At 42.0% G+C, this 144,179-nt stretch overlaps 2 protein-coding genes across 3 annotated transcripts; both read right to left on the bottom strand.

Moving 5' to 3' along the window:
- Positions 1–92,249: 92,249 nt before the first annotated feature.
- Positions 92,250–122,110, bottom strand: LOC128913058 (inducible T-cell costimulator-like). 2 transcript variants are annotated; one of them, XM_054210045.1, is made up of 6 exons: positions 121,979–122,110; positions 98,931–98,969; positions 97,651–97,989; positions 96,132–96,244; positions 95,424–95,514; positions 92,250–94,888 (listed from the first exon to the last, which is right to left on the bottom strand). In XM_054210045.1, the coding sequence occupies exons 1-5, from the start codon at positions 122,055–122,057 to the stop codon at positions 95,425–95,427; spliced, it is 660 nt and encodes a 219-aa protein (XP_054066020.1). In that variant the 5' UTR covers positions 122,058–122,110; the 3' UTR covers positions 92,250–94,888; position 95,424. The 2 variants fall into 2 exon arrangements, with proteins under 2 accessions (XP_054066020.1, XP_054066021.1); XM_054210046.1 differs by lacking the exon at positions 121,979–122,110 and adding an exon at positions 104,965–105,100.
- A 4,875-nt stretch (positions 122,111–126,985) lies between these two features.
- Positions 126,986–131,223, bottom strand: CTLA4 (cytotoxic T-lymphocyte associated protein 4). The gene is made up of 4 exons (XM_054210047.1): positions 131,016–131,223; positions 129,463–129,813; positions 128,853–128,962; positions 126,986–127,908 (listed from the first exon to the last, which is right to left on the bottom strand). The coding sequence occupies exons 1-4, from the start codon at positions 131,071–131,073 to the stop codon at positions 127,810–127,812; spliced, it is 618 nt and encodes a 205-aa protein (XP_054066022.1). The 5' UTR covers positions 131,074–131,223; the 3' UTR covers positions 126,986–127,809.
- Positions 131,224–144,179: the final 12,956 nt, after the last annotated feature.

Below are 144,179 nucleotides of genomic sequence, written 5' to 3'. Positions count from 1 at the left end.
CTCATGTGCCATCTCTCAGAAACAAGACTCTCTTGGTACTGTGTGCTCTTTTGTCCCTCCAGACACTGCAGGGCTCTGTCTTAGATTAGATGCAGGGACATTTTGTTTATCTCTGCCACATGGAGCATCAATTGTTGTATCTGTCCTTTGCTCTCCCCTGCTCTCTCATCTGATTTATCGAACGTACATAGAATTCATGTTCCTTTTCTGGGTTAACTGAAAGTGGCCCATCCACCTGGTCATGGCCATGGTGGCCCATTGCCTGGTCATGGTAATAAGTCATTATTGGTATGTGACATGTTGTGATATATATTGGTAATCATTATGAGATCCCATGTCCCTGTTTCGTGCTTAGTTCATTAATAGTCACAATTACAATTACAGTATTGGTTACAATGGTAACACCCGTGTACAATTCTAGGTAGCAGACACACAATTACCATCTTCAGATGTTCTGGCACCTCCAGCAGTCTTCATCCTGTCTCCCATAGGATAGACATTCAGGATCTTCCACCAAGGCCATGTGGCTGGAGGATCTTTTCCAGTTACCAGGACAGACGTTGTTGGCAATTGTGTTACCACCCATAGATATTCCGGCCCCTCCAACAGTCCTCATCTCTGTATGTAGGATGTACATCCAGGATCTTTTCCCTCACTGACCAATGGTCCATGTCTTTTCTGGTCACCAGGATAGGCATTGGTGGCAATTGTGGCCCTTGATGAGGGGCCACCCTCTTACATCACTGAGTCATTAATGTAATGGTCCATGAGAATGTAGTCATAAGTCAGGCAGTCCACCCTCAAGAGCTGATCTAACTGTGCCCATCTTTCCACCCGTAGGCTGAGGCCCAAGGCAATGATACACAGATCATATTGCCAAATTTGTTTCACCTTTGGAGATATCGATATGTTGGTGAGGTCTATTGATAGGGAGGAAGTAATCATAATTCCTGCTGGGGCAGAGGTCAACTTGGTTACCGCAAATGGTATCTGGCAGGACCACGTGGAGGTCTGACCTCTTCAGCTGAGCCCAGGTAGTAACTATGATCCTGCTCTCTTTAAGAGAGTCATAATAAAGAAGTCTCACAGACAGCCTAAAAGTACCAGAGTCCTTTGGACTTTCATGTCCCTGTCACTTCTGTGTTACAACATGATGGGTTTTCTGCAGATGTGTATATGTTTAAAGAGATCACAGGGCGATGCCTCCTGCTCAGCTCTGAAATACTCTGAAAAACACCACTCTTGGTGTCCCTTTTCTGACCATCTCTGAACCACAAGATGCACAGAAGTCAGGAGAGGAAACTCATTCTTGTGAGATTTCATGTTCCCTTAGCGCCTTGTGTGAGCCTCTCTACTTTTCACGTTTGGGCAGAAATGGAGCACTTCTTGTCAAGGCTAAAAGTATGCTATTTTACTGTCTGTAAAAGTGAGTTTTGTCTGTGTTTTGTTTTGTTAATTTTTTTTTTAAACCACCAAAACCAAACTTATGAGGTGCCTACAGAGGTTTGGGTTAAGGAGTCAAGGGCAAAAGCTGAGGCTATACGAAGGTGTATTATAATGATAGGTTCTCTCTAGCCTTTCAGATGAGGTTGAGAAGGGAAAAGTGTCAGTTGGTATTTGTAAGTCTAGGTAACAGCACATTGAGGTCTTATCCAATTTTCTTACATGTGGTGAAGGAGCAAAGGGAATTCATGGGTACACCTGGTATAAGCATGGTGCTTTAACATGGTCCCATAAAATGAACAACATACTGGAGTATGATTTATCTCCACCCTTCCATGCCCAGACAACAAAATGAGATTTTGAGTTTCAAAAAGAAGGTGGTTTCTAAGGACAGTGTTTTGGCCCACGATAAGGCAAGCTCACACTGTCTGATCAGAGACATCAGCCTCTGTGAGAAGGTGCCAAACCACACAGCTGCAGCAAAGGGTGGGAGCCCCATTTCCTTGTTAGTCTGCCTTGGTGAGGTAGTGGTGGTGGCTTTTCTTGTGGAGAACGAGGGTGTGAGGCACTGTCTTGTGGTTCTGGGCCTGCTTCTCTGCTCCTGAGTTGCTGTTGACTGTGCTACAACCTCTTAGGGTTTTTTTCTGCATTGTTCTGTCTACAGCAATGTCATGTTACAAGATGCGCACTTTGTATCTGCTGATGTCAGCATGAAAAGAAGAGAAGGAAATCGTCTTTTCACTTAAAGTGTTGTAAATCAGCCCAGTAAACCAGACTATACATTATGCTTTTGTTACCGAGAGTTAAATTACAAGGAAATGAATGGTGCATAATAATTCCCCATGTCACTGAATTCTCCACTTCTCAGCAAAATAGTCTCTCGCACAAGCAGGTTTACAGTGCTCGTCCCATCGCTGTGGAAGAGGCGCTCTCTAGTGGCTTCTTGTCTGAAAAATTGCTGCTGGGTGGTAGCAGAGCAGCTCAAAATAGATTCATCTAAATGCGGAGAAGGGTGATTATGACAGGAAGTTTTATTCAGATAATTCATATTATCCCAGGCCAAGATTTGTTTTGGTGAAATAATATATTCCTCAAAAGACTAAGAGGTTCTGTTGTATTTATTGAAGGCATTATTAGTTAAACTGTGAGCTCATGTTTATCATGTTTGCAGCCTGATTCCATCAAGGACAAAATGGTAACCAATAATTCCATTTTGAAAAGTAATGTTTATTTCAGTTCTCAATTGCATTTGGTGATCAGCACTTCTAGAGCTGTGCTTCCTTCAGCTGGGTTTGGTGGTTGAAGACTGAGGAGTGAATGTGTACTGATGGTTGCCGGCTACAGATTTAAGAACCGAGTTTGAATAGATCACTAAAACAAAGCTTGGAACCAGACAAAAACAGGTCCACATTTACATACCTCAGGTGGCCATTTCTGCAACATGTGTACAAGAATGGTTACAGCTAGGTATAACTAATACTCTCTTTCATGCCAGATTTAGATAACTATAGCTAATGTTGTCAAAAGGAATCTCAAAAAAAACAGGAATCCAACAATCTGGGACTGTCCCAGGAGTATGGGAGCTAAGAAAGGGGGATCCTTCATGTACAAGTCATTCCTTCAGGTAGGAAGGGCACCTAGGAAAAGGATTTTGTTTGCAGCATTACCACTCCTCCCCATACCGCTTCATTCCCCTGCAGAACCTGTCTCTGTGAAGCTCAGGGAGGGATGTGTCAGCAGGGGAAAGTGGGACAGAGGCAGGGAGGCGTGCATGTCACATTTTTTCAATCTCCTAAGCTTAAGTCTGAAGGTGTCTACACATTCAGGAAACCTTTTTCTGACATTAGTCCTGTGGGGAGGACAACAAGAAAGAGAGACTGAGGGAATGGTTTAACTGGAAACAGAGGCGGGTACAGAAGTTCTGAGGCTTTGAAGGGATGGTCCGTGTCCCTTACGAGTCCCTTGGGATCTGCTAGTTTAGGCAGTAAGCCTGCTGTGCCAGGAGAGTTCAATTAAGGGCTTGACATATTGTGTTTTGGGCAAGATGTCCTGCTGCAGGATGATGGTATGAAGGATATGAGCTTTGTGGTTGCTAACACAGGGTAGGATTTACTTAGCCCCTCTCAACAGGATCGCAGCACTTCATGCTGAGAAAAGCTCTACTAGGGATACATAACTTGCAGGCTCAGTCAACAAGAGCACTATCTCTCCTCTGTCTGATGGCCCTCCTCAGTTTCAGTTTCTAACTGGATGCTAAAAGAGTACGCTGCTTCAGCACTCTTTGGTGGAACATGGCAGCTGTGTTGTAATTTGACTTTCGAAGCTGTGAGCTTCAAAATCTCTAAGATGTGATTCTAGCTGTATGGTCAACAAGATGATACCTTTAGAGACAACCAGTCAGGCTCAAAAGCTACCACACCTTCATCTTGACAAAACATTTTAGGACCTTGACTCACAAACACAAGACTGTCACAGTTACTGGTTCCAAATGGTCCTCAGCCCCACTCCTGGGTGCTGCTGCTGTCTGTGGAACCACATGTGAAACAACTCCTGCAATGCTCTGTTTTGTAGCTCAGTGTTAATAACAAGATGTTACCAATGTGTTCAGGACATGAGATGTACACTGCAGCGCTTTGGGTGCAGTTTGGTTTCTATAGTTCAGCTGTCCCTGTCAAGGGGGAGGAAGCCTCCAGGGGATATGTAAGGCAGCTCTGAAGGGCTGCTACTCTTCAGGTTTAATCCAGTCCTTCCATGAGTCAACACCCTTCATTTTGTGCTGTCTGTCTATTGGAGCATCCAGCAAGTAAGAGCATGGGAAGATGTAATCAGGGTACTTTGTTGTCTAAGTACCTATTGTTTCCATTTTGCAAAAATGTACACATTGATAACGTGAGGAAATGAGAGATTAAAGGATGATGATGTATGAAGAATTGATTATCTGAGCTTTTAAGCGGAGTGAGAGATGGCTTTTCATTTGAAAACCTTTTTTCCTCTCTAATAAACACTGTAAGACATCATTTTGTATTAAAAACTAATGTATGTGTCTCTTATTTTTTAAGGGTAAGAAAAGAAAGACAGAAAATGCTTTGTTTCTCAGAGGCACCATATGTACCACATGCTGCAGTTGCTATGGTAATTATTCACATTTTATTGAATAGCACTGCAAGGGGTTATACAGAAATGAATCTGACTGGCCAAAGTGCTTGTTAGAATGAATATGTCCAGTTATTTGTAAAAGCCTCCATGAAGCACTCGAGGAAAATAAGTGTGTGAGGGAGGGAAGAAGAAGAGAGGGGAAAACTTTCATAAAGCCAAGACCAACACAGTGGCATAACGTCTTTTTCCCTCAATGGGAGATGGCATTCCATGAGCCTTCTTGCAGAAGAAAAACTAGCAAACTAACTTGCGTTTACTAAATTATTAAGTTAAGTTGTTAGCAAAAAAAATATGGAGTAATTTCTGCACAAAAATACTAGTGGGGAGCAAAGCTTGAGGCTCCAGTAGGATTTCAGGGGTTAACTTTGATTTGTCAGACTTGTCTATGTTTGTACTTTTCTTGTCCCTGGTTGGGTCAGACAAAGTGGCCTCTCTTTTTAGGTCTTGTGTGCTTTAAGGCTGGCTTTTCAAGGGGAGCGCTCACCTCCTGAGCTGACTGAAATCCTGAGAGAGTGAATCACCTGTGAGATAACAGCTTCCAAGATTTCAGAGCTGGCCAAAGCCGATATGGCTTGAGGTCACAGCTTAAACATGATCTACAACTGAACAACTCTACTTTGGCGTTTCTCTGAAACGTAACATTGCAGTTAATGGAGCTATCCATGCAAGAAATACTCCTAGGCAATGTAAATAAATTAACAGGAATTAATTTAGCTAATTAATTTGATTGCTGTAAATTGATAAAATTTTACCAAACGCATAAATCACGTCTGCATATTTTCTATAAGGAGGTGATTAGTGTGCCTTGATGTCAGACGCATAGATAAAGCTCTAGACCTTATTATACTTAAATCTAGAGAAATGTACTCTTCCAGTGACACAACTGAAATGATGTCCTTGGACTGCTTGTAACTAAAGGGATGTCTGTGTAGGTTGGCATTTGCAATGACCAAATTTTGTAGACTTGACAAGGACATAATGAGGAAGGCCACTTACAGATCTGTAGTACTAAAGTACTAATGAACTACGTCAGTACAGCTTCTGGGAATTACTATCAACTAGAACTCTGCCATGGTTTGCCAGATCTACGGAGAGCCACCAGTGCTTTGTGAGTTCATGGCAAAAGAGTACTTTGTGAGATCAGAGCCCTGTGTCAGAGAGCTGCAGACAGGGTAAAGTTAGCTGGAGATTTCAACAGTGTTAAAGCAAGACTATTGACTTAGCAAGCTCTGCTGGTGCAGGGCCATCTTTTATCGCTGCGCTTGGACAATACCTATTATAGTGGGGTTGTGGAGTGTGAGTGCGTTCTGGAGGGGATGAGGCTTGCATGTCTTCAGTAAACGACACAGTTGATCTAACAATGTATCTGCTAGTTAAACTTGCAGGTAGCACCAGGCACAGAGGGCTTGCGGGCATATTGCCCAGCAGGAAGAGAATTAAAATGATATTTCTGGTTCGGAAATCTGATCTGAAAAACAGTAGAATGAAATACTGTACGAACAAGATACAAATGTCTGTATCTTATTAGGAGTAATCTGTTGCAAAAATGTCCAATGGGGAACAAAGAAATAGACAGGAACTTTGCAGAGCCAGGAGTCAAAAATATGATGGGGTTATAATAAAAGCAGAAGTGCTAGCATGTGTGTGTGTATATATATATATATGTATATTGTATATAAATCAGGGACAACAGTTTTTTGCTGTATTTAGTACTTGAACTAAGTATCCGGTTTGGGGTACTGTAATTCAAGGTATGGATTGCCTGGCTGGGGGGCAGAGATGACTGACAGCAACCATCAGAAATTCAGAAAATGTGGCTGGTGAAGACAGACTGAAGGATTTAAGGTTGTTCAGTCTACCAGAAGATACTTAGAGGAGATATGATAAATCTACAAGAAGGAAAAAGCTTGCTTCAAAGAAAAGGGAATAATCTATTTTCCTTGCCCATAAATAGAGACGAAGAGAAGCAATGGGCTTAAATGGAGTATGAGATTGAAGTCATGATTAGGAGACCCTTTTGTATTGTAAGGCTAGTGGAAGACAGAGTAAAGCTGGAGGCTCCTGTCTGAGGCACGGAACAGATAGACATTTTCCTGTTCTGGGAGGAGGAGGTAAACAAGGTCATCTTCAGAGGTCTTCATGCTCCACTTCCCATGATTATAAATAAATCCTCATAAATCCATAACACGTAACATAATATGTATAATGACTCACAATTCTTATTAATTGAAATTGCAAAATTGTACCAGGACTGGGCTTTTGATTCAAATTCTTTATGGACTGTGCTGCTTCTTTGAAAGAGTCTCTTGAGAAAGTAAAAAAACCGCCACAGGTTGAGTAAAGTAGAGCATAGGGAAAAGTAGAAAAGAATTCCCTAAGAAACAGTGTATGCCAAACAGAAGGAGTCCAGCTACGTTGGCTTAATTTGCGAAGAATTGTAGGGATAATCTTGCCTCCAGAAGGAAGGTTGTCTTCTAACTGAACATGAATGACATTGAATTCAACTATCTTGTCAATGTTAGGGTGAGCCTCTTTGCTTTGGGAAAGAGACTCTGCACAGGCTGAGAGACAGTTAGCTGGGTATAGACAGGAGTCATTTGTTCCATGTCTGATAGTCCAGCTTGTGAAGTGAGAAGAAATGATGTCTGAAGTATAAAGGAACAGGACTCCCACAGTTGCTCTGCCCTCTGTAACCTGCTTTATGCTAGGACACACTTAGCCTCCTCAGGCAAAGCAATGAGGGTGAATGTCCAGGAGGAATATCTCTGTATCTCTTCCCACTGCAATGTTTTCTCGTAAGCGTAGGCCGTGGTTGGCCCCCAGATCTTAGCTTCATCCACAGGAGGCAGTTGGCCTAGACTGAGACTTGGTCTGGTTGCATAGCAGTATTCAGATGCAGCTCCCAGCTAAGGCAGAATGGAAGCGGAGCCTCACTGTGAGGTCTCCCAGGAAGCAAATGTCATCTTGTGCCACTGGGTGGACTCTTCTGGTAATCGGGGAAATTGCTTTAACAAGCTGTCCTCAAGGGTGTCTCAACACAGAGGACTCTTCTGGCTCAAGTGTTTGTGCTTGGTTAAGATTCGATTTCACAATTGTTTTCTCCCTCTGTTCGGGTTTTCCTCTTTGTGCTACAGAAGGAGGTGTGTTTTGTCTGAGCATGGGATTTGGTCTGCCACTTTTGGAGAGCCATCTTCCAAGCAGATGGAAGCGAGATTCAGCAAGCAACCCCTGCAGACAGAGACAGGGATGCCTTTTTAGCTGGCAAGTGGAGAGCTTCTTTTGCCTGCAAGTCTCTGTCCATCTCCTCACCAGCTCCCACTAATTATATCAGCTTGTCTTTCACCCAACTTCCAGCCGCTCCTTTTCAATGCCCACATCTGTGACTACCAATTAACACAACAGCAAGTCGTCACAGCACTACCAGGCAGCCCCCTGTAGCCATAATGGTATTCAAATACTGTTTTGACCTGAATGAATTCTCTTTGTTGGACAGTTACAGCCTTATGGAGGCTGTAATTACAATGGTAGCCTTAGTTCTGCAGATATAATTTAGCAGTGATGTACTGAGAACAAACAGGATTACAAGGCAGTCCATATGCCCAAATATTCATCACTTAGATCATTTAAAAATCTTTTAAGAAATCATTACAGCTGAAGCTGAAATGTACAGTGTGTGATTACATGCCCACTGCTACCAGCAAAGCTTGTCACTTGCTACTGGAAGCAGGCAGCACAAGAGCAGAATTTATTTTCGAGCAGCGTGTGACATAAATAGCAATCTTCGGGGGGTTCACCATTAAAAACATCACCAGAGATTCAGCTGCAATCTGAAGGACTTCATGAAGCGACGTTTTGAGAAGAGATTGTAGTTTAGAACATAAAATATTTAGATAAGGCACTAAAGTTGTTGTGCTCAGCTTCCCAGAAACGTGGAAGGCACCTGACAATGCATTATTAACAGCTTAGAAGTTCAGTGGTGGGAGGGCAGGAGAGCAGAATCAAGAGGAATGGAAAGCTTATGTTGGGTAAAGAGATTTTATAGGAAGCACTCCAAAGCCTGGGCCTGAAGGGGAGTGAAGGCAAAGAAAGCTGGTTACTTAATAGGAAAGGATGCCCGGCCATTACTATAGCAATGAAAAGTGCCTGGGAGGCATATTCAAGTTGCTGAGGGCAGAAATGTCAGAGAAAAGGATGCCTGAGGGTAGCTGAGAGGCTCAAGGAACTGATAAATGAAATGGGAATTGGGAATGGATTGACAACTTTTCACCTTTTCTTGCAACCAAGTAATTATTGCCCTGAGAAGGCCAACTTGAAAGCTTAGGGTAGGCTTCGTCTGCTGCTGAATACCTGTCTCCCAAACGTGGGCTGTAGTTAGCTTGCTCCCTGGGAGCTCTTCCTCGGGAATAGATATTGACAACTTTCTCCCCAGTCTACCAAAGCTCTGAAGTGCCTGCTTGGAGCCAGAGTAGGCCACTGAATAGTAGCATAAAATAGCCAGTTAAGCACCTCAGTAGATGGGCACTAGAGCCCTGTATGAGAAGAGCTGCTAATGCTGAATCACTTTAGTGCTTTACAGTAAGACGGGCGGGTGGGCAGGACTGAGTCAGGGTCCCTGCACTGCTGCTTTTCAGTGTGCCAGTGTGTGGATGGTGGACTGCAACCTTGGGAGCTGCCGACTGGCAGGCTCCCTGCACACTAGATGTACTTTAAAAATTAAATCTCTATTCTAATTTCTCAAGTCTGTATGAATGAATTACTTTCTCAGAAAGACTTCATGATGTTTTTATGAAGCTTGTGTCATTTGAAAGCTTAGTGACCTGGAGACATGCAATATATTTTTGATTAAGTTAAGCTGACCTCTACAATCCAAATGGGAAGGAGAGAAAAAAAAAACAACACAAAACCCTTTTGTGCTTTTAAAAGGAAATGAAAATGCCTAAAGCTTCTTGAATATGTAAACTTAACAGAAGTGCAAATCAGGAACTATTTTTCAAAAGGCTCTATGTAGAACCTGTGTCTTACACTATTGCTTAAAGACAGGGACCTTAATATAAAGTACAGGAGTCACGCAGATTTTAACTTTGTAATTTTGAGTGCCAGATCTTTCAGAGCCAATGTTTTGCACGTATGACATCCTGCCCTTCTGTTATTATTGCCAAATGTTTCCATGACTAGATCTGGAGAAGCACATTTAAGGGGAAGGGTTCATATATTTTCATATTGCTTTATTGCTGGGAAATGAAATACAACTACTCAGGGCAGATATGTCTGGTGGAAGGAAGGAATATGATGGAGAACTGAGCTGAGGGAGAGAAAGAAATGTGGAGTGCTGTTTGATTACTCCCAAATTCTGGTTTGCAGCCATAAGCATACTAATAAAATAATTCTTCTTAAGGTTACCAGGAATAAAATATTCTCAAATTTTTGGATGAGCCAAAAAGAAGAGATTAAAGTATTTCAGCTCCATATTCTAACTTTTCAAAGATTTTTAAAAACACCTGGAAAATTAAAACAAGAGCAAGTCAGGTCAATGTCATGCACATTTTCTGAGTGCATGCTCAATTATCTCACGCAGGTTACTAATGAAATAAAAGATGAACGTGGACAGATCAGTGCTGGGTCCTGCTTCAAGTATTCCTCCAGCAGGAGGGAGATCCATTAGCAGTATATATTCTTTGTGAGTGATTTTTAACCAGTCTGATACTCATCTTACAGTGATTTCTTCAAAGCCCTGTTTCTGTAGTTATCTGGAACAGCATCAGAAGCCCTCACAGTACATGCTTCCCTTGGATCCTGTCAAAAAGGGATTTTTGCTACCCTGTTCTGAGTGTGTGTTGACGGGACAAGATGCCATTTGTACAGGTTGGGGCAAAGGATGTTTCAGTGACAGAGATGAGAAATCATGAGAGTCAGCATGAAACCTTGACTGAACAAGCAACATTTCGAGATGCTGTGCTGATAGCCATGTATAAAGCCTGTGTGTAGGCTGGGTTGAAGTACTGAGGGAAAGATCCCAGTCATAGACACCACTTGGACCATAGGCAGGATGGGGATAATATTCAGAGCAATTGAACAGGAGGAAGTGAGGGAGTCTTGAAGTACAGGGAGATGCAAAGTCTCATTCCAAAAAAGTTGAAATACATTCTTGAAATACGATAATTGAAATAGAAGTTGACAATACATTCTGATACTTTCAAAGCAAAGTAATTTCAGGTATGTATCATGAACTTAGGCAGAATAGATAGCAAACAATTTCAGACAAAAAGCAAAAAATAAGGTGGGAGCATTGTTTTTAAAATGCTGTTTTGTTTTAAACAAACTTTCCTCCTTTTATTTCTCCCCATTTTTGTACAGATGAAACTACTTTATCAAAGTGTTCCATACAAGCTCACAATTGGGAACCATGTGAAATACCTTTCTTCGGCAAACTGACCTTTTGTTGAAATTGCTTTAACTTGATTTGACTTCAGCCCTCAACTGCAAGTGGGGACTTCTATGAGTTTAATGATGCAGGGGAAGAGGAGGAGTTGGAAAACAGCGGGGGGTTGAGATGGGAGATAATATAGTGGGAAGGATAACAAAAATATTTAAAAGTTTTTATGGCAAAAAAGTGCAAGAAGGAGAGCATGAGGGCACATGGAAGAAGTATATGTGAGGGGCCTGATAAGCAGAACAGATAATACCTTTCTCTTTCTGGAGAAATGTACAGGAAGGCAGAGTGAGGGAGCAGCTAAAGCAATGGAGCAGATCTGTAGATGCAGTGAGGATCCTTTCCTCCCAGCTCTATTCTTCATTTTTTTATCCTTTCTTGTGCCCCACACACTCCAGGAATCAGTGAGGCTCCTTTTCTTTCCCTCTTCATGAACAGCTCATTTTGCTTCTTGCAGCAAAACTGGCTCCAAGTGTAATTATTTCCTGGTGTCTCTGTGCGTTTACCTATGCCTCCCAGCAGGGCCCTGTGTTTGGCTCAGACTGACTGCCCTGCTCTCCTCCTCCCCTACATGACGTGTCTCCCTATAAGAAAATTTCCCGAGAGGTTTTTAAACTTCCCTACAGGGTAGGTTTCTTTTTTTGGGTCTCAAGGTTTCATGACAACACACACACCTTTGCTTTCAGAGCAGTTTATGCTGGCTCTGCTCTTTTGTCTTCTTTTTGGATATTCTTTTATTCAAACAACTCCTGCAATATGTATCTTTTCAATTACCCTGGAGGTTTACACAGTGCTTACAATGAACTGAGCTATGCTTCCAACTTCTGCCCATTATATTCTGACAAAGAACCTCAGAGGCAAGGCTGTGTGACTGGTGAACAGTGTGTGAGGCAAGGTTCAAAGGGAAGGAGCTTATATAATAGTTACTCATAACTCTTTTCCCCTTTCCATGGTCTAGCTGTGTCTTTTAATATTGAAATTCAATCTGCAATCAGGGGCTGAGAGACTTCATTTTAGAAGAGGTTTTTGCTAAAGGTAATAGGGGAAATGTAAATAATCTGGTTTTTTTGTTTGTTTATGCTCCTGGACAGGAAGAACAGAAGCAATTGTTATTCCAAGTATTCACTAAATACATTGAAGATTTCTTTTTATAGAAGATTTGTTTAACCGAAGATTATCCAACATGCAAAGGACTGCTTCATGGGAACTTCTATATCTATAGGGCTTTTGGTTTGTTTCAGTGCTTGCCAGCTCCTCAACCCTTGTCACTTCCCCATCAAAGTCCTAATCATAACAGCCCTTAAAGCCTGGGAAACTGCCCACTGTAACCAAAGGTTCCATCCATTATTTAACAGCAGAGGAATAACATTTGTTTGCTCTGGGGAAACTGGTAGTGTCCGCTATGACTGGCAGTCCCTGAAAAAAAAATAATGCAGAGCACAGACAGAATATCTCCTGCGTTTAGAAATGAGGATTCCCCAAATGGGTGCCTCTGAAAGTAATTTAGTGGTGCCCTACTCTTTACATTCATCAGTGTGTGCAATCACACCTAACCAGGAGAGATGATTGTATTATAAATGCCTAACAAAAGGATCACCCTTTCCTTTCTCTCCTCCTTCCGCACTTACTAAGATAATTACTTCATTTTTAAAAAGGGAACAGCTCTACTCTCTTCATCCTTCACATGCCTCCCATCTCTCTGGCTTGATCTTTGAATGCTGTGTGCTTTGACTGTGAAATGACAAGGTAAAAAGCTCACATTTACTTTCCAGTTGGAATTTCAAGGCTTGATTTTTTTTCTAACCCAGCTTTCAGTTGTTAGTCGAGGGTCAAGCCACTGTAGACAAAAGCTTTCAAACTTCAGAAGACATAATTCAGCAAGATTGGCTGAGGTGCTGATGGAAGGGAGGTCTGACCATGTTGTATGGTTAAGGATGACACTGCAGATAAGAATATGTTAATGGATGCAGCCTTTCAGTTCTGACACCTCACTTGGTCAGGACTACCTTTTTGTCACCCTGAATGATCATTCCCCCAAATATCAGGAATTTTGGCAGAGGGTCCTGCTTCTCTGATTACAGCTGAGCTATCGAAAGTAGGATAGGTACAGCCTAACATGGCTATTTTTGCCTTGAAAGAATAATAGTTACTCTGATTTTTTCAGATGTATGAAGTTTTTTTCCCATGTGCTATTGCCTAACTTACTGATAACTTCACCTGGAGTGGGACAGACCACCATGTCCTTGCAAAAAACTGCCTCTTCAAAATGATATTTTGGGGAATAACAGCAGGAGCAGCAGCAGTCAGCTCAGCAATAGCGTGTGTGCCAGTGTGGCTCTGGAAAAGTATTGCTGCTTCTCTAATAACGCTTGCTTGCATGCCATCTCTTGCACAGCTTGAATGAACAGGGAAGAATTAATACTTTTTATTTAATTAAAAAGCTACTGAGGTAGCAAACAAATTCAGCAAGCAGTTTTTCTTTAACTTCAGGATGAGGTTTCATTATTGGTGATATTTTTGTGAGGACTCAAAGCTCTGCTGAATTTAGGATCTACCTGGAGTCCCAAACAAAGAAGGGGATTTCATGGTGTATACATTCCCTTAGGGCAGGACAGCCCAAAATCCTGAACTTTGGTGGGTTTATTTTCCAATCTAGATCTACGTTTGGCTGTCATCCTGTCTACAAGACTGCACACAGCATTTTAGGCTGTCATTAGCCATCATAGTTCTGTAGTTGAGGATGCCTGTCTCCTGTACTGACATTTAAACTGTATTGCACATGCACAACTGTTATTTGTCATTGCATTTCCCACCAAGTACTTGTCAACCTTTTACCCACCATCAATCCAACCTTACAATCAATCCTTCATTGTTTTTTTATTTTTTTTTTTTGGACTTTGAATGTGCAAAAACTGTGAAACCAGGGAGCTGAAATGACACTCCTTTGGTTCTAAAAGCCATGACTACCAATAGCATCTTTTGATGTATACTCTCTTAATGAGTAAACAGCTACTTAGCAATGCTAGGAAAATGTATTTCCTTAGCTCCATTTTGCAGCCAAACACATATCCCTTATTGTTCCTTCTTGGCATGCTGCCCATAACATTGAGCTGCTCTTACTGAATTAGCTGTACCCTGATAGACAGCATTTCCCCCCTTCGCTATACATGCTTCATCAACACAACTAGATATCTCTCTAAGTACGGTACCCTTTGCTGCTGCCTTTCTGCCCTTTCTTCCTCAGACCACATAAACCCCATCTGTCAGAAACTCTAAAATTACTTCTTCTGTGAAGTGAAATCTTCAAAGCCCTTCAAATATCTAGCATATGAAAACTCTTTTCTTTATCCCATTTAGGATTACAGCCAAAAAAAAAAAATAAAAAAAGCAAGACAGTTCCTTCCTTGCAAAGAAAATAGTTATTAACCTTCAGGATCAAAGCAGACAAAATTCCAATGATGGACTTTTTTTTCCAAAGGAATTGTGGGGAAGGTAATTGCTGAGGACAGCAACAAACAAGTGGTAGAAAAGCAACAGCTCCCATAAAGATTTGTCACACTTAAGGAAGAGAGTAAAATAGCCATTCTAACACTGGCCTGCTTTGGAGCTACCAGAAATTCCAGTTTGCATCAGTGATTTGCAAATGATCCCTCTCCTGACTCTGTGTTAAATAAAACTTTTGCAGCGCAGCAGTTGCATCTGAATTTGGTGACTTTCACCAATATCTAAAAGGCATGATCTGAGAAATGTTTGAAGAGCCTTTTGGATTGTGTTTAAGTTTCAGGTCACTCAATATTCACTTTTATAGGAGCAATATATTCATATATTCAATATATTCATATTACTGGCTTTCAGTTTGGTTTTTTATACTCATTGAGACATGACAAGGCTGATTAGAATCAGTGGCCCAAAACCAAATGTCAATAAAGTATCAGAGGGGAGTTGTAAAAGATACTCTGTCAGAATACTTTGAAAATTTTTGGAGAGAAGGTTCATACTGCTTTGGAAAGACAAACTCTTGTGTTTCTAGATTCTTACGTCTACTCTATATAAACTGTCTAGGAGCAATTCACAGGACATGATGAAAAGGATAAACGGGCAGAAGAGCAGGATGATTTGCCCAAAATCATACATCTCCGTGAAAGCAAAGAGAGAATATAAAGAAACACAGCCTGAATCACATATGCTAATAAAAGCGCTGGAGAAAACAGAGATGCAGTGACACGAAGCTTCGTAAGGTTTAGAAAACACAGTTTACAACAAACACATAAGTCAACATAAGTTTTAAACCACCTTATCAGCATGTAACTTCCTTTTCCTTGCCGTTCTTCAGATTTTGCTGAAACTCTGGGCCATCCAGGTTCTCTGCACACTTTTCTGCTCCCAAGGGTGAAACTGGTGTCAGCTTTGCAACCAGAAGCATTTCCTACCCTTGGGACTTTCCCCCACTGATTTCTCTTTGCCTATTTCTTGACTTCAGCACTTGCAGGTTTAGGCCTGTGAGCCATTCATTTGGGCCCTCGTCCTGCTGCTGCTGAAGCCACTGACAAAGCTCTTTTTGGTCTGAGGACTGGTATGATCCCTTACCAGAATCAGCAAGGGAAATACAAAAATATTTCAAACATCTCTAATTGCTGCCCCTATCATGCCACTAGTGCCAAAATAATGCCAGTCTTTGGTGGTGCACATTTTGCTGAGTCAATACTAGGCCACACAGATACAACTACATGTTTATCAGTTTTCATTATCTTGTTTGCGGATTGAAGTGCACATCTGGGCACATCCTAAGTTCTTAGCCTCCCAAATGCTCCCTATGTGCTGGACCAGGCAGAAGAGCTTCTTACAGGTTCCTGCAGGAACTGCTGTGCTTTGAGTTGTACTGATCTCATTTGATCTAGGTATTTGCTGGATGTCCTCAACTAAGCTTCTTGACAGCTCATGTGGAATGAAAAACACTGTCAGCAGGGACTATGTTCCCTAAACACAGTTTCCATCAGACCAAGGAATGACAAATTATTTTCTCTTTCCCTATTATGAGGGTATTACAAAAAAACAACCTACTGCTGCACTTCTTCCTTATTTTCCAAGATGAGGTAGAGAATTGGAAAAGGGTGGGGGGGTTTGAAGTCAGGGAGGTTTGATGTTTTCTTTGCTTTCATCTGCCCTCAGATATCATTCACCACTTCGGCGAAGAGTGTGAACTGCCAGTGGGTTTGTGTGGCTCATTTGCATGCAAGATCCACCAGCGGTTGCTGCAAAAACAAGATGTGTTTTCTTATGGAGGAGCAGTCACAAGGGCAGCTGCTGGCTGGTGACTGGGTTTCCAAGGAGAGCACCCCGAGTCTCTGGAGCACCCTAGGGAGCAGTCTGAACGTGCATCTGACCTCACTGCAACCTGCACTGCTGCTGCAGCACACTCACAGAATTACTTTCCAGAATGCTTGTAAATATGGTATTTCCTGATTTCCAAAAGACCTTTGAAAACACTGGATCATGCTCCAGCCATCCAGGGAGGTTCCTCATCCTAGGTATTAACCTAGCTGGGGTGCGACCCAATCTCTTTCTTACAGTGGGACAGGGAGGGAAGAAGGAAGCTAAAGCTTTGGATCTGGTGACTTCAGTATCTTAAAATGGAAAAGGCTGATGCAATATTGTTTATTTTAACTAAAGGTATTTCCATGGCCCTTATCACTGTAGCATCTGAGCCAAGGCCAAAACTCTACTTTCCTGTCAGGTCTGCAGGGCTGGAAGCGGACAGCTGAGGGGTAAGTGTCTGGTGAGTGGATGCAGCTGGAGTTTGTTAACCTGTGAGGCCCACTGAAGCATGGAAAAGGAGGAAGAGGAAAGGAGTGGGCAGTGGGAGAAAGGGTTGAGTGCAGTTCAGGAAGGGGTTTGGTGCTGTCCTTGGATCCTGGCACAAACAGCATTTTTATTGGAGAGTCTGTCCTATCTCTGAGAGGCAGGAGGATCTTTTGCTCTGGTCCTTTAGGCCTCTTTCATCTGTTTGTGAGGCAGGCTGTTTCTCACCCATCAGCAGTTCCCTCAGTCCCTCTACATCCACCTTGAAAAACATGGAGCCCTGTGGGAGCTAGTCTTTGCCCTAGGAGGAAGCTGAGGTCTAAAATGGAGTGTCCTTGGTTTGCAAGGTAACTTGGCCCCTCGAAGCAGAATATTGTGAAGCTTATGTCCCTCAGCCTGTCAGCTAGGAGTTATTTTACCCTGCAAAATCTGTGGGTTTTGTGAAGAACTGATAAGCATGAGGCTAGTTTAGCAAAGGAGTTTGTGTTGATTTCTCCTGGAAGAACAAGCATCCTTCGCCCTGGGAACTTACTTGAGACCCTGTTTGTTCTGTCCTTCAGAGTCCTGTGCAAAGATCTCAGTCTTCAATAGGAATAGCCTCTTCCTCCCAAGGTTTTAGGAAGAGCCTGGGCAATTTGCCTTCCGTCTTCTCTTCTGGGAATGCTGCAGTCCTTTTCTTCTGAGGGCTCTCTCTCTGCATGGTTTCCTGGCCTGAAAGGAGCCTGTGCTCCATGCTGCCAAAGGTGGATTTTTCAGTGGAAAATGATATTTTTATGGGTAGTCTTGAAATCATCCCATAGAAATAGCTAATCCAGGCCTTGACTCTTACATGACTGCATTCTGCCAAATGCTGTTTTTATAATCACCTCGTGTAGTCACAATTTCTTGAAACTTTCTTCCTGTACCTTGTTACACTAATTAGCTGTCTTTGCTTGATTTGGATGGTGAAGTCCTCCTTAGTATGTGTGCCTTACCTAACTTCCAGTTTCTATCACTGGGGCTTTCTGTAAGCAAAAAAAAAGTCATAAATACCGGCAGTAGATGAGTAGAAATTGCTTCTGCGTTTAAAAAGATATTGAGTGGCCCTTAAATGCTGCTAAAGAGAGGTACCGCTACGTGGTTAATAGAGGGAAAGAGAAAACCAAGAGATAAGAGTTCAATTGCTGTGTCAGCAAGTCGTGACACTTCTGTGGGCCTCAGCTTGCTTTTATAGAATGAAGATACCGTTTTCTTCTACTCTGTTTAGATTGTGTAGTTAGATTGTCAGTGCTTTGGAGCAGGGACCGTATGTGTTTATGTATAGCCATGTAAGAGCCCCTGGTTCTGGATCCTAGTACAAGATTATTACAAGAGTAATAATGTGAGAGGTTGCCATTTCACTGTGATATTTGCAGCTCCTATGAATGTGTCTACCACTAGCCCATAGACAGGGAAGACCTGGTCTTATGGTGATTTGACTAAGTCTCATTTCTACAGCCTACCTGTGGGCATCTTGAAAATGCTTTAGACTTTGGTGGTCTCTTCATCAAAGAGAAAAAAACAATGCTGTGTGATTCCAGCCATCAGCGATACCATGAAAGTGGTGAATTTTCAACAGATAACTGAGGCAGTTTGCCACGTATTTATAGGCTGAAATGGGCTTTGTACAAAACAGCCTGATGAATAATACAGGACAAAGAAAGAATACTCTATATATTTCTTACTAGCTTAGAAGGTAGACTAAATCTACCAAAATCAGTTCCATGCCACACATCATGCGGTCACAAAGCCTGATTTTGCAACTTAATAAATGTAAGAATGTTGGTAGTGTTTCATGTTGTTTTTATCTCAAGTAAAGGATTAACTGTCCACCAGTAGCTTTTGCAGTGTGAGCCAGGAGCTAGCCCGAAAACCAGGACTCTGGGCTAGGTACAGCAGAGACTCTGCAACTTGTGACTAATTGGGCCACAGGTATTTCAACGTTTTTCATCATACCTATTCTTAAAAATATCTTTCTTCATGGAAAACACAAAACAGTGTCCATAATCCACAGGGATTTTCTTTTTCCTCTTTTTTTTTTAAAAGCAGTGCCTGGCATAAGCCATTCTGCCTTTGTCCTAATCCTGAGACCACATTCATCCTTCTGCTCACAAAAACTGCAATTTATCAAAACTTGTCAGCCCCATGGTCTTGACTCTGAGAGACAGAAAAGAGGAAAAGAAAACTGAATTGAACAGAGTAACCTTTCCCTTGGTACCTTCCTTCTGTATCTGTAATCAGTGGCTTAAGGACAGGGTGTAGCAGGGCCTACAGCTGAGCACCCCCTTCAGGACCTGATTCTGCACCATTACCATCTGGTAGGCTTGCTTAATTAACTGGGGAAGGTTTGGCATTTTATTACCTACCCCGTCTGCTTTATCCTTTGTCTTTTCTTGGCATCTTGAATTATGTCTAATGACATTTTCAAATCCAAGCCACCTATTTTCTAGAAAAGTTTTTCTCCAAAACAACATCAATTTAAAGAACATTTTGAAATTGAAAGGGGAACAGGAGCTGCTCCCAGAACTAAAGCTTACTTTTTTTCCCACAGCATTTGTTTCCTTTTGAAGGGAGTCACACATACTTACTTGTTTATTTCTGTCTCTCAATTGCTTTTTTGGCTTGTCTTACCACCCCAATCCGTTATGTATATTTCTAGTTAGCTTTCGGACAATATTTTAGGGTTTGATTTTTTTTGGTCTCGATCTGCAGGTACTTGCTCCTGCGTGTGCCCAGCCTCAGCTTGAGGTGTAGAAAATGCAGCTGGCTCCTGTCAAGAGGACCCAAGCTCGCACAGAGAAGATAAGTGCAGCAGTAAAGGTAAAGGTTGTGACTGCTCTTGGAAAGCATGCTCAGTATGTCTTTCAGTGTGGGGTGTCTGATTGCTTTGTAGCTTGCTTCTCCATAGACTTCACCCTGTGTCTGCTTATTTTTCTTTTTCCTGGACACTTGTGCTCAACATTGTCTGATATTCCAGAGACTGGTCTTTGAACAGCTGCCAGCTACTCCCTTGGGTACTGCCTTGGCTTTCTTGTGCTATCTGAAAAACAACTACGAAACAATTAACAGGAAGATAAAAATCACTCGGTGCTTTTGGAATCCCTGAGAGGAATCTGTCTGGCACTCAGGTACATCCCAAGGCTGACTGGCTCATTCTTTTCTTTTCTTTCTTTCGTTCTTTCTCTTCCCATCCACTCCTATTTCTTTCTGTTCCACAAATGATTGTCGTGTCCCCCAGCCTCCCCAACAAAGCAGTATCAAACATTATGCAAGCTGATCAACAACTGCTGATTACATTATTGCTATGTCTGATCAATGGCTCTGCCATGTCCCAGTGAACATTCAAGATAGGTTGGTACTACACACCTTTCTGCTACTGGCCTACTTGATGATGGTGGTGATGATGAAACCATTTCTCCTGTCCATGCCTCAGTTTCCTAATCAGTAACACACTACTTATCTGTTCTGTAATCTCATGATAAGGAGAATTCTAAGAGGTAGTTATTTTTAATTATGTCAAGTGGGTGACATTCCAGTTATTGTACAGATGGTGAAGATTGTTTTCATAATGGTTACTGAGATTAAAGGTTAATTTTTTTCCCAACTAATAATTAGGACATTGTCATTTTTTAGGACAGATAATAATTATATCCACCTTCCAACAGAAAATCGTGTTCTAAAGCATCTGTTTATAGGGGTCTGCTTTACCTTTTTTTTTCCTTTAATGTGGGATTGAGTTATGTTGTGGAAGAATAGTCATTTTTTCCAGCAGAAATGTTATAGCCTTTTACAACAAATATTTCTTATTGAATATGTCTCTACCTTGTCACTTTAATCAAAATTCTTCATGAGGGAAAAATACAAATTCTTTCCAGTGTTTTTTTTTTTTTTTATTTTAAGAATTTTTAGTAAATCTGAGCTCAGATAATTTGAAACATAACCATTCCTCACTCCTTCAAGCTCAATCCTATCTGGTCTTCTTGACCAGTACGTGTTAAAAATATCCTGTGAATTGCACAATGTGGCACTCCAGTGCTCCTTTTAATTGTCCAGAAAAACTCCATTTAACTCACAAAATATGGGATGATTTTATTTAAAAAAGATTATGACTGGGGATCTCATTTATGATGAGATGCAGTCTGCCTAATTAGAGCTGACTGAAGTGGTGGTGGGGTTGACATGAATGGGTTCCTAGTGCCAGAAGATGTCAAAGAAGACTGGGGATCCAGATTTTGCAGAGAAAAGAGTGTTGCAACATCAGGTCCAACCTCCTTCCTAACACAGGTCACTGACAGCATTTCAGCAGGCTGATATCTTCTGATGGAGCTGGAGTTCATCCTAGGAAGATGCCCAGACTTGTTTTAACATCTTCAAATGACGGGGAATGTATTGTATCCCTTGCTGAGACTTCTAAACATAGTGTGGTTAGAGGCCATTCTTATTTCAGCTGACTCCAGCCCTGGTGAATTTTTGGTTCTCTGGTCTCGTTTTAGTGGACTATTCTTACTTTTCATTACACTGCTGGAAAAGAGCAGGCAGGAGAGGGTCACCGTTATAGGAGTTATCGTCATCATCGTTAGTTAGGACCATTCCCATGCAGGAACAAAGACCTTGAGGTGGACTTAGTACAAACACAAACAGCAGCAAACCTGAGAGGTACTTTTCTAGTGAACTCTGTTGATGGGCTGTCACATTTTGAGCCAGCTGTACCTGCTTGGGAGCAAGGGATGCATTTCTGGGTATGCAAGAGAAGGAGGAGATTGCACTAGGCTATTACAAAGGCCAAAATGATTTTTCTTACAGCAAGCCATGCCTGGGATATTTTGTTCTCGGCCCAGGGAACAAAATATAAATACGAATATCTAGGTAGATATTTATATGAACTTCAGAGAGCATGTACCTCTCTGCATGGGTGAGGACAGCTGGACATACTTGCATGAAGAAGTGACTTGGCGGAAGGCAGTTGCACTGGGCTGCTGCAGAGGTGTTGGAGTCAAAAGACATTTGCTTAGGCTCAGGGCTGGAGAAGTATGGAAACTGGAGATACCCAGGGAGCGTGAAGGAGTACAGCAGAGGTTTGGTCTGTCCCACCTTCGTAGATAAGACCTAAATGAACCTGCAGGCTAGTTGAACAAATAGGGGGTCCCACTAAGCATGTTTTTGATGAAGGAGCACATCTTAAAGCACTTTTCTCTCCAAACCTTGCTTCAGTCTTTCTTTTTCCAGGTAGTAGTCTTAAGAAAGCCACTGGGGAAAGTTTTCCTTTGCTGAAGGAGTGGATAGGTGTATTCTGATGGCACTTTGGTACTTCTGGTTTGACCGGGACTTCTTGCAGATGGCAGTCAAGATGAGAGTGAATATAACAGCTGTGTGAAATGCTGGTAGTGCTGTCCACGACACTTTCAGACTCCTTTGTTTAAGAGGAAAGAACTAAGTCATGTCACAAACTTAAGCCAAGATTGCTAGTTGTCATTTCACTCCCTCACGCTGCTTTGTAAGCAGTGATTTGTGCTTGGCTGGCTGTTTCAGATGTAAAGCCTGCTGAGTTTCTTCCTGGAACATCCCAACACAGTAAACAAGGGAAAGGAGAGGCGAAACTTTTCCTGTGCAGCCAGCTGGAGTGCCTGTGCTTTCTCACTTCTTCGTGCATTCTTACCCTTGACCCCGGTGTGCTATCCAGTTCCCTCTGTGTCAGGTTCTCCTGAAAGCTGTGATTTCCTTTCCTGACAGGCAGCAGGAAGATGAGAAAGCTGTTGGGCAACCTTTGCTCTGAGAGTACTAGAGGGTTATTAACAAAGCATGCATGGCAGGCAGGGTTTAGGAAATACTGATAACATCAGGAAGAGGGAGGAAAGTAAACAGTCCAGTAGCTCAGGGTGTGTTTGTAATTTTAAAATTGGCCCAGGCCAGCAGCTTCATAAGCTGTTCTTTCCCTTGCAGTGTCACTGTCACAGACTTGGTGCTGCATATGAGGTCACACCATTTCCACCAGCAGCTGAGATGGATTCAATGCCTTTAGCTAGGACTCTATTCTGAACCAGTCCAAATGTTCGAGAAGTTTTGGCTTGGTTGCAGCACCACACAGGAGAGTAAGATGATCCAACTTATTCTGTCCTCAGACGTGAGGGTGTGGCAAAAGGGAAAAGTCTTTCTTTCCACTGCCTCATAACCACTACAAGGAGAAGCCACCTATTTAAAGGGAATCAAGGCCAGGAATAGAACTTCTGTCATTGACTTCCACTAACCCGGCTTTGTAAAAGCCAGCTAGGACATTTAGCTGGGAACTATGAAATCCCATCCTCTGGGCAGTTTGCAGCTCAGCTTTTGATATAGACTTTTTCTAATTACCACTGACAGGCAGATCGAGGGTAAGATTATACGTTTGAGTTCTTGTTTTTTCTCTTCCCTCTCCTTCCTCATATCATGTGTCAGCTCTAGTTTCCAAATACATTTCCGTGTCAAAGCACTAAACTTCATCCATCATAAGCACATTTGTGCAAGTCTTAATAAAATAACCCTGCTGCCCTGTCTCTCTGGGAAGGTGGAGACTGCAGTCATAATGTAACATGACAATGGAAACACCATGAAGCTGGCTAGTGAGATTATATCTTTTCCATTTGTGCAGTAACTGTTGTTTAGTATGGCTTGTCAGTCTGTCAGATAAAGGCACACAGCCATCTATGAGGAATTATTAATGAAGATTCAGACATTTTTTCTGCTGGAAACGGATCACTTCACTCTTCATCTCGCTGACTTTTTACATTAGAAAACTAAAAATAGCCCTGAGTTTATAAGGAAAGACCTTCAGTATCTGGCAGGTTTTGCCTTTCCTTTCCTGTAGTCTGTTCCCCAGAGGAAGGTTAAATACACAAACCCTTTTTCTAATGGTTTGACCTGAGCATTTCAGAGCCATAAACATGAATACAAGGTGTGCATCTTTCTCTGTTAAGCACAGTCCACCAAGCCCCCTTACCATCCAAACAGGATGAGGAAAGGGCAGGTTAAGAAAAATAAGCACTAATCACACCAGCTTGAATAAACTTGGTGTTGCCAAATGCTGTACAGCTTTCCCCACTTTTCCGTGCCAGTGCAGCTCAGCCCTTTTTGAAGCAGCCCTGCTGTCACAAAGCTGGGCCATGCTGGAGCAATGTCTTTCCCTTGCACCAGGATGTATTGGGGGATGCCAGGGGCAGGAGAAGCATGCCGGGGTGGAGGGGCGAAGAGTGTTACACAGGCAGCTGTCTGCTGGTGACCCACATTATTGCTTTATGACTTAGAAAACTCATTTCTACAGATGACCTTGACAGGCCTTGCCTTCTGGCTTTTCAAAATAAATGGCTGAAACCCAGAAATATTATTGTCTGTTGAGGTGGGTTTTTTTGCTTCTTCTCCCCCACAACATAGAGGGTCCAGGAGCTATTTAGATACCCAGGACTTCTGGGTTTTAGATGCCAAGGGAGAAAGTCTGTGCAGTTGTTTGTAGTATCTTCCTATTTTCCATCAGTCTGATAGTGGGATATTCAGCTGGTGTGGATGACCTGCCCTTTCCAATGGGCATATGCCAGAGGCACCAGAATAGGTGTGTAACACGATACCACCTTCATAAATGGGCAGTGAAGCTCCCTGTGTACACACACACACATATGCGTAGTGCAGAGACTGCATTAGAAATCAGTGATTTATTTTTCCCCCTTACTTCCTGGAGGGTGGGATACAATTCGTGTCAAATGCACAATCCTCACGTGTGCCTCTTGCATTGCGTGGTGCGAAGCTTTCAGTGCAACTCTGAAATCCCAATAAAGGGAAAGAAGATCAGACTCATCTCTCTGCCAAAGAATCTGAATGTGGTTCCACATGATTTAACATAACTAACTGATTCTCTCGGATATACTGGGGCTGCATTCTACGCTTATTGCTTTCCAAAACCAAACCAAGTCAACAGAGTGCTCTGCAGTGTGAAGCAAAACAAAAACACGAAAAGTTCATGTGTAGTCACCAGACAAAAATTTGCTAAGTACCAGCAGAAATGAGGAGTTAATGGGTCCCATATGTGGCAGCTAACCTGGCTTTATAAGATTTTCCATGAGATTTCTGAACAGATTTCTATAGCAGCAAATGAGATCAAAAATCCATTTTCTTGTTAAACTGGACAGCTAACATTCAGTCCACATTTTCTTTCATAGCTGAGTCTATAAATACAGGCTAACAAACTTGGATAGGATTCCCACTCTGTAAAAAAACAAATGACAGCCTCTAGTATTCCTGAGCAGTAAGGCCCTTAAAGCTTTAATCAGTTTCTCAGCAAGATGAGATCTGAAATAGTTCAGAAAATATTTACCTTTTAATGCATCTTGTGGAGATTTAAGTTTTTACAGTCTCCCTAGATATTTTTGTATTCATCTGTTGCAGTTAGACCACGTGCCTTGCTTCTTGTACAGTGTACACATAGCTCACATTAATTTGATGAACTTGGTGATACCTTCCACAGATGTTCCGGTGTTGCCATAGCACTGGTGTTTAATCCTTACTGGGATGGATATGCATTGTATTGGGCCGTACAAAGCCTGGGCAGGGTGAGTTTGGTTGTTTTTTCCCCTGCTCGTTTTAAGTGTGTTCTGAACAGCAGGGATAAGAAATATTATTGTTTTCATGTGCTGACATCGATTCTGCAAGAAAGGTCAAACCACTGGAATTCTGTTTACCATTGCATAGGAGAAGGATCAGTAGGCTAGGTCTGAAAACTAAAAGCAACATGTTTCTCCCAACAATTGCCTGGAGTGCAGATGTGCTGGGGGATTTTGCTTGTGTGATTTTAAGGACTTAGGCTGGTAGAAGTAGCATTTGGGGAATTTTGAGCTAGAACTCCTGACAAAGAATGTCTCCCAAGGCAAACTGGTAACAAAAACCACTACAGGCTGAAGCAACATCTCTGTTTCTTGGTACCCATGCAGTTTCCATGCTGGCATTCAGAAGATTGTCTCTTCCTTGGCCATTTCCATGTTTATAAGACAACCTCAAATGCAATTAAGCGGGCTCTTCAGACCTTCCTCACACCCCCCCCCAGGAAAACTCATTGGTGTAGAAGCCAGCAATTACCCCTGAGAGCAGGACAGAGAATCACTGTTCCTTTGAGACCACTTGTGGAGCCTGCTTTAACATTTTAGTGCGGGCCTTTAGCCTCTACAGAGGTTAGAAGTCTTAATAGTATCAATAGATAACTTGCTACATAATCATATTCTAAGTTTCTTCTGAGATTCTGCGTAGCTTCATTCATTTCTGTTTGTAGCCTTCTACATGACCTTCAGGTGGAAAGTGCTCAAGAAATGTGAAGTGTTACTGCTGAAGAAAAAAGTCAAAGAGAAAGATAAAGAATGCGTCAAAATGTGAGGGCAAACTGTAGGTGTTTATGTGGGAGATACTATTTTGTTGAGTCATCCTTATATTACAGTCTGAGCTGGCCTTGGAGATTTATCTGTTCCTGTATGGCTTTCCCATAAATAAGTAATAAAGACCTGGGCAATTAAGAACAGCCTACAGATCTGTCAGGGGAAGACAAACAGAAAGAGAGAGTGAGAGAAGTTCTGGGAGGTAAGAGATGCTGCAACAATTGACTAATCTGGAGAATCCTGTGAGAGAGTCCTCCATAAAAATCACAAGGACAGACAGGAAGGACAGCATGAAATTGAGTCAGCAGGTGATGTAGGAGGAAGATATGTGCATAGGTTTCCTATATCTTGGTGTCCTGTAAAGGGTGCACCAAAGGGTGTGTTTGTCATGCCTCCTGGCGAAGCCATGTGGTGACTTCAGTCAGCATGGGAAAGATAGCACAGAAGCTGAGTTCAAGGGAACAGCAGTGTGTTTGTAGTAGCAGAAAAGCTGAATTATCAGAATTAAGCGTCGGCATTAGTATACCAGAGTTAGCAGTCTATTCACACCTTTTGAACTGCCCTGGGACTGTAGGAGAAGCAGGTTTCTCCTGTGGCAGCAGGACCAGGTCACTGAAGTGGCACAGAGAATTCAATGCTGTAGTTGACTGGAAAGACAGTGAGAAGCAAACCCAGGCAGGGAGCAGGCCCAAAGCCAGATACGGCGGGTGAAGTCTCACAGGATGCCGTACCACAGCACTGCAAAATGCAAATACTGCACAACTGAATGCAGCCTCCTACTGAGGTGCGTGCGAAGGAGTTCCTGGTACTGCCCACAGTGGTGGGACGATGAGCCACCGTAGAGTGATGCAAGCTGAGCTAGTGTCTCCAGTCAAGCCTTGAAAGAGTTCCTCCTGGTGGACATGCTTGTATGCTTTTTTGGGTTCCCTAGTTTCGGGTAGGCTTCAATATTCCCCCAAATACTCTCCCTGAGAATAGATGATTTCTTCTAATGTGCCTGAGACACCTCCCTTCCCTCATAGACATGGCTATTCCTCAGGAATGTGGAACCTGTGTGGATGTTTCCCTCTCTGAACTGGCAGATGAGAGAGTTTCCCTTCTCTAAAAAAACTACTTATCCAGCTTACCTTTGGCCAATCACTGAAATTAATCCAAGTTTCTGCTAACTGATCTGTTCCTTAATTATTCAGTGACCCTGGCAGAGTCTGTTTCTACAGAGGTGAAAGAACAGCTATGGGAAGTTGTTCTTTGGTTGGGGTTTTGTTTATTTGTTTGTTTGAGGCTTGTTTTGTTTGAGTTTTCCCATGGACAGTAGCCAGATCTTTGTCCAAGGCTGTCTACACGTGAATAGGGCATCACCAAGACTAAATAACCCCCATTGTTAGCCTTCTGTCACTATCCCTCAGCATATATGTCCAATTTTGAAACAGAGAGGCAGCAGAGAAAACAGATGTTGAAAATTAAATTTGCAGGCTGACAAGGATACAGGAAGATCACTGTAAAAAAATGCTTCCTGGATGATCACAGCCAGTGGACAGAGAAACCCATGCACTGTAAGTGGAAGAAGGTGACACTCAATCTTCAGCATTTCTCTGTTCAGCCTTTACTGCATATGTGCTCCTGCCAAATCCTGTTACCTCTTCATTTGCAGTGATTCTGGAAACTATCGTTTCCTTCTGAACCTGACTCAAAAATTTTTGAGAGTGAATCAGGCACTGGGCACAATGTCTTTCAGCATTTGTTATTACATCTTGGTTCATCTTTGTGGATCAGCTTTTTTACCTGAGCTTTCTTCAGAGCTAAAATATTTTCCTGCTGATTCTGATCATTCATCTTGCTTTCTCAAGAGTATTAATCAGTTCCTTCTGTTGTCAAATTCAGTGGTTTTGTCCTCCCCTACCATTCTCCACACAGCTTCACCCCAGTGTACCCCCTCAGCACGTCTAACATCATGGCAAACTGATGGGTATATCATCTGCTCTTCCAGCATAACCTCCTCTCTAGAACTATATGCGCTACAGCCATGCACTACAGGAGAATGTAGAAATATCTGTCTTTCACTGGGTGTGGAAGAAGAATCAGTATTTAGGAGGGATCTATACTGTCTTTAGAGGTCTGGAGAGGGGGGAGGAAACTGGCTAAAGTGCGTGTGGCCAGAAGCTGTCCTATCCCACTGAATGTACGGTCAGTGCTTGTATGTAATTGAGAATTTGTTTGGTGGTGGAGACAAGTATGAAAAATGCTGGAGGAGAACAGGCTCTGTGTGTCTCTCTGCAGAGTGCCATGTGCTGTCGCACTGGTGGACTGACATTGAAATGCCATATTGGTACTAGACAAGCTCCAGATGCAGAGCAGCCCAAGGCCAGTGGGGGAGGAGGTTGAAATGTAGGATGTGTGAAGAGTCAGTGTGATCCACTGAGATAATGCAGAAATTCCGTCTGACATCTGAAATGATGTACCAGGAAAAGATAAGGCTCGCCCTAGGAGGAGAGACAATAATTGTTTTTTAGTGTAACAGATCAGAGATTATGTGCTCCCGTCTGTAATCTGCTATGCTGGAAACAGTAGCTTCCTGTGCTGGTGCGAAATATTTAAATTGAAGACTGCAACTCTCCACAACATCCTCCTCCATTTATCTCTGGAGAGAAAGGATTAAATTTCCATCCAGCTTAAGTTAATTTTGAACTTGGAAACACTGCTACTTCTTTCTTCTTTCTCTGATCATTTCCTTACAGATGAATGAAGGAGACCGGGTAAAGCAAGCCAGAAGGAGCAGCAGAGGCTCTGCCAGCTGGGGACATGCGAGGGGACACTGATTTAGGAGGGCGTGCTGTTGACCTTCTGGGAGAGCTTGTAGTGATGTCTGTAGTGTCCTACTCTCTGGTGTAGACAAGGAAAAGAGAACCGAAGGCAGTGACTAGCAGTTCTCCTTTTCTTCTCACACATCTTCACTTCAGTTTTGTTTTCCCTCGAAGTGCTATTACGGCGCCGGGTGCTATATAACACTCAGCTTGCTATATAAAGCAAGAGAGCCGTGGAGCTTTAAATGAAAAGCAGTTAGCCTGTTTGTTTCCCCCACCCCCCACCCCGAGGAAGCAAGCAGAGCTTTGGTCTGTTTTTACATCTGCTTCATGAGCGCACCACATAGACCCCCCTGCCCAGAGACATGTTACAACCCCACCTCCTTCTAACACACCAGCACATGTACCAGCATAAATGCATAAGCAAAGAATTGGGTTATTTTCCTCTGTGAGGTGGATTTATTGCCCTCCCGCTACCTTTCCCCACAAGCCTCCCAACCCTTTTGCCCTGCTTTGGCAGGCCCCTTACACTTGTACTCTGAAAAAACAGTAGTAGCTAACATTTGTGCCTTTGGCAATAAAACCACAGGCCTTGCAAACCCCAAATGGCAAAAAGACATTTCCATTCCAATCCCAGTTTTAAATTAAACTGTAATGAAAAATCAGCAGTGGCAGCTGGGACCAGAGACTGTGATTGTCTCGAGGAACAAAAAAGGGGAAGGAGGAGGAGAGAGGGAGAGACTGCAAGGAAAGCTCAGCCTGGTAATAAAGCAGCTGGTAAACCTTAAAGTAAAAAGAAATTAGAAAAACAAATCTAGCAGAGAGGGAAGCAGAGATGCCTGCCCTTCCACACAGTGTCGTAGAGGAAGGCCACAGTGAGTCATGTCCCATGTGGGCCATGGGTGGGAGCTGCGCAGTCCTGTGCTGACATCTGGAGGGGACATGTGGCAGCCCAGGTCTGAGCTCATCACTCCTGCCCCGGCCCGGCCAAGTGACACCCGCCTGAGCTCCATCCCAGCTGCAGAAAGACCCCACAGCTCTCCTTGAGCGGTGACACACATGGCACTTTATCTGCCTCTCTAGACACATAACAGGCAACCACGAAGCACAGAACTAATGGGTAATGCTGCTCCAGGAGTTTTGTTAGGTTTTTCAATGAAAAGTGGAAAGCTAGCCATCAAAACTCTTGGGTTTGTTTTTCTTGTGTCAGTTCTTCAAGAAGTCAAAGTTTTCTTTGGCAAGCAGACACTTTATTTTGTCCCAGTGGGAGGCTAAAACAAGGAAGACAGACCAACTTTGAGAGGGATGTGGGTCTGCAATGTGAGATTTGTTTGAGGGTTTGGGGTTTTTTTCTTAATAGCGTATACAGCAGTTCAGCCAAAGACCTGACATACATTTTCCTGGCATACCTTAAAGAAACATCACAAGAATATAGTGCTACATCTTGTCCTCGTGGACAAAACTATAACATCCATGGACTAAAAATGAATTTATATTCTTTTGTTTTTCTCAGTTGCTATTATTTTTTTTTTTATTTCATCACCTCTGCATGAGATTGAAGGATAAAAAAAGGAGAATTTTTTTCCCTAAAGAATTTGCAGTGAGAGAAAGCAGGCCTGGGAGGGGAAGTAGAAGTGCAGAGGAACGCAGGGATGCTCCAGAAGTCACTTAGTATATGAATAACATTTCTAAGAAAAGAAACAAGGAGAGTCAATTCAGTGCCCCATGCACAGGACTACCCAGCCTTTTCCAGAGCCTCTGCCCCTCCAGGGCCCTAACATAGATCTGACAGGGTGAGGTTGAAGGGTTTGTGGTACTCCCACACAGTGCCGGTAGGTGCCTAATTCGTTCAGACAGACACAAGCATGCCCCTAAGTTAGGTAACAGTACACTGCGAATAACTGCAGAGGGTCACACCGCTCACTTGCCTATGGAGTTTTGCAGTCAGCGCACACAAGTGCAGGAGCTACACATCCCCATTTACTCTGAATACAGTTTTGATGTGACTTGCAAGTTTTAGTCATGTTAATTGTAGATCATAGAAAGAAGTGCTGATTCAAAACAAATTTGTAGTTTTGTTGATCTTTAATTTTTAACAGTATCCAGAAGATAAATGAGTTGCTAACTAAGTGTTCTCCTTAGATTGCCTGTAAGATACATGGTCAGTCCGATACCTGAAATTAAGATCCTGGTCCAAGTTCCTCAAAAACAGTTATGTGCTTAAGCCCTTAAGCCTAAATTTCCAGACTGCCAAACACCACAAGCTCTTTCACTGAAGTCGTAGGAAAAACCCTTATGTATTTAAAACTAGGCCAGATATATTTGCGTTTAAATAAGAATTTAGAGCCCACATTTAATTCAGAGGAACTGTGCACCTATTTAGAAAAGTCTCAGCTTCTCTCTGTGCCTCAATTATACTAGATGGTGGTAACTGCTGTGTGTGTCTACCTGTAGAACATGCTTCAATGTATGTGGCAAATAAAAGGGTGTTGTTCTATATTTTTGTGATTGTTTGCAAAAAGCTGTTCAGGTTATTTTGTTACAGGGTAAGGGAATTACATACCCAGCTTCCACAGAACTGATTGTGCTTCAGTCCCTGGCAGTCTTTTAGAGGATGAAGAGAGAAAAAATACAGATGAGATTTTGGAATCTCCCACCCGTGTATCCTATTCTCTGATCTCCATCACAAGACACATACGAGCCAACCTCTGTTCTATTCAGCTATTCAGCTCCTCCTCTGCTGGCCTCGTGTGTGTACAAGGGGTATGGTGTGGGTGAGGGCAGTCCTGCTAAATGGTGTCTTGGCTGTCTCACATCTTTCTACTTGGCCGAAATGCTTGCAATGCAGATGCTTCATTCAGGTCTGGGCGAGCCTCTGATGGTGTGGATCACTTGAAAGTGCACACAAGAATTTAGATTTTTGTGAACACTTGATCTAAATGATCCCAACACCTTGGGCCTTTCAACACAGTGGACAGGCTTTCCTCAAAAGCTGCATCCCTCGCAGGATTTTTACTCATGCCCTAAACCTCAAAGTCTCACCTCTGTTTCCTTCTTTACTCAAATTGCTTGTTTGGTCTTAATGTTACTGTTGCTGTGTTTACAGCTGTGGAGGGGGAAAGAGGCAGACGTTCAATTAAGACCACAGCTATATTTCACAGCTGTTTTTTTCTCCACTGTTTGTTTGCTTTTTATACAAGCCATGTTGGAATATTTGCATGATAATGTGCTTTTTAAGGTGCTCTTGGATGGGACTAGGACCTTTTTGTTTGTACAGTGGTTTGAGCCTTCCACAGTTGTGCACTGGCCAGAGCCAAAATTCTGCTGCCTATTCTGTGCCAGCAACTTCCACTGACTCCCAGATAATACAGAAGCCCTGGGAGCTGCCTATGGCTGTGTGCATCTGGGGACAGAGCTTAAAACTCAATCAGTGACTTGCTAATTTGGTACAAAGCTGTAAACAAAGCCACATCAGAAATCAAAATAATATCTCCTGTAAAGACTTGAGACAGATACAATCTGTGCTACTGTTGACACTTTGATGAACTTTTGGTTATAAAACACAGCAACTTGGTTATTGAGACCAACTCTAAGGGACCACAACTGGTTCCTTGTAATTATTTTCTGTTGTGGAACTTCTGTAAAAAAAGAAACAGTACGAGATTTCTCTGTGAAAGGTTTCAGAGGGTTTACAGACCATGAACCATATCAAAGACATTTCTGACTTGAATTCCTGACTTATTTAAATTACAGAAGCTCACATCTGAATCTGTGTTACTTAAAAGATCTAGTGGGCAAAGCTTTTTATTCTGTGGAAACAACTCAGTGCACATACAAACATTCCTCTATCTTTTGGTCTATGCATAGGGCACAGGAAGAAGTACAGCTGTGAACAGGAAGGACATAGAATAGGAACAAGCTTGGGTATGCTTGTAGTTCTGTCAAAGCCAGTGGCAAATGTCCCATCAATTTCCCAGAGATCAGGTTCAAGCCTCCATGAGCACAGCAGATAATGCTCGTGCAATGGGGTGGGATGGAAATGGTTGGATGGAAAATGCTGTTGGTCAGTTTTGGGTCACCTGTCCTGTCCTCTCCTCCCTGAAGGTGTGACCTCTCTAAGTTCTTCCGCTTCCAACCCTCTGATGGGACATATAACAAAGTTAACTGACCTTGGTTGTTATAGCAAGAAGTATAAGCAGGAGCCTCTCTGCATACCATTCCTTGGCATAAATTATAAACAATCAGGTCTTATTACTCTGGAAGTGGAGAATGTCTGAAAAATATGCTGTTAATGTCAGAGAGTTCAGTTAGTTAGAAGAGGCTTAGCTAAAAAGAAAAATTACTGAACAGAAAATTGGTTCTGTTTTACCTCAAACCAGGACACTGGCCTGTCATCTGTCATCAACTGAAAGTAGCCCTGACCCCAAAACTTCTGTTAGCACTGCTGACACAGTCAGTGCTTTCATAGAATTACAGAATGGTTGAGGCTGAAAGGGACCTCTGGAGGTCATCTGGTCCAAACCCCCTACTCAAGCAGGGCCACCTAGAGCCAGTTCCCCAGGACCAGGACATGTTCAGACAGCTTCTGAGTATCTCCAAGGATGGAAACTCCACAAACTCCCTGGTCACTCTCGCGGTAAAAAATTGTTTCCTGATATTCAGAGGGAACCTCCTGTGTTTCAGTTTGTGTCCATTGCTTCTGGTCCTGTCACTGGGTACCACTGAAAAGAGCCTGACTCCAACCTCTTTGCACCCTCCCTTCAAGTACTTACATACATTTATAAGATCCCGCTTGAGCCTTCCCTTCTGCAGGCTGAACAGTCCCAGCTCTCCCAGCTCCACTCCCTTCATCAACTTTGTGGCCATTCATTGGACTCTCTCCAGTATGTCCATGTCTCTCTTGGACTGGGGAGCTCAGAACTGGACACACTATTCTAGGTGTGGCCTTACCATGCGAGTAGAGGGGAAGGATCACCTCTCTTGACCTGCTGGCAATACTTCACTTAATGCAGCCCAAGATACCATTAGCCTTCTTTGCTGCAAGGGCACATTGCTGACTCAGGCTCAACTTGGAGTCCACCAGGACCCTCAGGTCCTTTTCTGACGATCTGCTTTCCAGTTGGGCGGTCCCCAGCATAAATACTGACTCCCTCCACAGGAAATCTGTTTTGCTGAAGCACTGCTCTTTGAAAGTCAAAGCCCCATGCTCACCCACCCCCAAGTATGTTGTGACTGGTGTTTTTTTTCTGAAAACTGCCAGAAGAATTCAGCTGAAATTTTACTGGAGACAGTTGTCTCCTGATCAGGGAGAGAAATCAGATGGTATTTTAGGAGCTCAGAAATTAGCTCACGTTCTTGCAAATCCAGCAGATAACAGCTTGCTCATTCACACAGCTGTAGGGGAGAATATTAAAAAACTTTCAAATTTTATTTATTAGACTTGCTAGAAAACTTGCCAGAGGAAAAAAAAAATCCTCTGCAGTGACTCCACACCAAGGTAGAAAACGAAATGTCTGCAGCTTTACTGGAGGAAGCGAAGTGTTATAGTAATAGGGCAGGAATTAGGACTTCCTGACTCATTCTGTCACTGCCTCGGACTATTTCTGAGCAGCTCTTACCTGAGCAGGTCCAATGACACTGCTGCCTGACTCATTCAAGTAATCAAGATGACTGAAAGCCTAATTTGACCTGAGTTTATCCGTCAGTGACGCACGATAACACCTGCCTGTGTTGCATATAAAAGTGATTCTGGATAGTTAAAATGTTTTGAGATCTTTTGAGTAAAAATAACTTTGTAATTACAAAGAGCTCATATTTTAGCTAGCCTACACTGGTAAGTTCTTTGTAAAATACAATTTTAATTGCTTTTTAAAAAAGATATATTCCCTCCACCTTGAAAATCAAAAAGAGGTTCAAAATCTTTATCATATTCTTCCTTATTCTTCAAGAAAATTCAGCTCTGTTTTTGAAGTTGCTTTAAGTGAACAACAAAAAAATGTTCACAATTTTCTCACCCAACTTTGTAGAAACCCAAAATATAGGTCTCAGCCTTTAAGACTCTTGATCTTCTGTTTCACAAGTCATTTCAAGTTCATATCAAACGCTAACTCACTGGTAGGGTTTCTTCTTTTTTTTTTTCCCAAGCTATATTTAAAATGCATCTATTTCATTCCCATTGGAATGATGGTCATAATTTATCCATTTTCTTTATCTGAGGGGAAGAGGAGGGAATAATTTGACAGAAACAGTAATCGGCTTTCAGAAAGCCAGAGGCTGTTTGATATTAATATGGAGAATGATTAATCAAAGAAAGAGTAGTCCTTCAGTAATAAGCAAAGGATGAGGTCATTAGCTGGGTAGCAGAGACCAGGCAGCACTTAAGGATATTCACTGGGGTCAAGAGTGAATAAGGGAACCGCAGGAGTTCTCAGTCCTTTAGAACATGGTAATAGCCTTACTAGGTTAGATCAAAAATCCCTCTAGCACTGCAGCCTGTTTCTCATACTGTCCAGTAGCAGATATTCAGGGAAGAAGTATAGGAAAAGGCGTACTCCTTGCCTGCTATATACCTTTTCAGCTGTTAATAGGTTAGGGACCTCATAAGCCTATAAAACATTGTGTTTAAAAACCACTGTGTCTGTATCTGCCATGAAAGTATCCAATCATTTTTCAAACGATCTTTAGTTTTGGCATCCACCAGTTAATGAGTGGCAATGAACTGTGTGGTGTAACTGGGCATAGTGTGAAGTAGAAACCATGATATAATCCCATCAGTGATGCTCTTATCTATGCTTGAGAAATATCAGAGGCGGGAAGCATTCAGTGTTTCTTTAGTTCTTCAGTGTCTGTTGAGTGTGTGTCTGCCTGACGCTGAGAGTGTGTCTGCCTCCCCACAAACTTGACACTACAAGCTTATAGACTGCTTGTGACTTCCAGCAACCGGCAAGTGCTGCAGGCCTTGTTTTTGCTGTGTGCTGGTGCTTCCAGTGTCTGAAGCGGATTGGCAAGGGCATGAATGCAGGAGATGGACACTCAAGAACAGGAATAGTGTCCAGAGAGGGAAACAAGTACAGAAGGTGATAGGAAATGGAAGGACTGGGTGATATAAAAAGTGTGAACCAGAAAGCTGAAACCAGTTTTGAATGACATACTGTTTTTATCCTTGGCACAGGCAGTCCTGAAAGCAGTCTTGCTTTTATTGCAGAACAGACAGAGTGATATGGTGTGGGTTGTGAGCTGCAAGCCCAGCTCTCCAGGGCTCTGGAGGATCAGCAGGTACCAATTCAGTCAGTGCGTGTGTGGTTCCTCCTCTCTGCAGGGGATTTCACCACTTGTGTGGTGTGGAAGGGAGAGCAGGCTGACTCCTTGTCCTGCTGAGCACTCCCGGACATGCGAATGAGCCTTTACTCCAAAGATAGATGAGAGTCCTTGGATGTTGCTTCCATCTGGACTTACACATCCACAAGGATTTGAATCCTGCAGCAGTGTCTTCCCAGGCACCGAAATCAGTGAAACTCTGTGCAGATGCAGGAATTGACCCACTTGGATTCAGCCACAGGAACAGGGGCCCTTCTGGGTCAGAGATGAGTTGCAGATAAATGTGCCTCCACAGGGCCAGGGTTCATGTCTCAGCTGCGTTGCACTTGCAAGGTGAGCACTGAATGCATCCAAGTCTCCTAGAAGCCCCCCTCCCTTTCTGCTGAGTATATTAAATACAAAGCAGGTTTCATCGGTAATAAAGAATTCTTAAAAGTCAAAACAACAAGAGCATTTGTTCCGTCTATTTTTAGCCTTGCCACTTGCTTAAATCTTGGGTGTCTGACATTGCTTAGATCTGTGATAAAGGCAGACAGCAAGAACTTTATCGTGCTTTGATAGAGCTGGTTTTTGTCAGCACACTCTCTCCTTTGTCATCAGCATTAAAAGGCAAAAAGCTGGAAACTATTCATAGGGAAATAACTGAAACTTGTTCTGCCAAAGAAAGGAAAAAACCAAAGAAACACAAAAGACATTAAAAAATGAAAAAGACTCTTGAAACTGGCGGGGGCAGTGCCCTCATGATGAGGGGTACTGAGTCCTGGAAGTGACTGGGCTCACAGCACCTTTTTGCCTGACAGGCCCAGTTTCTCTAGGTTGATGGAATAATTCTGACTTCTCTTGCACTCTTCCTGTGGTGCATTGTAGTTTCAGGGTTTCTGTTGCGCAGGCAGGAAGCCTGCGTTTTCAAGTGACTGGCCTTAATACCTACGGGAGACCCGTGCTTGGTTTGCATCTACTGAAGTAGAAGGTGGTTATACAAATTCAGCCCTAAATGGCTAATGTACTCTGGGTCTCAGACATTCTGGGTCTCAGATATACTGCCTCCCAGTGGCGGTGGCTATATTTCCACATGTGTAAATGCCTGGTAGATATTAAGGAGGGAAGAGCTTCTGGTTTTTTACAAATGACTTGGAGTCTATTGAGGCTTTTGACACCCTAGAAGAAAGGTTGTTTGGAGGTAGTGCTTTTGCAGTGGAGAAAGGATTTGCTTGTCCTTTCATCTCTTTTCTCTGAACAGCATTGATGTGATGTGAAAGTTTGGATTCCTAGCTCTTCGTCTCAAACAACCGTTGAAAGCAATCGATCCTATAGCTCTGCAGTTGAATAGTATTTCTATAAAAAGATGGTTTATTTTCCTGATACAGAAGACACAGGGCAGTGTTGTGTGCTCCGTTCCTAGACTTATGCTTTGTAGGTACACATAGGCAGGTCACTCAACATCTGTGTTTTATTTTATTTTATTTTCCAAAACTGTATTTGAGAGAAATGTTATAAGCTCAGAATCACACTCTCAGCTCCTACAATCAAGTTACTAAACACAACTGGCTAGTTTCATCATTGTATATGCAAATACCTAATTTGTGCTTGCAGTCACATCTCTTGTTTCTATGCAATTAGGTGCACACAGTTTAGAAACCCCGACCTCTTTAAAAAAATAAACAAAACCTGCTGTAACTGACACTTTGATGAGCTAGTTCCTCCATGTCTTTACTTAAAAAGGGGGAAAAAAGAGATAAAGGACATTCTTGAAGGGAGGCTATGAAGCTCTTAATATTCAATAATTATCTTTAGGTGGCAAAGAGAAAAATGCATTAAGACACATGCAGTGTTATGACTTGCATTGACTAAAAGTAGCATTTGCCAAGAATATGATGTACTGAAAATGACTGTTACTGTTGTAATGCCATCAGCCAGGGTAGCTGTGAAGGATTTGTTTTTATGTCTCTGCCTTTAATTTCGTCATGATTTTTAAAAATTCCCAGAGAGTGTTGCAGCTGCTCCAGCATTAACAGCCTTGAAATAGAAATGTGTTACTTAGTGAGATACAGCTGCAGAGGAGAAAAAAAATTCCCCAAACAACAACCCCAACATTTGGATTGATTAATCTACCAAGGTCGTTATTCGTATTTTAAATTCATGTTGTTTAAACTCAGATCTGTTTGCCTCCCAGACATTTTATTTAGTTATATTTTTCCTAAAGTGGTAACAATTTCCAAGATATGCATAAAATATGAATATTGTCCAAGTAGCTCAGCAGCTCCTGTCACTTGTTGGCTCCTACTGTTTCAGTATCACAAATTGAGCCACCGAGATTGCTCTCTTGAGGCACTTTATCCACAATGATGTAAATAACCATTCCTCCTTACTGTGCCCTTTCTGTAGATGCTTCCACCATCTTTGGCCTTTCCTAGGTACAGGGGATTTCATACCATCATTATTAAAGGTTGGAAAAACACATAGTGTATTTGCACGTGTCCAGGTATATAAGACCTACGGGAGCGATAGGAGAAGTTCAGCAGTTCCCAGATTGATTATCACCTGCTCCAACACTGCTGTTAGAGAGCATGTTTCTGCTCCCTTTGCTTCCAGTGCCATAAAACCATTGCTATGTCATGAATTTAGTAGTGTCCTTTGCTGTATGGGTCTTGCATTACAAAAGCCTGTCTGTAGCTCAGACTCTCTTCCTGCACTCTCTTTCTGCACAGGGCAACCTCTATAACCACTGACATCAGAAAAAGGTGTCTCAGACAGGAGTGGCCAAATTTTCTTTCCTCAAGAGCTGCTTATGATGTGGCTGAGAGCCGCATGAGACCTGCTGTGCATTGAGAGACGAGGGGCGAGAGCTACTTTGCCGGCCTGGCAGGATGAACCACCGTGCTGGTCCCTGCTCAGCTGGTGGCTAGTTTCAAAGTAGCTAGTCCCTGCTAGCTCTGCACGCCCTTAAGCCAGCACCATTGTCTCCAGGGGTCAGCAGAGAGCCCCACCATTGCATGGCAGAGGCTGCACACAGGAGCCCTCCTTGCCTGCCCCACATCTAGAGAGGCCAATAAGAATGACTCCAAGCAGACCTAGAGGTGCCTGAGGTATGGCTGCTGGCTGCACTGAGCCATGGCATGGCTGCACTGAGCCTTCCTCCCGGCTCCACCATGGAGCTGGCCCTTCACAAATGACGGTATGGTGGATATCTTGCTGGGAGAAACCCCATTTTAACATTATCTGTGTCTGTAACCCCACACAGGATTTCACATATGGTACTGGTGAGATGTGGTTAGTCAAGGAAACAAAAGAATAGGAGAAAGAATCCCTAAAAATATCAGCCTACATGAAGCAGAGAAAGATTTTCTTTCTGACGCATCCTGTGAGAACTCACTCCATAGTACCTCCATCCACAGGAAGATGAGAGGAACGTGACTCCTGAAAAAACCTGTGCTACCACAGGGGTGTTCCTGGAAGCAGAGCATGAGAGCGGGCAGTCCCAAAAAACTATGTTTCATACCTCCTGACATGCTCTGATATCCAGGGGATTTCCTCCTGTAGTCTGTAATTAATATCATGGATTTTGGAGAACTCTTGTCCCTTCTAGTCCTGTGAGACCATCTAATTTATAGGAAACTCAGAAAACAGGAAATCTGTGGCACTTCCCAGCCCTCTCACATTTTTCATGCTGATGGTATAATCCCATTTTCATGATCTAGAGAGAAATACATCTTTTGGTCAACTGATTATCATGTAGCGTTTAATACTACTCACATCATTGACTCCTACAATCATGCATTATGCAGTCAGGCGTGCTTTACCTCCAGTACACCACTTACAGAAACCCATCTGGATTAATATTTTATTCCTTATTTAAAAAGAGCTGCCCAAGGTTATCTTATCCTGTCAGACCGTACTTTTTCCCCCTCTCTAAATAATTCCTTTGCCCTCATATTATTTCAACTTTTTATTTAGCAGCTCTTCATTTCTCTCCCAGCTAATTTATTCCTTGAAGTGCCTCCTCAGTCCTTTTAGTTTCTCTGTTCTTTGTTGATGACATTCATGCACCCTAGCTCAAGTAGGCGACAGCAGCTTTTTCCTCTTCTCTCAGAAGTTGCCTGCAGTACTTTAATAAGTCCTATAATCTCCTTTTTTGTAAAGAATGCAGATTCAGTTTACCTAATCTTTCTAAAAACTGATGTGTGTCTGAGTCATCTCTGTTGCCCTCTGGTACTTTTCCATAATATCCTTCTTTTATAAGGTAACCAGAAAAGCATACAGCATCTCAAATGTGACCTCACGTGTACTTAACCAATGCTATAATAATTTCCTGTGACTTATAATTGATACCACAATATTAATGTTTCCCAGGATTTTGCAGAGCAGTGAGGTTACACTCCTTTTTCCTTGAGGCTTCCCCCGCACACACTCTTCCAAGCTGGCACTTCCTCTTGCTGGCCCACAGTCTTCTGCTGTTAACCATATACTTCCACTATCTCCTTATGCAAGTCTGCACAAGGCATCGGGAATCATGCTTCTCTTTAACCCTTCTGTATTGGCTGGTAGGCATCCCTCTTAGACAAGTACAGCTGTTACTTTCCATATACCCGGCTTCATGTTGAAGGGTTAATGTTACGAGGGTCTTTTTGCATTCAGCCCTGTTCCCTATGAGTTTCAATGCTTCCAGACTCCAGTGCTGCTGGTGCTGTGATGGAACCAAATTAGGTGTTTACTATTATTGAGTCTCTCTGGACAGGACATGATCTGAGTCTCTTTCTTCTGAAGCAGGTATTGGATCTGTCTGGTGGAGAATTAAGTGCACGGTTGCTCTAACAGTAAGGAAAGGAATAAGTCTGGTAAAAGAATGAGAAATCACTGAGTTTCAGTAGTTGTAGAAGTTCAATGTGAAGTAAACCTATGCTTGATGCCTTCTATAAAGTGCAAGGAATTCCTGACCACTCACCTCCCAGCAAACCGCATACTTCAAAGGATAAAATCTGGCTCTTTGTGCTAGGAAATATACTACTTTTTTTCAAGTGACTCTTGGCTTTTTCAAGTGTGAGAGAACGATTCTATAAAGATAAAAAGCAGAATCCATGCCCTATTACTGTTCACTCCCACAGGTATTAAACCAGGTATCTCTAGCCTCAGCATTCTTGAAGGCAAATTTCTACATGGATAAAGGGAGTCCCTTTCAGTTTTACAAAGTAATTGTGCACATTTATCTAGACACTCCAGATTGTACGCTCCAAGTGCTATTAACCTACAAGGCAACCACTTGTGTGTATACATAATGTGCTTTTCTGGCTTTTCTACTTGAACAGTAAGTACACAACTATGCATCCATACATGCAGGCTCCTTATATTCACATAATTACATCCCTCGAGTAGACATTAAGGCAGGTATGTTGCTTGTTTTGTAAAGAGCAGCCTGGCTGGCTGGCTTTGGAGGTACTGACTGAGGTTTTGTTCTTACACGGTGTGTATGACAGCAATGCAAACAGGTCACAGGTCTACAGCACATACATAGGTGAAAATATGATTTGTGCGGAGTGTGATTGCAGCTCCCAGTCCATAATCACTTCATCCTGAAGTGTACTTGTTATATAATTATCAGGAGGCCTGAGGTGACAGGGCAAAAAAGGACACTGGAAGAGGTGGAAAAATGACCTGGAATCTATTCAGACAAAGGAGCACTTGCTAATTAATTTCACTGGAACTCTGTGATTCTCTTAGACTTACTTAGATGACTACTCCAAACCACACAAACCTGGCAGTAGCTAAGCAGGATTTCAGTGAGCAGGATTTCACAGCATTGCAGAGTGCTGAGGTCGGCAGGCATCTCTGAAGATCATATCGTTCACTCCCCTGATCAAAGTAGGCTGCTCAGGACTGTCCCATCACACTCCTAGTGAAAAAGTATTTTCTTTGTTTAAATTTAATTTCCTGTATTTTAGTTTGTACCTGCTGCCTCTTGTCCTGCCACTGGGTACCACTGAGAAGTCTCTGTCTTCTTTACTTCCCCCATCAGATATTTATACACACTTATAAGATCCCTATGAGCTTTCTCTTCTCCAGGCTAAATAATCCTAGCTTCCTTAGCCTCTCCTTGTGCGACAGATGTGATCCCTTTACCATTTTTGTGTCCCCATCTCTGGGTAGAGGAGTTGTTCTGGTGGTAGCATCCACATGCTTTGCTGGGGCAAAGAGAACACCTACTGCATGCACACACAGGAAAGATAAACTAGGTCTCCTTAGGCTCAATAGACAGGAACAAACTGCAGTTGCTTTGTGCTTATGAATTCCTGAACTAGATTTTGGATTTGCACAACCAGTTTGACTTCCTGAACCTTTAGTGAACTTCAGCTATACTTTATTCAGGGATGACTCAAGTTAAAAATATGCACATTTCTCTAGCTATATTTTTGGGAGTTGAAGACTATCCTCAAAACATTGGCTGCCCCATATGAATGCCCTTTACCTAGTCTCAGTCTGTGGCTGGCCTGGATGGACATAGCTGCACTGACATGAGTGAGTGAGTGCTCAAGGAACTGGGCTGTTTCATTTTCTCCCTAACCTCCTCTCACTTTATTCCCTGCTTCTCTTTCACAAATGCAACGTTGGTTGCCCCCTGACTATGCAGCGTATCACTCCTCCTTTCCTCCACCCACTTGTAAGATTTTTGGCCAGATCCTTTGCTGTGGTGATAGCTCATTGCTTCATTGAGCTCAGTTTGGTTTTACTTATCAGAGCTGCACAATTTGTTTTAAGGGAGTTGTGCCAATTCATAACAATTGATGTCTTAGCCCCTTTTTTTCACCTCTTGTTACAGCATCTCCCTTGTTAACATTCCTGGACATTCAGGTTCTATGGTGCTTGCTGCAAGAAAAGCATTCTCCCTTCTCCCAGCAATTTCTTGTAGAATAACGGGGAAAAAAAATACCCATTGATAAAGCAGATATCTTACTGAAGCTGCCTGGCTTATCCCTGTCTGGTCAGCAAGGCAGACTGGTTCAGAGTTAGTTTCCTAGTTCCTCAGCGCACTCATGAGACAATGTGTTTTGTGAATTTTTTTATTTTATTTTCTCTGTAACTACCTGTCTCTCACTCTTTAAAATTAGATTTTTTTCGCATTAATTAAGTTCTGTGGCCTTTATGAGAAAATTAAAGGAATATTCTTTTAAAACCAAATTGGTATTTTAAAGGTCTAATAAGTAAAAGTGTGATTTCAAAATTAAACACAATATTTTATCTTTGTCTGCTATGCTCATTAAATATTTAATTAAATTCCAGGCTGAGATGGATTGATGGCTGGGAGGAGGGGGATGTGAGTTGCCCTTGCACCTTCAAAAGTCTTTTATTTGGAAGTCTAAAGGTTTTGTCAGGAGAGTGAGCCTTCAAAGCTCAACTATATGACACCACTACTTTTGAAGAAACAGTGAATCATAACTCACTCCACCTTCAGCTAAACCTTGTATTCACCTTACCCTGTCCTGGGTCTGACCTAAGCAAATAGGGGAAGGGGCTTACTGCAGCACTGCCACATGTATACGTAAGACCTCTTCTGATCTATAGGGACCTCCAGGCCCAGTTGACCAACGCACATCTCTGCTTCTTTCCTCTAGTTTAGGAAGCACAGAATGAGATTTTCATTTGCTCAGCTCCGTGGGGTCAGAACTTAGAGTGCACCCTCAGCAAGTTTGCTGACGACACCAAGCTGTGTGGGGCAGCTGACACGCTGGAGGGAAGGGATGCCATCCAGAGGGACCTTGACAGGCTGAAGAGGTGGGCCCATGCCAACTTCATGAAGTTCAACAAGGCCAAGTGCAAGGTCATCCATCTGGGGCGGGGCAATCCCAAACACCGATATAGGCTGGGCAGTGACTAGCTTGACAGCAGCCCTGAAGAAAAGGACTTGGGGGTGCTGGTGTATGAGAGGCTCAACATGAGCCATCAGTGTGCACTAGCAGCCCAGAAAGCCAATTGTATCCTGGGCTGCATCAGGAGAAGCGTGGCCAGCAGGTCGAGGGAGGGGATTCTCTCCCTCTACTCCACTCTCGTGAGACCCCACCTGGAATACTGTGTCCAATTCTGGAGCCCCTTCTAGAAGAGAGATATGGACGTGCTGGAATGTGTCCAGAGAAGGGCCACGAGGATGATCAGAGGGCTGGAGCACTTCTCCTATGAGGACAGACTGAAAGAGTTGGGGTTGTTCAGTCTGGAGAAAAGAAGGCTCGGAGGGGACCTTCTAGTTGCCTACCAGTATCTTAAGGGGGCCTACAAGAAAGCCGGTGAGGGACATTTTGGGATGTCGGGTAATGGTAGGACTAGAGGGAATGGATTAAAACTAGACATGGGACAATTCAGACTGGACGTTAGGAAGAAGTTCTTCACCATGAGGGTGGTGAGACACTGGAAGAGGTTGCCCAGAGAGGTGGTGGAAGCCCCATACCTGGCAGTTTTTAAGGCCAGACTGGATGGGGCTTTGAGCAACCTGATCTAGTGGGAGGTGTCTCTGCTCATGGCAGGGCGGTTGGAACTAGATGATCTTTAAGGTCCCTTCCAACCCTAACAATTCTATGATTCTATGAATTTAGATGATTCTTCATTACCTTTCTCATTCCCTTATTCTGGGACTCTCCCTGGCTGCTGCTGTCAGTCTGGTCCACTCCAGAGTTGTTTATCTTCTTCCTCCTGTGATACCCAGCAAACAGAGACTGACCATAGTGCTGCCTGCACTGGCCATAGCTCCTCACAACTTGGAGGCTGGGAGCACATACCACATATTAAAACGTCTGGTGTCACAAGTTAGTGTGAAGCAGGTATTTGTGACACAGTGCCATAGCGAATATCTTTTTCTTTTTAGCATGCTTACCATTTGTTCATGTCCAAAGTATGAAATAAAGACTGCAATTAACTCACTTGCTAACCACATTATACATAGATTCATAATCAGATCAGACCCCACTTGAAACTAGATAGGAATCCTCTTATTCTGGAAGTTTTTGATTTCCATTCAAAGTCTATTCCTGGTTGATTTAGGCCTATTTTTTCTTGTGCCAACCTTATTCTTCAATGTTAACAGTTCTTTCCTGTGAGGATATGCCTATAACATCTTGATACGCAGCAATCTGCTTGACCCTCTTCTCCAGACCTGTTCCAGTCTGAAACTCTGCCTTGAACAGGTTTGGCCAGTATGCCAAACCAAGTCTCAAGTCTTGTCCAATAACATCAATGCTTCCTTATTTCCCTTGGAAATCATTCACTCAGCACTTCTTAGGATTTTACTTGTGTTTTTAGTGGCCACATTACGTTGCTGGCTCATAATGATTCAGTGATCAAATAATATACTTAGGTTTTTCTCCTTCTTAGTCATTTCCGACTAATGAGCCAAAGCTTACAGTAGGAGTTCTGTTACTGGTCTCCTAAGTGCATGACTTCACACTACTTAACTTTATTCCATTTCTGGTTTTCTAGTTCTTCCCACTTGATATAGTGACAATACCTTTCAACTTTGTGCATCTGTTAATCACTTCTGCATACACCAGCTCTTCATGCCAAGCTCATCAAAATACAGAAGATACAGAATGAGAATGGCTTCAATGACAACTGTTGAGGGCTGATGGTAAGCAGCCTCCCGCCAGAAATGTCTTCTGCAGAGAGACAATTGCCTCATTCCCTTTAAGAAGTTCTCACAAGTTCTCTTACAAATTTAAAGCTGTCCAATTTCTCCAGTTAAACCCATATCTTTCTATATTGTATGACATTAAATGCATTATCAAAGCCCAATTAGTAAAAAGCAGATCATTGCCTTGAAAAGTAAAAACCTATGTTGTATTTTCTTTTAACTTCATGTCATTAGCTTTTCATTCTAAAATACATTCTTTAACCTTGCATACCATGAAGGTCAGGCTATCACATTTCTCTGCTTGAAAAATGAAAGGTGCTTGGAGGGTGCAGTTGGTTAGCTACACATTCATATTACATATTGTTTATTATCTAGATGCAATGTCAGCACTTAACAAGTAAGAATGAGTTCTGTGTGCTAGAGTTATGACTGTCATCTAGAGAAAGTAACAGAAACATGCAGAATAAGCTGATATTAAATGCTAAATCATATGGCAGCTCATGAGCTCACCTTTCACCTCTGGGAAGCTGGATTTAATAGAAACCCATCGCAGGGAGAAAAACATGACTTCAGCTCAGCTCCTCTGCAGTTCTGCACACCCCAGGCAACTGGGGGTGCGTGTTGGTGGGGGAGGCATGCCAAAGCCGATTGGTAAGCTCCTGCAGGTGCTGCAGCTTGCACAGGGCTACTCTCTGTGAGGCCTCTGATATCAGGGGCTGTCTGACCTCGTGGAGTTTAAAAGCAGTACTTAGAGGCTGATGCTGTACCTTACTAGCCCAAGCTTCGGGAAGGGGCGAGGTGAGAATTTTTGACCATGCGAGGAAGTCTGTGAGCAGGGATCTTTCGGCCTCATTCTACCCACGTACACTCTAGAACTGACATGGGTGGACAGCCCACTGGAAAGTTTAAGGCCACCATGGGCCTGGCACTCAGGTGGCCAGCAGGACTGCTGGAGGAGCAGGAGCTGGGGGAGGCAGGGTCAGACTGTTCTCACCCCACTTGTAACACCAGACTGCAGGGGTTTGGGGACACTTGTCATATCCTCCTGTGCCATACCTGTGAGCTGTGGGAGACTGTGAGCTGTGGGAGAACTGCAGCAGAGAGGGAAGAGCTAACCAGCAGGGCTGAGTGGGCCCTTCAGGTTTTGAGAAAGAAAATGGTCACATAGAGCAGGAGCTGCTACAAGGAAAGAGCTATGCAACCTCATTCACTCCCCTTCATTTGCCTCGCATACATGCTGGGAAAATACACACACAGAAACAGCAGCAATGCTGGATACTCCTCATATATCACTCTCACTGTTTCCTTCCCACCCCGTCTCCTTCCATCATTTGCTGTACAGGGGTTCTGCACCAGGCTGATCCTGAGAAACAGCCAGTCTCCTCTGCTCAGCCCGCCGTGCACAGCCAGCACTGCCACTCCTGCCTGTCTTGGTCTCACCCACTGTCCATGGGCTACTATTTGATCATTGCTAGTTTGGCCTGTCAGTTCTCCTTACAACCAAGCAACCTGACCAGTCGTTTCGTGTTCTTTATTTTCTGGATTGCCTTGTTCTCCTGAGTATGTTGCCTGACTGCATGAAGTGCTCTCTCCCTTTCTGCCTTAGTTATTCTAAGTATCAATCACTCCACAACCACCTTTACTGCTATTAACCTTCTTCCTGTCTTCCAAATCAAAACCCATTTCTCACTTCCATATGTCAACACCAGCAACAAGCATCGATTAAATGTCTTTCATTTTTAAAGCACACAGCCTTGCTACCCTTGCTTATATCTTAATGCTTCCCATATGCTTCTCATCAGACTCTAAATTCCTCTGTTTGCTTCCTCTGAGAAGTCATTCTTCATTATAATAAGTTGCCCCAAGTAAATTTATTCATCATCTTTTTCTATGACAGCCACGTTCTTTCACTACGGGAAATTAAACACTGTACCATATGGCCAGAGCAGCAAACTTTAGTACTCACTTGCTCAATTGTTTTAACACTTTGCCGCCTTCGTACAACAGTCTGTTTGCCACTAGTGTGTCAGGCTTCCGCCTGACATATGCATTAGACACATTAATGGGAAGGAGGAAATTAAGTGAAGTTGACAATGTGAGGAAAGAACAGTATGATCCCATTAAGTTCCAAAAATTCACTATTTCTACTATTTTTCACTGGGTTGGGGGAAAAAAAAGCCCCTTAAACTAATTCCTCCGAAACATGCTACATCATTAGCCTGCTGTGCTGCCATATGACACCTTTCAAAATCAGAACAATGTGAGAATTCAGAAGTCTGGGGATAGCATATATATGGCTCTGCTGTGCATCCCTTTTGTGAGCTTCATACTGTCATTAGCTTTACTTTTCATGCTGCAGTTGTTCCTCAAGCCACACTAGGTCCTGTCTAATTAATGACACACCATCAACTACTGCCTGAAGCTTGATTTTCTCCATGTTTGTCTTAAGAATTTGGCTCTCCTGACACAGCCTTTTTGGTACATGTAGCAAATTGCATTTAATAGTATAGGAGGAATACAGACTTCCTTCCCTGGAGTCTCTTCTGATGTTGACTTCTTGAATATGCTTCTTATGTATATGTGGATCTCTTCCCAGGAGATTAAAAAAAAGGGGGGGGTGGTGTGGTTTGAAGACAGCTCCGTTCTTCCACAAATGTATTTTATTTCATTGCAGCAGCGTGTAATTCTTTTGCTTTGGTCATTATCTATCTCTGGGCCAAATCTTAAGCTAGAAGAAGCCTCCCATGCCTCTGCAGCGAATAGAATTATATCTGAATATACCAGGGCCAAATTTGCCCCTTCTTTCTAGTTTCCTCTTGCTCATTTATTGAATTTCTACTTTGGTCAAGCAGCTAGGAGAAAATTGGTACCTTCAGTTATGCCATGGTTCTGTTTTATTCCTGTTTCTGATTTACAGCTGGGAGTGATGTAAGAGCCAAGCAGCCCCTGGCTGATGACTGTCATGCTCTTTGGGTAGGAGTCTTTGCCCCCTTGTACTACAGGGGATGTGACTCACTGCTGACTGAGGTGTATCCCACTGAGTCTCTGTAGGTAGGTTTCCTGTGAGTTTGTTTCAGTGGAGCATGGGCTGCTGAATGGAGCTGCTGGGTGAGTTTGTGTAACTTCTTTAGATTTCCCTGTGCATGTTGTAACTCCAGCTCCCAGCTCTTTGGTTTTGCCTCATGACAGAAGATGAACTTTTGTTCTGACACTCACTCACATGCCCATGGCTGCAGCCAGGAGACCTCAGGAGTTGTGTGTAGAGCAGCCAGTCTCAGCAAGGCAGGAGCGCCACTGGGCACAGAAACTACTTCTCAGAGAGAGAAGGAAAGACTATGAAGTCAATGTGGCACGTGACTCTTGTGTGCCAGTGCTATTTGTACTCTGTCAAATATCCAACAGGCATTTTTCTCAAAAAATGGTGTTCTGAAATGGTGAAGTTTTGAAATTATCAAGCCTTTACAAAACTTTATTGATTTTTAACTCTGCTGAGCATGAATAAATAATAGCTTTTGCCAGCATTATTCATGCATCAGATAATACATAGTTTCACATTTTATCAAATCATTGTTATCCTGTGAGGGCTGAACTTGACTACACTATTATTCCTGCTGTTGTTGTAAGTTAAGCATTGACAATGTTCTCAGCAGTTTATTTAAGAGAAAATAAAAGTAATAATACAGCAAAAAGGCATTTTGCATCCAGCATGGGGCTGTAGAAGGAACTGTGAATAACCTGTGATCTTAAGGAAAAATCAATGACAATCTAGCAAAGCTCAAGATTGGTTTTCAAGGCTGTTGCTAGGGGGAAGGACTAGAAATGTGTCTGATGGTGCTCCTGGACTTCCAGGCAGATGTGGGCAGCTGCTCAAATGGCAGAAGTCCACAAAGTCCATTTGGGCTCTGTTTGTGTAAAAGCACCTGCTTTTGCCAAGCTTGCTGCAAGTTTAGACCTCTGATCATCTAACATAAAATAACAATATCCAAGCATCTCCATTAAATTTCTTCTTTCTGGATTCAGCACTGGTGTGTAGCAACCAATAAAATGAATACCTGAAATAAAATTAATAGTAAGCAATAAAATTAAGTCCTTCAAAAGTACTTCCTATATTTCAAGTAGTGATGATTTCATTCAGTGCAAGATTTCCTTTATGCCGGTTTCTCTATTATTTCTATTGCTCAGTGTGCGGAGTTTCTGCATTATACATGAAGATAGATTCAGGAGCACAAAAAATCACAGGATTGGGAGGAAGGTCATCTATTGCATCCCTCAGCCTGAAAGAAGGAAGGAAGGATTATACTTATGCCATTTTTGACCGACTGTAATGGAGACTGTACAATCTCCCTAGTCAATCTATTCTAGTGCTTTATATCCTTAGAGAGAGAGCAATTCCCAGTATCTTACCTAGGTCTGCCATGCAGCAATTTCAATCCATTACTTCTCATTATATCCACCATGAGAAAACGGGTTATCCCTCTCGTTTGTGAAGCAGACTTTTATGTATTGGGAGATTGTTATCACGTCCTCTCCAAGTCTCTTTTAGAATAAGAAATCCCAATTTGTTTCATCTTTCCCTGTAAATCGCATATTTCTAGACATCTGATCATTCTTGGTTCTCTCCTTTGGGCTTTCTTCAGTTGGTCCGTGTCTTTCTAAAAGCTCTTTCCTGTCATTCCTGAAAAAGTTGATGAGACCTTCACTTGAAGCAGTCAGGGAATAATATTTTCCTTTAAGTGCTCTCCATGGATAAGTGAAAAGGCTGCTAAATGGGCTCATATAGCTGTTCTCAAATTTAAAGTATAACCCTCTTTGAATAGCACTGGTCTAGTGAAAAAAGAAATTACGCAGCTCTGGAGTGTATTCATTCACCCACAAAATGAGCTGACATTACAACAAAATATTTAATCTAAAGACATTTCTGCGTGAGTCAACATGAATACACATCCATATGAAATTAAATGAGTCCATTGCATGTGTGCCACTAAATAGTCAGTCAAGTAGTAGAGATAAGGTGAATAAGGGAGTTAATGCATTCACTGCTGGTAGAGCAGCTCTGAATAGTATTGCTTTGCTAGCCATTGTGTAAATGCATAGTACATTGTAGACATTGCCTTGAAGAGCAAACAGCCTAAAAAGGAAGGGCAAACAGTGGTAGGAGATGTTGCATTTCATAAATCATAGAATCATAGAATGGTTTGGGTTGGAAGGGACCTTAAAGATCATCTAGTTCCAACCCCCTGCCATGGGCAAGGACACCTTCCACTAGACCAGGCTGCTCAAAGCCCCATCCAACCTGGCCTTGAACAATGGGATGGGGCATCCACAACTTCCCTGGGCAACCTGTTCCAGTGTCTCACCACCCTCAGAGCAAAGAATTTCCTCCTAATATCTAATCTAAATTTACTCTTTCAGTTTAAAACCGTTAGCCTTCATCCTTTCACTACATTCCCTCATAAAGGGTCCCTCCCCATGTTTCCTGTAGGCCCCCTTCGAGTACTGGAAGGCTGCTGTAACATCTCCCTGGAGCCTTCTCTTCTCCAGGCTGAACACCCCGAACTCCCTCAGCCTGTCCTCATAGGAGAGGTGCTGCAGCCCTCTGATCATCTTCGTGGCCCTCCTCTAGACTCACCCCAACAGGCCCATGTCCTTCTTATGTTGGAGGCCCCAGAGCTGGACGCAGTACTCCAGGTGGGCTCTCATAAGAGTGGAGCAGAGGGGCAGAATCACCTCCCTTGGCCTGCTGGCCATGCTTCTTTTAATGCAGCCCAGGATACAGTTGGCTTTCTGGGCAGCAAGTGCACATTGCCGAGGCATATTGAGCTTCTCATCCACCAACACCCTTCTCCTCAGGGCTGCTCTCAATCCATTCTCTCCCCAGCCTGTATTTGCACTTGGGATTGCCCCAACCCATGTGCTGGACCTTGCACTTGGCCTTGTTGAATTTCATGAGGTTTGCACAGGCACATCTCTAAAGCCTGTCAAGGTCCCTCTGGATGCCATTCTGTCCCTCCAGCATATTGGCTGCTCTGCACAGCTTGGTGTTTTTGGCAAACTTGCTGAGGGTGCACTCAATCCCACTGTTCATGTTGCCGACAAAGATGTTAAACAGCACCAGTCCCAATACTGATTCCTGAGGAACACCACTCATCACTGGTCTCCACTTGGACATCAAGCCATTGACTGCAACTCTTTGAGTGCAACTATCCGGCCAATTCCTTATCTTACCTAGGTCTGCCATGCAGCAATTTCAATCCATTACTTCTCATTATATCCACCATGAGAAAACGGGTTATCCCTCTCATTTGTGAGCCAGCGAGTGGTCCATCCATCAAAGCCATGTTTCTCCAATTTGGAGACAAAGATGTTGCGCAGAAGAGAGTCAAATCCTTTCACAAGTCCAGGTAGATGATGTCAGTTGCTCTTCCCTTATCCACCAACACTATAATCCCCTTTTAGAAGGCCACCAAATTTACCCTTGGTGTGTCAGACACAATTTACCCTTGGTGAAGCCATGTTAGCTGCCATCGATCACCTCCTTATTTTCCATGCACCTTAGCATAGTTTGCAGGAAGATCTGCTCCATAATCTTGCTGAGTACAGAGATGAGACTGAGTGGCCTGTAGTTCCCCGGGTCTTCCTTTTTCCCCTTTTTAAAAATGGGGGTTATGTTACCCCTTTTTGAGTCAGTGGGAACTTCACTGGACTGCCATGACTTCTCCAATATGATGGACAGTAGCTTAGCAACTTCATCCACCAGTTCCCTCAGGACCTATGGATGCATCTCATCAGGTCCCAATCTCATGGATTTGTGCACCTTCAGGTTCATCAGATGGTCTCAAACCTGATCTCCTACAGTGGGCAGTACTTCTTTCTCCCAGTCCCTGCCTTTGCCTTCTGCAACTTGGGTGGTGTGGCTGGAGCACTTGCTGGTGAAGAATAAGGCAAAAAAGTCATTGACAGCCTTCTCCATATCTCGGGTAACCAGGTTCCCTATTTCCTTCTGGGCCCACATTTTCCCTAGTCTTCCTTTTATTACTGATGTACCTGCAGAAGCTTTTCTTGTTGCCCTTGATGTCCCTGTCCAGATTTAATTCTAACTGGGCTTTAGCTTTCCTAACCTGATCCCTGGCTGCTTGGACAATTTCTCTGTATTTCTGTCAGGCTACCTATCCTTGCTTCCACCCTCTGTAGGCTTCCTTTTTCTGTTTGAGTTTGTCCAGGAGCTCCTTGTTCGTCCATACAGGCCTCCTGGTGTTTTTGCCCAAGTTTCTCTTTGTTGGGATGCCTTGCTCCTGAGCTTGGATAAGGTGATCCTTGAATATTAGCCAGCTCTATTGGGCCCCTCTTCCCCCCAGGGCTTTATCCCATGGTACTCTACCAAGCAGATCCCTGAAGAGGCCAAAGTCTGCTCTGCTGAAGTCCAGGGTAGTGAGCTTGCTGTGTGCCCTCCTGGCTGCCCTGAGGGTCTTGAACTCCACCATTTCATGGCCACTGCAGCCAAGGCTGCCCTTGGGCTTCACGTTCCCCACCAGCCCCTCCCTGTTGGTGAGAACAAGGTCCAGCATAGCACCTCTCCTCGTTGGCTCCTCTGTCACTTGGAGAAGGAAATTATCATCAATGCATTCCAGGAACCTCCCGGATTACTTATGCCCTGTTGTGTTCTCCCTCCAACAGATATTGGGGTGGTTGAAGTCCCCCATGAGGACCAGGGCTTGTGAATGTGAGGCTGCTCCTATCTATCTACAGAGAGCTTCATCCACTCCATCTTCCTGGTTCACTGGCCTGTAGCAGACATGAAGAGAGAACCGAAACTTGGGAAAGGAGCTGATTTCCTCAGGATTGTTGTGGCAAAGACAACATTGATACTCACTTTCGTGATCTTTCCTCTTGCCGTGTCCATGGGGCATTCTTTCTTGCCATGAATGAATCTCTGGCCAGTTCCTGGAGTTTGTGAGGTGCTATCTTTATAGATTTATGACCTTGAAGAGACTCATAACAGGGTTTCTTCCACAGAATATGATGATATATAATGAGCATACAGGAGTCAGATTTGCCATGAAGGACGGAAAATAAATGTTGTGCAATACCTATGTGTAAAATCTTCTTTTAATCTCCTCTGGCTTTAGATGAGATCATCCCCTCCTCTTCTGCACTCTTAGTCTACACCTGTACCAGCAATTTGATATGAGATCCAATTTCTGTTGATTTAAATGGATCGGCAGGGTTCCCCTCAGACTGTAGTAAAGCTCTAGGAGAGAGGGAGCGTGAGTCACAGGTTTTCATACTTTGAATATTATGAATTTTCTGATAGCAGGGATTTGAATGGTTCTTTCTGGCAGTGTCAGCTGTCTTTGTGAGGAGTTTCTTCATTCCAGTGGGGCTTTGTTGACCCCTTTTTCCCTCTCTCCTTTTCCATCCTAGGATCAACAGCTTAAACACTGCAGATGCTAAGGATCTTCCACCCCCAGTGTCTCAAAGTTATTTATGACAATTTGTCTGGAAGCAGCCTTGCCCTGGGAAGGAGGAGGAGCTGAGCAGATGCAAATGCTGCAGGCAAGCTCCCTTGTATGTTCTGAAAGCTTGTGGCCTCTGGCCCAGGTGGCCCAAGGTCTCCAAAATGCACCCGGCTGGCCCAGTACCGTGCTCAGTCTTAAGAGGAAAAAGGAAGCCAGCTCACCACAGAGCACGCTAGGGATTCCCGAAGTTTGTTCTCCTGCCATTAGTTCTAAACAGATGATAACCTTCCCTCTGTTTTCCCAAAACTGTATCCTCCTTTTACAAGGCATTCTTGTTTGAAATTAAAACCTCAAAATATTTCACTGTTTGATTGCAGTTTAGCTAGTCCCTTCCAAGACTTCCCAAGAAATCTGACAGGCTCACTTCTGTGGGATACTCGGAGCACTGAGAGTAGGGGCCCTTCTCCATGGGAAGACTGCATGACTGAACTGCAGCCAGAGAATGAGATGGGAAAACAGCCACTCTTGGCTAAATTGGAGCTGCAAAGCTCCAAATCACACAGCATGAGCCCACTCTCTCTCCCTTGCTCCTCACTCCCTTGCCATCCCCACATCCCCCAACCCTCACTCCTTCCCAGCTCCCAGAGTTTCCACAGAAAAAGTTAAACCCCTTGGTTTTTAGCAGTTGCAATTTGAGAGAAGGCCAGACATATTTTCATAGGCTTTTCCAGGCTTGTGGTTTGCACTGTATTCCCTCTGAGCATAATTTACATGGGGAGGAAATTAATCTTGTGAAATAAGTCTTAGTGTGTTTAGATGCTGTTCAGTTCAGTTAGCAGTGTTCATGGTTTCAGAGAGGTGGGCAGCAATAAACCATTTGAAAGCACAGCATTTCCTAGTCACTTCATCCAAACTAAGCACTAGTACAAAAAAATCCCAGCAAAACCTGAGAAAATGCCCACTGCAGTCGGATTCCATATTACATTCTTGTTCCTCCAACCAGGAACATTTTCTTTTTTTTTTTCTTCATTTTTTTTTCTCTCTAATGCCATATGTACAGCTTGAGGTTATATTGGAACGTATAAATCTCATGTGAGCCACAAAGCATTAAGCCACCATTATCCTTATAATTTCATTATCTCAGTTCCTACCCTAAAACATTTAAAACTAATTGAACACCCGAGGTTTTACTCTGAAGTTTATTTCCTAAACATTATTGAAGTACTGTTGATAAAGCCAAAACGTACAAAGTCAGCACTTCCTAAACCAGCCTGATTTATTAAAGTAGAAATGGTTTTTTATGAATAGGATCCAAATGCCAAATAGTTCTTATCATTTTATGTTTCTTGCCGTGTTTTTCAGTTGATTTCCAAGAACGACTACTTAACTTCCATGAAGTTGTGCCAGTTTTCCTTCCCCTCATAATATCACTTTAAGATGCTTGCCAGTTTGTTCTTTTCAACTATGAATTTACATTGTCTCTTTGTATTTTCTTTGTCTTGATTTAAACTGTTTGGCTTTCCTTGTTCTTGATGTCACAGGCTGTCTCTGATACTTCATTTATGCTGCTAATGGTTCCCAAATGTTCTTATGTTACAATAGGCTATATTTTTCAGTAGAAATGTATTTTATTTTCTTGGGGAAGTTCATAGCATAGAAGACTTGTGTAGCATAGAAAATCAGACTAAATGATCATTATATTCCTTCCCAACATGTAAAATAAATAAAATAGTTTCACATGCATACAGGCTGCTTTGTCACTAAAGATAGTTCTGCTTCTATGTTTCCTTCTCAAGCCTTATGATATTACAATGATGTTAGATCCAGCTGCAAAATTTGGACTACAATTTAAGTTTGGTGGCTTTCATTTGGCAGGTTATACAGGCACAATCTGTTATTTTTTCCAGAATAAAGAATGGCACTCATGCTTTCAGCATTAAGCAGCTTTGCTTTTATATAAAGAAAAATACATGTAGAGAGATGGAAAGACTAACCGTTTCCAGATTTTTTGTGTTTTGTACAGGTAGTAGCAACCTTAAACATAATGGCAACTAGTAAAGCAACAATGAGAGAAGCTGGTTTACTACAGAAAATGTGATAACTAAACTGAGTAGTAACAAACCCCCTCACTCCCAATTTCAAACTCAAGTTGGTGAGCTTGGATCTAAAGCTGAGCTCAGACCTTTGTCTGACAAAGAGCTAGCTGTGTTGTTTTGTCAATACAATAAACTGAAGTAGGCAAACAGAAGACAGAGGTTTTTAAACTTCATCCTGCTGGGTTACTCTTCCAAGTAGTTCTGTTGAAGTCAATGAAACTTCAGTTCAAGACCAGCAGGCAGGATTTGGCCTATTAGATCACTGCGTATTTGAGCTGGCCACGACAATGGTCTTGGGTAGCTGTTTCACAGGTAATATCAGATTGCAAGTGAAGAAAAAATAACTAAATCAGGTAACCAGTGAAAAAAATTAGTATTTTCCCTTTTTAAAATAAATTGCCAGCTGTTACCATAGTAACTGCTAACAGTAGAGTATTTTGACTGTCTTTATTATGAACAGCAAAGTAAAATATTCTCTTTTCTTGGGAAAGCTAAGGAATGTTCATCCAAAACAATGGATTAGCTAATCATTGCTTGCATAGCAATTCATCTCCCAGACACAGATGGACGGGACATGGCTCAGTTCCTCTCCAGTGGTCAGCTGAAAACTGCAAAGCCAAAGCATGATTTGTTGTCTCAATTAGTTGAACTGCCTAGAAAAGAGAATGATGTAGTGGACCTGGAGGCTGGCCTTCTTTGGCACCTCTTAAAGAGATTTCTGCTAGTCAGATATGAAATTTAGAGGAGGTGATGTGTAGGAAAGCTGAGCATGTCCCCTTGTCAGAGCTCTCCAGCTGAAACCATTTCTTCAGACTAATTCTTAACTGGAGAAAGATTCTCAGCCATTTATGTTTCCTACGCTAAAACCAGTTGCTTTCTTTTTCTTCTAGTCTTTGTATCACTCTCCTTATTTTTCCATCCTGTCTGCATTCACAGCTACTTAGAGGAAGGTATTTAAACCCTTTGTGTTTTGAGTGTCGTGGGCCCAGGCCAGGTGACTAGCAGTCATCATCAGGGCCTCTCCCCAAGCTGGAGCAGTTGGCAAAGCCACTGTATGCTAGAGCAGAAAAACAGACTGAAGGTGAGGGAGCAGCGCTCCAAGTAGCAGAAAACCAGCAGGCCTCAAGTGGCGTTGATGAACACTGGCACTGCAGTCTGAAGTATCAGACTATGACACTGAGGCTGGCTTGGAAGGAGGTTTATATCAACCTCCCTCCCCCAAAAACATAGGCCAGCTCACCTCCCCAAAAGCTCTCACCATATTGTTTCCACTGGAAAATCCACCAATGCTGTTTCCAGTTCAGTTTGACTGACGCAAGTGAGGGAGCTTCCACCACTGCTATGCTGAGACTAGTTGCAGTTTCACAGGTCTCAGTTTTCAGGCGTTTCTCCTGAAAATCACCTAGACCACCCTATTCCACTTTCTATGGGACAGCTAGCCATTTTCATGAAGAGTATGAGCACCAGTGCAATTGCCACCAAAATTATAGACATTCAGCAAGGAGGTCCAAAGAGTGACTGGGTACAAAGACTGAGTTACTCTGCCATTCCTTAAGCTAACTGCTGCCAGTCAGGTTAGCAGTGGAGAGAGAATTCAGGAAAGCACGGTCTGTCACTTCTATGCTCAGACAAGTATCAAGATCAAAATCAGGCAGGCTGGGATCCTCAGCTGTTATGAACAAGTTAAAAGAAGTGGCATTATCATGGTTTGCACATCTGAGAAACCTGTGTCTTTGGTTTTTAATCAGTTCCCATCAGAACCTGTTGGACCATTTTAAACTATTTCTCTAGCCTTTATGTAGATGGACACTTTTCTCCTTTGAGCTTTATACCTTCTTAAAGTGAAAGGAAAAGCCTACCAAGTATAGTTAAATATCCCTTTCCTTAGTCATCGTTTGGCCAAACTTTTTAACCAGAGGTCTGTTAATCTCTCATCATAAATCAGCCACTTAAACCTCTAAATCAGGTTTTGTTGCTGCTTATTTAATTCCCTCCAATTTGCCAACATCTTCCTGTCTCTGAGGTGCCCTGGAGAAATGGCAGTGCGTGCTGGCTCCTCACCTTGGTGCCGAAGGAGGGGGGACCACTACTACCCTGAAGTCCCGCACTGGTTGCTATTGGGCATGGAAAATCTGAATACTTATCAGGCAAAAGAAAAGTGGCAGAGATAAAGAATAGCCAATGAAGGTGTGCCGTGTTGAGCTCAAGTGAAATCTTAACTGTGTTTATCATTTGTTTATGTCAGGAAAATGTTTAGGATACCTGGGTTGCAGTTACAGCTGCTAAAAATAGCTTTTCAGGAGAGCTGTCACAGGGGAGTTACTATAAAAAGGGTGGAATCAAAGTAGCATTGCTTTTTTTTTTTTTTTAAAATGGTCAATTAGGGCCTGATCCGGTTACAAACATTTACCATAATGTATTTCTGCACATGCAGTGGAACACAAGGCATGCTCATAGAAACAGAGAACAATTTTTGTTGGAAGGGACCTTTGGAGATATCTGGTCCAATTTCCCTCCTAAAGCAGGGCCAGCTTCAAAATTATGCTAGCTTGCTCAGAGCCTTGATGTTCACACTGCAAATATTTCTGCTAAATCTCTGATGACGACTTCTGAATAAGCAATCAAAGCTTTCTTCAGAGAAGCTGTTGCAGTTTCCAGGGTTGGGACAGACCCTGGGAAGCTGAATCTACTGCTGTATAAAGCATTAACCCATAAAACTCATCCAGTAAGTGCTCCACTAATAAGAATCTGCAATTAGTGCTAAGAAGATGTCCCAAAGCCAAGAAGAAAATACCAATATTGCACCATATAGCCATCAAATCTTGTACTTTATGTCTCCTAAGTTGTGGTTTTTATCTCTTTTGCCACAGTAATACACAGGTGTGAGGACACCAGTGCTTTATTGGAATAGATATGTTTTGCCGGGGACAGAAGTTAATGAGTGGGCTTGATTCTGACTGTTGAATGTGGATAGTGCTCCTCTATTTCAAGCAGCCTTATGGGTTAATGGTGTGCTCAGAGCTGTGGAGGAGACCTGAGGCTACTTTGTGTGCTCTCAGAAGCTGGCTACCACTTCTAGGCCCAAGGGTGGCAGAGCCATCTCCGGGCCACTTTAGTGAAACTTACCAACCTCTGTTTCTTTAAAGATTGTCTCTTTTTGTATTTTTGTGATCTGAAAGTTCAGTTAAGGGGAAGCTCTTTGAGAACGTGATCCGACACCACGTTACTAGAGCTAATTGGGGAGCCAGACCTGACTTTGGTTCTGTCTGGTCAGATTTCATAAAAAAAGACTTCGGAATCTCACCAGAGCAGAAGATAAAAGCTGATGTCAAAAGAGACAGTGTGTTCTTTCCTACCTTTTCTTTTGATGATGTAAGTCCTGATGGTTTAATAGTGCTGGTAGTTAAGCAGGAAAGTTTTCTGTAGTTAACTGTTTGCAGTGACAGATATTAATTAATTTTACTTCGACAGCAATTCTTCAGCAATACCTCTTCAATGGCAATTCCTATTTGACTGATTTATAAGAGCTTTTTACCCTCTATTAAGAAACAAGTTAAACTTAAACTTAAATCTTATTACTCATAATTGGGGCTTGGAAAAAATAGTATAGACTTCAGACTTTTAAATTTTAATTATGAGTGCATTTAATAGTCATGAAAGTGAACAGCTAATTGCTCTGGTTTGAACCAGACACAATGCATGTTCTGTACAAGCCTCATCTTGTAGTTCAGCCAGTGCACCTCAACCCCAAATCCTGTTAATCCAGTCTTGTGGGGTTTTTGCAACAGGACAGCCAGTTTGTCAGTGTGTTTTATGAGCTACACAAAAAACGGAGCAAGGCTAGGATCACCAAATTCTCTCTGTATCCAAAAGCAGGCTTTGAGTTTACAGCTGCAGGAGGCAACTGCTCATGTAATAGCCCATTGTTCAGCAGCAACCTTTTTCTTCTGCAGCTGAAATCTAATACAGGTAAAATCAAGTACTTGTCCATAAAACTAGTGATTTTTATGTCAGTTTTTTAAAACTTTATTATTCCTAATAATATTTTTAGTGTTGTATACATTTTCAAATATTTTATGTCTCTTTCTGGATCAATATTCTATCAAACATATGTTCATATTATTAATTTTTCCTTTTTTTGAGATTGAGTGCACTTGGACGTGATAATAACTTCCAGCTTGCAGTACTCAAAATTAATGGCCAGAGTATTGAAAAACTTGATATAGATGTTAATAATCCTTTTTTGTGCTGTTTTTGTTACTTCCATCTGTTACCACAGGAAGGATGACTTGGTAATAAACCCTGTTCATACCTTTACCACAAAACAAGAGAGAGGAAATGAGATGTCAGCAAAAATGCATAGTGTGATATGTTCAGCAGTATTCTTTGTGACTTAAAGACTCTTACAGATATGTTGTTGTTAATGCCCATATCTCTGAAGAGTTGGGGATAGTTGCAACAGGGTAAGTTCATCCAGGATGCCACTGCTCAAGAGCTGCGATGTCCACTGAGAACCAAATAATTTCTGTTGTGTTGATTTACACTCTAATGCAATTTAGACTTCACCTTCAGGCTGAGATAGGACTACGCTGCAGCATTTTTAGAATACTGAGAAACTATCATGTGCTTTAATTTGAAAACCCGTATCCAAATGGTGTATTTGTGATCGCAAAATAACCATATTTCCATGAGTTGATCCAAATTTGCAAGTCAGCCATCCTGGTGGCTTTGCTGGCACAAAATCTAGATTCTGTTCTCAGTTTGCAAAGGTCTGGGCTTTATTCCAGCATCTAGCAAGAGGATCAATACACTTCATGACTACCCTCTATATATTCATACACTAGGGATACCTGGCCCCAGCAGACACCCACCTTCCCTTCTTCCCATGTTACAAGCTCAGCTGGATTCTCCAGAGCTCTGAAACCACATGCAGGTGGCTCCTAATTTTAGTAGCATCTACACAATGACTATCATGATGTGTGTGAGAGAGAAAATCCTACATCACTCTGATACAACGGGCTTCTGATGGGTTTCTGAGCAGCCCTGAATGTGCTGTGCTAGAGAGGAAGCAGCTGAGCAGCTGCAAGGCTTCAGGGGCTTTTGTAGGAAGGAATGAGAGACTGGGAATATGGGATATTTAGGGGAATATTACTTGTCCAGCAGTGGGGGTATAGGCTTTTTTTACCATGTTGTTAGCTAGGCAGGCCTTGTCCTCAAGGCTAAAACATTCCACGCTGGACACCTCTTCCAAAAGACTATAGTAGTCTTATGCATGGTGCAAAGTAGCTTGTGGAAAGTAAAGGACACTTTTCACATGGCTTTTTTATAGGTTATTGATAGGAGTTTCAAGACCACACTTTCAGTTACCAGGCCCATGCTGCCTTCTGACTGTGGCTTCTGTCATTGCTCTTGGTACTATGTACAGATTCTGTACTTGTCCCTGCATCTTTTTTCCCTCCAAGAAGGCACAGTGTGGAAAAAGTGAAGTTCTTTACTGGCCAACCTAGATGTACCAGCAGACCCATGAAATCCTTTCTGCTAAATGTGGCCTTGCAATTGTTAAGTCCTTCCTCAAAACATCCAGGGGACCACAGAGATTTTAATTATGCAGGTTACTCTCCTGCTCAAACCCTCTTCCCACCCCAGTGGCATGCAGCAGATCATAACAGGTCAGCCCTCAGTGGTCCAAGGAAGAGTGAAGTTAGACCCATGGAAGTCTGACATGTCAAGGTACCTGAATGCAAGGCCTTTTGTCTGTTAACCGGGGCTGCATCTCCTTGCTGTGTCATCTGGATGCACTGCAACTTCTAAAAAGCCCTCAAATATATTTTTGAAAACAGTATAGAAAAAGAAAAAATCTTCTGGTGACATCTTCCAACAGCACTTAAAACTTCCATTAATATTATGAATGAATACAGCACATAATCTGCTGCTGAATCAAAATTTCCAGCACTGTATTCCAAGTGCATTAAAAGCTGTATTTCCATTAATGTAAAGAATGAATCCAGCACGTAACATATTGCTGAATCAGAATTTATGCAACAGGTTAGCTAAGAGGCTACAGTCAACTCCTATAACTCAAATATCTGGAGCCTGACCTAATACTATAGCCACTGTAATTAAAAAGCCAGCAGTAGATATGAAAAACATGTCTGTCTACTTCTCTAAACAGTGATGTGGACAGGAAGTGAAGAGGTTTGAAAAATTAGCTCTGAAAGTAAAACAGATGCCTCCTTGATAAAACAGGCTACTATTGCAGTCTTTTTTCTTGAGAAGGCAATAGAGCATGTAACAAATTTAGTATTTTTATTTAAAAGTTTGGTATCATCTTATTTTGCTTCTTTGAGAAAAAGTACAGGAGAAAGTACAATAAAAGTTTGAGAAAAATACAATGAGTTTGAGAGAAAGTACAATAATGTGTCCAGATTGTTCAAAAATTGCCTTGAGACTCTCTCCAGTGGAACTGTGTTCTCTGAATGCCTGTGTCCCTTTCCCTTACGTTTTGGTATTCTGGGAAAACCCTTACCTCGTAAGGTTTATTTCCTAATTTGTGAAGATGTCTATGCTCTTCAGCAAGGCATTCTTATTTCACTGACAGGAGTTATAGGCACAGGAATCCTCAGAGATCTCAGCAGCTGTCTCCCAATTCAAGAGACATAAGAAAATCAGGAGGCAGTACCTCAGTTTGTGAGAGACAGAGATCTGACGTGGCTAACAGTTTCCCCGGGAGGAAGACCCTTTCAGGCTCACAGGAAGCCAAGGGTCCTGGCAAAAGTTCCCCTTCCCTAAAACTGGGACCTACATTTGCAAATTACCTTCCCATGTAACAGCTAGTGACTTGGAGGAAAGAGAAGGGCCTTGGGTGCTTTGATTTAGACACCTCTTTCCCCTCTCTTCCTCTCTCTCAGCGAAGTACTGCCAGTGGTGACATGTGCCTGTATTGTCCCTCCCATGAGATGGCAATATATAATTCTACCTAAAGCTATCCCTTACAATTTCACTTCTACTCTGATAAGCCAGGTTTTTACTAACAGGTTTATTGCCAAGCTTAATATCTTGGGAATTAGCATTACTCCATCTCTGTCTTTATTATCAGCCTCATTCTTTCAGCCTCCCTCTATAGCATTCCTTGCTATTAATTTTTTCTTTTTGTCGTCATTCTACATCATCTTCTACATTTTTTGCATTTATTTTTTATTTTTACTAATGCAAAATTGCTTTATCATTCCTTTTATATTAGCAGCCTTCTTCCATCTAGAGCTTTAATTTTAGCTCGTCTTGGCCTTCTCAGAAATGCTTAGACATCCTCAGTCAAAGGCAGCTGAGAACATGCAGTCCCTTGCAGGATCAGACCCAGAGATGAGAGAAACTTGTATGCTCTCTAGATATATTAAACTAATTACTTTGACTTCCATATACTCATTGTGGGTTCAAAGGCCAACAACCGAGCATCCTATTTGAGAATTTCAAGGGAGATGTCTGAGCACAGGAGAGCCTGGGAGCCGGTTTCAATTATTTTATTAGACAAAGGGTTAAGAGTCATGCCTGGGAGGAGAGATGAGTGTTCCTTGACGTGGGATTTAGAGTGCAGCAAGGAGGACCTGAGGGCTTTTGATCTGGCATCTTTCTCAAGCATTATCTCACTTCTTTTAAAAAGAAAAAGGGAAAAGAAGAAAGGATAGAAACGTCTCCTAGGCAGGAGATTTTGTAATGAATTCTGACACCAAGAGGAGCTTATGAAACACTTGTGTGTTTACAGCTAGTAAATCCTGGGGCAAACAAAAATTCATGCTAAAATAATAAGGCATTTTTTTCACTGGGAATGGGTCCCCTGTCCTGATACTTCCAGCAATAGATTGGGAAACAAGTTTCCACATTTTGGACAGGCTTATGTATTAAGAGTTATGGCCTGGAAGGGCCATTGAGAAAATAACTGTAGTAAAACCGTGAATCAATTATGGAAGAATATCTGAAATATGATTTTAGTTTATAGATGCTTTCAAGCAATAACGTGTGATGAGTTAATTGTCTTATGCTTATTTCTAGAGCTGCAGAGATGAGATTAGAACTTGCTGATTCCTGGCACCTTGTCCGTGCTGAGTCCACAGACAATTTAACTTCAACAGCATTTACTGTGCTAATGCATGGAGCATGGTAAGTGTTTTAATATTACTACTCCAGACTTCTCTTTCCACACTTTACATATTTTTAGTCTCCCAGGATGAACCCCAAACACCTGCTGTGGAGGAAAACTTTACTGTGAAAGAAAAAAACCTATAATTATGCAAATTCCAAAATATTGAGTGTAACTGGCTATCTGTTCTGTGACACCCCATAGGGTGAACCTAGGACAAAAGCCTATTCCTATTCTATTTTTCTATGCAGCTTGGGACGTCAGTAGTCATTTGAATGGAGTTGTCTGCTTAGCCTTAAAAACAGGTAGTGGAACTATTTAATGTGAAACCTGGGACCGAATTGTGAAATGTGTGAAAAATAGTACAGCAGCTACTATAACTTCCAGTAGCTTTTATTCAAAGTTGCTTTCAGAACAAAAGCTACAAAAGAGTCATTTCAAGAAATACACCTCAATAGAGAAGAGGTACATGAAAAACCATACAAGGGTTGGATTCAAACACCACTTTCATACTTGTAACGAAAAATGGTAAATGCAATCCAGCGTATTCTCCAAATGCTCCCTATATGAATCAGTGCATCCACAAGTAGGTGTAAATAGAGTATGATAACAATTCAGCAGCTGTATTCCTGCCACCTACGCTACTGCAGTATTTGAATACTACAGAATTATTAGTAGATTTTGTCTCTCTGATGTTATTCCCCCTCCTCCTCAGAAGGTAGGGAAATGTCCCTTCTCACACGTAAGTAGGTGTTAAGCCTGACAGAGAAAATGGGGTTGCTTGGTGCACTGGATTATGTGCACACCCAGGTGCAACCGCACTGGTGTGGTCTGCCCATCACTGCCAGTACCTACGGGGCTGATTACATGACCTGCATAAGGCCACGCAAAAAGTTGATCCAGAAACTTAACTTTCTGAGTCAGAACTGAACTGTTCTTGCAGAGCTGATTTTCTAAATAATCTAATTGTTTCTAACAGAACTAAGTCCTTTGCCTAGTACTGTGAAGAGAAATAGTAGGGTTTGGTCTCCATGCAGTAAGTATACGGTCCTGAAAGGCATTCCTTTATGGACGTTAGGAAATTAGAGCCTTGAAAAGTCCAGGAGAGTTCCTTTTAAGGCCTTCCCCTGCAAAGACTTATGTTTACTGTCTTTGTGTTCCTTACAGCATTAAACACTAAACTTTCCTCAGTGAATTTCCCTGGTGAGACTTTCGTATGATGAAAACAGTGAGGACACGATGGCTATTCCTGTACCATTACATTGAGCATTACCTTTTTTTATACTATTGCTATGCCTGTTAAAATTGGTTATATTCATTCTTTGACTGTTCAGTGCAATTTCATGTTCCGTAAGTGTCAAAGTGACTCAGAATCCACGCACCACTACACATAAAACTTTGATTTTCCTTCTTTTATTTTATACGTTATACTTAAAACCAAAATGTTCTTGAAGCTAGATGAAAACAAAGAAAATAAAAATGTTTAGTTCAAAAAACATTGGAATGGGATGTTTGGACAATACCAAGAGTACCCTCCCTTCCCCCTTTTGTTTGGTTGACAAAATAAAGTTAAGCCAAACTGGTGCAGTTTGGTGAAAGGGGAATTTCATCTTCTGATAGCAAATGGTTCCACCAACACTTCATGCTGCATTTTCCAGCAGGTTTTCTGTGTGCAGCATCCAACTCAGGGCCCCTGCAAGGTGGTGGCTTTGAGAGGCTTGTGAATACTTGCTAGTTCTTTTTCAAATCAACTTTTCAAGGTGCACCAATTTGCACCGTTCCCTCTTTCTGTGCAGGCTCTAAATAGCCATTTTGATGACTGGTTATAGCATTAAAAGTTGTGGTTGTTATAGCTGTGCCTAAATCGGGAGAGTGGTAGGTGGGAACATAAGAATATAGAAATGCATTCCTGAGCCAGACCAATGGTCTGTCATTTAGTGTCCTCTCTCTATGGGTGGCAGTAAAAGCAGTTGTTCAGGGAGATCATGCAAGCTTGGCCATAGTCTGCAGTCCATACTCCTTGTACTCCCTGAGCATTAAAATCATTGGGTTAGGATGTTACAGAATGTATCCCTGCCCAGAGTTTTACATTCCATCTGTACTTGTTGTCCATGAATTTGTCTGAAACCTTTTTTCACCTGCTGCTGTGCTTGCCTCCACAACCTCCTGTGGCAGCAAGTATCAGAAATTTACTACACGTTTTGTAAAGAAGTACTTTCTTTTATCTGTTTTAACCCCATCTCCTACTGGTTTCTTCAAGCTCCCCTGGTTCTCAAGCTGTAGGACTCAGTGAAAACAGTTCTGCCTTTACCTGAGGAAGTGCTGTGTGCAGGCAGTGGAGGTGGAGGGAGAGACAGGAGGAAACATGGGTTTCTTAAAACTCCCTGATCACAGAGTTGTGTAAAAATATGACCGTTAGTAGATTACATAAACCAGAGCTCTAGCAGAAGCCAGAGTAACACCCTCTTGGGAGCTGTGTCCTGCCTCTGAAGCCTAGACCAGCATTTGCAAATTCCAGAATAAGGGAACCAATTTAGTGGCTTAAATGTGGGCACTCACTGCCTGCAAGAGACCGTGTGGGTTCCTTACCTTGTAAAGGAAGCTTGTCTGGTTCTTAGCCTACATTTTCCTTTCTTTAGAATTATTTTTGTATTTGTAAGCATAAACCCATAGACGACACGAAGTAATTCCTTTCCTTTCTTGATTTTCATTTTCTCCGCATACATCTTGTCTCACCCGTTATGCAGTACAAGGGCTTTTTTAGCTTGTTCTCTATTCACTAGATTCTCCCTGTCCTACGGCAATTTTAGTTATGTTTTTACTTCAGTCTGATTTCCCTGAATAAAATTTGTCTGTTGGCTGTCTCATGTATGTTTTATTTCAAGACACATTTGCTGTCTGATATTTCTCAGCTCTCCGACTGATTTCTCTCAAGGTTTATGAAGGTTTCTAATTCCGGAGACACCCTTTTTCGTAGTCTCACTGCTTGAAGCAGTGGCCAAGAAACAAAACGGAGAAATAAAATCAAATACGTGTCTGTGAACTACTGTCTCCTATCAGTGGCTTTATGCAATGATCTCCTATTAGAGGCTTCACGCAGCTGTCACCAGAGATGTTTCTGAATCAAAACCTTGGAATTAAAATTGTGGAGCCCTGAGGGGGAGAGGAGTTGCTCCAGATCTGAAACCAGTGGCTTGGGTCCCTCTGGCCTCTCTCCCCCCAGTTTCCTTTGAGGCACGTTTCATTGTGAAATAAAATGTCTCAAAGGATGCAGTGTTGGTGCCCTCTTGTGGGGGGAAAAAGAGATATGACATGAGGAAAAAAAACCGTGACACATCAGCAGAACAACGTTTAAAACAGATTACAATGGATTATTTTAGCAAGGGGTGGAGATGGGGAGTTCACTCGCCTGCACAGAAAGACTTAGTTCAAGGATTTATTGATGGGCTCCAGAGGGGTATTGGCCAAATGAGATTTCAACAGATCGCCTGGGGCAGGTCTGCTCACTTCACAGCTGACATGCGTGGCACAGCACTGTGGAGCACAGCCATGAGATGTTGGTGTCGGTGCCACCGCAGGCAGTGTGCTGTCCCCTGCAGAGCGCCAAAACCCAGCACAGTGGTGGGGCAACTGCCTTAGCAATGCTTCACCTGGGCTCTTGGGGCCTGGCTGTTAGCTTGGGCCCAGCTCAGCCCTGATGTGCCTCCAGGTTTGCAAAGGAGGTTCAGTGCCCTCTGACACTAATTTCTTTGGACTCCACTGTATGGCATAGAGATGCCTGCATTTCATCAACTCACATGGGTCACCTCCAAAAGGGGACTGTAGAGCTATTTATCTGTGTCATCCTTGTTCATGGCATTTCATGCCCGCATCTCTGTGTTCTGGCTTTTCAAAATCCTTTTTGATTATGAAAAACAATACCCTGGCTTAGTTCATTTGCAGATGATAACTATACTTCTTTAGGCAGGTCCCAGGCTCCCCATTTCAAGTTCGCCAAACTGCGGGAGCTATCTTTTTAAGCAGACTCCTGAAACCTACTACAGACTTGGCTATATTTCAAGGTTTACAAGCAATAGCTGTACTGTATGACCAATCACCAGGGCAGTGGCAAGGAAATCAGTATTATAGTTCTAAAACAGCTATGACTAATAGCCAAAACTATTTAAAGTAGAAGCTAGGGGAAAGGTATGTCTCTCATTCAAGTAAATGGAGAATGCCATTTCTTTATCAGAGAGACAGAGAAAGAATTTTTCATGCAGGTGACATGGGAAATAATGTACAACATTTCAAAAAACGCTTGCTTATTTTTTTAACCCTGCAGTTAAGGCATAGTGTGTTTAAGAAGGCGACCTCCATCAGGCCCTCAAGGACTCCCATTGTGAAATGGAAAGAGAGGGGAAGAAGGAAGCAGGCAAACTATCATGCTACTGTCAAATCTTCTAACCATGTGTTTTGATCTTGGAGGGGTTGTTTTCTTCCTTCTTTTTTACTTTCAGTAGGCACTAATTCTCCAGTAAGGACAGAGGGGCAAAATTGGCCTGCCCTTTCTATGTCTACTCTTCTCTATGGTATGAGTTGTGCCACAAACTTTCTTCCAAGGCTGGTCACCTTTTTGGCATCCAGTTTCTTCAAGCCATCTGCATTTCATTATCAATTATATATAGTCCTTCCTTGAAGCATTTCACTACAAATGTCAAAGTCTTGTAGCATCCTTATCTGCAGAGTGATGTGTGTCAAATCTGCCTTATCAAAATCCGCCACAAGGGTTTTTACACTTGTAACTTTCATTATAGTTGACGAGAGTGATATATGTAAATCTACCACATAGCAAGCTAAAAAATGTCTTTTTTTTAAGTAATCTGATTAATGGAAATACCCTCTGTATATTACAGTGAAACAAAGGCAAGATTGAAACAGCAATAGCCATTAACAGTCAAATATCATATGCCAAAATGAAGACTACTAATCCTACTTTACAAATAGTTAGTTAGGTCTGTCTGTGGTCCATCTTGGGCCAACCAAGAGGGTATTCCATAATTTCAGGGTAAATGGACAAGCCAACAGCCACAGTGGAGGTTAGCAGTTGAGATGTTACCAGCCAAAACATGAAAAAGACATTCAGAAGAACTCAGGAAAGGACCCAGTGAAAACTTGAACCAAAAGGTAAAATTTTGTACAGGATCTCAGAGGTAGTGTGCTCAATTCAGCTTGTCGCCAAACGCCCACTCAGAATCATCATGACATGCAGTACTCTGGCCACAGGAATGCTTTTACTGGCAAAGCAAGAAAATGTATGTAACAAGGCACAACATATATTGTTCATATCCATTAAAGACAGTGAAACTATCAAGTTAGCTGCTGACTAAAAGCTTCCAAGTTTGTAGTCAGCTTAGACTGAAACGACGAAAGTGGTGTCAGACTGGTGCCACATACGTGGGAGTGCATCAATGCACAGTCTGAGTTTACAGGATATGAGGCAGTGAGCAGTTGGGTATCAGCAAGTAGAATTAGGACAGGAGCTCTAATCTATTATAACTATAAATTGTTTGGCTCTTTTCCAGGGCTTTGTAGACATGAATTTTCTTTCTGGGTTCAGTTCCCACAAGCTTCCTGTTCCTCTCAGGCAAGTTTCATGAGCCAGATTCTGTTCTTCATTTATTCTTTGTAAATTCAAAATAATTCAGTTGAGCCCAACATGTGGCAGTTGTTCAAAACTATCCTAAATGAGCTCAAAAGGGCATGTAGGGTGCCTTATTTCTTCATCCGTAAAAAGACAAAGGACTCTTTTCTCACCTTCCATTTTGCCTGTTTGGTTTTGTAGCAGAAACAGAGTTCTATGCACACATCAGTGAAATCTTAGCTGGAGTCTCTTTCTGCTAATACAATACAAACAACGGATCATTACGCACAAAAGATTTGAGCAAGTTTTTCAAGGTGCAGTCCCAAATTCCAAACACCATGAGAGTAGAGCGCCATGTAGCCCTGACACATGTGCAGCAATTCAGAAGGGAGCCTGACCAGAAGGATTTACCTACAGAAATAAAGGTTCAGGATTTTAACTCTGAAAATGATCAACTAGCAAAATAAACTTTCAAAAGAAGTGGTGGGATTTCTCCATTTCTTGATATGTTTAAATCAGCCTGCAGATGTATTTCTGGATGTCATGTTTTAATGAAACACAACATTTTGTCTTCCAAGCACAGACAAGCTAGAAAAATTCTATATTTCATCTGTTTAAAGAAATCAGATTAAATAAGTTAGTGTGTTAAACCTTTTAAGTCGCTCAGGTCTAAACAGGGGAGACAAAACATAACAGAGACTCAGAATGAAGAACAGACAAGGAATACGCATACAAGAACCTGCAAAAGGCCAGCCAGCAAATTGCTCTAGAGTAATAACAATATAGTGTCCATATTTCCAACACACACAATTTTAATAATAAAAGCAAAGAGAGACAAGATTTGCATAAAGTAATGCAATTCCAATCTCAGTACCTGTGTGTGCTCCTAGGCTTCCCTCAATACATAACAAAGTGCATTTCCAAAGACACCTTTCAGTGAAGTGTTCAAACTATACACAATTTGGAGATCAAAATGTATGTTTATCATGAAATGAGGGCTGTTTGAAAGGGAATAACCTGAATTCCACAACACATCTGAGTAGTTTATAAATCTATTCCTTTTTTTGTTGAATCTTTCAAATTTCCCAGAAAAAATACTTTAAAAGTACTATCTAAATCATCTTTACTATTTAGCCATATTTGTTAGGGGGATGAACATATATGAGCAAATTTCGGAATCGTGTATGTGAAATTAATACTTTAATCTTGAAAGTCCTGTTACCTTAAAGGAAAGGTGACTATGTTTTCAAGATCAAAATTGGGACACTTTTGCATTGACGTGTTTTAGGGTTGTGAAATGTTTCTATGAAAGACAGAGGTGCTTCTTGTAAAAAATTAGTACATTGAACACACTGGAAAACCTTAGGTGTAGCAGCAGTATATACTTTTTTTCTGAATATGTATTTCCAATAGTTTAATGTCTGATTCAAAGTTTTGTCTAAGCACAGAAAAGTCTATCAACATTTACTCTCTGAAAAAGAACAACTTAGTGAGGGCTAGCCTCATACGCTTTTTTTCTGGCTTCCAAATACTACTCATCATACCAGAGACCCATTCCACCAGTTGGTTTATTTTGTGATACAGACAGAACATTGTGTCTTGGGCAAACATGATGTAGCCATTTATTTTAAAAAACTTGATATGAGAAAATGAGATGTAAAAGATTTTGTTCCTGCACAGTGAGAATATACCACGCAGAATCTTGGCTTGTACCAACGTAAAAATTCAGAGCATATAGGCATTTTAAGACAGAACTCACAAATGTTGAATTGTACCATAGTTCAAGAATGGTCCTGTTAATTTGGGCAGCATGATCTCAGTTTTAAGGCTAGCAGAATCTGGCATATAAAGTAGTTATTTCTGAGGAAGTCAGAAGGAAAGATATAGAATGAAAGGGGTTATTTTGTGTTGTGTATTTGAGAGTTCTTTGTTTAAAGTAATTTTCCCTGCATTGTTTCTGGGGAAGACTATAATCAGTTGGCTGATTTTGTTAAGATCTTTAATTGTGAATAGAAAATTATAAAATATGCTATTATAAAATTATTCAGGTTTGCAAAATTCAAGTTGATTAATTTCTTCTCAAACAGTAATGCCTTTGCTCTGTTTATGAATGGCTCTGTGCCCAGGTGATTTGTGCTCGCATATGGCATTTCTTGTTGGTATCAGCCGGGCAATGATTCTTTATGCTAGGACCTCCTGAGTAGCAGGAAAAGACAGAGCTTTGAGGAAAGCATCTTTGTTTTATTATTCTCCAGAAAATGCTTAGGAGAAGCTGAGATGAGAAGATAGAAAAGAGTAGGTCAAAGGGAGTTTTCTCTCTGTAGGATTTCTGGGATTTCTGGGAACTTTTGGGATGAAAGCAGGTTCTCGGTAGCTGGAATTAAGACTGGGGTAGACAGCTAGTGAGCAAGTGATAGTGTAAGAGTTTGATTTCTCTCCTTTTCCATAGCAATTGCTTTTAAGGAACAGTCTCTTTGAGGACCATCTGGTCTGTTTCCCAGTCCCCTTGGAGGCAGACAGCTTTCAGGAGTGGGCATTACTTTGCAAGTCTTTGGTTGGAAGCCATAGCGTGTGGAAGGTCTCCTCCATGAGCCTGGCTTCAGTCTATGGGGCTGGGCGCAGAGCTGAACATGAAATACTTAACAAGTCATGAATGAAAGAGCCATCAGCCACATCAGGCTGAGAGAAGGTGTTTTGTGCACGTTCTAAGTTGTGCAGCAAGACTTATTCTGTGTGCTTTGATAGTGATATTTAAGCAGTTGCATCCACAGTTTTTAAATTATGATGAGTCTTAAATTGTAAAATTGATAACTTAACAAGAACTGAAGGATAAAGCTTCCTGAGGGAGAGAGAAGATTGCCTTCTGGCTAACACCAGCTCTTCAGAATAAATGATCTGTACTAGGATGTCCTAGTGGGCATTACATTTCAGCACAAAATTCTGCAGGCCCGGCCCAGTTATACTTCTAGAACTAAATTCTGGAATAGTGAAAAAAAATACACAGAAAAAGCACAGTAAAGTATCTTCTGTGAGTTACTTGTTGCAATACTTGATGTCTGTGTATTTTAGTTCTTGCAGACTGCTGTTAGGTAGGAGCATTTTAAGTTGCTGCAAAATACCATTCTGCTAGGGGGTCACAGTGACCAAGTTGCGTATTTCTGTGATATTTCAGATGAGTTTGTTATGTCATTACTTCCCACCTGTGGATAGAAGAAGATGCTGTAGGAAAAACGGGAATCAAAAGAACAGCTAGTACTGACCCAGGAGATATGAGAGGAAGCGGGATAAAATGAAAAAGGCAAGATGCAACAACAAGAGTGAGGGAGAATGAGGGGGTGATGGCATGGAGATTAATGCAGGGAATGTGTTACAAAATCTGGGTGTCGTGTTGTGCAAATAGGCCAGTCAGGGAGGTACCTTTGTACCAAATTAGCATGTTGAGGAAGTGAAGAGAAAAAAAATCCCCAGCCAGTCCTGCTAATAAGTCTTATCTCTGATCTTGAAGGGCTTAAAACAGTTTACTTTCCATGTCTGTGTAAGCCATTTGTGCTAGCAAATCAGAAGTGCGTGCTCCATATCCTGTTACCCTCAGATCTGCCTCAATAGTCACAAGCTGTGTAATGCCAAAAGACATGCCTCTATCTTAAAAAGAAAAAAAATCCCTGAAGGTCCTTTTGATCTAAATTGAATCTCATTCAAGTCTATATAAACCCTTATGTCTGTGGCACACAACATATGCTACGTGGCCTTGTTCCATTGCATTCACACCAATGTCCTGTGGTTTCCTTGTCATTTTTTGCAATCAAGTCACATGAATTATATTATTGTCTACCTTGTTCTGATAATCTCTATACCACATTTTCCTGTTGCACAAACATCTTTTTCAAGGTGATTTGATCTAAAAGTTTAAACCCAGCAGAAAGGAAACAAAATGTGAGGTTTTTTTAAACATCCTACTTTACCACACTGAGAGCTTGTTCTAACTGCTGCATCCTAAATTTAAGTGTTGGAATCAAAGTGGGCTAAAGGAATGATGTAAGGAACTGGACCATACCTTCTTACAGTACTGACACCGTCAGTATCCTCCCAAAGATACCGGTTACTTTGATTTTAATTAGAATAGTAAATTTATGCCCCTTGTGCTCCCACTCGAGAAAATTTCTCGTAACTCCATGATGGGTGCATGTTGCACAGGCTACCGCATCAGACTGGCATTTAAGGCTTGAATCCCAACTCCTGGCCTACACATTCGTTTTCGTTCTGCTCTTCTCCTTGTGTGGGAAGGGGGCAGGCAGCTGGTACACTTGTGCTCTTTGGCTATGGCAAACACAAAAGCAACTGGCTCAAACCGTTCGGTTCAAGAATTGCAGGCCGTTCTGGGGCACAGCTGGCAGAGGCAGCAAAGCCACCACAGTCAGAGGCACTTGCCTGCTGTCAGTTTGCCTGTCCACAGTATGGAGAGGTCACCTAGCCCCTGGCTGTGGTCACTGCACAATTCTTCACTTCTCCCAGTTAGAAAACGTGACAGGTTGCCACAGCTAAACAAACAACACGCATTAGTTGTCCTATGACACGGGTGGGATGAGTTAAAACAGAAGCAGCAACTCTTTTGATGAGTTTTGGCTATTTGCTGGAGGTATCATTGATGTCATTGAAACAGTGACTCAGTTTGCATGTTTCTTGAGTTACCTGTGTTGAAACTGGCAATGCATGTGCCAGTAAAGCCTATTTCAACTTTGGTTTTTAGTGATCTGAGCGCATTCCCCCCTCCCCCACTCTAAAACTAGATCGAGACTGTTACCTGATAAAATCAAATTATGAGCCTTCCTGAGAAGAGAGCCTAGACCAAGACTTCTCCAGGTCTCACTTCATGTAAAGCCTTATATTAATATAAAAAGCCATATGAATCCAAGGCAGCACATCCTTTTCAGGCAGTGCATCCAAGGCAGCTTTTCCCCTGTTTCAGCTTTCTGGGCTGAAGGTAAGATCCGGATCCTACCCCTAAACCTCCCACTCCCTTGAAAGCAGAAACCACCTACTCTGTCAATGAGCAAAACAGATTTCTAGTACCTAGGGGAATGGAGTGGGCTGTGTCTTATATCATCTTCTACCTTGGTGTGTCATATTAAGTTCAAGGTACAATCCTGCTCCATAGGTAAGAGCACTTCTGCAGCTGAGTGAGGTTTGCTGTGGTCTGGACTCCAGTGAGGTCAAGCCATGGCGCTACTGTGAGCTGGGCACTGGGATGGCCTGGGAGGCTGGCCACCAAGTTGGCTGACACTTTCTTTGATCATATCGGAGCTGAGGTTTTTGTCTCCTAAATAGCATATGGTAGATTTCCCTCAATGACTTAAACTACAAGTGCACATGTGAGAGGAGAAAATAATTACAATTGAAAGTAGCAAGTAGGAATGGGGAGACACAGGTATAGTTGAACTAAATCTCCTACAGCTGTGAGTAGTACTTTCTAGGTCCAGACTGCCCTTAAGCAACCAGCCAAATTCCTTCAGATAGCAGCACTGAAACCAGCCTGTAATCATTGCCACCTGACAGCAGGACTAGAAATCCTTCGCCTCTGCTCTGTGCTCCATTTTCTGCCACTGCCTTAGAGCTACCAGGTCTTAAACCTTCTTCTAAAGCCCTTTCCTAAGGAAACATTAAAAAGGAAGGGAAAAAGGGAAAGAAAATAAGAAGGGAAGGGCCTTCCTTTTACCCACAGAGGCTATACGAGTGTGTTAGAAATCAGAAGAGCCTTGAAAAAGGTTACTAACAGATGTAGGCCAGTGACATTTTCAAAGCAGATGGAGTTATTAGAGTGCAGACAACAAGGTGCCAAATAGAAGATTACTGGTGAAAAGCATTGGTACTTTTCACTTTAAAGAATTATAAAAAGTCAACTACAAACATGGAAAGGGTTTACATGGTTGAAATTGCTACAGCTGTAAAAGGAGTAAAGGAAATAGAGAAGAGGGAATGTGAACTGGGTTAGACCATCATAAGACAGGTTACTTTTTACCTTACGGATGATGTGTTGTTGCAATAGTAAACAGCAAGTGAAGCCTGCAAGCAAGTAAATAGCAAGTGAAGTAGCTGGGGTGGCATGCTAAATTCAGCATCTGGATGGAAGTCTCAGAAGTGTGTGATGTTTGGACAGGGATGCTTTCAGGAGACAATATAAGTGATGAGAGCTTTTACTCTACTCTGTGCAGCAAAGCCTGTGCTGGAGTGTGCCCATAAATCACAAGCTTGAGTTTTACAATCCCGTCAGTTAAATCCTTGAATCTCTCCCATTCTTGGGAAGAGGACTTAGTGGAAATACACTATCTGTACAGCTGGAACAACATCTCTGAAGAAACTGCTTTTCAGATCTCCTGAGGGAGGTAAAAAATGGGCATAATTTATGATGCGCTGCTATTATTCATCCCTTCAGGAATTATTGTTCCCCATGAGCAAAGGTAGGACAGGTAGGCTAAGTTGCCTGAGATACTACTGAGCAGTGAACACATGGCTGCAAAGAAAATCTTTAACAGTGCTTAATTGTTTTCCAGGGATGGTAAACTACCCCTTATTTTAAGTAATTCTGCTGAGGGTCTGTTCATGAATTCCTCTTCACCACAGAGATTCACAAAACATCTATATGGGGCATATACATGGACATTGTAGAGGAATGGCATGTGAGGGACTTTCTATACATGGGTTATGCTGTATACCCCTTCAAGGAACGAACAAATAGTGTTTATTCCCTATGTCGGACAATATGCATTAGGTTTCTGTGAGTTATGTTGACGCCATTACCAGAGAAATAAGGGTAAATAAGGCCATCATAACATTCCTTCTTGGTAAGGTAACAGTGAAGCTAAATCCACAATCATCAGAAAGCCTTTGGATTTTGAATAAGAATAGTTATTGGTTGTGGTCAAAGTTATGAAGATATCCTTCCATATGCCACAACTATTGCACAATATGTCCTTCAGCGTGTTCCTGATTCACTGTGATGAATGCAACATGTGTAGAGCGCTGTGCTGGTTTTGGCTGAGATACAGTTAATTTTTTGCGTAGTAGCTAGTATGTTTTGGATTTGTGCTGAAAACAGTGTTGATAATGCACGTATGTTTTGGTTATTGCTGAACAGTGCTAACGTGGAGCTGAGGCCTTTTCTGCTCCTCACCCCATCAGTGAGTATGCTGGGGGTGCACAAGTTGAGAGGGAATACAGCTAGGAGACAGGTGACCCCAACTGACCAAAGGGTATTCCATATCATATGATGTCACGCTCAGCACATAACGTGGGGAAGAAGAAGGAACGGGGGGATGTTCGGAGTGATGATGTTTGTCTTTCCAAGTAACCATTACACGTGATGGAGCCCTGCTTTCCTGGAGACAGCTGAGCACCTGCCTGCCAATGGGAAGTAGTGAATGAATTCCTTATTTTGTTTTGCTTGTGTGCATGGCTTTTGCTCTACCTATTAATCCATCTTTATCTCAACCCAGGAGTTTTCTCACTTTTACCCTTCCTATTCTCTCCCCCATTCCAGCAGGGGGGCAGTGAGCAAGCAGCTGTGTGGTGCTTAGTTGCCAGTTAGGGTTAAACCACGGCAGGCACATATCTGACAGCCTGTCTCGAAAAGCTGTACCCTTTTTGAGAAAGAGCCTAGAGATTGCCAAGCCTCGTGTTACAGTAGGACATTTTGAATAAGGTGGATTCTTGGATTCTGTCCTTTCAGGGAAGTGTTTATGTCTGATGTATAGTAAGAAAAGGAACCCTAAAGGAAAAAGAAGAATTCAGTTCCTATTACACATGTCCTCCTAAACCCTTTAGAAGCAAGGTCAATAAGCATGGGCCCCACCATTTGTGAAGAAGAAGTAGCTGAGAAAAAAGATGAGAAACTTTCCCATAGGCAATAGAGACTTATGTTAAATGTGGCTCTCATTCGCTGTGGTTTTGAAGTGTGTGTCAAAGTCTGAGCTAGAACTGTTTCAACTCTTACCCAAATTAGCAGAGAAAAAGTCTCTAGGCAAAGGTCCCTCCTGTGTTGCTTATCACCAACTTTTTACTGCTGAGAATGGCATTATCATAGAATCATAGAATGTGTTGGGTTGGAAGGGACCCTTAAAGTTCATCTAGTCCAACCCCCCTGCAGTAAGCAGGGACATCTTCAACTAGATAAGGCTGCTCAGAGCCTCATCAAGCCTGGCCTCGAATGTCTCCAGGGATGGGGCCTCCACCACCTCTCTGGGCAACCTGTGCCAGTGTTTCACCACCCTCATTGTAAAGAACTTCCTACTGTCTAATCTAAACCTATCCTGCTCCAGTTTAAAAACATTGTCCCTCGTCCTATCGCTACATATTTAAAATATGACCTGTCTCCCAGTCAGGAATGTTCCAACCAGTATTCACTGATTAAAGCAGGGAATCTGAGGGCAGAAATTTACTTTGCAAGGATGCAGAGTGACCACCACTGTTACCAGGTCTAGGTGGGGAGTTTTTGACAATGTTATAGGTACAAACCATAGGAGAAGTTGGCTACCCAGGAATATGTAAACTGCTTGGCTCACTTCTTCATATGAAGATACTTCAATATGAAGCAGACATTCTTAGACATGTTTTCCCAAAACTGGGTCTCTGGTGACTTGCTCATCCCAGAGCCTTCCATTCGAAGAGTATGTTTACATTGACAAATCTTATGAAATAGCACTTCACTCTGGGGTGTAAAATCTTCGCTGAGTCCATCCAGCACTTCTAGGACACCAAGGACAGCAAACTTTGGAGTTAGCAGATACGTGGCAGGCTGACATTCTTCCTGTTTTGAAAGAGACAGTGTTAAATTTCTTTTATCTACATTATTTGGCTTAGGCTCTCCCAGGCATTTCTGAAGCTTGGAGGAGTAAGACTTGGCTTTACCATGTTCATATAAACCTGTTTTTAGAGAGAAGCTCTCATTTCAGCCACTGGGGAGTTTTCAACATGATTCTGGTATTTTCTCCTTTGAGGAGAAGGCCTTAATTACTATAGCTGATGACTGGGTACCAGGTGTGGTACAGTTTTTCAACCTAACTATTGCTTAGTCAAAAGACAGCAATCAGAAGGACAAAAAAATTTTAGCATTGGGGTGATTAGCCCCTGACATCTCCCAGCTGTTTCTCCCCCTCCCTGTTTTTTTTAAAGACTTTTGTTACCCACACATTTTATGTGCTTGCACATCTTTTCAGAATGCCAGTTGGTGACTTCTCAAAGTTATTTTAAAGCACTGAGGGCTTTTCTAAGACTGTGGCCACTGTATTTTCCAAGGCAGAGTAGAATAGAGTTACTCTCCACCAGGTGCAGAACTGGACAATAAATTCTAAGAAAGCCACAAGTCATGACATATATCTAGTCCTGTGACAGGCTCAGCTTGAACAAAAAGTTGCTACCAGCCCATCTTGATTCATATCCAGTTGACTTTTTTTCCAAAGCTAAGCAACTGCCAACGTGCAGAAGAAAGCCCTGCCCTTAAACTAAAAGTTTTGGGGACAGAATCATTTCACTCCACCGCTACATAATCCACTTTTTGTTGTATCCTGCGAAGTCTCTGAAAAGAAATTTAACAGACTCGGTTTCATTTGCCTCACCAAAGATTGCAGTCTGCCATTGTTCCTGGGTTGTTCTATAAAGAACTGTGCACTTTGTCTTTAGGTTTGTACGTGGTCAGGTTTTCACTCAATTGAAGATATTTTGGGGTAAGTACATGGCAGTCAGATTCCTGTGATGTATGTATTTGCAGAGGCACTTTCATTTTCACCACTTTCACAAGCAGAGTCCATCAAATCATCTGCAACACTTGTGCTTGTTTTTGGCTGGGAAACAATCGATCATCATTAACAGCAATAGTCAAGCCTCCCACAAAATTTATGAGAGAATATTTGCAAAGTAATTCTTCAGACAAAGGTTGCCAACTATTGTAACATCACACAGTATTTTCAAGTACGGCTTAGCATTATCCGCCCCTTTTTTTATGAAGTAACTTTTACCATGGCTCCTGGATGCTGGGAGAATGCTAGGAAAAGGATACTTCCATTTTCAGTCAGTGGATGGGATAGATTTAACCCTTTTGGTGATAACCCTCTTGTCAAGCCATTTTCTTAGTCTAATTAAGGTCTTGTATTTCTCATTTTAGTTTCCCTCAGACTTGGGTTTCTCACACAAAGCAGCAGTTACCTCTTTCTTTTTAGTATTCTTCTCCTGAGGACCAAGGTGTATTCCACACAAACTCCTTTGAACTGCCCAAATCAAGGGATTTTCCTGAGTAGCACACTGTAGAGCAATTCCCATAACACTTATATGGGCCTTTTCTCAACAACTTGTACCCGTGCTTTTTCCATCTTGACAACAAAAACTCTAAAGAATTGGTCTGTCAGGAGCTCATCTGTGAGTTCTGCTGAATTATCACTCAGGGAAGGGTTTTGTTTTCTTTGACACCTCAGATATCACCAAATCTGTGTCACGATTGAGGTAGTAATTTTGCAAGTCTTACAAGTTGCGTCATTCTAAATTAGCATAAGCAGCAATAAACCATGCTGCGAAATACTTTTTTTTGTATAAGTAATATATGCAGCTGTGTATGTCTTTGGCATGTTGCTGGCATGTTTTGAAGAGACACCTCTTCACCCCCTTTCAATGTTATACAGTCACATGAGGAAACTGTGTATTCTGGGTAAAATCAACATCAGAAGAATTTACTAGCATCTTTCACAATGCTGAATTTGGGGAGGATTTTATTGAACAAATTTACTGCACAGAAAATTTTTTAAAAGTTTGGCTGTTTCTTGTACAGTGGACTTCAACAGTTTCCTGTGCTTACATTACTCCTTCTCTCTAGTTCAACTTATTAACATACTCCCTTTCTTTTTCAGGGGTTGGATACTGTGTAGGAAATCCTTAGGTCTCTTTTTCTGCCTGAGATGGAAATTTTTCATAATGAGAAAGAGGAAGTTACATTTCTCTTCAAAATGACAAATCTTGTAGATCTTTAGCTATCCTGTAACCTTTGCTCTGATTCCCCAGGAGGACCATTTCCTCACTCTTTTCTGATGCCTTCTTTTGTATATGTGCTAGAGAGGGAAAATAAGTTTGCTAGCTACTCTGACAAATGGCATGAGGGAGAAAAGCCTTCTCAGAAGACATGTTTTAACTTTGGCAACTCCAGATTAATTTGAGAGAGTGTCAAAATCGTGATGATTGATTCTAAGATATCCAGGAAGAAGGCTATAGGTTGGTAAAATCAGAATAATGGATTTCTTTGTTGAGCTTGGGTTTGTAATAAAAGCAGGTGCATTGATTGTTTCTCCTAAAAAGAATATCCCTATGGGCCAGAGGCCACAGTAGTTGAGCTTTCTTTAAAAAAGCCAAAGGCTTCCTGTCAAATTCTAGCATTCACAAATGGTCCAGACAGTGTGCTTTAGAGATGCAGAGATACACAGAAATAATCTGTGCCTTGTTCTGGTAAGAAAATTGTATGTTGGTCTCATTAGCAAGTATCACTCTGTTTTGCAGTAGCAGGTGACAAAATGGGGGGGGGGGGGGAATCTGTTAAATTGAAAGGCCATAAGTCTCCCAATAGCAACTGCATCACCATCTAAAAGCAAGGGCCCTCCTTTAACTCTGTCCTTCAATACATGACAATTCTCAGTGTTCTCTTTGTGTGAGATATGCAACAGCCGCTGTGTTGATGGGGTTGAATATGTTTGTCCATCTATGATAGCTGCCTGGGGGAAAGTGCTGCGTTTCAGGTCTTTAAAAATATAAATCTGTACCTAGCCATGCAGAGACATACCAAGGCTATGTACTGGTAAGGCTCTGAATACTGTTTCCCTATGCTGAACTTTGTAACAAATCCCCCTTTGTAACAAATCCTCCTTTGTAACAAAGGATTTCTTCATCACTGGTGTGATCTCTTTCCTATTGCAGAATCAGGCCCACCTCAAAATACAAACATCCTGCTGGCAGCAATTAAGAACCGTGCTCTGCAGACCACAAGTTTTAACCCTGTTGCTCTGACACCATTCTAGAAATCCTGCTTCTTCCCAGGCATCGTGCTGTCAATGTATTCCTCCCTCAGTAAAGGACCAACAGGATGAAGTTTTTTCATAATGGCAAAAAACATGTGGCAATATGCTTTAGAGCCTTCAAATTCCATGTCCTAGGGGTGTTTGCCATTTTTCACGGGCAAAGAATTCAATCTATGAACCAACGGCCCAGAGGCTTTACTTTTATGCATCCCAGATTACTCTCCCCAGTGTAGGTTGCTCAAGTCTACATTGTCTTTCCCCTCATGAAACTGAAATAACCCCGGTAACCCAGGTAACTGTTAGAATGGGGCACTATGAAAATACAGCCCACCAACTTTGTGGCTGTAAATCTTTTACCAAAAGCTGGTAGACATTGTTCATCCTCAAATTAGTAATATTCTTCCTGTTCTGGAATTATTGACAAAAACAGAAAAAAAAAGGTACGTATCTCCTCGTCTCCTCATATACTCGGAATTGCAAATAATATAATTTTCTGGCTTTTCTTATAATATAATTTTCTCATCTTTTATTTGTAGCATAAACCAGAAATTATTGTTTATATGTCATCCAGAACAGCCTGGTTATAATAATGTATGTGTGCATATGTGTGTATATACAATAATAATTACATACCTTATATATAGTATGTATCTATATATAATATAAGACACTGGTTATAATTATTTCCTTATCATCTGTAACTCTAGTACGCACGAATGGCATCTATACTGAAATTTTCAACCATCATTCAACCCAATTCTCAGAAGCCAAAACCGCACATACGTCTATGCAGTTTTTAGAACAACCATACCGGCTACAACTAGGACATCTCAAAGGCCACTCTGTGCTGTCTGCATCCTTCTCACCCAGAGAGAGACAAGGAGAGACCAGTAATCATGGCTATGGCTGCATAATATCTGGTGTTATTCACCAGCTTTGCTCACTGAGGAAATCTGAGTAACATAAAAAAGATTTACAAGTACAAGGATGAAAACACTCTTGGACTACCTGGGAGTGCCACACATGAAAAACCAACCAAACGGGACCTTTATTTCATTGTGAGAAACCATCTCAATATTGATCTGCACAGGGTTTTGAAATTATTCGATGTTACTGTGCGTTGACTTTTTTTATCCATTTCCTCATTTTTGATCATTCTTGTAATTGTGTACCATCACATCTCCAGTCAGCATAAGAGATACAGAGATGGTTGCAAAACACAGATTATTGACTGTTAACCTAAGTCCACTAGACACCTTCTCTTTTTATGGATGAGAATATTACAGGGCATAGTCTCGGTAATGCCTTGCCCCCACTTCCCACTGCTCAGATTGTTTCCACAGGGGTAGTCGATCCTGAATGGGGGCACCTGCCCTGCGCTTCTTCCCGGAAGGCACCCCTGCCCTGAGAGACTCCCCAGTTTCACTGACTGCATCCATGGAGGGTCCCCACTGGTGGAAAATCCATACTGCAGGATACAGAGAAATAGCTAGAGCAGAGTAAGCCATCACATACAAGCCTGGATATAATTATGGGACACCCAAATATATCGTGGGCCCCAGAATATATTGGGTTCTCCAAATCCACCTGTCATTGCGGGGGGAAGGGTCTGTGCCATAGGGCTGCTTGTTTAGGAGTAATTTCTTATGATGGGCACCTTGCCATGACAGCTGTGGCTCCACTGCTACAATGATCAGACATATCTCAGGAGGCAGGGAACAAAGTTATCTTGTTCAGCTTTCAGCTCAGCTAGGCACTGGGATTAGGGCTGTCTGTGATCTGGAAGAGGAAAGGAATTGCAAGCCTGTGGAGCACGGCAGTTCTAGGCAGACCTCATTCCTCTGCTAGTGGTGCTGCATTTGCCAGATTCAGGAGCTTGATTCCTGTTTTGCCTCCTCTTTGCTCCAGTTTAAGATGTCCACAGGACTCAATGAAGCCCTTAATCATGCAATCTGAATTCTTGCTAAGGAATTCCTTCCCATCAGTAGCAATACTCTGAGTTGCCAGTATCCAAGGGGAGAGTACTGAGCTGTGAAACTAGAGAAAGAAATTTGCTGGGGGCTATTTGGGATCTTTTGAGTTCCCAAGGGAAGTTCGCAGGCTCTTTGCTGATTATGATGAGGAAGTGACTTTTTAGTTCTGCACAGTACCAGTATTGTCTGCACCTTAAGTAAGTGGACTCCAGTTGCCCTTGATACACCCATCACAGTTTGTACTTTGTGGTAAACAGGTTTTGGCACACAATTGACGGTGAAGGTCAAGATCAAAGCTAGGTGTTGGTGCCCTATCAGCTCACATGTAATGAGGGTACACGTGCTGTGGCTTTGCAGTACACACAGAGGCAGCAGCTGAAGTGACACCTCCACGGTTGCAGCCTCCCAGCCAAGCGAGCATTGCCCATTTACAGCTGGGTAAACTGGGAGCAGGTGGAGTTCGGATGTGTAGAGATGGGAAGGCTTTTATTATTTTATTCTGTTTACACTGTGTGTACCAGAAGGCCTGAAAGGAGGGGTCAGGGCCTTGCTGTACCTCCATGGCATAAAGCTTACTCACTCAACTGAGGAACCTCCAAATTAAAGGCAGAAGACAAATTGAAGGCTCAGGAGGTGAAGAATGAAAAAGAACAGTAGAGAGATCAAAATGATTTGTGAGAAATATAATTTAGCTCCTTCAATTGTTCTTTAGAAAAAAAAAAGTGAGGCTATATATGTATGTATTTGGCAACATGACAGGCTTATAAAAAGTGTGCATCAATCCTATGCTCCTCAGAAACACTTCTGCATATTTGATAGATTAAGTTATTTGATCATCAAAGTCTCAGTGTGCTTAGATAAAATACAACTTTCAAAAAGAGATTTAGTTTGTAGGGTTTCAGTTCCTGGAAGCTGTGGGGTTAATCATTCATTTCAATATTACTAATCTTATCTTGGTAATATTGAAATTAATAGTCTCAAAATACAGACAATCTTGATAAAAGATTCTGACCTTATTTCTTCCCCAAAGATAAGTCTTGCTGAAGTTGCTGATTCTGATCCGAGGCTGTCATGAGAAGCTGTCTGGGTTTGTTCAGAGGGCAGACTGCTACTAGCAGCGTATGCTTGCTTTGAATACAAGCAGGGAGAGGCTACCATCTTCTAGCAGATGTGCTTACTCTATGCATTTAGAGTTGTATATACATAGTTTCATTATGAGAACATTTCATTTATCTCTTGTTGCTGGTAGCCCTGCAGAGCAGTGGCATATTGAGAAATGCTTTTTTGGCTGGTCTCACCAGCTGAAGTTCCAAACAAGGGCTTGATTCTCCACATGTGAACTTCCATTGCTGTTATTTTTATTTACTGTTATTTATGAGCATCATTATCTGTGACATGTATTGCAGCTCTGCGCAAAGATCCTAAGCATCGCTCTGTGTATGCTCAGTGGACTATCCTAGAGTTATCAACGGGCGCAGGTGTCAGCAGAGCTGTGCTGTAGGCCCAGATCCATGTGCACAGAATCAGAGACCAGCTGCTTTTCATGCTCTTTGCATTGTTTTTCAACCCTTTTTGATGTAGCAGAGGAAACAATGTGTTAGAAGTCTGCATTGGGAAGGGGGCTGGTGTCAGAGACTGTTTTCTGCCACTTTCAACCCTCTGGGAGTTCTTCAAAGCTCACAATAGTCAGTTTAGTCTCAGGCTATTTACTGTGCTGAAGTCTCTTGCTGGTAGCCTGAGAAATCTGTGGCCCTGACAAAACTTGAAGAGACAGAGAAGGTTTGTGAAGAAAGCTAGTCCTGATTGTCCAGCCCTTACATAGGACCCCAGAGAGCTGCCTGGAAGGGAAGCTCTGAGGGACCTCTTAGGACAGTAGGAGAGAGACTTCAGTGAGAGTTTTACCATAGCAGTGCTGGAACTGGCCTGCAGAGTTGTTAGCAGTGACCACCTAGGAACCAGAGAAGAGCAGCTTTATCTCTGTTTCATTTGAGTTCATTTTACATAAGTTGCCTCTGCAAATAAAGAGATTGAATTTGGCTCAAATCTTTAAGCAAACTTAATGAAAAACACAGAGCTTCATCAAATGTTTGACTACAATGCAAGCACATCAGGAAAGGACTGTGAAATTTGCATTATTTTGATGTCAAATCAAAAGTAGCCAGATGTGACAAAAGTTTTCACAGATTAACTGTATTTTAAGCAAATGTGACCTGAATCTTAACCTTAGTTAAGAAAGTCCAGATCATTTGACTTTTGCATAGTTTGGAGTTTCATTAAAGTTTGCCCATACAGTTTACACTGTGAAATAAAGTGGCTTTGCAAAGCATTGCTTGAATTCAAGTTTTCCAAAGGAACAAGTTTGACCTCTCTCCATCTGTTTAGCCTCTTACCATTTTCTTTTCCCTTCCTCCCTCCAAGGGACCCAGTTCAGTTGACAGGCATTGAGCAAATCGTCCCTAAAGTACAGATAAAAGATAGCCCTCATCTGGCTTGCAGAGCAGGTCTCCTCTCTTCCACCCTGCTTCCTGTATAAGCAGAGCTATATGCAGAGCCCTTTCTCCACTTCCTTCTCTCCAGAACCGCAGGAGGCACACCGTGAGCAGAGGCTCCTACAGGGGAGGAAATCAGTAGCTCTATCACAGGTGGGAATTCTGAAACCCAATGGAGTGAGGAAGTAGAAGCGTGAGAAGAGGGAGAAAGACTCCCCTTATTTCTCCTACGTGTGCCTGAAACCTCAAAGTTCCTTCTGCTAGCCAGACCCCCATAACTCCAGTGTCTCTTGTTTCCCTCGTGGCACTAAAACCTCACTGCGAGCTTCAATTGAAACACTGCCTGTATGTTTGAGAGGCAGTAACTGGGGGTAGCTCTAAACGTGCTTGATAGTTTCCTTACAGCAGTATTAGTCTGACACAGGAAACAGTGGCAATGTGTGAGATACCAGAAAATGATGTATAAAATGGTTGCAAAAAACCCTCCCAAAATTCTGAACTTTCATAGGTGTTCCCTTGCCCTTGGCAGATATTACTCACCATCTGTCTGCAGGCACAGAGACTAGCCAGCATCCTGCTGCAAAATGCCTAATTAGGGTGATTTGTAGTTGTATCAGTAGCATGTGTCTTAACCAAAGCAGAGTATTTTACTGAGCACCCTTCTGGCTATCAAACAGCCCCTCCCAGGGGGGGTGGTCTGAACATCCTGTAAACAGGCTGAAGATTCACTGAGGGTGTGGGATAGTGTGAGAAAGAGAAATCTCTGTAGTCTGCTAGTCACTGGCAATCGCCTGAAGAGGGACAAGCCATAGTTCTGATTCAAAATCTATTTTGGTCCTTTATCCCTGAATTTTTCACACACTCCATCCCTTCTCCAGCTTTGTGCCCTGCTGCAGTGAATCCCCTGGTGAAGTGCTGTCCCCAGGCCCTTGGAGTATGACACCACAGTATTTCAGTCAGCTGTGGCGTCCACTGCCCAAGCCAAAAAGCTATACATTGGGTTGGAGAAGTCTGAGTGTTTCAGTTTCTCAACTCTGTTAGATCTCAGATCACACAGGACACCAATAGCTTACTGGAGAATGAGCCATGTTCTAGGCATATGTCCTAACCGCTTAAAAAAATCCCTTTCTGACCTTAAATCCATTCATCCTGTGACTTCAGGGGGCTACCGTATGCAGGCAAAGGAATTGCATTTTTCTGCTAACAGGTTCTTCAGGCAAGATCTCTGGACATCTCAAGGTGCCGCAGGCCCAGGCAGGTCCTTTGTGGATTGCTCAGTACCACTTGAATGCCTGAAAAATGATGCTTGTTGCTCTTATTCTAGACTGACATTCTTTGTCTGCGTTTGCCAGCACCACAGAAAGCAGAGAAAGTGTAGCTTAAAAATGACTCAGAAGTGATTCCATGGTCACGTGGTGTGATGCTCTGATTAGCCATCAAAGTGATCTGACTGAATGTCTACATTAAAAAAATACACTGCATACGCTTTCTTCCACTAGCTTAGCTGTAGCAGCATTTCTCTGCATATTTTTCTTCAGAGCTGTTTTTTTATTGATGTCTACTAACCAAACACTGTTTTTTCATGGAAAGGGAAATGGGTCACCATTACTGTAACCCAGTTCAGGTCTCTGAAAGACGCTTCAGCTAGTTGTAATTACAGAAGCAGAGATGTGGTCTGTGTGCTGAAGGCGTTTGGGGTCACTTGGTGATTTGAACTAATAACTGCGCTTAGAGACAGGAGTTTTCTTAAAACATACAGAGGCCTCTTTTCTCACCAAATAAAATGTATGTTTTCACCATCTTGAGTGAAGAGTATATTTCTTTTACTCAAATTTTCAGTGGAAATTATGAATCATGAGGCACTATTCAATATGGGTGGCCGCTTTCTTTAGTACTTCTATGTTTTCCAGTAAAGAGCATGCTTTTTTTCCTTAATCTTTAAACAGAAAGATTACCAACACAGTTATCAGGAAAGACAGGGCTTGTTTCAGTTGGGTTGGATTGGTGATGGCGATGAAGTTTCGTTTAGCTTTTTAAGCTGACAGATAGATGTTGCGGTAGGAAATTCTTAATACCTCTTTGCATTGGCTGCGTGAAGAAGAAACAAGGAAATGCAGAAAAGGTGAATCTTCAACTACAGGTGAAGAGATGCTTGGCAGCAGCTCTTGCACTCCCTCAATATGGCTCCTTGGCCAGGCCAGACTGCTGCGGACTGCAGAGGGTGCCCCTGTCAAGGGCTGATCAGCTTCTTCACAGAAGGAAAAGCAGTGGGCAAGGGCTAGTGTTTGGGATGGCCGTGTCTCCGTTAGACTTTTATATGGGGATGAAGCCCCAGGTCACAGAGTCTTCTGTTGAATAAATATATTGTGCTTGAAAGAGATCCCTATTCACTGGCTGCATGTTTTAGTCGGACCCTTGAGTTAAAAACATGGGGTTTGGAAACAAAGATATTTTTTGCTCTAGCTGTATGCCTTACAATTTGCTTATTTTAGTCTATTGTAGTCCATACAAGTTACTGCCTGGCTGAGGTTTTGTCAAACAACTTGGTGAATGCCAGGTATTTTTCTGGAAGTGACCTGTCCTCCCAGGACAGGATGCTTGCAATCTTTTAATTTTATTGCAAACGGGGACCATGTCATGGTCGTGAGGTATTTTAACTCCCCAAATCCTAAATCCTTTAATCTAGCTTATCTTCCTTACACTCCTGGAACCCACACATCCCTCTAACATGACCATGGCAATCTCTTTCACTTCTGTTTCCTCACCACTGTATAACCAAGCAGGGACTCTGCCATGCATCTCCCCTGAGCTTCCCCTTTCTGTGCAGAGGAGCTACTGTAAAGTCCTGCTGCTGACAGCCTGATGATGCCCCAGAACCCTTCCTGTGCTGCAGGAGGAAAAGTCCTGCTGGGCCTCTGAAGCACAGGTCTTAAGAGGAGCTAGGGCATGGGATCAGGTGTATGTCCATGGAGCTGTGGTTGTGACTGAACAGCAGGGACATAGCCATGGAAATACCAGCATTGGTCTGGCTTTCAAGGATGTAATAGCTAGTAAGAGCTACCTAGCTCATCTCAGTTTCATGAGGACAGCAGCAATAAGCTCCGATTCCAGCCCTGACTCTTGTGAGACCCTGTTGTCCCTTTGTCTCATGGTTGTGGTCCTGCCCAGATGTGTGTGGTAGCCCCATGCAAATCTGATCAACAGGAGGACCCATAATAGGAGGAACAGTTAAGGCACTTCTGCTGGCACTCAGACAGGTGCTTACTACAATGTCACCTATTTCACTCAGGCCCAAAAGAGCCTTAATGAGCAACTCCTGTCTTTTTTTTTTTTGTCTTACAAAGGGAAAATGATTTGATTGAATAGACAAACACAAGTTCTTACATTTTGTGGAGGTAAGTTGCCAGCAAAAGGTCTGAGAATCCCAGTTTTGAGCTTTGTCCTCCAAAATTTGGCCTCAGTAGCCTGAAAAGCTGATGCAGAGTTCTCATACTGCATAGATTATGTTCAGTTAAACTGCCATCTTTGGAAGGCAATATGCTCCATCCTGCTCTCATCAGCTGCTGCTAACATTATTTCCATTTTTCTCAGCGTTTCAGACATTTTTTCACAAGAACCCTAGGGCAGCAAATGAGCCTTCCTCCTTGGCAGGGGGAAAGGGAATACCCCCTTGCAAGTCTTTGCACAATCCAGACGTTAAATTCTGTCCTTAATTCTGAGAGATGGCAACAAACTATACAAGCTGCAGTGAAACTTGCTCCCGCAATGCATTGGGGCAGAGGATGAAATATCATTGGTGATGGATTTGCCAACGTATACTAAAAAATGGGAGGACTGATCCAGGATTTAATATGTGCAAGATGTTTGGTATTTCAAAGTTGTTAATGTTTGCAGTTTTTAAAAATTATTATGCTTGATGCAGCTAAATCTTTCTTGTTGATAGTCAGAGCTGATTTATCTCTTTTTAAAAATTGATCTCAAGCCATACAAGATCTTATGACTCCCAGGAGGAATTAAATAGCTCAGGCATACTCATTTAGATGAAGTTCACCCCCTGACCTCTTCTTCATATCTCTAGTTCATACCTGTCCAGTTCATTTTGCCAGAAAAGCTGTTTTATCCTTCCTATTCCTCCCTCTTCTCCAACCAACCTCCCACGCTGAATTGAACTCATAATCATAGAACATAAATACAAACCTAAAAATTTCATCTCTCAAGGAAATGGGAAATTTTTATGACAGTGGGTAGACGGCTATAGCAATGATGGACTGGACAACACAAGAGACTTGGGTATATGCAGTGTCTCATTGCAGTTAAAGTCAAACCAAAGGCAAAGACTTCAATCTAGCTCCCCAATAAACCTTGTATGAACAGAAGTCCCCACTAACTGATTGGATTTATTTTTAACTAAATAATTTCAATTACCTGTATTTTTTCTATTTTTATTATTGCTATGCTCTTCTGCATGGCAACTTATAGATTCACATGCATAAGGGACTTTTCACATTGTAAAACACTTTATGAATAACGGTGTACAATATCTTCAGTACAGATCCTCATTTTGATACATTTGTTTTCTTTATGCTAGTTCAAGAGCCTGTTTTCCCCAGCATTAAATAAACTTTGTGAAAGTCTGTAAGAAGTATGATAGAATTTCAAACTTCTTGAACTTTGAAGTTAACAAAATACGTATACTAAGGGAAAATGGCCCACAATGTTTCATAGCATCATCTCATTCCCAGTGCTATATATTAGGTATAAAATTGCAATCTTGAATTTAATCATTAAACTCCAGGAGCATTCAGATTTGGGTTCATAATTCAGGCTGGGAGGACAAGCTTGCAAAATACATATTGAGGTTTGCATTTCAAACCATCTTAAGATATGCAGGTGTTCAAATTATGATATCCTTGTCATTTATCCTTCCTTAAATTTTGAAGTAGACATAGTTGTCATCTTTAACATCCTTCACCTGTTCACATTAGATCATACTATCTGTTTAGCAAGATGAAGTTTGCTCAAGTTGTAAATTTTTATTTCAGGTCTTAACCTTCAAGGAGATTATGAGTAGTTCTTTGCTGTACATACCTATTTGGTCTACTGACTTACTGACTTAATTCAACCCATACTGGCACGGACTAGGAAGATCTAAAGGGCATTACCGAGTGTAAATACATCTGGGGTGACTTACAGCAATGATAAATCAGAAAGGATGAACGCATCTTACTGATACTGAATCTTTGTTACATGTTGTACGACAGAAACGAGTTTCACACTAATACTGTGTTAGGGATTGTTAGGGATTCAGCTCCTGGAAAAGCCCTAGCCAAAATACTTTTTCAGTCATAATCCCCATAAAACAATAGAAGACAAAGATGGAGAAGAAAAGGTTTTAGAACCCCGCTCATGGACTGTTGTACAATTGCAAAAATTTCTGTTACGATCCTAAACCATTACATAGCAAACAGAGAAAACATAGGTTGAGACTGTCTTAGTAGTTTATTTTACCCTCAAACCTCTGATTTCCTGGATGTTGTCTCAAAGTTGTTCATGCTTCTGCTTATCTTGAAAGTAGATTTTGTAGAAGAGTTGGCTGAAATATTCTTATTTGATTTTATTCCTGCTAAAATAGTCTTTTCCCAAAACTGGGGCTTTCCAAAGTGAGTTTTTACTTTTTGAAATGCTGACTTGTTAGAATATCAGGCTTTTTGTTTATTCATATTGACTCCTCTTTTGTCTTCTTTTATTTTAATCCTTTCTTGTCACACAGTCTATAGACTCAGATCATGTTACATTTTTCATAGGGCTTTTTTTCTCATTCTGCCATCCTTTATCTTCTTTCAGCTTCTTTTGATTTGGAGATATTGAAGAATGGTAGAAAGAAACTGAAAAATGTCCCAAAATAATCCTGAACATTGTCTGTATACTGCATAAGGGATTAAAAGAAAGGAAGAAGAGATGGGACAATACATGACTTCTCATGAAAAAGACTTTCTCATGAAAATAAAAGGAAACAAACAGATCCAAACTGCCTCGCCATTGCACTGTGGATTTTATAGAGCTTATTTCTTTCACACGACATGCACACATGCATGAACTTTCTTATGGATACATGTGGCATAATTAAAAAAAAAAGTTTTATTAAGACCAAAAATATCTTTTTCCAAAAAGAAAGCACTGATGGAAGCTGAGACTTCTGAAAGCTTTGTTACAATGAGTATAAATCATTTATCCCTCCAGAGTAGAATGTATGCATTTTGAACTACCTTGTTCAGACTTTCATCATTTGTTCTTTATCCAGCAGCATCTCAAGGCAAACCTCAAGTTTTTCATTCTTACAGAAACTTGAATTTCCTTCTCAGTCTGGTGAAAGGTTCCAGGGGATAGGACTCTCCACTGTTACATAGGATCTTGCATCCAGCATTTTTCACAGGCAGTAGGTTTAGCTATTTTCACCAGTAATTTTCAAAACCAATAATTGTCAAAGGCAATAATTTTAAAAGGCAATAACTTCTCCAATATTTTTTTTAAATGAGGAAATCAGTGTATTTGTGAAGGTACAGAGGAGAGTTTGTTTGCTGGGGAGGTCAAGTAATTAGGCAAAAGTTGTGTGGCAGAAAGATGTGAGAGAATGTAAAGTTACCCAACACGCCAGGGTGCCCCTCTACACCTCTGCCTATGAGCTGGGGATCTAAGCAGGGTACCCGCTGTGAAATTGGTAGTCCCCGCTTCATTTGATGCTCTATTTATTTCCCCTTTGCTTAATGTCACAGTTAACAATTTGCACCTTCTCTCTGCAATACTTCCATGTATTTAGGTGTTTGTTGAGGAAAAGCCTGTTCTTGACATACCAGCTTATGTCCTCTTATGCCTGACAGTCCCTGTTTGCCTTATCGAATTTGAAACCAGCCTTCTGTTTGCCAGACAAGCAGGCTATGTATCTTTCACAACAGTGTCCTCTGACCGATATTTGTTTTTTCAGTGAATTACGTAGAGACTCAGAATCAATGCACCGCTCTGCCTCCAGCAGTCAAATGGTGTCTGGCAACATATCCAGGCTGGATTCCCAGTTGGTCACTTATGGTCAGACTTTGATGGATTTCACAAGGAGCATGAAGGATTGATCATTTCATTCATACTGCAGGCTCTAAGCAATTTGAGGCAGGTCAAGTAACCCCTGAACCCACTGGGGAAGTAGTAAAGGTTTCATGTCAAGCCATAAGAAGGTAATTGCAATGCAGAGTCCATGAATATACTGGCCTTATGGACTGTGCTGACTTTGTACTACAAGACACGTGAACAGGAGAGTGCCTCCTAGTTTAGGGACTGATCCCGCAGGTTTGAACTGATTTAAAGAACAATTGCAGTCTTGAAAGTAATATATTCCTCTGTTAGTGAAAGAATGCAGAATTTAATTAAATAAGAGGAGCCCCAAGGTGTGAATGGCAAAGATGTATCGATAGCACAAATACGAAAAATGCAGAGGAACATACCTAAGGTACCGTGTCACAGTAAAGTCTCTGCTGTGCTTTCTCAGGTTCTGTTCCCCTTCTGTCCCACAGCCAGGTGCAGGAAAACATGCATGCATACCACACTCTCCTAGTGTGGTGCTAAGAAGTTTGACAGTGAATCTGAGGAGGAACTGATAATATCAGACTAAACTAGCCCTAACAAAAGAGCATGTGCAATACATTGACAGTGCTTCATGGCTGTGCCACACAGATTGGCATTGGAGGTAGTCCCTTTTTTTTGTCCCCAGTGAAAAGTTTATAATAAAGGAGACTGTAGAAAATAAAAGCTCCCTCTGTAGCAGCACTACAGGAATCTACTGTCAAGTTAACTCACTACATTTTCTTCAACTAAAAGCTGACATCTTTATGACATTGTTAGCACTTCGTGCACAGGTCAGTGGATCAGGCAGTGTGCCAGTTAACACACAAGGCTAGAGCAAAACACAGCTCGGAACAGTACTAGAGTGGGTGTCTCATGACTGAGCACAGGACCATCATGAGAGCTCAGGGAGGCTGGGAAAGGTGAGGAAATGCTGATTTCCCATTGTCCAGTTCAAGTAGCTGGAAACCTCTGCTGCCAGAATTTCCATGCCACAAGCAACTTATACCTGAAATAGAAATGAAGAGTTAGTTACATGCAACCCCAATATGTGTGAATCAGTCCAAATTCTGCTTCTGTTCTGTATCCAAAACTGCTTCTGGCTACTATGCAGTGGCTTAAATGGTTAGGAAGTTCCTCATGCTCTACAGATTATTTGCCCTTAGCCAGTAACACTCAGTAAATCTAGCAAGTCACTTCCCCTGAGAGATTTTGGGTACCGCGCATCATCAGAAGAATATGAATGGAACAGTTTCACATCTCTTCCTCATGCATAAGAACATTACTTTGCACTCATGTGAAGCAGTTGCATTTCTAGGAATCAGCCCACCATTTCGATTCAAAAGGTTTCCAGAGATTTTGCTTTTCATTTCCTCTTCCTTACTACGTGGCAGTATGAACACCATTACCAGGCTATTGTAACAATCCCGCCCATTCACCCACCTAGAATCAATGGGAGACACAGCAAGCAGCCCTTTCCCTCCCAGAGAAAGCCTTGCAACAGATACAAGCAGAGGTACAAGTACAACTAGGCTTAATACAACCTCAGATTCTTGTTTTTTTAGCTACATTCACTGCTGCCATGGGCATGTATTCACTGTTGTACTCATGGGAGTTGGATTCACACTGCTGATTCTGCAAACAGAGAGAAAATGCCATGAATTTAATTCGTGGTCACTAATCTCCACCACTTCTGCCTTTGTTATTTAAGTAGGGCAGCAGTTACTCTCACTGTTTTCAGTGGGAATATTGAATTCAGAATAGACAGGCACTGAAGTAGAAAACTTGGAATAAAACAAACTGAAAATGAAAACCACACATTGTCCAAAAGAATAACTAATGCCCATGGTCTCCTTTCTTTCCTGAGCCAACTGGTTCTTTGTTTAAGTGGGTTTGCTCCAGAACAGAGCTGGAATTGCTCCACTGATGATTTGTTTCCCCTTCTTGAAGAAAACAATCAGGTGAATTGCTTACCAAAGTAATTTTGCTGACCTGTGCAGCATTTCTCCTCTTTCCTTTGATTCCCAGCCTTTAAATCAATAAGCAATTCTGTCTTAGAAAAATTAAATCTGAGCTGCTGTCATCAATGACTGAATTTCAGTGGTAAATTAACAACTTCATCTCTTTGTCAAAAAACACATCACGTGCTGAGTGAGTATGTACTTGTCCCACCCTCTAAATCTCATTAAATCAAGTTCCTCATCCATGACCCTTGGAAGGAGGATTCTGCAGAATCTCATAGACTTGCCTACCTTGTTCCTTAAGCAACAGGCTACAACACAGAAGACACAGAAAATCATGGCAAACATGATCAGGCCAATAATTATCCATGATGTGAGTCCCAGTGAAATGCAGTCTTCCTTATCTGGAGATGGGGAGGCAAAAAAAGTCATTACTGATAAATTGCATTTCCCCCCCCCAGAGACAACTTTTCAAATTCTTTCACCTCTTCTCTTCATAGTAACAAAATAACAAAAGTGAGCTCTGGAGAAGGATTTTCCTAAGGTGAAAAGCCACCTTGGAAAAGCGTATTCGGGAGGAAACAGAACATTGCAGTTTTACAGAAGGAGAGGTTAAACTGTTGGTACACAGGGCTGAAGTGTAGACTGAAAAAGAAACCAAGCCAGGATTGAGAGCATGATGGTATTTCAGATCTGAGCGAGGCTTAAGCTTACATTCAGTGAGTACCATAGGTGATTTAGAGGGCAGCCTGATCAAAAGAAGGGTGGACTTCGGCAGTCGTGTTTGGATAGGAAGACAAGCTGAGGGACACAAGATTACCCTTGCCCAGATCTGGGAGAGTATATGATAGGGCATGAAACATCTGGCAATAGCTATGAGCATCTGGCTATCCGTACAAATCGAAATGGACAGCTTTGGGAAACACTGCAGACAAAAAAGGATGTCACAGCTTGATTCTGAGAAGCGGTTCTAAATTCAGAGTGGGCTGAGAGATAATTTGACCCAATCACATAATTGTAGCCTTAGCATTTCAACTTCTATCTTTGTTTAGTCCTGGTGTTGAGAGATAGGAAAAGATGGCAAGGGAAGGACAAAAGGCAGTACTATGTTGAAACTGAACTATATGGAGAACCAAGAAGGGGTGTAAGCAAAAATGCTGTTAAGTCTTTCAGAAAGCCACTGAGTGAAAGGCAATTCAAAATTAAAGCCTGTGCAGCGAGCCTTCTGAAGTTAGTCCAAATCCTTTTCAGTAAAAGGCAAAAAACTCTCATCAGTTGTGGATCTCTTCTGCTCTAAGAAGGCTCTAAAGCTGAAGGCCTGCTTCAGAGAGGTGAACACCAACTTCTTCACATCAGTGTGGCATCAGAGAGTTCCATATACTACTACTAGCACAGATATTTGACAGCTGATTTGGCACATGAAGAGAGCTCTCAGAATGGACTTTTTTTCCCCCAGCTAGAAATAATCTTAACATTTACATTTAGCAGCTTGGAAAATGGACAATGGGACATTTCTGCTGCAGGCAAAGGTGGGACTGCAGTACTCCAGAAGATGTAGTTGGTGCCACCAATGATATGCAGAGCTCAGCATGGCCTGCAAAACCTGCCCAAGAAGATGAATAATTATGGAGAGGCCATGCTGAGCAGTCTGCCAACACAGCTCTGCTGTTACCAGCCCCCTGCTAAGTAGTTTTAAACTGACTTGGAAATACCTGTGCAAACTCCAGTCTCAGTTTTCACTGCAGCATAGATGTGCCCAATGTCTACTTATCAGTAAACTGAACCGAGAGGAGAAGAGAAGTAAACTTACCTTGGATGTACAAATAGGTTTCTTTCAGACGGCAATCTATATAAGGAGGGGGTAAGAACATCTCCAGGCAGTAGGTATAAATGTCGATATGTTTTCTTTCCAGATTTTTAAGAATGAAAGTGGTGCTGCTATTTGAATGCTCTGTCTGACAGTAGGTGACATTACTCTTGGGGATAACCTTCTCCTTGCTCAAATGGATTGCACAGATCTCCTTCTTTTCATGCCCTTTGAAGAGGGTCATGCTGAACTCACTCACATTTTTGGGGTTGGGGAATGTGAACTTGAAGTTTCCATTTGCAAATTCCACCATCACCTGGGAGTCAGAGACATGAGGCTGATCTGAAGACATGAAAACAAGAAGCACAGTCATTCACATACCAATGAGAAGAATCCCTGAAATATGAAGAAACTACTTTAAACAAAGCAAGTGAACCACATGATTGAAACTTAAGGCACGTAGGTACACAGAATAGTGGGGCTGTGGAAAGCAGCCTGTACAATGAGATACCAGTGCATCATTCTAGTCATGTCAGACATTACTGAGAAAATAAATGAGGTGAGATAAGACCTGGCCTGTTATCCTATAAGCCTCAGAGGTCACTGTTTACATTGCATCGGTGAGATACGTGATAATGTTTAAGGGTCCCCTTGGACCAAACACTACACAGACACGTAATCCCTGCCTCAGACTGATTGTCCTATTCATAGATAAAACAAGGTGGGACAAAAATGATGATAATTATCTCTCATTTATGGTTCATAGTCTGCACCCTAATGATGTAGCTGAAAATTTAAAATGGGATGTGAACCCAAAATTCTTACATAAGTAACTACAAGACCTGTCTTTCCTTTCTAGAGTAGATAGTGGTTTGAGGCATGACATAAAGTTTAAACCTAATTACTTAGATGGCTATATCACCTTTATCACTAACATAATGGTAGGAGTAGAGGACAAATGTCACTGTGTGCATGCCCCCACATGCAATCCAAAAATCACATTTGACCTTCCCAAAAACTGTCTGGAAAACTCTCAGATGTTGAGCAACTCTCATTTTGCAAATTTCTTGGAGAAGGAAAAGAAAGTAATCTCACCGAGGACCTCCTGCTACCTCACAATTTGACTTTGTAAAGTCAGTGACCAATAGCATGAGAAACTCCCTCAGACAAAAATACGTTAAAGTGTGCTGTAAAAAAATTACAATTTTTTTCTTCAAGGTCAGTATTTCCTGATCTAGAAAGGCATTTAAAACCATAAAGCAAATTATGTAAATGTGTCTTACCTATATTTTTGCACGGTCTTGATGAGCAGCTATCAACTCCTGAAAAATACAGAATTGTTTCCTGTTTAAAACTCAAGAAGATAAATGCAGGAACAGGGGCTGAGCCATGCAATGTTAAGATGCTGAAATTATTTTCTAATTTGTATCATTAGCCTATCTGATCCTGTCTGTGCTACACTATAACATCATATGATGTGATAAATGCACGAAATATAAAAATCAAAGTAGAAAGAAAATGCATAGAGCAAGAATATTGATATACATATAGCATTTACAAATTCTCAAAACACCTCTGCAAAGTAATAGATAAACTTCATAAATAGAAGCTCAGATGAAAGTAAAATTTCCCCCAAAATACTGAGGAAATCTGCCCCCAAATAAAAGAGCATACTTTTGATTTCTCAGGAGTCCAGAGTCTGCAATGAGCCAGCATTATACTTTATTTCCAGACCAAAATGCTCATTTCAGTCTGTGTTCATTCTGTTTCCCCTACTGCTCAACACTGCATCAAAACATCTTCTTATGGCACATCCAGAATGAACATCTGGAAGATGCTCCAACACATATAGCAAAAAAAGTATTCAAGCAATGCATAGTTTTGTTCCTTTTTCAATAGCAGCTTTTTCTCTTCATGATTAGCAGACTGTATTCAGTCCATTGTTCATAGGCAGCCTCCATTATGAGACAGGCACATTTTTAATAGTTGTTCTGGATTTGTTTTTTAAGCCGCTGCCTCCATCACCACCCACTATGGCAATACTGAGAGCGGAATTTCCTGGCTGGGTTGGTGGCATGTACTGCTTTGAAATGGTTTGTATGTCAGTACTGGCAGCGTAGCACAGCCTGATAGTGTTTCATTTGGAATTTTTCTTTTTGCAGTGCCCTAAAATTAAAGGTACAGACAGGTAAGCAGACAAGTAGAAAAAAAAATATATTTGCTTTTCCTTTTCTCTGGTAGCCTGAGTAAGTTCTTCTGAGACTGCTTAGACTGAAATATACTCTACATGGGGATTTTATGATGCTAAGGAAATATGGGGCAAACACTTAAAGACTGATGCACCATGCTATTCTTGTTACTGCTACACAGAGTAGATCCCCAGCTGTGCCAGGTGTTGCACTGATTACACAGTATAAATAATCTTTTTTTCCCAAGGCACCTGTTATCTTTGACATCCAGCCTACATATGCACAGGAACAGAAGATTATTCTCATTTGGGTACCTTTGTATGCTCTCAACTCTTTCTGGACGGAGGCAATCTTTTAGTGTCTGTGATTATTCCTTCTTTGAATTCTTGCTCCCCAATTACTACCATTGGCAAGGGCATTGCAATGAATGATACTCGTTTAAAATATTTTTAGTGTGACACATAAGCTAATGGACTTCTGGAAGATGCTTTGTGATGCTTCGTTGGAAAGCAATAGAAACTGTTATCCATTTTTGATTGATTTACCCTCTTCCTAGTTATCACACTCTTCCTGGTTTACTGTGCGCAGTCAGCACCCTTATCTAATTCAGTGACAGTTCTAATATCTGTAATTCTCGCAGGACTATTACTTAAGTGTGTGATAACAGACAAGATATTTGGCATCTTGTACCAGCGGTGTGAAGATAAGACAGACAAAACACACAGCTCGCCAACCCACAGTGAAATAGAGCTCTAGATATGCTGAAGGAACAGATATAGAAAGTGCAAGCCCTCATAATGGTATATAGTCTGAAAAGCTGAAAGTGAAGGTCAAAGAAACAGTTCTTGATGACTTGCATACTGCATAGTGAAAGAAAACAGCTGCTATGAGAACAGCATTTGAAATAAAGGTCTGAAAATGCTCAGTAGTTTGATGGCCTGTAGTTTGATAACATATACCTTTAAAATTAGGCCCAACAGCAGACAAATTCTTTAGGGAAGGGAAGAAAAAAACAAGCGTATTGATATAGCAGAAGCTCAGGAGCGTGGTGAATATGTAAACTGACCTGATACTTTTAAGAAGCATCCACCTGTAGCTGAGACCTCTATATTTGTCACTGGTCATCTGAGAGGAGAGGCAGACGCTGACTCTGTCGGGGCACCTACAGAGCCACACAGTGCCATATTCCCCCAGTGCCTCAGAGGAGCACGGGGCTACCCTACTCTGAGCACTAAAGCAACAGTTCTGAATTTCATTTCTCTTTTTGTCTCTGAGAATCGTTCAGTTTTGCAGTTAGCTGATGAAATGACCCTTTCATATTAGGTGGTTTAAAATGTTTGTCAGAGGTCATGGTTTTAATCCTTGTTTTTAATGGAAAAGGGCAGAGAGAGGTCATTAAGTATGTAGTTCATGTGATCTTGTGGCAAGCTGAAAGATCATTTTGTCCTCTCAGGCCCGGAAGTCTTAACTGCCTATTTTCAAGAAAAACTCAGTAATGTATTTCTCTGAATGAGCATTTGGGTAAATGTGATGTAATTAGTATTCCTCTGAAATAAGTGACCACACAGAAGAGTGTGCTTAGCACAGTACAAAGGGAGCACATTTTAAAATGAGATTAACAGTGCCTGAGATTAAAACACAAAATTGTCTACATGGATGACCACAATGGGTGAGATCTGCTATGAATTTCCAACTCACTAGCTATTCTGCATTAGCTCCTAATGTGAATGCTCTTGCTGCATACTAAAAGGTGGCTTATTCCCCGCTCCCTGTGCCTGACTGCTGTTCTCCTGTGCCCATTTGTACCAGTTCATTCCTAGGGTAATCCTATGGACCTGTAACACTCTGTGGTTAATGGCCAGACACATTTGGGATGACATTTGCCAATCTACAGTCAGAATAAATTTACATTTAGTGGGATGGTAGATAGGAAACTGGGGTTTAAACAGTCAATAATATTGAGAGATTCACTCACTAAACCTCCCTAATAGTACCTCAAAAATTATGTGAATAAAAGACTACATCATGGTATTTTTCAAAGTGAACAGAAGAATCTCACTGGTTCAGTAGTAAAAATGCTTAGATTTGGCCATAAGGTTCCTTTTTGGTATTTTTCATAAAAGACAAAATTAAATTGCATATGAAGGTTTTGAGACAAAAGGAAACAAATCTTTCATTTGTTTCATAGCAGTGTCAAACTGTGGAGTTGCGTAGGGTTGTTCCTGGCTCACCTCATGTGAAACAGACTGTCAAGACAAATATTGTAGTTCAGATGTGAATCCAAGAGGTGAACATGTGGATGAAAGTAACATCTTGCTATGTTAAACTATGAACGAGTGTGTGTATATACATTCTATGTATATGTGTATTTACAGTCATGTACATTTCCGTCTCGATTTCATCTTTACTGCAGTGGGAAAGCACTTTGGCAAAGGTTTGGGAATTTCTATAGTGGTGTGCTTGAACACTGAGACCAAAGGAAGGTGCATTATTTTCATTCTAATGGGATTGCAATTTTGAGCCTTCTGGTTGCTTTTTGGCAGACCCAATGCTATTTGCAAACATCAATCCATTACGCATTTTGGTCCTAACAGGAGTTTAAAAGCCACTTTCAATTAATTTTAAAACTTGGGGTTTATGGTAGGAGAATAGAATACTCTTGCTTGGTTTTCTTGCTGTTTGTTTTATCCACCCCATCTCTCAGAAAACTAATTAGCAGATAAAAAGAACAAGCATAATTTCACTTGGATGTGTTTGCCTCTGAAGATGAGCAAGGAGAGTGCAGACCCTGCCTTTAAAACAAACACATGTGTTTTGTTAATACTAAATGCATAAGGAAATCACACACAGTTTTTTAAGTTGCTATAGCTTTGACCTTTCAAGGCCCTCTGAAAGATGACACTATCAATTCAGTGTCATTAGTCATATGCCTAAAATTAACATGTTCCTATCTTTCAAGAATCAAGGATTAAGAGAGGAAAGCAGTGCTTCTGGGCCAAGCAAGTAATGGCCAGAATTACTCTAAGAAGCCATCTATAATCTAAACTATTTCTACTGTATAACATACATTGTGAAATGTGAAACTCTTATACTACTAACACGGCAGCCATTGTTGATAATATTTCAGACACCCTTCTAAGAAATGACCATGATTTCTTCCTGTATTGACAACAGGAGATCTGTGGGTGAACAGTGATAACACTTTGCAAATGTTGGCGTGCAAAAGCTCATGTGCAATGTTTCACAGCAAGGGCCTCAAGTGCTATGGAATCCTACAGCCCTGTACCCCAAAATTCCATTACCTGTGTTCCTCTACAGGCACCAGAGAGGCTCCATGCTCTTACAAACAATTTCTTTATCACAATTTGGTTATCAAATCTTAATACACATATATACACATATATCACCTTCTGTTACCTATTTACAATGAAAAAAACTATCCATAGATCACAAATAGAGCTTGTTAATCGCTAAGTAAAAAAAAATCAAAACAAAACCAAAAAAACCCAACAAAATCTCAGAAGTTACTCTGCTTTTACTCCTCAAAATTTGCCACAGTGCTTGGCAGCACACTCTGGAGCACTAGCTTGTTCTCTAAATGAGAGTATCACGCTAATGTGTCTTAGATCAAGCTGATCTTTTACAGCCTTTTTCTTTTTAGGAAGAATGATAATAATTATTACTGTAAGGTAAAAACCTGAGAGCCACCATTTCTTGTTACAGGCAGCCTCTTTCTCCTGCCATCTCCTCTCCCTAGCCCCCTGCAGAAATCCTATCGTCCATATTTGAAGGAAGCGAGAAAGAAGGGAGAAATCCTGGTACCAGGTAGAACAATTCTTTATACCCTTAAAATTGCAGCCTATTTCTTCCCAAATTGAATGGTCTTTTAGATAGATCCAGCCACAAGTAAAAGCACGCTGGTCAAGTATACCTGCTAAATTACCTAGCTGAGAAATATTTAACAAAATTGATAGGATTTTTTTTAGTAGATTTAAGAATAACTTTTCAAGGAGAAATAGAGCAGCTCATGTCCCTTTAAAGATACTGATCACAGTCCTCCTTCCCTGTGATTTCACCCATCTTTTCGATCTATCTGAAAACTCAGTACACTATCGCTGTATTAGTTAACCTTCAGAAGGGTATCTGCATTGCCTAAAGAGCTGGAAACTGGTTTTCATTTAAATGAAAGCTTAAATTTTGTATGAAACCTCAGGAGTACTTAAATTCTACCAGGGGATTTGAAACCTAGTCTGGATCACTAGAATTTCAGAAGCAAACATATTCAGTAGCCCTTGGCATGACCTTCAAAGGAACACGTTTAGATCGTGCTTAGTAACTGTGCATACTAAATCTCTGGTCTTACTTCTATGATGCATCATACCAAATCCTTGGACAGTATATGTATGATAAATAAGACTTTCCTTAATCAGATATTATCTGTATTTTCATCTTGCCCCCGTAATATGTGGGTTTCAAAGAGGCTACAGATAAATGTGAGCTCTGGTATTTTACTTTGCGTGGCTGGGTTAAGCACTGAATCTTGTAAAATGTTACATCCATGTTTACGGCTGGACTGAGATCAGTGCTGTCACCGTGCACCTTCTCAAACACAGCATTAGGAATGTTATGCTGCTTTTTAAGTCAGCGTGCGTTTCAAGCCTGCACCAAAACGATCTCATCCACTCTTCCATGCCATATACATTTTTCATAGTATAAAAATTTCCTGGCCAAACAAGATCACTTTTAATACCAGTGACTTGCCTTCTCTTTATTAGGCCATTCACCGTCATGCTGCTACAAGACCTTATGCTCAGCAAGGAAAGCTGGCTGTAGCACTACAGTCTAAACAGCTAGAGGGTAACACTAAGCAGATGAGCTGAAGAATGTAAACAATGAAAACTTGTACTTTTTAGTTTCAGAGCGAATGCCCTGCGCCGGCAAGAATTCTCTCCCCACCAACTCTAGTGATATTAAAGTTGAGAGGGGTCTTTTTGCAGCTGTTTCCCTTAATTACCTCTATTCCTCCAACCCCTTGCTATCATGCCTCATTTACTGTCTCCCATCATTGAGTTAGTCATATTCCATAGAGACATCTACTGCAAGAAGAATAATCCAAAATGCTACTCACCATACAGGGCTTCAAAATGAAAGCAGAGGACACAGAAAGTTACAGCAACCAACTTCATGCTTGCCTGACACAGAGGCACCAGCCTTCTGCCTACTGTGAAGATGGGGAGGAATTCATGGGTAGAAAAGGATGTGGTCTGTGGGCAATGGGGGAAATTATATGATAATCAGAAGGACTTTTTAATTTAACCCCTGACTACGTTATAGCTATGTCAGCATTAGCTGTCGCCCACACCTGTGGAGTTTGCTGCTTTTTTTTTTTCCTACCTCATGGTTTGCTGTTACAGACAGGAAGGTGAAACATTTTCTGACATTACTTCTGCAAAGACTGTTTCTGGTTAAATCTATCATGATAGAGGCTACAGTCATCTACAGTAAACTTCATGCAGATGGCCTACGGTCAGCAACTTGTTCTTTAAAACAACTTACAATACACGCAGATTTGCAACTGGCAACCTGATTTCTGGCAAAAATCAATCAGATTTGCAACTGGCAACCAATTTCAGCTGGTCTTATGTAACTGATGGTCTTGCTCTATGTGGAAACCATTCATCAGTAGGGTAGGAGTCTCTTGTGTGTCCTGGTCCTGGAATTCATTGGAAGAATATGTCCAAATCGCAGAAGGATCCCTTCAGCCCTGTAACTTCCTGAAGGCTCACTCCGACGTAAGAATTTCACCCTGGAGGTCAGGCTTGCTCTGCATGGGCATAAGAAACTTCATGCGGCTCTGTGAGAGGAGGAGATCTGACCCAGTGCCCTAGTGCCTTAGGTCAAAAGTTTCTCTCCGTCCCTCTCCCTGCTTTTGTGTAGCACATTCTATTCTGGCCTGCCATCCGACTGTATTCTGGGAATGCTTGAGAACCTTTTGGGATAACATTTTCTACAGTCATTTGGAACTGGCTATTTATTTATGCCTATAATACTAATTTTAGTGCAGATGACATGCTGGAAAAGCAGCTTCTAAATGATGTTTCATATGTTAGGTGCAGTTAGCATTTCTGATTGCACAAAGAGAAGACACAAAGGACTAGTAGTGGTGCCTGACAGACACTCCTCCGTTAGAAGAGTCCTTGTAATGGTCATGCAGTGGTGCCAAATAATTTGTGAATAACAGGACTGGGTTACAGATTCGATCCTACTTTGTACTGTGTGAATAAATCTTCACGTGTTGGTTTACTCTTCCTCAAAAGTGATTTAATTTCTTTCACTACTACGGCTAAAGATCTATTCACACAGACACTGGCAGAGAGTTGTACTCTCTTTAAATCTTTGCAAAGCCCTGCAAATCTTTGACTTTTGATAAATTAAAATCAGAGCTAAGCCTGAGTCAAGTCAGGATTTGATCTAAATTTTCAGCTCTGGTCTCTGGAGCCAAACGTAAGCAACTCTTAACTAGAGAAAGTTTCTGAAGTATACTTTTATTTCTGAAGCTCAAGAGTAATATATGGAGGTGCAAGCAATGATAAAGTGTAAAAAGATACATCTGGCGCCTGACCTTTGCCTACAAAGTTATGACCAATATTGGAATCTATGGAGATTCCAGGTAGGACCATCTTTCCCATCCATCCCCCATAACAACTTATGGGAAGTGCTGAAACAACAGAGCAGCCCTCTGCTGGGACAGGACCTTTATTGCCCGCCAGGTAAGACAGCCAGTAAAAGAGCTGCTGCTGCTACAAAATCAAGGGAGGAAGAGAATCATGTGTAAAGTACCCCTACTCACACCTTTGGGACAGCGTGCTGACAACACACCAAAGACTGAGTCCCTACAAAGCCTCCCACTGGCTGGGAAGGCCAATAACGGTATAGGGGAACGTACTCCTTTGAGCAAAGTTTTAGCTACTTTTTGTAAAAATATGCTTTAAAACAACTCAGTATTGTTAGGGTTCAAAAATGTATTGTCTTCCTTAAAAATCTAAACATTTTTCCAGGAAAGTGATCTTGATAGAGAATTTTTTTTTTAACCAATATAGTTATTTTGGAGCAACTTGCTCTTCCCTCCCTCTCTGTGACCTTACCAGTTATACCAATGCAGAGGTGATTAACATATCTATTTCCTTCCCCGGATAAAATGGCTGCCAGCATAGCTTGGTTGACATAGATCTCACTACAACAATTTGAGCAAGTCCCACTGTCCAGTAAACAGTTTGTATTTGTCCTCTCTTTCTCCTGTCTTTATAGCCCCAAGTCTGGAATTATGCTTTCTCCTTTTCTGCTACCTGGCACTTGGGATTGCTAGAACACACTGCTCCCTTCGCTTCAAAAGGATTCAGCCCACAGTACACTTTGGGATACGTTTGGCAGCACTCTGAAGTTTGATCTAGACAGTGATTTCTTTCGGTGGTCAAGTGTATTTGATGATAAGCCAGCAGAGCCTGGGGCACTCACAGCGTATGTTCACAAGCAAAGACACACAAAGCCTAGTTCAGGGCCGAGTGTGAGGGATGCTCACCTTCTAGTTCCACACCAACAGAGACTCCTCCGTTGCCTTTCAATCCTTCTGTCTTTGCCTCCCTCCTCTGTCAGTGCTTATCTACTTCACAAAGACATTGTGACTGCAATTTAGAAATGTTTCTTACAAATACTACGGTTAGTTACAGTTAACCACCTGGGACAAGCAGCCTGTTTCCACAACACGCTTCCTATAACTGCAACTATTTTTGCTCACAAACACGTGTTTCCTTTTTCCATCCTCACTCATTTCTCTTTGTCTTGATTTTCACTCTCTCATCCACATACGCCTCTCAGAGCTGACTTCTTTCCTCCTCTAACCTGACTGTCCCCCGGTCCCTGTCTACCCTTCTCCTCAAGCAGAGGCCACCCTTCAGCATGTGCAGTTAACTCCTGTCTGGAATGTGGCTTCTCTGTCCCCCAAGCCACACTCTTTCTTCATGTCCTACCCCCAACACTACCCTACAGTGATAAACTCATTATTCTCCTATCATGTCGCTTCTGACTCGCCATCACTATTAACAACCTGGAAAATCCTTATTGGCATTTTTATGCCTTTAAAAATGCATCCAGTGATAGACCTAGTTCCAAAGAGAAATGGGCTTGCTCATTCCTTGGTCCATGCACCAGTGTTCTCTACCACGCAATCTTCAATGCTTCTCCCTTCTAACTCCAGGCAACTCAGAAAACAACATTTTTGCTGCTTCCCTAAGGAGACTGATTCACAGCAGATTTTTCCTGTGATGCACAATGTATATTTTTCGTTGCTCTGTTTAATCACATAACTCTTACTGTTATCACCTTGTCCATTTTAGCAAAATGCTACTGCATTGTTTGCTGTGAAACAAAGGTGGTGTTTACATTGAAGTAGCTTGTTCTGTCTCACCAGCAGTTTTCCACTTCTGCTTGTGGATGATGAGCAGTTGCCCACAGCAATATAAAATAATCTCTCAATAAAATGTTTTGTGATTCTTTCTGCCAAGGCCGCTGCAATCTATCCACACAAATTATGTTCTGCTGTCTCCTGCTGCTTCTCATTCTTTGCTTCAATATCTGGCCTATATTCTCATGACTCTGGGTCATTCCCTCAGGGCTGGAGCAGAAAGCCTCCACACTCATGCATTTTCGTTTCCCGTCCTCTTAATTGAGAAAGGGAACAATGACTTTCACTGTGCTATTTTTAAGGTTCTGTGATGGCTTCAAATCCCACTTCCCATCTGCATCACTCCCCATTAGGTGTGTAAACAAGCTGCAGTCATTCAGAATACAGAGGTTTCAGCCTGAAATGCAGCTCATGTGCTCCCTCATTTGTTCTGATGCCTCCTTTGCTGATATATTGGTCTGATGTCTCCCACAGGCCCTTGGGGTACACTGTAATATTCTCTCCATCAACATGCCAGCAGAGGCTACCAGGGCTCAGCTCAGCAGCAGGGTAAACACCTCCTTGCAGAGCAGATCTAATGAGACAGTCCCCTTTGGGGTGTGAGAGTGTGTAGCTTTGCTTCTTGGTACAAGTTCAGGTACTCCGTGAATCACTTTTTTTTTTCAGATTATGCTTGAGAATATTTCATTGTCATCGACTTTCCTAAAAGAAAAAAACCATGTATGTTAAGGAGTTAAGCCCACATCTAACACGGGCAAGGGCATTGATTTATTAATCCAAGCAACAGGCTCTAAGTGGCAAATTCAGTCCGTCTAAACAGGTTGCCCAGAGCAGTGGTAGGTGCCGCATCCCTGGCAACATTCAAGGTCAGGTTGGATGGGGCTCTGTGCAACCTGATCTAGTTGAAGATGTCCCTGCTCATTGCAGAAGGGTTGGACTAGATGACCTTTAAAGGTCACTTCCAACCCAAACCATTCTATGATTCTATGATTCCAAAAGCCGCTTTAGACCCTGTGACTAATGTTTTGGACTGGCTGACTCAAGGCACTGAGAGCCATCTAGGCAAAAGACTGTCTCCATCTGGTCTCAGGAGCTGCTATGCCTCTGCAGACCCAGCCCCTGTGCCTAGTGCAATACGGTTATGTAAAGAGGTACGTAACCACTTCTCCAGGACACAGAGTACAGATAGGAATGGACCAAAGAAGGTCATGTGCCTATGCTGGTGGGGGGGGCTGCAGACCTACGGGATGGCTGTGGAAGGTTTGCTATCATGAATAACAACAACAAAGACAACAACCATGTTCCTGCCCTTCAAGGTGTACTGGGGAGAGGATTGTGAGCAGTAGTTATCTTTCAGTGGCATATGACTGAGTGTGCAAGAGGTATTTAGGAGAATACCAGGGTCGTAAGCAGCCTGGGTTCATGGGCAGTGCTCCAGAGGGAGTAGGATACCTTCCGAAGCCATTGCAGTTCCCCTGTGGTCAACATGCTGCTGAGTGGGACTTTGTCACCAGCGCTTCTTACATCTAGGTTTGGAAGGGAGGTCTTCCAGAATGGATAGTAAAAATGCAAAACCTGAATGAAGTGCAAACCTGGGGACCCAGACTGTTATTGTCTTGCCACTTACAGAGCAATGCATGACAGATACATGCTGATGAACTGGGTGTCCATGGAAGTTATTCTGCTTTTGGATTTGAATTAACTGTCTTTTGGGTGTGACAGTGATGAATTAAACACATTCTGTAAAATTTTCACACCCCAACTGTTTCAGAGCTCGTAGTAGGATGGGGACTCCTGTTATGTGGTTACCTGGTCAGCTGCCTCGGAAGAGTTAGGACTGAAAGAGCCACATGCTGTGGTGGTACTTGGGGTTTGTGGTGTGATTTTTATCTCAGCATTGTTGTGATTACATTTTAAAGGTAAACTTTTGCTACCACTCTATTGACAGTAAAACAAAGGGGAACTTTCTCCAACAGAAATGGCCCCCAAAATTATGATGCATTCTTGCAGATAAGAAGTAAATCAAATATCATGCTGAAAATTGCAAGGATAGGTGAAGCAGCACAACCCTGGCTTGGTCTTGCAGAAACACCGAAGTGGCTGAGGACACAGAAGCCACTGTCTGTTCCCAGCTGACTTGAAACACTTTTGAAAACCCTGTCTTTCAAGTGTTTTCAGGCCAGGCTTTGCTGTCGATATTAGCAGCTAACTGAATCTAGGCTTAGATAGCTCAGGCCTTGGTGGATTTGGATGAGTACAAACAATGAAATCACAGCTTTCTCAAACATGTAACTAAGTCTCCTCTATTTTGTGTCTGTCATTCAGAATCTCACAGGTTACTGCCTAGGGAACAAACTGCTTTGTACATGCAGAGCACAGCTACAGCAGGCAGCGCGCCCACCTGCAGAACCGAGATCGCTCTCTGTCATGCTCAAGGCTTGGTCCAGCCGCACTCCTCCTACGGGTCCCAGAACAAAGACGACCAAAGCTGGTCACCCTGCAGTGCTGTGTCACTCCTTGTGCTGCCGTGGCAAGGGACCGCCGAAGGCTTTGTTTCCCTTTTGGCAGGAGATGCTTCCAAGAGCTGCCTTTCCAACTGAGCTGACCTGGGCGCTGTGGAACGAGGGGAGGGTCAGTGGGGCACGGGGCAGGTGGAGCAGTGGTTCCTGGGCAATCAACCCACTGCCTCCAGAGCCCGTGGCTGAAAGCCCTCTGTGCCCCACTGGTGACCCACCACACCTGCTCTGCGTGTGCCTCTGCTAGGGGAGCCCCCTGGCTTAAAGCGAACCTCCCCATCTCAGGAGGGTGTTGGGCAGGGCCCAGCCGGGGGAGAAGCACCCATACCGCCCTCCTGCTGGACCGGGCCGTGCCCAGGCGCACACAGAGGCGCAGCGGGATCCGCTCAGCCGCGGGACGCGAGGCGGCCGCTCCGGCAGGGCGTGAGGCCTCCCGCGGCCACGGCCGCTGCCCGCGATGGAAGCAGGAAACTGCGGGCGGGTCTCCCGGGGCGGCAGGAGCGGGGCGAGGCCGGGCCGCCGCCGCAGGGAGGCCGCACGGGGGCGCTGCCGGACCGCGCTCCTCCGCCCGGCCCCGGCCCCGGCCCCGGCCCCGGCCCCGGCCCCGGCCCCGGCCCCGGCCCCGGCCCCGGCCCCGGCCGGGTGATGCTTCTGGCGCAGGCCCAGCGCCGCCGCAGGGGCAGAGCTGTGGCGGGGCAGCAGGTCTCGCCGCGGCGACGGCAAAGGCGGGTGGAGTAAACCCAGGTGTGCTGTAAGCGCCGGCCAGGCTCCTCCCTGACCTGGCTGCGCGGCTCTGTTGTGGGGGAACTTTATAAAAGGCATGTTTTTTCATCAGAAAAAAATTCTGAACTCTGCGCAGCAGAGACCAGTGCAATGTTTCCATCTCCGATGCCTGCACTTGGAGGGGCAGCGCAGTTTTCGTAGGGCTTAGGACACTTGAACATGTCATAGCTGAGAATAGGAGGTTTGGTCTTCTGTGTAGGCATTTGAACATTGTTCGTCTGTGCTTGCTAATTTGAAGAGAAAGAACAAGATGTAAAAACAATGAATCTTTCCAGCAGGCCAGGAAAACAAGAGGCAAAGGAGTCTGAATAGAAGCCACTACTTTCTTCGTGTCCCTGTGTTTCGTTCTGATTATTAGCAGCCCCTCCTCAGGGGAGTGGGTGAGGATTGCTGGTTCCAGCCAAAGCCCAGGTTGGCTTGTTAGTAAAATCCAAGATTACCCACATCCAGAGCAGAGAGGCTTCAGGTTGGAAGGTTCGTCCTTATACATGATCAGTAACAATTTACTGACTCTAGTTATACTGATAGAATCATAGAATTGTTAGGGTTGGAAGGGACCTTAAAGATCATCTAGTTCCAACCGCCCTGCCATGAGCAGGGACACCTCCCACTAGATCAGGTTGCTCAGAGCCCCATCCAGCCTGGCCTTAAAAACTACCAGGGATGGGGCTTCCACCACCTCTCTAGGCAACCTGTTCCAGTGTCTCACCACCCTCATGGTGAAATCAGAGCAGTTAATTGATAAGATAAAACATACACTTACTCATGGTCAGCATGGATTGTGTGGCCATACAAGGTCTGGAAACATCTATTGTGGAAAACATGTTAAAGGAAGTATGTGGTACTGGCCTGCGTGTGTTAAATTGGAAGAGAGGACAAAATTCTCACATAAGGGCACACCTCTCATCACATCCTTAAAAGGATGAGGAAGAGGATCATACTAATTCCTTATCATGGCATTGATACAACGTCCAGGATACAACAGTAATGCAGAGCAAAATGAGTTCTGTTACAGCAACCCTGAATTCTGGATCCTGTAGCCACACAGAGGCTCCAGTGATCAGAGGCATCATCTTCTTCTCCGATCTGCTCCGCAGACCCATATTCTGCAGCACAAGCAGAGCATTTACATTATGATGCCCAGGGCAGTTCTGGGCAGGAGTCTGCCCTGCCAGTGCAGAGGGAAGACTTAGCCCCTGCGTAAGACGTTGGGGTGGATGGTGCCTCTGGTCGGTTGTTGGACTGACATCCTTCAGGAAGGGTGGCTTGGCTGGAAAACCCTTGCATGGTGCGAAGGTTGTTTCATCCTTGTGTGAGCAGCTGAATATGTTGTGTCTGAGGGACGGTTGAAGGGACTGTTGGATGCAAAAGACCATGGAATCACAGGAAGGAACTGTAAGTGTATGGCTCATGCAGACTTGGAGAGGCCAGACAGAACAGTAGAGTTTGCTGCCTCCCAGAAAGTCACTGAGTGACTTAACCAACATTAAGCCTGGGAACAAATACCTGCCTGCAAGAATGCAGGCGACAGGATGGGAGTCATCTTTAAACCCTTCTGATGTGTTTGCTATTTGTCTTAGACTACTTTCAATCCAGTGAAGCATAGCTTAAAAGCTTTTGGCGTTCTTCAGGATCTCACTGTAAGGTCTAGGCACCCCTCTCACAGCCAGCTTGGATGCTGTCACCACTCGAAAAAGAATTTGCAGTAAAAATTTAGAATGATGATGAGCGAAAAATAGAAATCGGATATCTATATTCTCTAGAGAACATAAATGATTGAAATGACTACTCTAAAACATCACTTTAACCACATTGATCACATTACAGATCACCAGAGGATATTCTGGTGAATTGGCCTTTGTCATGTAAAGAGTCCAGATTTCCTCACTGAGGTTCCCAGCCTCCATGCACCTCCACACTCCTCGGAAACAGACATAGCTACTTTGTAAGAATAAGTTGCACAACTTCTTAATTGCTGAACCTGGACCTCCCAGATACCACATTCTTCCTCATTTTGAGGGCTCTCCACAGCCACACATTACCATGTCAAATCAGATCAATTATCAGGGACTTCACCCTGAGAGTGCAACCAGAAGAAACTGCACTGCATGCAAGTTACAAAAGTTAATAGGGCCAAGACACAGCACTTGCAGCAAAAGCATCTAGCTCTGCAGCTGCCCAGCTCCCATCTTGGTTAGCTGTCCTAGTGTACACTATGCAGTTCAGGGTGAACATCTTCAAAGTAGCTCTTGACTGGATCACAGAGCAAGCCTGAATGCAGGAAGTATCTAGTTACATTCAGGCAAGATCTGCAGTAACTAATATACCCCTGTTCTCCAAATAAAACCTTAGTAAGCTCTGCTCGGTCTAGGCTGTTCCCAACTACAATTAAGTTGGCCCAGGCAGATGTATACATATCATATAGGAATGCGCAGCTCCCTGTTTGCCCATGACTGACTGTTGGCAAACTTTAAAGAACAGGCTTTTCACGCTTGGTCTCTTTGATCTCAGCTCTGTGGTTGCTGGTCATTAAAAGTGAATGTTTGCTTAGGGGGCTTTTGTTGTCCTAGCCAAAGTGCTGCTTCAGTTTGGCATCTGTAGGCTCATGCAATTCTGACAGAGCCACAGCAAAGCATACCCATGTCCAGAGGAGAAGTTAAGCAGCCTGCTGGAGCCTGCTGCAGCATAGTGAAGCTGGGGAAATAGAGGTGTCCATGTTGTTTGTATAGATAGTACAGAATCCTGGGTTTTCTGTGTCTTCATCTTAGTCAGCTGAGTTACAAAAATATCAACCCAAGAAAGGTCCTCAACCTGCAAATTTTTGTAGGTTATGAGAGTCCTTCAGGATAGCAATACCATATGCTTTTCCTGTTGTTACATTCCTCACTAAGCCCCCGCTGTTGGATACTTACCTGGGAGGCAAGATATTTGACCTACTATTTTTTTGTTCCCATCTGGTACAGCCAGCCCTTAGGTTTACAAACTCTCATGAATCATTTAGATGACTATCAGAAAAGGGGAAAGTTGTTGTTTCTCTGTTCTCACTGGGTTAATACTGCTGCTAAACATTAATGTTATATTAGTGTGTGGGGCTAATCGTAGCACTGTTCCCAAGCCTAACTTCAGGATTCCTCAGGAATGCCCTTCTTTCTGGGAGTTGCCTTGGTTTGCTGCCAGGCCAGGAATGGAGCTATGTGTCATCAGATAGCCCTGGAAAATATGGTGTAATAAATCTCAATTTTCGCTCTGTAGATCTGTTTATAGATCATCTGCTCATTCCGTTGTTTCAGGTGACCACTGAAAAGTGACACGCCTATGTCCTCTCTCTCTTTAATTCGAAGTCAACTCTTCTTGCTGCCTGCCCTGTTCGGTCACAGGAGTTCGTTATCCCTTGTGTGTCTACTATACTGCATCAGCAGCAGAGGCAAGGTACGGCCATTGGGAAGCCGTTAGCAATGAAACTGTGTTCAGTATGTACCACAGAGATCAGCATCACAGCTGATGCTTGTTTTTGTTGGTTGAACTATCCTCCTTTTGACAAAAGCGCCCTTCAGGTGCTGCTTTGTACCTCTTCAAAGGTGCTGTTGGATGTGATTATATTCCTGTTGGTTAGCCCAGATCTTTTTAAAGACTTATCTCTGTGCCTAATGCTAGGGGGTGCCTGTTATGGCCCAGAAATTTTTAAGCATCATTTGTTTTGTTGGGGATGTAGGATGGGGAGCGTACAAATGTATTACTTCTTATGCTAGGGGTCTTACTGCACATGCAATAAACAATACAGGATTCTTTAGTTACCAAGTCATTGATTCGTGTTATATTGATTTAGGCTTTTAGCTCTGCAGGCCATTGGCTTCTTTCCTTCTGTGCTAAATAAGAAAAAAGCTGTAACAAAAAAAAAAAGTAAGCATGCCAGACCTGCCACTTTACTTCTCATTGGGTTGCTGTGGTTACACTATGTTTTCTAGTGACATCAGTGAGGGCTCTGTAATGCTTGCGTGATGGACTGTTTTGGTGCCTCTTATCTTGAAGAAAAAAAAAGAGTTGAAGGGGAAAAAATTAATTTGGCCATTTGCATCTTTCCTTCTAGTTACATTTTCATAACTTGGTGATTAATGTTAGTGGTTTATAGAGGAGCAAGTGGTGATTTTTTAATTAGCTTTATATAATACAGCTACAAATGATTCTAGTTGATATGGAAACATAACTATTTTTCCACTAAGAAAAGAAACATTTCATTGTTTCCAAGCTTTGAAAACTAGCTCAGATATCACTTTTTGTCTGTCTAGGTTTTTCTGCTGTTTTCAAGGCTATTTGAGTTTTTTTCAAGTTTTTCCATTTCTTTTGTTATACAGAATAGCTGATCATTCTTTTTACCTGGACTCAACAGGGTTTCAAAAAGAGACAGGATAAATTCATGGAAGAGGAATTCATTGGGGTTGTTAAATACAAAGACACCACCCTTTGAAGTTCCTGAGCTGCTCATGAGGGAGGTCTGGGAGAGTATTTTAGGAAGGTTTCCTAGCATTCTTTCCTTGGTTTTATACTCTTCCCTGACATCTGCTCTTGGTCACTATTGGAAAGTGGACAGTGGGTGGAGCGCATCATTTGTCTGACCTGCTATGGGCTCAGCTACATTCTTAGACTCTCATTGTTGCTGACTATGATAGGAAATTGCAATTTGGTATGACAAATAACATCAAAGCCTAAGTGCAATATCCTGCATATTGTTTGAAACTCATAGGATTGTAAGGCCTTTTGGATGAGCTTATTGGTTCACAGGAAAAAGGTGCTACTTTGCAGTGGCTGTGTAGGTCAAGAGCTGCAGGTTCTCTGACTGACCTGCTATTTCCATTGGAGGCCAGGCAGTCCACCCATGTAACAGTCTCCTGAACACAGTCAGTGGTGGGAGCAGTCAGATGTGCTCAGTATAGACAAAGGAAGCAAGCAGCCTTGAAAAAAATTATCACAGAATTCTGTGAGCAGCCTGCAGACTGTGTGCTTAAAGTGAATAATGTCTGGTTTCCTAACAGGTTGACTGGTTAATTACACATCCAAGTCAAGCAAGGGCCATTCCTGATTTCACAGAGGATGGAACTGTTAGGCTCAAGATGGGAATGCTCAGAAGGCATCTTATTAGTGTGTATAAATACCCGATGGGGGTTGTAAAGAGGACAGAGACAGACTTTTCTTAGTGATGCCCGATGACAGGAGAAGAAGCAATATAAGAAATTCCATTTAAATATAAGAAAACTCTTTTATTGAGGGTAGTCGAACACTGGCGCAACAGCTGACCCTGCTTTCATCAGTTGAGTTGGACTAGACGATCCCTGAAGCGCCTTTCCACCTCAACCATCCCATGCTTCTCCATGCCTTTGTTCCAGGCAATCTGAATTGTGCCATTCTCACATTCTCAGTGATGTGTCTGTGTAAGTTTAAGATCTCATCCTGACTCGCCCTTTCCAATAGAAACACCAAAGGGGAAGGGCTTTCTGCTTCACCATCTAGGAATTCAGAGGTGGAAATCACCATTTGTATAGCTGCTGCGGTGTCATTCAGCATCATTCCTACCTTTTTTCTTCCTGCCGTGTCTGGTCTTGAATCATGCCTGCAGACATTGTAAAGCAGGTACTATTTTATTAGTACTTATTTATATTGTACTCTTCTTTCTTGCATAAGAAAGAAGGATGCTTATTGGTCTTGAACCTTATACAGTCAGTTTCTTCTGTCATAAAAATCCACTGAGTAAAGGATGTTGAAGTGTCTCAAAATTGTTGAAAACAATGATTCCTAGTTCTGTTGTAAGACATAGAGTCACAGTGCTCATCACTACATCTGCTGCTGATCCGTGCTCTAACACAACAGTGTTGTTAAAAGCATACCCTCTTTAGCAATCTCAAAGAGCTTTAATACAACAAATAAATCATTACGATTTTACTATTAGACTTGCAAAGTCTCAAGATACAATTTCCCAATCTGTATCAGTGCAAAATTGCAATCTTTTAGAGGTTTTCAGTAAAAATAAGGAATGCCACTGAAAGTGCAGAGTGAGCACTCTCCTAGGATAGTCAGTGGTTGAGGCATGTTCCTGCCTTTGATGTGGGATCAGGCAGTGGCGATCTCTGTATCTCACTTCCCACCTTTTTTTCTATAGAAAAATTTTGGCAAATTTTTGTGTATAGAAAAATTCATAAAAAAAGGAAATATGTTGGTATTTCAAAATGAAATACTTTGACGCCTTTGACATAGTCTTTAACTTTAAAATTTACTTTAACTATATAGAATTTACAATGAAAAAAATGTTTGCCAAACATAAAATTATTTTTTTCTCAACTTCTTATCTTGTCAAAATTTCAGGTCCTTTTCAGATTGGACAATGAAGTTAAAACTAGTTATTCTCATAAGTCTAGTTTACAAAAGAGCAGACATTATGTATGTGAATGTCAAATCTGTAAAGAAAAAAGATAATGAAACTACAATATCACTAAATCCACACGAGGCCAAATGTAGCAGAAACTATTGTGTTGATTTTCCTTTCTCACCTTACAATAAAACCAGAAACATCTGTGTTATTTAGGACATTTGAGTGGGTAATGAAGGTACAAATATTTTTCAATAACTAGTCAACCCTTTTTTTTCTGATATAATTCTTTTTATTCTATAGGTAGTTAACATCATTATGTCATTCCAAGTTCAACTCATTATTAGGACGAATAGAACTTTAGATGCTGCCAGTTGAACCCAACTGGATCTTTACAATTTCCTTTTAACTTAATCCTTTCTTTACTCTATGAATTTAATTGCCCTGGAGGACAGTATATGGATTAAAAGCATTGACGCTTGTAGCTAATTACTCAGACTCACACTAAAAGCTCGTTCATGTGGCTTTAAGCTCATTAATAAATCACAAAATCTTACTCATCATACAATAGTAACAATAGGGTAAAGTTTAGTGAAATGTTTAAGTATTGCAGAAAGCTGTCCCTGCAAAAGAATTTGAAAAGCAGAAGCTGGAAATAACGTGTTGTATGTGAAGCAGGTAGTGTGGGGACGTAGAATTAGGATTTAAATCTATTAAACATATACAATGAAATATTGTAATATAGAAATATGCATATGAAATATGCATAGCTCTATATTGAGCATTCCTGAAGGCTTCCCACACCAATTTATAATAAAAACTCTTGAAAAAAACCCTGTCACTTATTCAGAAATACATTGTCTTGACTCTGGTCTGAAATAAAATCTAAAAATTATCTGAAAAATGAAGTGCTGCCAGTTTCTGTCTAGTTGCTAGAAAATGTTTCCATGTTTTGCTGAAATACTGTTTTCAGTTCTTTCAACATGAAACTGATGTTCTGATGATATGTGATCACTAGAGATACCATGGCATTTTTGTAATCGTAAAGTGTTTAAAAAGAATACCCCAGCAAAATCTCAAATCAACACATTTTACAAATTATGCAGAGTTCCCTTTAGTTCCTGCCCTAATTTATTCACTTGAGTATGCACGAGTACATGGCTGCCACTTTCCAGTGTGAGTGAGCTGGTCCTATTAGTCACCTTCACATAATTAGAACTGGCCAGAAATTTCATACAGAGAATGCTCATTTGGTTAAAAAACTCTGTGTGCGTGTGCATGCGTGCATGCGTACATGCATGCATGCAGTAATTAAACCCTTTTTCACAAAACTTTCCTTGGGTCAAAGTTAGACTTTCTACTCAGTGCCAGAGACAGGAATGAGAAGAGCCACTTGCCTGAAGGCTGTAGTACTCAGCTATCTTTTTCCTATCTAAAAAAATTGCTAAAATTTTTCTATACACAAAAATTTGCCAAAATAGATAGGAAGAAGGAAACACATGTCCACACTTAGCATCATGGCTGCCCTACTTTTAGGAACCATAAAGCTAGTGCTTGAGGTGTATTTCTGACTGAGGCACCTGAAACCTGAGAGTGAAGCGACTTTGTCCACTCCCATGAAAGAACCACAACTTCCTTGTGGTCAGTGGTAGTAGAGCAATTGCTGTATTTCATAAAAATATTCAGAAGCCTGGTCTTTCTTAATCATAAAATTTGAAGTAAAACCATGAGAAACAATAATGGAAGTTAATCTGAAAATTACAGTGTAAATGATGACGTTAATGTGAAGAATTTTTACACCGGATATGCGCCTGTGGCTTACATATGGGAGGGGGAGTAACATGAGTTTGGAACCTATTGGTAAAATTATTACAATGGCATTATATTATTGCAGAGAGACGAAGAGAGAAAAGAACATAAAAGATGTTCCATCTTGATGAGATGGTACTCTAAAAAGGGACTAGACAAATAGTCATAAAATAAAATATGATATAATGAATTAGTTTGGCATTATAAGAGAAAGGAAAATATTATTAATTTGTGAAGCAGACAGTCATCTTTGCTACAGAATTAAAAGTGAGAGAGCTCTTATAAATGCTACCCACACGATGTAACACCTCACCAAAGCTCAACTATGAAACTAACTTATTCTGCTGATTACTGCTGTTCTAGCCATCTTTCCTGCATGTAAAACATTAAGTCAGCCAATTACGAAGCTATCGAATGTTTCCAGAGTGTCACTTACCAGAAGGATTTGATAACTTACAGAGAAATGAACTGTTTTGCTTTCTGATCTTGATTAAGTACTGCTAACATACCACGTTTGGTGACAGTTTCAAATGCGGATTATTTTTGGTCCTTGTTTCCCCCCCAACTATTTCTACAATTTTTGTCTAGATCATTGCATCTAAATTTTTTATCTGTATGATGCAAATCAATTAGAGCAGGTTTTGTGTTGCCATAGTACCGCCTAACACTGTTTCTAGTGCAGGAGAAGAGAAGGCCTATTTTTAATGACCTATTTGTTGTATTTCTTTGGGTTCAAATGAAGGAAAAAGATGACAATAGGAGGAACTAGAGACTGTGTCGAGCAGGTAAGAAGGCTGACTCTAAAAAAATGTACAAGAAGAAAAGAATTCTTATCAGAGCTTCTACAGAACTTCAGACACCTCAGCTTTCCCCACACACCAGCACATGAAGAGAAGTATCTGCCGTGCAGCTGAAGGCCAACAGAGACCAACTTTCAATGAGAATTTTCACAGGGAGGAAAGAGGTTGAGATATTTCTTACAGTTTATGATGATGCAAGTGCCCAGCACTAAGTACTGTGGACATTAGTGCATACCAATCTCCTCACAGTCTGGAGGGAGACTTTCTAGTTTGCACAAAAGTAAGTTCAAGAAAGTAAGAAAACTAAGTTTGCACAAAAGCTAGTTCAAGGACGCTACAAATCCCCAAGCAGAAGCTCTAAAAGCACGCTACAAATCCCCAAGCAGAAGCTCTAAAAGCAGGACTAAGGTGTAGTAAGTCAACAATTTCACGTAGAGCAGGATTCATTTACTGCCTGTGTGTACTGAACTCCAGGAGTCTTCAGGGTCTAGCTACTCAGTTTCTAGTTTGAAAGAAGCATGGAGCATTTTCTCAGTGTAGATATTTTTATTTATGTAAAACCAGCAATCCTATATTTTTCAGGTAAATGGCAATCTCGTCCCACTTATTAATGCTCATTTGCCATGGAAAACCCACATCCCAGACACTGATCCTGGTGGGAAGAACAAAGCACCCTGCTGCTTTCAACACAACCTGCTGCATCACAGGGCAGAGCATGAATGTCAATAAATCCCACCAGAACACAGCATAGTCCAACGAGATGTTACCCAGTGTTTCAAGCTCTCCCAGCTGTATCACATATCCTGTTACGGGAGGTGGTCTTCTTAAAGTCCTACCTATTGGAATCATGTAATTATGTAAGAAATTCCATTTTCCTTAAAAACAAGGTCTTACTTTTTGTTGAAAAAACCCACAACTGATCCAGAAGCAGTCCCATGACGAAAGAAACACATCTCAAAATGGATTTTTTTAGTCAAAGTCATAGCTGTCAGCTTGCCTGATATATGGTTTCTCAGGATTGTGGCATGATTTTCCTGCATTCTGGCAGGACAACTCTGGGCAACTCCAGCTGCACAGTTACTGTCAATGACACAAAAGATGACTCTAATGGCTGCCTTATGTGTAAAGAGTTTGTAATGAAAACAAAGAGCCATCAATACATTATTTTTTCATTTTGAACAGTCAATATTTCATTAATTACTGAACTGGCTTTATTATAGCTAATAACTAAGATTTGCTTTCTAATTATCAATTCTGCTGCTGAATAAAGAAGGACAACATGGCATGTTTGCAAGAAAATTTCGTGCCCATAAATATTGTGCTATAACAGAATTAATCCAGATTCTTTAATTCTAATTTTGACTTCATATTTTTATGTTCAATTTGTAATATATTGGAAAATGCCTCAGTCTTACCGCTTCTGCTGCAGGAAGCTTGCCTGTTGCTGCTCCTGTGAATAAAAGCTTGAGAAGTTTGGGATCTCATTTGTATCATGTGGACATTTGAAGAGAAGAGAAGTGTTGTTGTGTAGAAACGTCCCACCCTAGAGCAGCAAATGAAAAAGATCAAACTGAACATTTTGAAGTACTACTTTTTCAAAACAACAGCCAGAAGAGAATGAAGAAGAAAAACTGTCACTGAGGAAACTGAGAACTTTTTGTTCAACCGTAACTTCATAACCACTAAAAAAAATTCATTAAAATATAAAAGCGTGACTGTGGTTAAGACAACTGACTATAGAAATAGAAAGAAATCTCCATTTTAAAGGTTAAAAAAGGAAAGAATAGTGAAATTTTGAGTAGTTAATAACCTCCTACTTCATGGAAGCATTTGCCATGTAATGTCAGCAGGAATTATTAATGATCCCTAATGAAGTTTTGTCCCTTGCTTTAACTCTTCCTTGCTCTGTCCTTCTAGTAAATAACAAAAATTTTTACACCGACTTCAGGGACAATTTTTACAACCACACTGTCATGGTTTCAGTTGGAATTGATTTAACTTCTTTATTAGCAGTTGGTATAGTGCTATGTTTTGGATTTGGGATGAGAAATACTTTGGTAATGCACTGGTGGTTTTATTGTTACTAAGCTCTCAAGGCCTTTTCTGCTCCTCATACTGCCCCACCAGCGAGTAGGCTGGGAGGGCACAAGAAGCTGGGAGGGGATACAGCCGGGACAGCTGATGCCAACTGACCAAAGGAATATTCCATACCATGTGACATCATGCTCAGTACATAAAAATGGGGGGAGAAGAAGGAAGGGGGGGGCATTCAGAGTGATGGTGTTTGTCTTCCCACGTAGCTGTTATGTGTGATGGAGCCCTGCTTTCCTGGAGATGGCTGAACACCTGCCTGCTGATGGGAAGCAGAGAATTTCTTGTTTTGCTTTGCTTGCGTGTGTGGCTTTTGCTCTACCTATTAAACTGTCTTTATCTCAACCCATGAGTTTTTTCTCACTCTTACTCCTCTGATTCTCTCCCCCATCTGAACTGGAGGAGTGAGCAAGCAGCTGTGTGGTCCCAGCTCTCAGCTGGGGCTAAACCATGACATCCCCTTCCCCTAGTTACTAAGATCTTTTATCAGTAACTGCTATTTGCTCAAACATACCACAGCTCCTCACCATTCCTCTTTGATATACAATATAAAAGTACCCTTAAATAAGCTTGTTCTTTTATCAGTCATAAAAAACCTTCACACAAAATGATAACAAAGTCATATAAGTGTTGGATGTCTGTGTGTAGAAGTACAGGAATAATTATGCCCAGATCTGCTCAGGATCAGCAGAGTATGGTGCTGTGTTTTTGTAATTCTTTCCTCATTCTCTGCAGCTCAAAAATTTTCTGAATTTCACCTCTTCCCCACACCTCCCCCCCCAGCCATAAGCCTGCATTCAAAATTTACATTACCCTCCCAGGGACTGTAGTGGCCCCACAGCCTAGCTGTGACAGAAAGTAGCTCAAAGTACCATTTATGGGTTCAAGCAAGCATGTAGTTTACAAGTGTCAAGAATAAATTGGTTTTAGTAATGCGTAAAACCATCTGCTATACGCCAGCCTTCTTTGGTTTGGATTTCATGATATAACTATTCTTGCCTACATCATCTGATTCCTATTTATGCCTCTCCTAGAGGCAGAGCTCTTTAGTTGTGGTTCACACTGTTCCCATCGTACAGAAAGCTGATGCATTTTCTGCTTTATTTTCCAGGGCTCAGTCCCCAGCAATAGCTTTTGCCTAGCGAAAGGAAGAAGCCAGTTATATCTTACTTTCCAATGTACTTTGCCTCCAAATCTCACCTCAGCCCAACACACATGTACTCATATTCTTTGAAGCTTGAAGTCAGTACTCAGACAGGAATTGTATCAAACCAGTTAGGAGTTACCTGGGCAATGCAAATATTGGTTGTTGAAAAACAAGAAATTAGGCCCAGGGGAATCTTGAACAAAGGTCAGAAGGTTAGGAAGGATAGGAATAGATCAACAGAATTCTGCTCTTGCATAGCCTAGATTATTTTTTTTTTAATTTGGTAAAGATCTGTGGAAAACAGGATGAATTAATTTTCCCTACAGATCTCAAGGCCTGACTGAATAGAGAGTTCAGATTAAGATATTCAGGGAATCTGAGTATTTCACAGGAAAACCTCTAATGCTAAAATGATGGACTACTCATTGCCTTCTCATAGAGTAGCCGGATGGGAGACTTTTGTCTCATGTTTTTATGTATCAGCTAGGACTCTGATAATTGAAAAAATGGCAAGCAGAAAACTAGTTCAGATAGATAAAAAAGTGGATGAAAATGGTAGCAGAATATTGGGGGGTGGCAGGTGGTGTATGCATATGCCATTGTCTTTGATGCAGACAAGGACAGATGTGAATGCCCACTCAGGTGCAACCAGAAACTCACTATCTCTTTTTCACAAACAGACTGACGTATCTCCTGGCTGGATGAAGGGCACATCAAAAGAGAGACTCTTCCTGAACCTCACCAAGCAGTATGGACTCATTATTTAGCTGTCCACGTAAGATATTCAGTTATGTTTTTAAATTCCCTGTTCTCATGAGCAGAGCTCTGAAACCAAATCCTTTCACCTTTGCTTTTCACATTCTTCCCAGAAAGAGTCAGGATTTCCTCCTTATTGCATTTGCTGGGATGTGCGCTGACCTAGAGTTTGCACCTTTCATATTGGTATTGCTGTGATCTGACAGAAAACTATATCTGACTTGCATATGTCAAATTTTTTTGAGTACTGATCATGGCAAGATGCTCTCCAAGCGTCTTGGAGAGCTCAAGGTCCTGGAGGGCAGCACAGGACATCAGGGGAATGGAAATTCCCTGAAGTCTGGGCTCTGTACTCTTCAGAACTAGCTGTGATATTGGACCATATGGAGATAGGTATAAATATCATCTCTGCAGGCACTTAGGCTCTACTCATCTCTGTAGTGCCAGATATAAATTATGAGAGTATCATTGTCAATAAAATCTGAACCGAAATCCCACTTTGGCCATGCACTGCTACATCTGCTGATTTGAGTGCACCTATTACCCTGCCAGAAAATTCAAAAGGGGAACCTGGCTTAGAACAAAAATGGTAATGTGTACTTATGTACCATTTAGCCCAGGGAAGGCTGCTACAGTGGTAAGGAAAGCCAGAGAAAATTAAGCACTGCAGAAATAAGAGAAGGTTGGAAAAAGTAGCTACTGAGGGTGAAGAGAAGTTCAAAACAGCCAGAGAATTTGAGCAAAATAATTTCCAATAGCATCATTAATAAACATCATACCAGGAATTATGTAAGTGCAAGAGCAAACACAAAATATAGCTATTGCCGTATGTGAGATGATCGTTTCTGCTCTGCTTTCCCATAACCTTCACTCTTCAGGTAATTTAGCAGCCTGCAGCTTATTTAGGGAAGAATTCTTCACCGGTCATTACAGACTGAATGTCTCAAGGAAATGCTAGTGTGCTAAGAGGGATTAGTCCAGGTAGATGCAGAAGGCCTAGCCACGGTCAACCGGCTGCCAGAAATGAAGGTGAACTGGAATATACACAGGTTCTACAGTGACACAGATTCACAGCCAGCTGTGGCCAGAGGTCATGAGGTTGTTGATACAGGTCCAAAACATCTCTTCACCCAGGAGGAATAAACTTAGCAAATAATTGCCTTGAACTGCTTTTAGATTGCTTAAGTGTATAGGAATTGTCAAGGAAAAGAAAAAGAAGAAACAGTTGCTTCCTGATTAGAAGTCAGACACATGATTCAGGGGATATCTGAGCTACTACTTGCTGTGGTGGAAAGAAATTGCCCTGGATAATTATTCTTACTTTGGCAGGGTACATTTATTGGAAGACTTTACAGCTCGTACAGTGAATGTGTGGGTCAAATCTATTTTTACCATTCATGGAACACATTTCTCTGAGCAGGCTACACTTGAATAGGGGGAAATTCAGTCATTTTGCAGTGACATCAGATGTGTGATTTTTGACCATTTTTTATCCCCAAAACGCCAGGTTAGTGAAAAATTAGGGGGAAAATTCCAGACTGATGTCAGAATACTAAAACACCTTCAGAAAAAGGATATGTCATCAGATGCTACTTTTACTTCATGCATTACAATTGTAGGTCAACACTGAGAGAGCAGTTAGCGCCTGCAAACATTGGCAAATTGAGAATGTGAATGTTTATTTGTACAGTTGGAGGTGGTGCCAGATGAAGGGGAAAGAGGGGAAAAGCGAACCAAAAGAGCAATAAGGTTTGGTGTTCTGGGAGCTGCTGCCACTGCAGGAACATGGCATAGAGGGCTGTGGGGTTTGGGTTCACAGTTACAGACCCAAGAAGATGAGTTCACAGATGTGAAACAGAGACACGTGCTGCCAAGGTTTTGGCTTGCAAGGTGAAATGTTAATAGCAAAGAGTCAAAGCAGTAGATAGTGTCTGAGAATGCTGAAAATGTTTTAAGCTCTAGCAGCTTTGTGTGTCAGCTAGCATTTAGTGAGTGAGAGTGTCAAAGAGGTGCAAAGAAAACAGGATTTGAAACTAGGACTGGCTTTTTGTTTAAACAGGTACAGGAGATACTGTCAAAGTCGTTACAGCTACCTTCTGCAAGTAAGTAATTTTGCTGGAAGTAAAAGGTGGTTGGTAGCGTCTCTGAACCACATCACAGCAGCTCTAACTAGACAAATAGAAGACTTGACAGATTTTAATGGTGGCCCCCTGAGCAGGAGAGCTGAGAAAGTAAGTGTTGGCATGATCACACAGGCTCCCTCAGAAGGGCAAAACACAGGGTCAGAGGGGAAAGGTTCATCTTGTCATCACTGCTTTCTAACATGTAGCCACTTCCTGTTTCTTCTGAGAATGGTGAATAAGAAATGAACTTGAATTTGGGCAAAGCTTCAAGGTTTTTATTGAATGGTACATAACTAATAAACAAGATTATACACTGTCGGTATTTTCATGGAAAATAGACTCAGTTAAACACAGCAACTTCTGCCTTTTGGATAGATGCTAATTTAGCATTTGTAAAATGCAAGGCCCCAGCAGAGCTGGAACTTCCTCCCAGCAACAGCCTAAGAGGGCTCCTGCTGGGCAGCCTTTCTCTCCAACCGAGCTGTCAGCACTGGCTCAGATATCATCAATGTTAACTCCAACACAGCACTAGTGGGACACAATGCCAGTGAAAGGAGCTTAGATCAGGCTTTTAGAGCAGCAATGTCATCATTGTCAGCCTACAGTGAAGCCTCTGTGGAAGCGCAGAGCACTAATGCCAGAAATGAGACCAATAAATAGCAATGCAGGGAAACAAGTCAACATTTCTTTGTACATTAGTGTGCTCTTCTGCCTCTGCACCCCAGACCTCTAGGATTAAGGCTTGCAATGACACACAAGCCTCTGTCATAATAGTGTTTGGATTTCAGTTGATCAATAGACATGGTGAAACTTGACAGTAAGACGCTCGGCTGCAACAGCAATATCTCTTAATGCTATACACTATATAGACCATTAGATAGACTACATATTGGTACAATACAATTCAAAGAATCAATGGCCCAGTGTAGCCATTTTTATGTGAGAGGGTTAACCTTGAAATATTAATGCATAAACTATTTATTCTCCTCCAAACCACAGAAGTTACAAAGCATATTCTCTCTTCTTCCCGTACACCTTTGTAACAAGACAATTAATTTTATTTCTTTAACTTAAGTGAATTAGCAGACTCTCCATCCCAGCTAGGAAACAGTTTCTCTCTTTCCTTGTTTCAGTTAACAGTGATGTGGAATGGAATCACTTTTTTCTCTAGCTTTTCAGAAGGCATTTTCACATAGACCCCAGTAGTGAGACATCGTCTTCTCTTTATCTATAAAATAGAGGAAGACAGTAAAATAAACAAGTGATCACAGCGTAGTCATTGTCCAGCACATTTTAGAGAAACCTCATGGATGTTTTGCCTTTACTGAGTAGAAGGTCTTCTAGACACCTTCCCCTGTCAGCCCTCCTTGTAGAAGATCTGTTGACACCATTTGAGGGAGAATCATGAGTTCCAGGGGACATTTTGCAAAAAAACATAGAGTCCTACCATTCATTTAGCACTTCAAAGGTGCTCCTGCTGCAGAGTTCCGTGTTGGTTCAAAACTAGGATTGTTCGTACCAAACAGTTTCATTTAGCTTCTAGGGACAAGGGTGGATTGAAAAATATGGGACAGGGATAGTGTTTGGTTTTAAGCTTTGGCATCAGGTTTATTTCTAACAGACTCTGAGTACTCCAGATCCCCATGGAAAGAGGCAACCCAGGCTTACATTTCACATGCCTTTGTGCAGACATTTCTAGCTGTGGGGTTAAAAATGCTGTAAGTTACAATTCCGCCCAATCACACAAGGAAGCCTTTTTGAGTTTGGTTTGCACAGACATGAACAGTGAGAAAAAGAAAAATCAAATCCTGGGATTTTGTATGAATCAGTTGTCAAATCAGAGCATATATGAAGGCTGTTGCCTTTGATCCCAGGAGCACCCGGGACTCCCACCTGTTTTAAGCATCCAAACCTAAGCCGAGGGTCAGTCCAGCTGATGTAAGCTAACTGCTTTCTGGTACTCTGGCAACACAAATGAGCTGTACACAAATCTAAATGGCAGCTCCAGCAAGTTCTCTTATTTTGCATTATTGTAACAGCATTGCACCAGTAAAAAGGAACATCCCAGTGTGTTTGTTCCCAGTGTTCTTCCCTGTTCTCATTTCTTTCTCTTTATCCTCATCACAGGAAGGGGTTTTATTGGTAGGATGGGGCTGAGTTGATGGGACTTACCGCTTTGCCCACGAGAATGGCTGAGATGATGAGACTGTAAAGAAAAAATCCTGAAGCAGTAGCTCCTAATACCCAGAGATATATGGCAGTGTCTGGACAAGGTTCTGGATCTAAAACATATGATATCACACAAGTCATGTCACAAAAATCATGTCACACATGAACATCGTAAGGAAGCCCGTAGAGTCAATAAGTCAGGCTCCACATTGCTTTTCTCTAGCATGTGCTATCCCAGGATAATACTGAGCTCTGAGTCCTTGCCCACTCAACCCCCAATGAAAATATGCTTTATCTATAGAAGAACATATATCTTACTCTTGGCTGTTTCCGCAATTACATATCTAACTGCCTAGACATACATGTACAATATATGGTACTGCTTATGCTGTCAAACATCCATACATTGCTAAATACATCACATGGCTATCAATATGCCTGCTTTAGGTGTCTGCAGTGAGACCTTAAAGGGATAAGAGCTAATCATGATTCTCAGAGTTTGAATCAATGTTCAGCATCACCTCTTACAAACAGAATTTTAAAGACCTTTGAGACGTAATAGCAACTCCCTTAACCTGGGAATATCAGAGTACTGTAAAGCTGCTTGGCTTACCAATGACATAGAGATGCGTCCCATTTCCCTTGTTCATAAAATAGGGTGGAGGGTACATCCGCTCCATCTTGCAGATGTAAAGACCCGTATCATTAACTTGCAGGCCAGTAAGGGTGAGGGTCACTTTGTTTCGGCTAGGGCTAACGTGGCACTGAATGACGTCTTCCACACTGAACATTTTAAACTCCGTTGTGTAGGTTGAAGCGCAAATTTCAGTGAACTGATCACCCGTCTGTTTAAGCAGAGTCACTCGAATTTCCTTTGCATTCCCAATGTGCTTGTATTTACACACCAAGCTGGCGACTCCTTGCCTGTTGGCCAGTACCATTGCTGGCTGAGTCACTTCCATTACTGTAAGGAAGTAAAGAGCATGATGGTAAATGAACTGTCAAGAAATGATCTGCAGTCATTTACTTGAAACCTGCACAGTAGGAACCTGCACAACCTCCTGTTATCCATGGGTAATTCCTAGAAATGCTGCTAAGCCCTTCCAAAAAAAGGACTCTGAGGCACTGCATTAATACACTTTTAAAAGCTCAAGAAGTGCTTTGATTACTATAAATTATATTATAAATCTCAGCAATTACTTGTTGCTTAAATAATAGGTAATTTGGCCCACTTACTAGAGCAATGACCTGAATGCTTCAGTTTCCCTTGACACAAATCTTTTAATATACATAAGACAAAAAATAGAATTCATATGGTAAAGCTGAAATCTGAAATTTAAAATTAGGCATTTAAACAACAATTTCTGCCTTGTAGAAATAAGCATGTTCACATTTAGAAACAAATAGGTTGACATCCTGTATGGAACATGGAACAGAACCTCTAGCATAACAGTAACACTGAGTGGAAAACCTGTTTGCATATTTTTGTTTCTGATCTTTTTGCTTCTCATTTTTAACCAGCACTTCCCAAGCCACAGTACAACAACAGTATATACCCCAAGCCACAGTATAGCAACACACAGCAAAGCCTGATAAACATACTGCAAAAAATCATTATAAATCTTAAAGCCAAACAAGTGTACCATGTACATCCCCACTAGCAGCTTTTTACAACTTCCATACTCTATCCTGCTACACGATGGGAAGGCACTGACTTTTGCTTCAATAAGCCATGAGGACTCAGTATTATTTGTTTGGTTTCATTTTACATCAGTCCATTTTGGGGTAGGGCTTATATTCTTCAGTTCTGCAGTGCAAGAATTTGGGATGAAGAGGAGTAGAATTTCTCCGTCCATTCAAACCTCTATATCTACGTTATCAGCTGCCAACAACTTCATTCACAGGGCCTGTTTTTTTCAAAGTCTTTCCTCCTTCTTGATCTACTCCGAATCCTGCCCAGCCTCTCTACAGATGCTACTGCTCTGAAGTCTGTGTCTGATTTTCCAGATACCTCACAGTGCCCCAAGACCGTGTTTCCAGACTGTCCTATGGAGGGGTCCCATGTCATCTCCCCTCTCCCCGTTGTACCCAGTCGGTCTCCTGCAAAGATGTGAAACCGAGAAAAGGTAGACACCCTCAGCTACCTTGCCTCCTTCATCTACCCACCTTCAGCAATGGCAGTAGCTGCGCAGAGAAAGCCCACGGTGACCAATATTGAGAGCATTCCTGCGCTGGGACGGATGCTGAAGGGGCTGAAGGTGGCTGGTGCCTTCAGACTTTAAGACAAACTGGAACTCTCGGGACTGGAAAAAAGGCGACACCTTTCAGGATACTGAATCTTCGAAATGTTTGAACCCACACAGAGTCAGTGTGTATATATATAGCTTTGATCCCAGATGCTGTACCTGAAAGTAATATGAAGCTTTGTTTTGGTTTTACAAGAAAGGAAGTAGTGGGTTTGATTAGTACGTGCACAGTTAACCTCAAACAGCATGAACAAAAACAACTATTCAGCAGATGGAAAATATATATTCAATCTGAAACTGCCATCCATTCTACTTTAAGAACTGGGGGAGGAACAGTAATCATCCAATAGAGCAGTTCAGGCTCTTTGGTGCTGCCAGCTTGCACAATCATAGCACTTAATATTTTGGCAATCATCAGGTATTTCCTAATAGGACAATGCACAGAGAACTATACTTCTGTCTAATGTAGCACAGTGCGAGCTAGTTTTTTATGGAGGACTTCCCTCCACCCTCAATTTCTTTGCTTACTTTAATGTTTTTGATGTTTAAAAGTTTCTGCCTCCTTCAAAACACTGATTACACTTGCAATGACTTCGTCTTTTCATATCAACAATGTGACTTGAATCATAACCCAGCTTCTTTAGACTTTCCAGTTTCCAAGAAAAAAATTATCTATCTAGGTTTATAGCTAATGACTTCCACATCTATACAGTACTTTCCTTACCTATGGACCTTACTGTCTAAGTACCTTGAGATCAACAGATGAAAAACACTGCAGAAGCTTTGATTATTGCTATCTCTACTTAGAGCACCTGCGTCATTTCAAATCTCAGTGAAACAGTTTTCACCCACTGGCCTTTTAAAAGTCATGTAAGGTCTGAAAATCATTTTGGTTTTTTATGTGATAGACTGTCATATCCATGAATCATTGCCTAAAGAATTTCATAAAAATGAAGTTACACTTCAGTAACACTGAAGGTCGACATTGGGGTTTTTTTTCCCATACTTTGAGAAGTTCTTTTAGAAGCTGCTTCATCATTTATCTATGTAGATCTAGTAGATTGCGAAGACCTACTTTTGGACTGTGACCTAGAAAAACTAAGAGCATTAGTTCTTGAACAGTAGCCTGCCCAATCCAAAGATATAGGATAAATATTTGATCTTGAAATCACAGAAATACCTAATGATATAAATAAATTTACTGCTTCCATACTTAGGTCATTCAACAATTATTTGTAATGACAGATTGATAGTCAGTTTTATCTTAACCAGCATTCAGAACAGAACTGATGATAAAAATATGGCTATGGGAAAATGAAAAACTGCACCCTAATAATGAGTCAGGCCCATATTGTATTACTGGTTAGACAAGCTTAAATCAATTTTAATATTAAATTTAATATTAAATAAATGTCATTGCAACATTATGTACCAGAATATCAGTGAGATTTATGGCATGAAATTACCAAGTTATGCCTGACATTTTCGTATCCAGAGTAGTAACCAAATTACCTATCCTACATACCTTTTGGGCTTGGGTTTTGTATGCAGTTAAACAGATGATGCATTTGAGCCTCATAAACTATAATGTCATCTGCTGATAATTGATTGAGACTACAAATTGGTGGTGCAATTAACCACTAAGCACTTGCAAAAGATTGCCATGTAAAACTCCATGCTCACTGCCCCACGTATCCACAGTATCTTATGCAGGTAGAGTGAGAGGTAGCACTCTGGCACTTATCTCTCTGGGAATTGAGACTGCTCTGCCAAACATTGTTTCCAGTGGTATTCATCCTGTTTCCTGGCTGTTTTGTTCTCAGGGTGCCTTTTCAGATCAACCACTTTTTACTTTTTACCCTTGTTCCTCCTTAAAAGCCTCATGTTACTGCTTACTGCTCTTCTAAGGCACAGTATGTCTCCCTGTGGAGTCTCTTGAAGTTGTCTCTGTCTTTACAGCCAGGGCAGCCTGAGGTGAGCCCAGAGTATCCCCCTTCCAGAAATCACCTTGCTATGGTGCCCTCTATCCTTGCTTATCAGGCTTTGGATCTTGAGTTAATGTATGCAGATAGCAGATGAATGATGCAATAAAATAGAGATCTTGTTCCAAATTAAGATCTCTCCTTCACTGCTCCCATCCTTTTCAGCTTAGTTGGTAACTGAATTTCTCCTGCTAAATTTAGATCCACAAGAGTCGCTGGAGATGCCTCTTTTCTCTGCTGTGCCTCTCTTCTAACTACTCTTCAGCTGATGAAGAGTCTCTGGACTTCTGCTTGGTCCACCTTCCCTGTATATAACAGCCATGCTTTGTGGGCTACAGCCATAGAACTTATCTTACCCAGTCACTGTGCCTTCTTGTCTGTGTAGTGTGGTATCTTCTTGCCCTGACTTTCTCATCTGGAGAACTCTTTTTTTCTTCCACCTTTTCCCTGTAACTGGAACCTGACACATGGCCTAGGGCCAGGGCAAGGGATTGGGTGAAAGAAGAGCCCTCCCTTTTACTTTGAGATTCAGGAGGTCTTTCAGGAAGGGTATTCCTCATGCTGTTTCCAACAGCCCATGCTTTGCACTTGCCGTGTCCAAAAGCTCAGTGTAAGATAAATCCTTCCTTTAATGCACATGCTTAATATTACAGTACTCTTTGGTCTTAAGGGTGATATTAATCCCCAGGTCACAGGAAACCTTTATACTCTGCATTTGCTACCACAGCAAAGTGTCAGAGCAGGGGAGGGGACTGAAGGCCTTGCAGAGCTAAGCTGCAGAGCCTTAAACTGAGGAATCAGCTTAGGAGTGGTTTGGGTCTCACGGCCTCTTTGAACTTAGCTCAGAGAAGGACACGCAATTTACACTGAACATTGGACTACAGTACTGTGATTAGTCAGATTGCTAGTAAGTTAAATAACTAGGTTTCTCATGTAAGTTTCTTTCTCATTTTGGGTTAGTCTCTCACATTTTAGTGATTTGAATTGCTTTCCTTCATTGAACGCTTGTTAGGGCAAACCTTCCTGCTGTCAGAATTCCCATTGCAAAATGTTATTATTCACAAAATTATTTTCACACTTTAAAGCCTGTCTCATGCTGCCCATATTTTTTTACTCTGTGACAGGAACTTGCTTGGTGAATTGCTTGAGATGTAATGGGGAGAAGAGAAGGTTATCATTTGCATAAGTATCTGGTTTCAGGATATTTTGTTAAACTCAGAATGTGAGATCATGTCTTATTATGTTAAACAGTTCACGTTTTTACCATGTTAGTTTGCCACAAACCTATTGGGGTTTTGAAATGCACTGTCATTTGAAAAAAAAATCCAGACCTCGAAGTGGTATGGCTGAAGAAAAAATCTTTTCTACAAAACAATAGGTAAAGAGAAAAGGAAATAACACAGTGACTGGAAAAATATTGTTTCGTTACCATTAAAGGACTAAAACCTGATTAATGTAAGTAAAGGCCTAGATATGACCAAGTTTGGTGGATCAGTCTTGGTTCCTGAGGGAACCACAATTCACATCACAAAACCACTGATTTTTAACTCTCTCAGAAATGTGGCCTTCCTGTCAGCTTCTAACCTGGATTCACAGATGCTGCTTTCTAGACCTAAGCCTGTGCCCTCAGTCCAGCCTCAGCAGAGGCGAGGACAGCACTACCTGAGGAATTCCCCCCCATCCAGTACTTCTCAGGCCACACAGTGTTCGTCTTCTCGTGCACTTCTGCTGACCAGCAGACTGTCCAGAAGGATTTGAAGTGTGGGTAGATGTTTGAGCATCCTTTTTCTTTGTGCTACAATTTTTGGTATTTCCTTTTTAGAGGCTAGGCTTTGTTTCCCCTACTGTAAAGCTAATTATATCCAACAGACTTTCCTGAAATTCACAGCATCTATAGTTATCTAATACAGAGGGAAAATTGCCTCCCAGCTTTTCATGCTAACAGGTCTCGGTTAGCCTTGAAGATCTGAATTGTACCCCTTACCTGTCTGAGTTTGCTGTATGTTATTTGTAATAGTCCATACATACTCCAGTAGTAACCCTGCCTGTGTGAATGTATTGCCCCCTCCCCATACCCCATGCAGTTTACACTCAAAATGTAAGATCTGAGATTGTATGGAAAGATACAGACAGAAGTAAGAGGAAAGGAAGACAGGACTGAGATGCAGCACAGGCAAAAAGGTCTTTACACACCGGCTTCCTTACTCTTCTCCAGTTTCCTGTAAGGGGTTGTGGCAAGGGAGAGATTTTAGGGGGAATTTGAACACAGACCTTGAAGTATCTTGGCAGATGTTTAAGGACTTACCTTTAAGGAAGGAGCTTTCCAAAGCAGAGCACCACAAATCTCTTGTTAATAGGCCAGTCACTTGGGAGTAAACACAGAATAAAGCAGACACCTTCATCCCAGAGTGAACACTGAAAGCTAGTCTGTTTTCATGAATAAGCAAAAAAGAACCAAAGGAACCCCCCCCAAGTCTAAAAGTAAAGCAGTTAAATATGCCCTGTAACGAGATGTAGCTGTGGAGACATGGAGAGATACTGGAGAAAGGTTTTACTTCTGCTTCCCTTTATTTCTTAAAGCATTGCAAAAAGGAAAAGCAGACAAAAAACAGACACAAGAAAAAGTCATTATAAAGCTTTGCTGAAGACATGTGAGGAGTGCTGTTCTCCTCAAAAATGAGATGCACAAGAAATATTTTTGAAGAGTACAGATGAGGAGAGTAATTCATGTGTGGTATATAGCTTAAGAGCCTACTTCCAGTTTTCATGGGGCTAATTAAGTCCCTGATTTTTTAAAAACAAAATTTTATGGCATTTCAAACCACAAGAGCAAAACAAGACTCCTGGAAAACCTAGAATTAAACCTTTATATTTAACGTTTATAAAGCAAATGACTCAAGATATGCAAATGACTAAAAGAGATAGTTCTCCAGCTTAGTGGACATGCAGAGAATCCAAATATTTGAAAGACAGGAGACCTGACAAGGAAAGGCATTTTCCTAAGCTCACAGTGGGAAGTTCTGTTCAAATCCCAGGGATGGCACAGAGCACATTCTAAAGCACCACTTTGAATTGATGACAAGTGGGTAATGAAGATCAGCTTTGTTCACCAATCAAAGTCTGGAGGCCATTTCTGAAGAGTGAATAAGACTCAATAGTTAGAATGGGATGGTCTGGAAAATGAAATGAAATGAAAATAAATTATACTAAACGAAGGAAGGAAACTTAGTAATATAGCAGAAGGGGGAAGCCAGTGGACAGACACAAAGGGAATGAAAAGGTGTTCAAATTGACAGGTTCACAGTAACATTTTGAATACATAGTAGTGAGCCAAAGTTTGTCAAGGCCAGAGAAGACAATGTTTCAGCAGTTGAGGTGAACAGTGATCATGGGCTAAGGCTTCTAAAGGTACTTTGTCACATTCAACCACATCCACACTGGCCCTGATTTGCCTGTGCGGGGACTGGATCTCAGAACCACAGTACAGGTATGCATCTCTTCCCAGGGGCACAATGAGTTTGGGAACAGAAGCCACAAGCCTTGGACATCTTAGGCAAGCAGCTTCTGTGGAAATATCAAAGGGCTCTTGACGAGGTGGAGATAGGGGAATAAGAATACCAAGAGGGGAAGGGAAGTTCTGGGGAGAAACATGAGTGTCTGGATCAGCGAAAGGTTTATGTAGCTTTCCAGTGCTTTCAGATTTCACTGTCAGGCTGTGAATGAAGCATATTCACCAACAAAACCTGCCCAGAAGCCACTACCAATGAAAACACATTTTAGTAAAGATGAGATAGTGCAGCACCTGAATCTCTGTCAGTAATGCTCTTTAAAATTTGCATGACAGAGCAAGGTGTTATGGAAACAGAGCATGGGGGATGGGGACCACTTCAGAATCCCTTCTTGCTATAACCTCACCTCGCTTTTCTGCTTCCCACACCTTCTCCTTTCCTCTTTCCTTGCAGTTTTATCTACAAAACCCATAGAATGAATAGTGGCTTTATTATAGATTGTTCATTCAGAGCTTGTCAAAGAACCTGTTCCTGGGAATTATGTCTAAGACCTGTAGGCTTGATACCCTGATGTATGGAAGTGACATGCTTGATCTGCTTGCCTTCAGTCCATGGGCCACCATGTGTTACTGAAAGTTTACAGTGATGTGTGCAAGGCTTGAGAATTTTCATTAGAATACATGTTAAATCATAGGCTGGAAGCTCTGGAAAACAAAGATAAGGAATTTCTGGCAGAGGATTGTAGAATAAAACCCATACTTCACAAGAATCTTATTGCTTTTGAAGTGTAGCAGTTGCAAAAAAAAAATTGAAATTGTCACCCCATAACCCAGACGTCTCTGCAAGTGGGATACTGTAGCCAAGCACCAGGTTGTGACTGGCATCATGTGAGTCAGCAAACTAAAAACATGTCCTATACCTTCCAAAAATGTATCAGCTGCAGGATTTGTTGTTCAACCCACTCTTCACCGCAGAATCTGATCTCATGTACAAAGCCTTACCCTTGCATTAGTGATAACTCAAACTCCCTTGGTCTTCCCTAGTTTACAAAGTACTTGAAACCACATTTCTAGGACTTAGTAATTCCCCTTTCCCAAAGTCTCTACCAGGGCTAAGTATGAAAGCAAAACCCTGAAATGTCAGAGAGGCCAGATGTGCAAGGGGAGGATGGTTCGTTCATCATCCAAAGTGATAGTTTGAAAAAGCTGACAAGCCTCTACCTCTCTGTTCAGAAGCTCTTTCTTACTATACCTGTCTGCTGACAGATATTATAATTCCCTACAAGCTTTATCTTTTTCATATTCTTAGACAACCACCTCTATAGCAACTCTAAGACTATTAACTTGGATGCGTGAGTGTGGCCACCTTGGTCTCCTGGTTATTTGAGTTGAGTACTGATTAGTGCCTGCTATAAAGCCTCTGATTGCAGCGAGCATCCAACTAAAGTGCTTCTTCACAGCTCCAGCTGCCTCCTGCCACTATCATCACCTGAAAACCCAGCTAGGAAATCCAGCATCCAAAAGAACTCTTAATATTTTGGCCACAGGGATAACGGATACCAGAAAGTATGATAGTGGGCAGTTTGGTTGGCCTGTGTGCTAGGGATGAAGAGGAGAATCAAGGAGGTTTGAACATGTGTTTCTAGGGGGGAAAGAGATAATAAAACAGGACTGAAAAATGAGTAAGAGGGCTTAAAAAGGAGGATGGGCTTGTGGGTAACACACCACTTGGGGAATTTTTCTTTTAGGTAACAGTGAGATTATATCTGGTTCATACAAAGAAAACAAAAGTATTGGATGGGGTCCAATGAAAACCAAGCCATACGCAAAATGGGGGCAAATGTTTTGAATTTTATAATTTTGGTGAATTGTTGAAGGAAAGGGGAAATTTTTGAGAAAATGCATGTACATCTTTTCCTAAAGCTTTCTTCAAGCCCCCACCAACAATATTTTTCATTTTTAAATCATCACCCCTTTTGCAAAGAAAACAAAGGTGTTTTACACACTGGCAAAATGTAATTTTGTCTCTTCGCTGCATAGAACCAGTACTGCCTGAAATGAGAAAAATGTGAAGGGAACCCTTTGCAGCAACAGCAACTGCAGTTAAGCAGAGCTTTCTTGAGAAAGTTTCACTTCCTAAGGCTTTTTGCTATGTTTGCTCATTTAAATGGCCATTGTATTAACCCACTTTTTGTGATTTTCAAACATCAGCAACCAACTTACATCTTGTAAAAGAAAAAGTGTAAAGCAAAAGGCCTGGTTCTCATTACTGTAAGGTCCTAACTGCATCAACAAATTTTGCTGCCACAATCTTCTAAGTGTAAGTGGCATTGCGGTGATGTTACCTGCCTGATATATCAGACTGTGTTGAGTTATTGCCAGAGGTCAAGATTCACTGAAAATACATGGTACACCTGTACCAAGGTCTTTGGGCTAGAGGGTTTAGGCAGGTTTGAAGGGATTTAACTACGAAAGCTCTTTGTGGTTGCTTTTTTAATACTGCATCCTGAAAGAGAGTAATTTCATCTGCAAATTATTTAATAGTAGGCTGTGTATTAAGTCATAACGCACTGAGCTGGCGAATGCAGGCTCTGGAGAGAGTGCAGCTATAATTTCTGTCTGTGACTTTGCAGTGACTGATCAATGTTTTGTTGAGTTCCTGGGCCACTGAGGAGCTGGAGACACATGGAGCTGCAGGCTCTGGAGTCTTGAGAAGTTTGGATTTGCATGATAAACTGTCGAACCTGGGATATAGTAATATATTTCAGGAGCTTGGCCAGTATGATCATATTCTTTAATATCAAGAAAAAAAAACTTAAGAATTTCCAATGAAGTAGTTCTCATTGTTTTTCAAATTAAATTATTTGATTTTTCTTGTTCAAAGCAATACTTTCTTTCAAAAATCCCTGTTATTTTTCAACATTCAAACCATATTTAAATAGCTACCATCAAAATGAAGCATTAACATTTTTTAGGAACAAATGTCTCATTTGAAGCCTCTAAATTATTATTTGTTTTACTTTTCAATTTACAAAAAAAATCAATTTCTTTTTCCTTTCAGTCTGATTGAAATGAGTCCTCTTGACTTTCCAAATTTACCAACGAAACAAAAAAAATTAATTATTCATCAAGTTCCAATGAACACCCTTCATAAAAATTCTGAATTATGCAAACTAATCACCTTCTGGGAAATACGTATAGATCATTTTATGGTACAAGCTTCCAATGTGACTCAATGCCTCTTCGTTTGCACACTATAACCCCCCTCACTCATCTGATTATTCAGACTTTTGCGTTGTCTATGGTTTTCACTTCATTTCCCCCCCACTACCACCATTGATCTTCTCTAGTTTTCCTCTGCTCACAACAAAATATCCTTTATCTTTCGAGATATCAAATGCTACCATCCTGTGAGGCAAATGCATCTAGAAGGACAGAAATAGTTAAATGACTCGGCTCATGAAGTTACTCGCTCTGATGGTGTCAGCAGAAAGGGTGAGGAGAAGCCACCTGCCCCCGTTGCACCCATGGCATCCCCAGGTAGCAGGGGTACAGGGATGATGGAGATGGCAGGGATGACAGGCCTCGCCTGCCAGCTGCTCTTGCTCAGGATCTCGAGCAGAGCAGGCATTCTTGTTTCGTACAGGGAGGAACAAGGAACTCTCCTCACAGAGGTCTGGCCTTGCAGGTGGACCGCTAGGGGAAGCAAACACTGAGAAACACAACAGAAATAAGACACAGAACCTCAAACTGAGGAACCAGAAGCAGAGGGGGAAAGGAAGAAGCTTTGATCTCTCCCTCCTCTTGCAGTCACCCCATTCTCTTCATTTCCCCCTTCTCTGTGCCCTATGACTGCAGATGCTGCACGAGTGAGCGTGGTGGAAAGCAACGGCTGCCAGCCTCCTCCTCACAGTCAACCAACGCTCCCCTAAAGTGAATCACAGTCTCTCCCTCCCCGGCAGCCTCTCTGAAGTGGGACCCCGGCCTCATTCACCCACATACTACTACTCTCTTCAGCTGACCTTAAAGAGGAACACAGCTGCCACTTGCTTTTAATATTGCTGCTTGCAGTTTGCACAAGAAGTGATGTCTTCTCTTTCCTGTGCTTCTTGCTCATGCACAGGGCCAGCAGGGCCCCCGGTGTGGTGTCCTGGTTGCCCCAGCTGGGCACCCGTCTTCTCTTTGCACTAAAACGGACAGCAGCCACATGCACGCTGTGCGCATGGTAATCCACTTGCTCTGTGCCTTCGGAGATTAACTATGTTTTTAGAGAACCTGCATGTGCAGTTCTAGGGGTCCACTTTGTTATCTTAATTAAGTGCCCACAGTTTTTTCAAGGCTTTTGCCCAGTAACCTGGTTTAACAGCAAATGTCATAAAGGCCACAGCTAGAGTTTTGTACACTCCAAACCATGGAAATGCCTACCATAGTTATTTGCATAATTGTTGGCCATTTTTCCCCCTTGGTAGCCGGAAGTTTTCTGCAAGAGTGGCTGCCTACAGCGACCGTCATCCATTTAGCAGGAAAGAGAGGGCAGATACCAAGGTATTTTTTTACCAAGGACAAATCAGTTCTTTGATCCCAATGCCACCAAGAGCTCCAGCCCTTGCAGAGCAGGGAAAAGAAGGGCTTAGCTGGTGGCATCTTATCTTCTGAGCTGTTTGTGCTCATTTCAGGGACATTATGAAGCCCAGACAATCAACATGTCTTCATGGGAAATCACATTTCATGTGGCTTGACTTCTGGTGAAGACACGACAAAAAGTTTATCCTTGTGCTCTTTAGCTGCAGGCTGCAGGCAGCTCTAATTTGCATTGGCAATCATCAGCCTCCAAGAGGAAATTCTCGTCAGCGAGCAGCCCTGTTTACCAACAACACGGCCACCTCTGCTGTTACACTGTGGGCACACATTCGGTGTAGGCACTGCTGTGCTGCTTTTGAGCTGCTAAAAGATTCCTGTCATGACCGCAACCTCACAGAAGGCAGTACTAAGCCTTTCCTGCCAAGGGAGGACTGGCCTGCAGTGAGTCCCACAGTTAGGTGTGTGCCACTGCCAGGGCTCAGTTCTTACATCTTAAGTTAAAGTGGCTGTCGCCTTCCCACCTCAGCATTTCCCTCAGGTAGGCCAAAACTGTCATCTTTCAATCTACTAAACTTGTGGGGTTTTGCCGTATTTATTACTGTGATGTGAGTGAGAAGACACTGCACAATGCCTGAATTATCTCATCACACAGAAGAAGGAAGAGCCCCTGTTTTACAGGTGTGATTTCACTGACAGCCTGAGCCGATGGAAGAGCATCACTACTGCTAGCAAAATGGGCAGGATCATTCCCTGCCCTCCAAAATCCCAAGCCCTGTGGCTTGCCCTGCCTTGTAGCAACACTCGCCCTTGTGCAGCTGTGCAAGTTAAATCCTTTCCCTGCTCTAGTTTATCCCACAGCCAAATTAATCCCAGTGCCAGCACAGGGGGGTGGGGTGGTGCAGCTGGAGGCCAGAGGGGCAGCCTGGATGGCACTGCCTTTTCCTGACGATGCTGACTGAGATCAGGTAAAGCGGATCATGAAAACATGTCCTAAAATACTGCCAGGCACAAAACTCTCTTGACAGTCAAGACAGGGCTGGAGAATTCCTCAAGGCTTTCTCTTCAACCACTTACATTTTGTTTGTGTTTAAATCTTTCTGAGTCTTAGTCTTGACTCTCCAGCACACCATATATAGTATATTTAATGTATAGTGAAGATAATTAAATACTAAGAATGTGATGTGTGATACAGCTGAGCTGTGTGAGCAGTGACAGTTCAGGGAATAAATCAATGGAATGAATCTTTGAAATTGAAATTCATTTCTGCACAGTTGCCTGGTGAGGCACCTGAGGTTTACTCAGCGTTGACCTCAGAGGCCCCAAGCAATGACTGCAGTAGTAGACTCTATGAAAACGCCACATTTTCTCTGATAGAAAGGGCTGAAGGAGGGGCTGATTGAATGATCACTGTGAAAAATACCAGCGATGTTGAATTTGGGCAGGGAAATGTCTTCCAAAGGCAGATACAGACAGTTCCCTCCAGAGACAGACAGGCGTGGCAAGTGAATGTGATGGGGTTAAAGCAGGGCTGAACTTCCCAAAGGATAAGGCAAACCTGGACTTGTCGAGGACCTCAGAGGGAGCTCAGGGAAAAGGAGTCCTGGGTGCCCAGAATTTTACTGCAGCACTTGCTGTTCATAAGGTAAATCCTGCTGGATCAGTCTCAGACATAGGAATAAGGGAAACATGAGGAACCCTGCTACATGCCTGTGTGAGCAGCGGACACTGCTTTGGGTGTTTGCCATAAGGTACTTGCTTCTGGAATGAATGGCTCTGGGCTTCAGGAATACCCTGGCTGCACTCACAAGCATTCTCCAGCAGCTGTGCCTGAGTGTCGTAAGGTATTTAAATTCAAAGATCAAGTGTTAGCTACCAGCTCGCTGTGCTGGCAGGAGGGGAGCCAGCCTTTACCCCAGGGGCAGGGGTGAGCTGGCAGGTGCCCTCACCAAAGGGCCCCACACACGTGGAGCGAGGATGTTCCAGTACCAGCTCCAGTTAAGCAGTTTGGGTGCAGCCACCCGGCTTTGGAAGCGGAGAGGTTTTCCCAGGAGTGTTCCTGGACCCATTTAATTTACCAACAGACACAAGTCATACAGTCCAAAGCAAGATTTAGCCCCAGGAAAATGGTGAAAAGGGAACTTTTTTTACAGGCTTTCTCAGCAGATGTTCCTGTAACTCTGGGGTTTGGCACTCTGAGGCTTTATAAGTGACTCACGAGGTTCCCCCCTTCTAGGAAGAACATGCCTTTTACATTAAAGAGTGGGCCCCAAATATTAAAAGCATTGCTAGCTTTTCCCCTCCCCTCCCCTGAAATACACCCATATATACATGCTTCACATTTATGGTGTGGTCATCCTCAGGGTTGCCTTAGGGCCAGGTTTTGTAATCTTGTATCTAGGTCTTGTAAATGGGGCTGTGATTGCCATTGTAACATATAGATGATTAAGTCAAGACTCTGCTATAAATGGATAATGCAAAATTAACTTAAAAACAAGTAAAAAATGAGCTGAGTAAACAATAATATTCTCATCAGACCTCCTCGATAGGTGGGCAGAGCAATATCTATCCCTTTATCTTTCCCCTTTGGCAAGAGTGTTATATCTTATCATGTAGTGTATTCTTAGAAAATCATCTGCCATATCTTCCTGAAGAATTCGTTTCTCGCAAGCCCTCGCTCTTTTCACTTTGAGAGCTGTGGGTTTGTACGAAGTGTCATTGTAAAACAGGTCTACCACAGTCAAATGTCATTTGGCATACTATATTCTCAGAACCAGCAATACCGCGCCCAAGGCAGGAATGACGAAATACCAAGGGTAACTATGAAACACATGTGAGCCAAGTCTTTCCTTTCATACCCTCCTCAGCACTGCTGGTCTTTGCTTTAATGCCAAATGGATGTGTAGCACAGCTGGGTCCCCCTATCAGATGTCCTCAAGAAGGGAATGTGTGCCCTGCTTTTTCTACTCCATATTGCTTGTGGTCATGCCAGGGAGGCCGCAGCTGAAAGCTGGGT

The sequence above is a fragment of the Rissa tridactyla genome, chromosome 7 (genome assembly GCF_028500815.1).
Source record: "Rissa tridactyla isolate bRisTri1 chromosome 7, bRisTri1.patW.cur.20221130, whole genome shotgun sequence".
Lineage (NCBI taxonomy): Eukaryota > Metazoa > Chordata > Aves > Charadriiformes > Laridae > Rissa > Rissa tridactyla.
Note: the sequence above shows the minus strand (reverse complement) of the source record. Positions and strands in the feature narration are given on the sequence as shown.

What these genes read in the sequence shown, in the direction of transcription:
- LOC128913058 (XM_054210045.1), bottom strand. Translation starts at nt 122,057, where the DNA reads ATGATACAAATGAGATCCCAAACTTCTCAAGCTTTTATTCACAGGAGC. An exon ending in AGCTTCCTGCAGCAGAAGCG is followed by an intron (nt 98,970 to 121,978) that starts GTAAGACTGAGG and finishes TGTATTTTTCAG; the next exon opens with GAGTTGATAGCTGCTCATCA. An exon ending in AAGACCGTGCAAAAATATAG is followed by an intron (nt 97,990 to 98,930) that starts GTAAGACACATT and finishes TCATGTCTTCAG; the next exon opens with ATCAGCCTCATGTCTCTGAC.
- CTLA4 (XM_054210047.1), bottom strand. Translation starts at nt 131,073, where the DNA reads ATGCTCTCAATATTGGTCACCGTGGGCTTTCTCTGCGCAGCTACTGCC. An exon ending in AGCTACTGCCATTGCTGAAG is followed by an intron (nt 129,814 to 131,015) that starts GTGGGTAGATGA and finishes ACTTCCTTACAG; the next exon opens with TAATGGAAGTGACTCAGCCA. An exon ending in CCATTCTCGTGGGCAAAGCG is followed by an intron (nt 127,909 to 128,852) that starts GTAAGTCCCATC and finishes TCTATTTTATAG; the next exon opens with ATAAAGAGAAGACGATGTCT.